This window comes from Numida meleagris, chromosome 8 (assembly GCF_002078875.1).
Source record: "Numida meleagris isolate 19003 breed g44 Domestic line chromosome 8, NumMel1.0, whole genome shotgun sequence".
Taxonomy (NCBI): Eukaryota; Metazoa; Chordata; class Aves; order Galliformes; family Numididae; genus Numida; species Numida meleagris.
Genome location: NC_034416.1, coordinates 3727650 through 3867252, shown reverse-complemented (window position 1 = coordinate 3867252; position 139603 = coordinate 3727650). Strand labels below are relative to the sequence as shown.

Sequence of the window (139603 nt, the reverse complement as noted above, 5' to 3'; positions counted from 1 at the left end):
TTTTTTTTTTTTTCTTTCTTTTTTTCATCCCGAGGTACTCGCGCATTCTGGGGACAGGAGTGCTCGCGGCCGGCAGCAGTAGGAAATGGTAGCTAATGTGCTCACACCCCAAACATTTTATTCTTTTTGTTTCATCCTTCATCTCCCTCCCAGGGCTGCTGCTTTTATTTCCCCTTCTGAATGACCTACTGGACCGCATTCTCCGCGGAACAAAGGAGGTGCCTTTTTAGCTGGAATCCTCGGAGACCACCAAGGACTCCGGCTCATGCTCTGCAATTTCGCACTACTTTTAACAATAACAAAAATGCATGACTGAATGGTTCAAAAATGTGGAGTGTTGGAGGCATTCATTTCAGTCTGGGACGCTGTCACAACACAGACAGACCCCGAGTAAATACCTTTAGATGGCGGATATAGAAGTTGGGGGTAATCTTTAGCATTGGTGCGCCCTCCAGTTCCGCATACATTATCCCTTTCAGTGGCGCTCTGAAATGCTTTCAGTCGGATGCACTTTTATATGGTCAGACTAATGGTACGCGTTTCTGCTGTGTCTGTTTGAGTGAAATTGAGGGCCCGTTTACTTCTCCAAGAAATATTTTAATGAGAAACGTCTGACCGGTTGCAGTTAAAATACTCTCTCCGCCCTCCCTGCGTTGGGAAAGTCTCTAATAAATGGGTTTGTCTTTGATTTGAGGAGCGGGACATGGGCAGGTTTCCTTGTACACCCGGTGTCTGGAAGGTTTGTCCCGGTCCTTATCTTATGGATTGGTATTTAAGGTGATCTCTGGGGGATGTCGGGCTGGATCCTGGTGGCTGCGCTCTTGGAGCTGCTGAGGGTTGGACCCTTTGCAAGGAGGGCTCAGAGACGTGTGAGGAACAAGGTAAGGTTACCTGGCAGAAACGGGGCTTTCTGCAGTGCTGTGCTGAACATACCACCTGGGTTATGTCACTGTGCTGGGGATGTGGGAAAACTGCATCTGGCCTCGGTGGAAAGCAACAGGTCCTGTGCAGTTCCTTGTCAAATGTCACCCACCCCACAGGGTGTTCCAGGGGTGGTGGAAGGCTCTGAATGCAGCGCACTGTGTGTGCCTTCAAAGCGAAGCGTGCCTCGAGTGCGGCTGCCCTTGGAGTTAAACCTCGCGTGGGGTGCGACACCTGCTGCGGTTTCATATTCCCCTGCGAATGCGGTGGTTTTGGTGTGTGTGGTGTTGAAAGGCACCTGACCCCCCCCCTTGGGCTGCTCCTCAGCCATTGTATGCAAATGGCAAAGTGCTCACAGCTCATCCTGCTGCTTTGGGCTTTGTGAGCGCACAGGGCGTCTACTGTGAGCCTAATGGGAGCTGAGGTCTGACACGGGGACAAAAGGTCTGCAGTGCACACTGCGCCTCCAAAAATGAGTCATCAGCCAGACCTTTGGTCTCCACTGGTGTTTCAGGTGATAGCGATGTGCTCTGGGATGATGTGTGCGAGGGAAGGAGCCCAAGTCTGTTGAGTTCTGCTTTCCGTTTCAGTGCTGGTTTGCTAGGTGGTGTGCTGCTCTCCCATCCTCCTGCAGAACTGCTTCAGATCACGGTGCACAGCCAAACTTCCTCGCCTGCTTCCAAAAAGATGCCCTGCAGGCCGTAGCAAACCGCTTTCTGTAGGATTTCTTCACTGTCAGAGCGGGGCTTCCCGAGCCTACAGATCTGGTGGCCTTGAGTTGTCAACACGCAGCAGTGTGGGCAGACGTGTCCCTGCAGCGAGCTGTGTGACAGCAAGAGGGACACGTCCTCACCTGGTGGGCGCAGGAGTCCTTGCAGGACGTGGTGGCATCTCGAGTGGGTATTTCACCCTATTTCTGTTCTTCTGGAGCAGTAGGTCAGTGCAACATTGTGCTGGAATGGGCTGAATTTTTTTGGATCTGTGTCACTGCTGTTCTGGTTGCATTCAATGCGTATTCTTTGTGCATAATTACCTAGGAGTTTGAGTTAATATTTATTTAGATTAGGTTTAGAATGTGATATAACCTGCCATTTACATGTATTTTAATTATATCTTGCAGATGTACGTGGGCATTTCTAAGAGAAGTGCACAGCTGGTCAGCTCGTTGCTTGATGAGAGGTGTATAACGTATTCTTTGTAGTTCAGAACACAGAGAAATTGTTTCCTTTCATTTAAACCTGGCCTTGGAGGTGTGAAGAGATACAAACAGGAGAAACGTACACAGGGATTTTCCTAAGATGAGGTCCAAGCCCTCTGCAGGAGCTTGGGTGCTGTGGCCCTGTGATACTTTGTGTCACGGTGATGTGCAGCCCTGCTGCTGTTGCGCTCAGAGCTGTCTGGTGTAGAGGGTTGGTTTGGGGAGCTTCCCTCTTGGTGTGGTACAGGAAGTGAGCTGCTGCTGGTGGTAGTGGTGGTGGCATCCCTGAGATCCCAGTGGGCGGCTGTGATTTAAAACCGAAAACCCAGGGTTCCTTCCTGCTGAGTCTCCTTCTTGCTCTGAGGCGTTAGACTAACGGAAATCTCTTCCCTTCTCCTGCGAGCTGTAGGAAAGAGACGTTTCTTTTCCCCAGTTAAAAAGAAAAAAAGCTCTTGCCGATCGGTGGAAGGTGTTATCTCTTAACCTGTGGGAGCCTTGTGGAGGTGTAATGCGTTCCCATCTCCTGGTTTCCTTGTGCTGGGGGTCTTAGGGGAGTGCTTGAGGCAGATTTGGAAAACACTGGCTTCTAGGTGGCTGCAAGCAGACAGTGCTCCGTCTGCAATCTCAGGAGAGATGCTTTTGTTTCTCGTTTAACCCAACCTCATGGAATAGCTGTGTCTGTTTGTCGGTGGTCCTTGGGAGACATTCTTCTTGTTGTGGCCGAGGAATCCCTTGGCCCTCAGCTTTGGGCTTTTTGGATCTGTTGGAGGTGCGCCCTGCTGTCCCACTGCTGTAGTTGTCACCTGGGCGCTGTCACCACCGCGTTGCCCAGCTGTGGCCTCCTGGGCAATGGAAACCTGCTATGGGCACGGGGCGGCTCTGAGGAAGGGAACACTGCGTGCACTTCTGCCTGAAGGTGCGTGGCCGCATGGCTGCCAGCTGGAGCTGGGGCTGCTGTCTCCCACCCTGCGGGGCAGCACGGTTTCTCATGCATTAACAGAACAGATTGTCTGTGGGCCAGGAGGGAACCGTCGGAGAACGTCCTTGCGGCGAGCTCGGAAAAAGCAAACGAGCAAAACGCTGGAAGTATTTTTAGCCGCTCCTAATGTCATCGAGCAACTGGGAGCAGCGGGGGGCAGCTGGCAGCGTGCGTGCACCCGGTTCGGAGCAGAGAGGCTGCTGGGAGCCGGGGCAGAGAGAGCCGGGGCTGCGCTGCGCTCCGTCAGCCTGCAGAGCCATTCCACTACAGCAGTGCATTGTGTCCTCGTGCAGCGTGTGGTTACCAGCAACCGCGCGCAGTGGTCCGGGCTGAGTGGGAGTATCGTTTTCCTTGGCAGACGCTTCATAGAAAGTTCTGTTTTTTCTGCCAGAATAAGCAGTCATTACATTCCGTACAATTCATAGTCAAATTATTATCTGTTGTTAAAATTGCCTTAATTATCAGATGTTTCCTTAGACGCGTAGCTGTTTTTTAAAAGGCTGAATAGGAGCGTGTACACTGTGCAGCTCAGGCCTCCTGCACAATGTTTTTAGGGCTGTTTTGTCATTTCAGGGAGATTTTCTGTGGCTTTCGTATGTCAACAGGCTTTTTATTCTCCCCGAGACTGCAGCAGAGCGAGGCGCCGGGCAGAGCTGTCGTGCTGCGGGACGCTGCGTCTCCCTGCACTGTGTGCTCATCCCTTCTGGGCGAGGAGCAGGGAATGCTCAGGCTGAAATGGGGCTGTGAGCCACGGGCGGGAGGTGACTCCAGTGGGAGAAGGTCTCAGATGAGGGTTTTCTATCTTGGGGCTGTAGGTAGGCAATGATGGAGGTTGGAAGGGTCCCAGCAGCGTGCTGGTGTATGTGGTGATGGGGTGGGCTGGTGGCTGCTGTTCTGGCTGTGGGCAATGGGTTAGGCTCTGTGGCTGTATGTGCATGGAGAAGGTTTGGGCAGCACCGTGATGGAGAATCATGGTAGAATTGCATCATCATTAAGGTTGGGAAAGACCACTAAGATCTCCAAATCCAGCCCCAGCCCACCCCCACCGTGCCCGTCACCACATCCCTCAGTGCCACATCCCCACGGTTCTGGAGCACCTCCAGGGATGGTGACCCCACCACTCCCTGGAAAACCCTGCTCTATCTGCTGCAAAATCTTTCACCTCCTTCCAAAAAAAGAGCGATCCTTGGGACTGATTCCCTGCTTTTGTTCTGCTTGCCTTTTTTTTCTTTCTCTCTCTCTTTTTTTTTTTTTCCTTTCCAAGGAAGTCCTTGTTAACCAAAAAGCTCTGTGCCCCCCCTCCAGCTCCCGGGGGCGGGGGGCTGCCAGCGCTGGTCTCCGGGGCAATAACCTCCTCGCATTCCTCGCATTCCTTCTGCTTTCTCTTTCTTCTGAGATTATGAAGATAACTTCCTTCTCCCATTGCTAAGCAATGTGAGGGCTCAGGAAAACTCTTGAATTCTCGCCCCTGCTCCCTGAATTACCTTGTGAGCTCCCCTGTAGCAACCTCTTCCAGTCTGTTCGCTGGGATTTGTGCATCTCTGGAAGGAAGCTGCTGCTTCCTTTATTGTTATTTTTAATTGCCAAGCATTTTAATTAAAAAAGAATGAGTTCCTTATGGCCTCTCTCACCTGCTTCCTAGTTTCAAGACTTTCCTTAGTGTTTCATGGATGGCTTTCCCTTTCCAGCAGAGGTTTTGGGATGTCCACCCCTCTTGCAGCCGCCCGGATTTTGAGGGAGCGTTTCTCTTAATGTTTCCAATTGAGAAGTTGAGAATTGTCTGGATTTTAAGCAAATTCAGATGGGAGCAAACAATGATGAAATGTTTAAAATATGTTTCAACATTTTTGTGGGAAAAGGAACGGATCTTTTACAGGCCAGATTTCAGGAGGTGAAAATATGCGGCCCATACACATTGTCGGCATTGTTGCTGCTTTTCCTCCTCCTTTTTTTTTTTTTTCTTTAAATACTCATAGGAAATTGGCTTTGGTAATTGAGTTTCTACAGAACCACAACGTCCAATGGCTGTTCCTTTCCTGGGGTCACAGTTAGGTTAGTTTAAGTACTGTGCAGGAGGTTTAACCTCTTGTGGTTTGTAGCGCTATTCTAGAAATTGCTGGTGATTTGGGGTGTGTGAGAGCAACAGCTTCACAGGAAAACCCCAAATGTCAGGGTGTCTGGATTTTGGAGAGCTCTGTGAGAGCCGGGCACCTCGTGGTGCCTTCGGAAAAGGCAGCCCGAGTCTTTACGGCCCATTGACTCTCTTTTGAAAGAAGCCGGAATAACTGTCCGTGTATTGTTTACCTACGTTGACTTATAACATCCTCCCGCTTCAAAACACCTTTGTTTCGGGTCCTGCAGACGCCACGCTCGCTGCCTGGTGCTGGGTCGCATCGCTCTGCGTGGCCGCTATCCCCCAAAACTCTGGGATTTGGGGATTTTTCTGGCAGAAAAGAGCCAGCTTTAAGAAATCATGCACTGGGACTGGAGCTTGGTGGCATTGACTGGTGTAAAAATCCCCGTGCTGCAGGCTGCGATGACAGGCAATGATAAATCACTCTTGGCTGGTGCTGCAGGTTTCAATAATGGTGTTTTAAAAAGATTACACGAGTTTTAGTACAAACTTTTTGCTTCTTTGTACTGTCCATTTTCTTTCCCTTTCTAAAGAGCGGGGCCTGTTTGGATTCAGTATACAGACGGAGCCAGGATTTGACTGGTTGGAAATGCTGCTTTTTGCTATTCCTGCAAACGCGAGGATCTTGCTGCAGTGCCTTTTAGCCAGCTGGCTACAGGGAGCTGCTTTGCAAGGTGCATTTTTGTTTGTTTGTCAGCTCGGAAGGTAACTTTGCCCCACAGAGGATGAAAGAACAAACAGCTTCGCCCAGCTCCACTGGGTGCTGTTACAAAGAAATTTCCCTGAGATAGGGAAAGACTTTGTGTGATAGTAGCGAGGGGGCAAACAACCTCGTGCACATACCCTGAATTTCCTCGGCCCGTTCCCATGAGAGGACAGGGCATCAATGTGATCAAAGGCACCTGAACAATTAGAAACCTGCTGGAAGTTAATTCCCTTGCCAGGTGTGCATGGGTACCTGGCTTGGCTTTGCTGTGAGTTGTGTGAGGTGGAGTTCGTGTTTTTTTTTTTTTTTTTTTCCCACTGAGGTTGCAGGAGGAAGAGGGACTGCGTCTGTAGCTGGGGTCTGCCCTTCACTGGGGCGTGGGAACAGCAGCGTTTGTCTGAAGGCTGCTGGTGATGGGGGGTGCCAGGCAAGATGTGCTCCTGCAACATGGTAACTGCTGTGCACAGTGCTGTGGCAGCAGGCCTGGGGACAGAACAAGGTGATGCTGGTCCCACGGCAGGGCACAAACCCCATGTGCAGATAAGGGCAGAGCGGTGCGGCTGCTCTTGTTTGGGCTGAAGGAAAGCAAACAAGCTGGGCTTGGCTCAGTGCAGGCATCGAGCCGTGGGTGCCATGGGACCATATGCTTTTCTTCTTACTGGGGGGAAAAATGGCTTTGATAGCGTCTGCTCGTGATTCAGTGCTGTTTACATAATAATTGTGGTTGGCTTTCATTAGCTTTCATAACAAGAGGACTTTCCTTTAGCACAGTTGCTTGTTGGTTTGGTTTCACAACAGCCTGCTGTAGCACAGAGGTGATTGGACCATCAGTCTGGGCTGTGTCCCCTCTGCAGGCACAGTGACACGGTCACAACTCCTTGCTGCAGCTTCTGAAAGCCAGGTAACGGTTTGGGTCACCTGGGCATCTTCATGGAGTGGGGTTTCAATCCAGTTTGGGTGGTATCTTAGTGCAGTGCTTATGTTTGCGCTAAGAACTGTTGGTTTTAGCTAGTGGCAAGGATGGGAATCCATCAACCTTCTTCCACCAGGAGAAAAACCCAGGGTCAGTTGCATATTGGAAGCACCAATCTGCACCACCGGGATTGTTTTTTAAGGTTCCTTCCAGCCCAAGCCATGCCATGATTCTGTGACACTCCTGGATTAGCTGCTGACACCTCACCTTGCTGCAGCCCTGTTTGCTTTTCACGTGTGAGTGAAGGAAGGGTGGTGTTGGTGCACGGCCAGCAGCAGCTGCTGCTACCTGAGCAGCAGTGCTGGAAACTGCTGGGAGACACAGCCCAGCACCGAGCTCTGTAAATAAATAATGCTGCTTGGCAGAGCACACAATAGCCCAAGTGCTGCCTTTTGACAAGGTTGGGGTCCGGATGATTTTCAACATAATAGTGGGTGCGTTGTGAGCGAGGTGGCACTGCACTCAGCCATGTGGCTTTGGGTGATTAGTGTGGGTTAATTGCAAAGCAGCGGCTTGGCGGGCAGAGGAGATGTGGCTGGTTGGAACAGCAAATATGGATGGGGCTCGGGGCTGTTTCTGCCCCATTGAACCCACCCTGCTGAAGCGGTGCAGAGAGCAGAACTTCGCATAACTCAGCGCTCTGCTCTATTAAAGGCTCCTTTATAAGGGGTTGCCAGAACAGCAGCCTTTTCAGCAGTAGAAACCTCCATTACCGGGAAGGCTCTGTGTGAGAACTGGCACGCCTGGCTCCAGGGCTGGCGTTTTCCAGCAATTCCAAAGCTGAAGAGAGGTCAGCGAGCTCACCAGGAATAGTTGTGGTGAGGAAGGGTTAATTTCTAGGTATCAAAATATGCACAAAAGGTTAAATGAGACTTCCTCCTTGTCAGTGAATTACGGCTTTAAAATATTTGCATTCTTTCCTGAAAGATTTAGGAATAATTATATAGCACTCAGGGGCAAGGCATTGCCAGATAAACTTAACAACTCTATAATTTGTACTCGAGGCAGGGTTTCCTGTAAATGATAGCTTTGTTTAATTTTACAATACTGCTTCCAAATGTTTGCAGGTTTTGAGTTGCCAACCAAACTGGACCTGTGAATCTGGAAGAGTATTTGTTTGTTGCTGGAGACGATCAAAGCTGCTGAATTAGGCGAAAACTTGGCATCTCCTTTAAATCTTCGAGGTATCCTCTCCCATGCAGGGTTGTTGGGGTGGGCAGCTGAAGGCAGGCCGTGTGCAGCATTCCTGCTGCCTGCACCAAAGCCCTGGGCTGCTCCGGGTCCGTTCCTGCTCGGCATTTCTTCCTTTGGGGTTGGGAAAGGAACGCCGCAGTTTCAGGACGCATACTTTATTTCCATTACTCAAAGCTGGAGTCATGCGTGGTTACAGCCAGAGACACTTCAGCAGCTCTGGGGATAACAAGATAGCTGACAGATTGGAATGCGGATTTATCAGGGGTAAAAACTGGCAAAATTCCTTATTTCTGATTCTTCTTAAATATAGCCTCCGTGCTCCTGCTGTATGAGGCCACCACAAGCTTTAACCCTTCATGTTTCCTCAGCAACATGCACTGAGCTGCATCCATCCCTGTTTTCTGTGACTGCATTGCTCGGTCTCAGCTCGTGGGTGTTTTGTTTTGTTGGTTTTTTTCTTAGCCATGAATCTCTTCCAGAAGTATTTTCAATGGGTTTTTATTTTCATGTGCAGGCCTTTTGCACCACACGTGTGGCTCAGTGACCACAGAATGTAAATTTTACCGTATATTGCCTTTGGACTGGCTGTTTGAAAGACTACGGGGCAGTTAACGTAGCAGGATTGTGCCATGAAATCTACTTCCTTTGGGTTTGATTCATCTTCGTTTCTTTCGGAGCAAATCACGTTATTGGCTTTGGTTTAAAAAGCATTTTGCTTTAGAGTTACTTTTCCCATGCCTTTGCTCGGATCTGTGTGTTGCTATGAGAAACAGGTCATCTTCAGCACTCAGGCTTCTTAGTGATACATGTGTTTTAATATTCTGAGACACCAAGCGATGTCTTCTAGGGAAACAAGTTAGAACACGAGAAGAACACCTGAGAGCTGAATAAAACGGAATCCCTCGGTATGGGAGCTCGGTGCAGAAGATGAGTCGGACTGTTCAGCAGGAAAATTCCAAGTCAAAATTTCACCTGGGAGCATTCCCGAAGCACTGCGGGCAGCTGCTGGTGCAGCACAGACGTGCGTCTGCCCTAGAGGAGAATGAAGAGAATTTCACTTTTTATTTCAAAAGGAAAGGATTGCTCAAGGATTGCAAAACACTTTGTTTTGGAAAAATGGCATTGTTTGAAAATAGTACGGGAGCAGGAGAGGGGCTGCCTCTGGGTGCATCTTGGCCTGTTTACTGCAGTTCATTCATGGGGTAGAGCCATCCCCATGAGGACACCCCGATGCATAGGACCCCATGTCTCAGCTCTGCCAGGATCACTTTGTGTTGGCACTGGGCTGCTCAACGACTCCCTACTGCGGGACTTCTTGTTTTTCCTCCATTCTTTTCTTAGCTGCAAGCATTTATAGAGTGCTGTTGCCTCAGGTGATGCCTGGGTAACAAAGCAGCCCTGGGGTGAGAGGAGGGAGACCCTCTCCCTGCTTGGAAAGGGCTGACATGGCTGGGAAACATCTGACGCTCATTGGCACTGCTGACTGTCCCAGGGTGGGTTAAGGGTGGTGCTGGTATTAATGCCCCTTTGCTTCACCAGCCCCTGATCTGCAGGCAGGGCATTTTCATAGGGTCGTTAAGGCTAGAAAAGACCGCTAAGATCATTTAGTCCAACCCACCCCCACCATGCCCATAACCATGTCCCTCTGTGTCACATCTCCACAGTTCTTGAACGCCTCCAGGAACGTTGACTCCACCACTTCCATGGGCAGCCCGTGCCAATGCATTAGCACTCTTTCAGGGAATAATTTTTTCCTGGTATCCAACCTGTTTTCCTGTTGCAGAATCTGTTTGGGCTCCCCTGTGCTGTTTGCCTTTCTGCGAGTGGACTTGGTGCTGCCTAGGACAGAGATGGCAAAGGTCCTGTTTGCAGTTCCCCTAGATGAGCCAGGCTGATCAGGGACATGCTTCAGAAGACAAAACTGAACCTTTTTGATACCTGCCAGTAATAGCTTGGATGCTGTGTCCTCTGTTAAGATAAGGTGCTAGCGGCTGGTCTGGTTATTTTCCCACCCCACTGACTGGGAGCACACTGTGCTGGTGAAGTCACAGCTGTAGTGTGAAGTGATGCAGCCAAAGTATGGGTTTGGTGGTGGGAAGTCTGTGTGACACCTGCACTCAGTGCGGAGCTCTCCCAACCTTGCTCTTTTCCAAAATTCCCACAATACCTGTGGTACTTTGGTAGTTAGAGACCTTCCTGGGCAGGGTGTAGGGCTTTGGCAAGGAGGGATGCTATCATTGATAGGATGAGAGGTAATGGCCTCAAGTTGTGCCAGGGAAGGTGCAGGTTGGAAATTAGGAAAACTCTGAAGAGCAGTGAGGTGCTGGCACAGGCTGACCAGGGAGATGGTGGAGTCCTCATCCCTGGAGGTGTTCCAGAAGAGTGGAGATGTGGCACTGAGGGATGTGGTTATGGGCATCGTGGGGGTGGGTTGGGGTTGAACTTGGTGATCTTGGAGGTCTTTTCCAACCTTAATAATTCTGTGATGGGGAAACCAGAAGGATGGGCTTGTCTTAAGAAGTTGAAGTGGCCTCCTGTGCTCTCCAGCCCTCCTTGTGGGCAGTTGTCTTCTGCGTCCTCCATCTGGGACGGCCTGGTCCCTCCTGGGAGAATTTTGCTTGAACAAAGCTGGTGGCAAAGAAGCTGGCTTACAAATTGTTGAAAGGATGTTGAGAGCTATCTATGCTAATGTGAGGAGGAGTGCTGGTGTGAACCCGCAGGCAGATAACACAGTGTTCACAGCTGCATGGGATGGCAGATAGGGCTCCATGGGGGAGGGAATGGGGAATTTTTAATTCTGAGATATCCTTATCTTAATCCTCTCTCCCACCCCCCTTCTCGCCTCTGGCTGGATGGGTTAAACCTCTCAACCTTACCTTTTCCACAAATACGGATGGCCGCCTGGTTCCAGACTGGAGGAATACATGAGGGGTCTGTTCCACCAGTGGGATGCTTTTTGGACATAGGTCACATTATGTGGGCTGAGCACAGTGCGCTGCTTGTGTGAGCGGGGCGCCTTGGACAACAGATACCCGGGCAGTTAGAAAAGTAACGCTTGGTGCGGGTAGCAGCCAAGGGCTTGAAAACACATTTTTCAGGTAAAAACCTTATTTACAAACTCTGCTGTGGTCTTAGCTCCGACGTGATTTATTTAAGGAGAGATGAAGCCGAGATGTGGGCAGTGCTTTGGATTGCCACCAGTGCTGGGGGCTGTACTCTGGTCCCAGCACTTTTCCTCCAAAACCATCGCCAGGGACTTCCTGTGGGGGCACAGGGCTGGAGGGGTGGCTTCATCCCACGGTGGCCCAATTTCAGGACATTTCAAGGGTCACCTCGTGTTTTTGGTGCTGGACTTCCTCCGTCTCCAGTTGCGCTGCTTATTTGCCTTTCTCCCTGTAACGTTTCGGGCTCAGCCATGTGTGGTTTGAAGGTTTGTCATATTTACACTAGCAGTTCAGCTGAAAAGCAGCTTTTCTTCCTGGGAAAAGCCAGGAACCACTAATGTGCAATCTTTGTGTATAAAGTTGCCTTTCTCTGCTTATAAACAGTGGCCCTAGGATGGATGTGTGGTGGACCTGTTTAGATTTAAATCTGACCCACCTCCTTGTTTTTGGTGCTGACTTTCCCCTTGAGGAGGATGTTCTTTCCTGATTTCTGCTATTGCAAAAGGTGTGAGTTTTTAACTTTTAAAATTGGAGAGTTGGGTCAAATTGCAGTGTCCTGCTGTAAACAGCAGTGTATGATTTTCCTCGCAGTGATTTCCCTCCCCATAATGCACCAGTTGCTCAGGAACTTCCCTTGTAGCCTTTCTGCTGATGGCCTGGCCAGCTGGGTTGGATGGAGGCTGTGTTGTGGCACACCTCAAGGTGTAGTGGAGATGGTGAGTGCTATGGTTGGTCTGACTGTTCTCTATTCTGTAGTGGAAATGGGGTGTTTATGGCCATCCCTGGCCTGCTGAGGTTGTTGGTGAGTGGAGCAAGGCTGTAAGTCTCTGTGCCACTGAGTTAATTTGGGGTGAGTTTTGTTTTATTTGAGCTGTTGGCAGTGTGGAGAAATGGGATATCCTTGGACAAACATCCTTCCCTTTTGAGCTAGCCTGGATGCTCCTTGTACTGTTCTTGATGTATCTTCTGCCAAGGCAGTGCAGCTTTCTCAGGCTGGATCATGGGTTATAAGTACCTGAGAGATGCAGAGAACCCATTGCATCTCATGATAGCTACTGGTGAGTATGGCATCAGGAGAGGGTGAACTGCTCTGCATCCTTTTCAAGTGGAGCATCCTATCTGAAACGCGGGGTCCAAAACCTGGACAAGCTGTAGGTCTGGTGTGCCGTGGAGAGAGCTTTTAGCTGGTGGGCTGAGAAGCTCGTCCTGTGCTGAGCTGAACTGGGGAAATAGCTGGGGAACTGCAGGCGTGGAGCAGAGTGAGTGCCTTACCTTCCCCAGGCTGGGGAAATGTCTCATGGAAAACATTCAGCTTGTCACTGAAGTTTCATTTATGTCTGCCAGGGCCTGCAATTGGACCAAATGTTGTTTTCTAAGCAAATGGGGCTTTTTGGTCCTTGAAGTTGGGAAGACTGACTGCTGTACTGCCTTGCAGCCCTGGGGAAGCAGTTAGCCATGAGCTAGTGAAGGCAGCTGTGAGTTGGGCTGAGCCTCGTGGTGGATAGCAGCTCTCCTGAGCTGTCTAAGCTTGTGAACTCCCCAAAAATCTGATTTCTAGAGGAGCCACAACCCCTGCGTTGCGGGCTTTAGACTGCTGCCTGGGAGTGTGCTTCCACAGAGCTCTCTGGTTGCCCTGTGCCGCAGACCACAAACTGAATGTTAAATGCTTGGTAAGAGTCAAGCCATCTTGGAAAAAAGTATGGATGCAAAACACATTTGAAAAATTCAGCTTTTTGTATATCTTTTTGCAGTGTCTCTTAGCTTGCTGTAAATTCTTAAGTTATCTGCACTATTGCTGTGCTTGGCAAGCCCTGTAGGCAGGGGAAGCGCTTATTCATGTGGGTTTTACATAGATAAATATGGTTGTGAAGTCGTATTGACACACGGAAATGTTTGAGGATGCTTAGAGAAGAATCAGCTGCTTTGGAATGGCTCTGTGTCAGTTCCTTACTATGAATGTCTTTGCACAGCCCAGTAGTAACAAAGAGAAAAGGATGGAGAAAGGGATGCGTATTTCTTTGGCTTAAAAAGGAGGGAAAAAAAAGAAAAGAAACACCCACAAACCCAAAAACACACGCACAAACTTTTACTAAAAGTATTGCACACATTGGAAACAAAGGCACCAACATTTGCTTGTCAGAGCTAATAAAGTGTGCTTAGATCTTAATTTTTCTGCTTGATTTCACAAAGTAATTGAAACTTCCTTTATTGCTGCAAGGTCTTTTTTTTTTTTTTCTTTCCCCTTTAAATAAGTATTCTTAAAAGAACGTCTTTTGGTCAGTGAGTTTATGGAATTTTGCTGGGAAGGCAGACGCAGTTTGAGCTTGCTGAACAAGTGGTCAGTCAAAGCGCACGGGACAAATTACTCGCGTCTGCAAGTCACTCCTCCAAGTTGAAAACCACCTAGACCAAATAAACCTTGAACTCGAGGTTTTATAGGAGCTTTTGAGCATGTAAGTGAAGCTTTTGTAATCACAGCGATCTGATAAAGCCTTAAAAAACAGGAGTCCCGTAAAGAAAGGAGTAGTTATAGCTGAGGTGATAAAACCCACATCTGGCAAACCGCGCTTGCTGCCTCCTGGTGACCTGCACATGAGGTGGATAACCCAGCTCTGGGGGTGAGGGTGCTGCGGAGATGCCATGCTGTGGGCACGTGGCCGTCCAGTACCCAAAAAAGCTCATTTAAGAGCAAAGCAGCAGGGTTTGGAGGAGGAACAAAGCCTTTGTCGCCGTGGGGGGAAGGCTGTGGCCGTGCTGTAGAGGCCGGCTGACTCCTCATCCTCCAGTTTGAGTATGCAAATCACATAGGCATTGTGCATCGCCTGGCAGTAAGCACGGCATGTTGGGTTTTGGAGGTTAGAATAGGGATGGTCCGCCAAACTGAAAGCAAACAAACAGCGAAGACAAAAAAAGAAACATAAAACAGCGAACCCAAACCCGCAAATAGGAAACAGACCTTCCAGAGTGATTGGCTCAAGTTTATTTGAAGTACCACAAGTTAGCATCATTGCTCTTCTGGGGTGTGTCTCAGCTTGGGCAATATGTTAACCATGTGCTAATCAAGAAAATGTTTTCACAAGGAACTATATGCTTTTTTTTTTTTTTGCTTCTTTTTAATTTCTAATTTTTGTTGTTCTTGCCTTAAGCTTTGAATGGAAAGGATTAGGGCTGATTGTGAGGGCTAATTTGCAGTCTTGACATGCAGGTGCTGTTCGTGAAGGAATTGCGCTCTGTGAAACTTCAGATTCAGAGGGGCACGTTAAAGAGTGCTCAGTGTTTGCTGTAACTTCTCAGGCATGTTACTGTTAACTTTTTTCCACGTCCCTGCTGGAAGCAGATTTAAGAATAATGATGCACTTACTGGCTTCAGGAGGAAGTGAAGAGCTGAGGATTGCTGCTGATAAGGTCTAATTTTACTTTTGGTTCTCAGGGTGTTTGGGCTGGAACGTGCTTCCTACCTGCAGCAATAGCTCAGTAAAGCAGCTGTAATACTGATTTCACAAACTTGGCTGAAACACCAGAAAGCCCCCAGTCAGAGCAATTACAGCTTCAGCCTACTAACTGCTGGCCATTGATGAGCCGGGTCTAAATGCCTTGAAATTTTTAAGCTAAATCCTCTGCATGACATTTGTACTGCAAGAATGCCTCCCAAGGAAAAGCAATACCTTCTCAGTGTTTTTGCCTTTCCTTTTTGGGACAGAGCTTTGGGTCGTGCTGACACCATCCCATGCATTTATGCTATCAAAGCTGTGGAAGCTCCCTGCTGTTCAGGCAGCCCAGTTGTGATGTTCTCTCCCATCCCAGTGTGTTGTTTATCTTTGACCAGCGGCTTGGGTAAACTTCCAAAATAAATTAATGTAGCAGCCCCACTCAGTCTCCTTTGGCGGAGTGACTCAAATGTTATGCGTACGAAAGCAGCTAGACTTCAAACGCTTCTCTTGGACAAAGTTTTCATAGTTGTCTCCTATAGCGGCAAAGGAGAACGTTTCCTTGAAGCAAATCTTTATTTCTTTTTAATCCTCTCTGCTTTCTGTTTTCATTTACCTCTGCCCTGCGCTCTCAGCTCGCACCTGCCTTTCTGATTAAGAAGCAATCAGTGACATCGCTCGGTCCGCTGGCATCGCAGCCCCTGGGCTCGGGTCGGACCCAGGGGTCAGGCTGCGGGCGGCGGAGGCTGAGCCTCCTGCTCTCGGAAGGCGCTTGCTTGCACGCAGGAATGCGGTAACAGGATTTAAAGGAAACATACAGAACTAACGAGGATTAAGGCTAATTGTCTGCCCCATTCTGCGAGGGGTGGCAGGATGTGGCCAAATGGGGAGCGATGCAAGAGGAAAATCCAGTGGTTACGGTCTCTTCGTGGAGGATGTGCGTAGGTTTGGTTGGTTTGCTCTCTGTGTGAAGGAATGGAAAGTAGTGGATTGGAAAAAATAAAATAAAGGGCTAGTTCTTCTTAAAGGCTTTGAGTGTGTTGGATCAGGCACTTCTGCAGTTGCTGGTAAATGTACTCCAAATGGATGGTTCTCGCCGTGTCTGGGTTGTGTTTCAGCAGGCGTTGTTCTGTGCAGGGAGGTGACATCCCTCCTTGCCAGGCCTCAGCTGGTGCTGATAGGGGCCTCTCGCTCATGGACCTTGCATGCCAGTGAGTTCGTTTTGAGAAATGACATAATGGTGTCAGAGATGTTTTGGAGACCTTGCTTCCCCTGTCAGCTCAGGATGGGGGCTCTGGTCTTGCAGAGGCCACCAGTGTCCCTTGGCTTGAATAAGGGGGGATTTGCGAGTTTAGATGGGTGGTGTTCCTGAGTGCATTCATTCTTCCTTGGTCCTCAGGCTTCAACTGTTTTGGACAGAAGCACTGAAAGCTCCTGATTTGGACTCTTTGAAGCCTTTTGGTGGATGAGACAGATGTATCGCAGCAGGGGAGGGTGCCCCATTTCCTAGCACAGGGCAGCTGTTAGGTTATAGCTGGACTTGGCTATGCCTCAAGTCTTAAAGCTTTTTGTCTTTTTGTTTATACTTTCCCCAAGCAAACGAATGATGCTTCTGCAGACGGAGGAGATGGAGTGTTTCCCCTGGATGCAGAGCTTTTTATCACCTTTTTTTCTGCTGGGAAGGATGGTGTTGGGTGCTGAGGTGTAGGTGGCTAGTGGCACATGGGTCACTCCATGTCTCTTGGAACTTTTGATTGGCCCTGGTTCTGTGTAGAGACTCTGCTCAACCTCACTGTCCTCCTTGCTCCAAAACAGCCCTGTGAAAGGCAGGATGAAGGAGTGCATCCTCATGGATGGAAAGCATCATCCTGCCACTACCTGGGGATTTCAGATTTGTACGTGGTCCTTCAGTGCTATGCTTTGCAATTGATGTGAGGGTTTTTTTTGTTTGTTTGTTTTTTGTCCCCTTCCAGGAAAAGTTTATCCCAGAATGGCAGCAAGTTCTGCAGTGTCTATTATAGATCTTGAAATTATGAATAATCTTTGTGGAAGTTAATTAACCTCTTCGTCTTTTGTTCCAGTTTATAGATTACACAATTGTTTGTATAAAGTCCAGAGTAATTTTTAAATGTAAAGTCAAAAACAGGAAATGGTGGCTGGATTTCATGAACTTTATTTCTTACTGAAGGGATGAAAAACATCTTTATAGTTTGGAGCTTTCTTAGTTTTTTTTGCTTGGGTTAGAGCTGCTGGCTCCCATGCTGTTATCACTTCCATTCCTCTTGGTGAACTTCAACACATGGACACGGTAGCTGTATTTTGAGCAATGATGCATGCTTGTTCTGCTTTCGAAAACAGCAAATCTTTGCTTCTTTTGAGCCTCTGTGTGGCATCCAAGGGTGTTGGGGGGCTGACCACAGGGGCACAGCACTGCTGGAGCTGAGCTGAGCCAGCAGATGACTGTGCTGCTGGCGCAGCCCATGTTGGGTACATCTCACAAGAAGCCACTGTGTGATTCTGAAGCATGGTTTTGTGCATCGAGGCTGGAATCAAATATGTTTATAAAGAGAAAAAAAAAACTTGCTGGAAAAGCTGTTGGTGCTGGCGTATTGCTGTTTTCTGCTGCCTGCCCGTGTGTGGTGCCGTGCTGAGTGCTGAGCATCCCGGGAGGTGCGTGCCGGTGGGTCTGGACGATGCGGGAGGAAAGGGGGTGGAAGTGTCACGGGAAAATGTTGTTAGGAATGAAAAATATTCCAGTTCACATAACGGTGTCTGTGGCAGAATCCATTTGGGTTAAAAGCTGCTTTTTTGGCAAATATCCTGAAGTGTTATGGAAAAAAACAAGCGAACAGTTTTTTGGCTTTGTTTGCTTTCTTGATGGGGAATTTGAGGAAAAAATGAAAAGTCTTACAAAGAAAGTAACTGTCTCCCAGCCAGATCTCTTCTATTTACTGTTCCTTGTGCCCGAGGCTTCAGTAATTCTGTGCATTTGCTGTTCCAAATGGATTTTCTTTCCCCTTTAATTGCATGAAATTATACTCACTGGGGTGATTGTTTTCTGTTTGTTTGCTTTGTTTTCTTTGGGGGGGATGATGGTGGTAGAGTGCGTGTTACCTCTGTAGAATCTGCTATACAAGTTCTGTTGAATTCTAAAGTCTGGCTGCTGACTGTACGCAGGTTTTTAATCCGTTTTATTGTGACTGCTTTATTTTTGGCTTTCAGTGTACCCAGCATTACTGTTACTAGTTTACTGGTGGAGGGACAGGGACAGCCCTGGGGAATGGATATTCTGTGCACAGTGTGCATCATTCTCCTTGTCTGAGAAGTTAACAAACAAACAAAAAAAAGCCAACCACAAGAGCAACAAAAAAAGAATAAATTTCATCACAAATTGCCCGTTGTGTACCACGTCTCACTTAGGGCGTGTATGCAGAGGCATATTATGAAAACTATTTCATGCCTAAGGAATTCAGTGATAATAAGAAGAATTTGCATTTCCCAGATTCTCACTCAACAGCGTGAAGTGGGGTTTTTTGGCTTTGTTTTTTGATTAAGAAACAATTCTTGGTTTTCATTGAAGGTTTCTCTTTTAGCTAGAGCCAGGGAGAATCCTTTAGTCGAGCAGGGCTATTTTGCTCTCCAGGCTTACTTAAATAATAAGTTTAATTATGTACTTTTTCTTCTTGCCTTATTTGTATATTCAGGTCTTTGTGTGGTTTCTCTCCCTTTTGATGTTTGCAGAAGTGCATTATCTTCATCTGTCTGGTTTACGTTTGGTGTGCCACTAATTGACTCAATATCCTGTTTGTGGAAATGAAAGCGCTCTGTCATAGCAGTTTGCCAAGGTGTAAAACCTTGCAGCATTCAGGCCACCCTGCCGGGGAGGGAGTCACTGTGGAAATGAAATGTCAGTGGTGTTTTTCCTCAGGTAAACAGGTTTCTTGACAACTCGAGGGCTCGCTGATGGCGTTGGTGCAGGGCCGGAGCCTTCTGGAGCCTCCATAGCTGCACCTAGGCCTCGCTCTTGCCCAAAGTGGGGTTAATTCTTGATGCTTTGGGGGCAGCTGAGGTGGGAAGCAGGCTTTCTTCTTGTTTTAGTTTTAAGAACTGTATTAGGAGCCTGGGATTCCCTGAAATCACTCGTGCTGGCCTAGGCTTGGGCTTTTCCTGAACATCCATGTGTTTAGTTTAATATTGATTACTCAAGTGCACTTGGCAAGAGGTAATGGCTTCAAGTTGTGCCAGGGGAGGTTCAGGTTGGATATTAGGAAAAAAAATCTTCTCAGACAGAGGGGTGATACAGTGGCACAGGCTGTCCAGGGAGTAGTGGGGTCACCTTCCCTGGGGGTATTCCAGAGCTGTGGGGATGTGGCACTGAGGGATGTGGTGGTGGACGTGGTGGTGGGCGTGGTGGGGTGGGCTGGGGTTGGACTTGGGGATCTTGGAGGTCTTTTCCAACCTTAATGATACTATGATTCAGGGCCATAGATGTGTCTTTGACCAGAAGACAGGCATGACCATCAACATTTGGGCTCAAATGGTTGGAAGGCAAGGGACCTCTTTGTGTCCTAAGTTGCTCTTTCCTGAACAAAAATTAAGACTCCTAATGTGCATTTGGCTTAATGTGCACATGCAGACATAAATCTCTCTTGTTCTTTTCGGTCCCTGACCCTCTGGGCAGTAAATTTGCAAACCTGAAGCTGTCAGCAAAGCAAAATGGAAAAATAAAAGCCAGACAGACCTTGGTTGTGTACGATATTTTAAGTAACTGTAGGTACGCGCAATGGAAATAATTAGAATTGTTGTGTTGAAGGGAGGCATGTCGCCGAGGTATTGTGTGCGCTGGCGTTCCCCACGCCTGCAAGATGGATTAGCAGCTGAGTTAACAGATGCAGTAAAGCTTGACCGAAAATAGTTCACTGTTGTTAAGCGTAGGTGAAAGGGCTTTGGTTTGGGTATCAAAGAGTGTGTTTTGACTGCTTGACAAGTTTGCAAGAAAAAAAAAAAATTATTTCAATATTATAAGCTCTCTCTGTGAGTCTGGGGAATTTTTCTGTGCCATTAGAGTAATCAGCAAAAAACTGAAACACGCATTGATTAATAACCTAAGTGGAAGCGCATAGGAAACAAGTGGCTTTAATATTAATAAGGCAAATAAACCATTTATATAAAACGGTTGCTAATTGAGTGGGATGTTAAATACACTGCACATCGGCATATGCTGCCAAATTGCTCTACTTCCATAACCGGCTCACGGAGCTGACTGTGCATGAGGATGGCTTCTAGTTTCAAAACTTCTGGGTGGCTGGAAGATGGGGCAGACAGACAGCTGGGATGGATAGAGGGCTCCTAGGGCTGTGAAAGGGCTCAATGTGGAAGATGTGGAGAGGTGGCTGCATGCAGCACTTCTGGTTGAAGTGTGCAAGCTATGTTTGAAATTGTGACTCGGGATGGAAATAGCACTGTGTGCTCAGGAGCATCAGGGAGATGTGGTCTGAATGTCCCAGCCTGGTCAGACCCGCTCAGAAGTTTGTAATTCTGTAGCCCGTGGCGGATGCATTGCCTCTGTTAGCAGAATCTCAATGCTGTTTTACATCTCTTCCTTCCTGGCACGCGACCATCTCTGCAGGAGTATTCTCCATAGGAAAATAAACACAAGTGCCCGAGCAGCACTGCTTTAAAGCAAGCAGTGAAATCTGACCAACTAGTGGAAAATGAAAGCACAGATAAGAGTCATCCAGTCAAAATGCAAGTTTGCTGCTCATACCAGGCAGCAGGCATGCCTTCAAACATTGTTCATATATGAGACAGCCTAGGAGGAGGCAGTAGGGTTGCTCTGGGTGTCAGGCATTCCCTAGCGCAGGACTTTTTACATCTTTTACTATTTAAAACTTAGTATAATTTCACCTAAAAGTGTTACTGTGCCAAGACGCTCTCCACGTTTGTGTAGCACTTTTTATGAGCAAATGTCTAAAAGCATCACAAGCAGAGATGGGAGCAACACAGCCCTGCGTGTGTGGCCATGCCGACAGCTCACAGGTGTTACGAGCTGTTCTGCAGGTGCTGAACATCCCCTGCTCTTGTAGTCAGGAAAGCTGTGAGGTTTCTGGTGTGCTGGGTGCAATTAGGGGTAGTCAGGTTGGGTGGATGGTTCGATAGCCTTGTCTTTCTTGATGACTCCACAGGAGTCAATCACAATCTCGCAGTTTTCTTTATTCTTTTTGTCCCTTGTTAAAACGGAGCCGGAGCAGCGGAGCTGTGCTCAGGGTGATGCTAGTGTTTCTTGTCATCTTTGTTGGGGGTTTTGTAAAGCTGATGTAGCATGTCAATTATATATGATGGGTGGAAGCCTAATATTCTCTGATAATTAGAATGTAAGTCTAGTGTGAAATTGGATTAGAGTCTGGCATTACAGTCCAGGATTCCTTTTGTAGTAGATTCAGAGGAAGTCATAAAACTCTTTTAAAGATGACACGAGCTGATGTGTACCAGAGGGACAGAAGTGGGTGTGAGGCTGAGGTGCTGGTGGCCCTGCTCACTCCTCCTGGAGCTGCGCTCGCCTCCAAATGCTCCACCAGCCTGGGGTTTTGCACACAGGAACCAAGTCCAACAGTAACATCTCTGACCATAAAGTGCTTTTGGCTCCTTGACTGAACTTCAGTGAAGGGCTAGACTGTGCTCAGGAGAGTTTTCAAGTGGTAACACCCTTCTGCCTCCCAGTTAACGGCTTCTGAAAGTTGCTTTTGCAGCCAGATGTACTTGAAGTATGAACTTGGTCAGGGCAATGAGGAGCAGGGTGGGAATGGCATGTTTAGCCTGGAAGTCCAGAAACAACATTTGAAAAGGTCTTGGAAAATTGTTTGATGAAGGGAGCTGCTTTTCAAGATCATGGAGCCCCTGAGTTTGTACTGCATAGTTACTCATTCGATGAAAACATGTTTTCCAACATGTTGCATAATAGTTGCTTGATTTGGAAGAAACTTCTTGTACCTAGAGCCTGCTAAATGTGGCCTTTCTGTAATGGCTTAAATAATAAGTTTGCGAGATTACCTTTCTGAGCACATTTCCTTAGATTTGCAGATGGTGACATCGTGTGCTGTTGCATTTCTATCTTTAACCCCCATTCCATTTCCCAGAGGTGTATTGCTAACTAGCCAAGGAGCACGCTTCTCTTCTAGTTTTGGTCCATTGCTTCTCTGTCTATATATATGTGTAATATAAAATAGATATAAAGTTGTGCTGTGACAGGCTATGGAAAAGATCTGCCACAAGTCCTTGACAAGTTGCAGGTATGGTGTGCATGTGGAGTCGATATTTAGAGTAGTTCTCTGCTACTTAAGCTCTTTTTGCCACACAGCCCCCAATGTGATGATTGCAAACCCTGACAAACAATTCAATAAAAGCGTAACTTGAAAGGAAGCTGTGGCAGAGTTATATTTTGCTGGGCTCATATGGTGATAAATTACAAAAGCTGCAGAGTCTTTTAACACTCAACAGTAGATGAAGGGTTGCCTTGTATGGGCATTGTTTGATGAGTATCAACTTGAGAAATAATTATTGCCAAATGTGTCCTTGACAGTGAGCACACACAATGAGTGTTCTTTCTGTAATATACATAAACATTAGATGTCTGTTTAAGTGGGCCTAAATACCTAGTTTTTCACTCCTTTTTCATAGAGGAGCTCTCGCTGCCAGCAGGAAGAACTAGGAGTGGTATCTTGGTCTGAGCTCTAGGTTGTTGTGTTCTGGGTGAAACTCGCACATGGCGATGAGCCCTGTGTATGGGTTCTGCACAAGTGGAGAGAGCAGAGAGCCCTGCGAGCTGATGTGAATGAGAGCTAGAAATGAGATTCCTCCCAAGCTACCAGTGCCTGTTGCTTCTTGCAGTCAGTGATATGGAGGCAAGGGATAAGGGACAACCCTCCCTGTGGGAAAACATGGGCTTCAGGTGACTTCTTGATGGCATCTTCCACCATGGTATAATAAAGCTTCAATAAAAGCAGCCCACAGTCCTAAACTTTCTCTTTTTTGCCACTGAGTAACGCAGCGCATCCTCCCCTGCGTTAGCACTTAGTAGCAGGAGCTCCTCAGCTCCAGACAGAGCTAATTCTTGATCACAAGCCAAGACCACATAGTGCTGACATGACCGAGAAATATCTTCCATAATTAGATTGCTTGGTCATTCATTTTTGAATGCCTGAGTTGCATTTTGGAGTGTAATTTGTTAATGATCAACCAAATAGTAAATCGGGCTTGTGCAGATCCTACCTGTAGTATTCCCCTTGCCTGGCTTTGCAGTGTGTACTGGAGAAGCACTGTGCAAATCTGAGACAAAAGGGATTAAAGAGGGACGTTTTTGCTTTGAAATGTTAGCTCCTGATTTAACATTCTGAAATATAAAACAATGTAATTCTTTTTCAAAGACATCAGATCAATAGTAGGTTTATTTATAACCTCACAGGCAAAACTTGTCACAATGGTGAATAAGCAGCAGGTAAATCTAATAGCAAAAGGCATTGTTAGATGGGTGAGATGTTAACTTTAGTAGTGCAAATAGATATAAAACCGTTCCTTGTATTTGTGAAATATGTTGGGCTTTTAATGTTTTTTTTTCTTTTTTAATCAATAAATAAATTGGAGTAGTTGTTATTGGGGATCCCGAGGCGTTTGTGGACAACTTCAGAAGTGCCTCTGAAGTGCAATGAGGAAAAGAAACCCTGCTGACAGTAGGCTTGAGCTTGCCAAGTAGGGTAGAGGTTTGCCCTTCCAGCACAAAAGAATTACAAGTATGTAAATTGTAATCACCAAGGGAAGAAATGCTTAATGAAAATGGCACTGGAATCATGGAGTGCGTGTCAGGTGAAATATTTCCATCTGAAATTTAGGAAAAAAATAATTCAAGTGTTTTAAAATTAAATGGTTCTGACGTCTCAAGACTAGCTGTTGCTCTAGCAGTAATTATCACTTTGTTGCTATTTATTTGTGTTCTGTAGTGTCAAGGAGGCTTAGTCCTGTATTGGAATTGGAGCAAAAGGGATGCAAAGTGGAATAGCATGGCCTTGCCTGGGGACTTTCTTGGTTGAACGCTGGCTTGGGAGGCAGGCTCTGCATGCTCGGGCATCATGAGCACTATGCCTGACTTAGTCCTAATGCAGTGTGCTTGTCATTGGAGATGATCCTGGGAGGAACAGGAGTGTGCAAAAAGGTGGGGAAAAAAAAAAAGAGCCTATAAGGAGACAGCGAGTTTTTTCTTTGTTTCCTGAAGGCTGTCTAAGCAGGGCTGTTTTCTGTACTGGGCTTGGAGCAGCAGACAGTCTCGTGCAATAAATTAGTTGCGGCAGAGTTATCTGTTGGTCAAGGTCTCTCTGTAATGCCTGAGAAAACAAACAAATCCTGTAGCACAAAAGGAAAACTGGTTTAGGAGAAGGCAGTCTTATAGATGGAATGTATGGTGTTCACATTTAAAAAACGACCTGTCTGAAAGGAGAGTGGCCAACGTTTCTAGGCTAGAAAGTCACACAAAGCGATGTGAAGGTTTGATAGCTGGGCAAGTCATGCAGTCGTGGACCAGATACTTGCCCCAGGCAGGCAGAGAAGCATCTGACTGCGCTGGTCATGATCTGGCTTTATTTGGCACAGAGCAGAAATAGCTCTCGTTCGCTACAGACCTTTCTGATGCTTTAGCAGTCTGGGTGGCTCTTCAGAAGGTTTGCAGTGATTTTCTGTGCCCTGCAGCTCTTGGGGCGAGTCTTGGTGAGCCTCAGCAGTGCTGGAGGTTGTTGCTGGACCTCCAGGGGAATTCTCTCCATCTGCCTCCTTGGGCTAAGACACTCAGGGGTAAGGGAGATGCTAGAGTCCTGTATGATTTCTCTGGCCAAGCAAACTTGAGCCGTAAGACTTTTATGAGAGAGCTGTCTTTCAGGGTGAGGGAAGAAAAAATATGTTTGAATTCTGCAAAACAAACACAGTTTGACCCAAGATGATGACAGAAAACTTTACATTTTACAGTCTTCTCATGAGCAGTTACATAAAACAAGTTTATTTTCATATCAGTGATATCTTTGATTCTTAGAATACTTCAGTGATAGTTGAAGGGAAGGAGAAGGAAAAAAAGGATTTTTCTGTTCAAAAAGGACCAATGTCATTGGTATAGTGTATTATGTATTAACTGAGTGAACTGAAAGTAATTAAAACGCCCTGGAGACGGTGCCACCACGGGGCCTCGCACACTGACCTCTTTGTGTTGCAAAGGGAATTCCTCTGACTTAGAGTATTTTCTTCTCTGTTTTTAAGGCGACCACTTGAAAGTCTGCTCACAAGCCTACACGTGCTGCACTCAAGAAATGGAGGAGAGATACAGTCAACTGAGCAAACATGACTTCAGAAACGCCGTCGTAGAGCTTAGCAATCACTTACAAACGATGTTTAGTTCCCGATACAAGAAGTTTGATGGTAAGTGCCCAGACCTTGAACTTGCTTTCCTTTGCGTAAAATGCTAAGAATTCCCATCCTGTTCTGTATGCGGTTGTTCTGCTCTGCCTCCCCCTTTGCTGGGGAAGTTCGTGACACATTGCTCTGGAGGTGAGGGTAGTGCATGGCTTGTTTTGCAATCCCATGTGAGAGAAATATTTGCTGATTACAGTTGTTTGTTTCCTAAAGGGAGATCTCTTTCTGATTAATCGTTCAAAAAGCTGTACTGCTGTCAACTTAGATTGCAGTGAGTTTGTTTGTATATCCCTGTGGTGCATATGATTGTAACGTGCACATCTTGCAGCCCTGATCCACAAAAATGCTGATCTTCTGCAGTCTGTTATGAACCAGCAGGGTTTGTATCAGCTCACTTAGCCTTTGGGGCTAAGTAGAGCAGCAAATAAATAAATACGGAGATGTCTTTGTGCAGAAATCGAGGGTTCAAGTGTGATGCAGGGTCAGAAGCAAAGTGAACAAAGTCTCGGCTGAATTCCCATCGCTCAAGTGACACCAATTGCTGACTGATAAGCAAATGTCTGGTCTCAGCATTGCCCTCGCATCAGCAGGAGGGCTGTGCTCTCCTCATAGCCTGACAGAAGAAACTCCCTGCGGAAGCAGCTGGCACTCACCTGTGCCAGTGTCCTGTATTCACTGTGTGCCCCAGCGTCATGCTCCTGCACAGGCTGCCCTTCTTGTCTGTGGGGATGAAGTGACACCTAGATGCATGTGAAAGTATCTGATGAGTTAGTTAAGTGGACTAAGCTGCCAGGACTTTTTGTTGTGCCCATGTTGCATCACTGCCATCTGTTAGCAGAGGGCGATTCCAATGCATAGCTCCTCAGGGCTTTTTTTTCTCCCTTGTTTGGTCGTTAGTAGAGAATCAGTGTGAACCTATACCCTGGAGTCTGTGCCTTGAACCTTCTAGGGACTTTCTCTGTGCTCTTAAAGCAAGTAGCAGCCCCTTTTCTTCAAAAGAAGTTGGCACCTGTGAGAAGGAAAAAGTCCCCGAGTATGAAATTGCAGTGAGTCAAAGTGAAATTACTCAATCCTCTTGATAGCATCTAAATCTACTAGCTAAGTATTTCCCTCTTAAATGTCTGTTGTCTCTACCTGCTGCTACACCAAAGGGGTGATAGAGAGAGAACCAAAGTGTCTAGACTTGCAAGCTTATTAAATGCAGAGCAAGGCACTTAATGAAATCCAGCCCATAGATAAGCCCTTTGAAGGAGGGCAGAGGAACAGCATCTGCTTCACCTTAAATGAACAACGAGGCTTCTTGAAATGCTGCACTGAACGCAGAGAGCATGCTCAGTTCACTCTATTAGCATCCCTGACATGGTGCAGACGTATTGCTAGGTGTGTCTTCTCGTTTTCATGGTGAGAGATGGCTACAGGAATGTGTGACAAGAGGAGGGTATTAAGCTAAGTTGGATCCCTCTCAAAGCATAGTGCTTCAGACTGGGGGTGCTTTGATAGGGAGCCTTGCGAAGCTGTTCTGTTGGCGCGACTTGGTTCTGCCATCAGCAGCTCTCAGCATGCCCGCTGCCGCTCTCACCACTGTGGCTCTTCTGATCTTAATCCTGGGAGTCCTTGAAAGGCAAATTTGGAAGCGGATAGAGTGATCCTGTTCCTGGAAGCTAGATTTGCTGTGCCCAGCCTGTCCCTGAAGCATGCTTCTCTGCCCTTTTTGAAACTAATGAAGGAGAATTAGCAACCTCTTAAGCTTGTCCCTAAGCCTGATGCTCCTGTCTTTAAGCATTTGTTAATATCAGATCTAAATCTTCATTTGCTGTAGACAAAACTGATTTAGGATCTTTTTTTTTCTTTTTAAATCTTACCTGGGGTGGAAGCAGAGATTAACTGATTACCATCCTCCATTATTTTCCTCTTGGAAGACTTTTAATCAGGACTGCCTGCCTCTCACTGGCCAAGTCACCTGGCGGCTGACTGCACCCCATTCTCAGGGTGCTGTTGGTGGTGGCTGAGCAGTCCTCCTCTCCAGTTCTCAGCCTTTCCCTCTCTCAAGATTCCCTGCAAAAAATGGCAAGTTTTTGGAGCATCGTGCTTGGACTGCTGTGGAGGTTTGGAGTGTTTGTTTTGCCTTCTGTGGACTGATTGGCTGTTTGTGGTGGCTGTTTCATTTCTGCTATCTCGATGCTCGGTGATCTGGTCAGGCGTGTTCTGTTTTTTGCTTTGCCTGTTTGATTTCTTGTCAAATGTCCTTTTGTGATGGGGGGCATTCCTTTTTCTGGATCAATTCTCCGGTTTGCCAACACTTCACTGAGTTGGCCTGACTTTTCTGCCCTGAGTATGTGGCACTCCTGTCCTTTATAGGCTCTGCAAGGACCCTTTTTATTCCTTTACCCAACCAGTTAATGATAGTTGTGGGTGGAATGCAGGCTGGGAGAAACCAGCCTGGGACGCCACTTTAAGATGCCTTCCCAGTTTGTTGCCCCCCAGCGACTGTGTTTTTGATGTAACTTTGAATCTTGGTGTGCTCCAAACTTTTTTTCAGTTTAAATAAGTTGAAATAACTGGAAAGAGAAAGGTGATTGGAACACAAATCTGATGGAGGTGGCTTAGCAGTTGCTTGGATGTAACACATCCAACTCAGAAGAGAAGCAGATGGCCAAGAGCCACATATTTGCCCTAAGCTCTGGGGATGTGATTTGAAAAGCATACAGTCCCCCAGAACTCTTCCTTTGCAGGGGCCCTTGCTCTTATTTTCACATTTGCAGCTCTTTAGGGCTGCCTCATTAGCAGTAGCCAGATCCATTCGAATGAAAATAAAGCTGACAGAAGAGCCACGCATCCTCTGCTTAACAAGAAATCATCTACACCGTGTAGCTGGACTGAACAGGCATGATGAGTTATTGCAGAGACTTAAATTCACTTAACTCCCAGCAAATGGAGCAGCGACTCCCCTTGCAGGGTCACATCTCTGTGTTTGGCGATGACACTCCAGGAAGCAGCTCTCTCACAGCAAGACGCAAACTGTGACCCCTAGCTCTCTGGAAATCTTTGGTGCAGGCTCTCTGGTTGCTAATCTCTCAGCCTTGACATTCAGGTCCAAGAGAAGAGGCAAATCTGTGCTGCCTCTGCTATGTGCTTGACCTTTGCAGCAGTTGCCACTGTAAAAGGACAGTCCTTGGATGGAGGCTGCAGTGCCCTGTGGCTGTAGGAGCATTTGCATCAGCTGTTGCTGGAGTGCTGTGTGATGTTGGAACAGTTGCCAGAATTGCTCTGATCTGACACCAAAGCCGTGTGCTTCAGCAATGGATTATCTCCTCTTAATCAGGAGCGTAGAACAAGCTTCTGATTACCATTCCCCAAATGGCTGGCCACAAGTCACTTCAGCTTCTAGTATGTAATTGTACAGTGTCAGCTTCTTCTGTATGTGTTTGGTTTGCAGACACAGGGAGAAGACCGGAGTTCTGGAGTCCAATATCTTATATATTCTGTTTAAATATTTGCTTACAGCACAGCTGTATGCTCCTGGGGGTTTCTCCTGTTATAATTTAAACCTAGCCCAGCCTCAGTGTAGCAGTAAGGTACATATTTCCAGCAATAAGGGAAATGCTTTTTTTAATAAAAAATATGTGCTTTGGGAGTTGTTGGACTCTCGATGTTTTTAAGGTGAGGATTTGCTGTTTTTTTTTTTTCTAGTATATGTGATATCAGATGCATGTTCGCAGGCTTCACTGAGAAGCTAGTAGGTGACATTTGCTGGCTATACAAGCATCTCCCTATATGACAACAACTGCCATGGGACGCAGGAGGAGTGCTGTGACATGGTGGCCGTCCTGAGCTGCCACAGAGGAAGCCGTGAAGCTGTGCAGTGTGACCACATCCCGTGGCACAGCAGTGGCTGCAGCAGGCAGCGTTCTTTCATCTTCACCGCTTGGTGCCCCTCCTCTCTCCCAAGGATTAATAATTTTAGAAGGATTAATGGTGACATCAAGATTGTTTAAATGCTTGATCCCTTTTATTAAGCTTGAACTTTCATCTCCACTGACCTTTCAGGCTGAAGTTTTCCATGCTGGGGGCAGTGGTTTTGGGAAGACGAGGTGAATGCCAGAACAGAAATTGGGCTCAGCTGTTTTGAGGAATTGGAGCAGGGCAGGAAGCAGCAGATAACTCTTCTTTAGCATTTCTGCTATCCTGTTTCTCCCGAGATAAGCTGTGCTTTGGTTGTTTGGTTTTGTTAAAGACACCTCCTGAATCTCTCAGAAGACACAACTGTTGTGCCAAGCCTGTTTTAGGGAGAAATTCTGTTTTCTAGGTTCATTGCACAGCAAATGAGGAAAATCAAATCCCCAAAACCCTGTGAGCAGAGGGACTGCTAAATGACTGCTGTGAAATGCTGGCTGGTTTGTTGCCGTTGCTTTTAGCAAGCTGCTGCATTTAAACCAAGTTTTGTCTCTTTCTTCCGAGTGCTCTGTATTTAGGGAAGACGTGCAAGATTTTGCCTCCAGTGGTATTTAAGAATATTATGCCCAAGAGGCAGAGCACGCAGTAGGCTTGATGCTCGCTGTACCCCAGCGACAGGAGGATTTGCACAAAACTGCTCAGCCCCAGCCAGCATCTGGGAGGCTATTAAATGCCGAGTGTCCCATTTCTGCTCCGCTCCTCCCCGCTGCCCCCTGACTTTTCCATTAGTATCAAAGATAAAACAAATATGAAAGTGTAAAATGAAACCCCTGTGGGACAACGAGCGGAAAGAAAGCGAATCCGAGCAGCAGGAGCTGGGCAGTGGTCCCCCCCCTCCACAAGGGGCACGTGGGGCCACAGGTTGGGTTCAGTGGGGTTATTTCTTCTGGGCTGGCTGTAGGTCAGGGCTTTTACACGTGATGTAGGTTTTGAGAGGGGAGAGTGGGACGTAACTTTCCTGGTCCGTTGTCCCCTTGCAGATGATGGGTAGCTCTCATACGGCCTTTGGGTTACTTTGCACAATGCACTGGGTGCAGTGTGTGTGCAGGCAGCTGCTGGAGGAGAGCCGAGGGAAGGGAAGAGGAGAGGCATATTCCCTTCACTGAGGCCTTTCCTCGCTGTCCTCCATCTCGGTGGTCTCTTTCCCACTGCTCCGGACAGAGCGGAGACAAACGGTGAAAGACGAACCCTGCGACTGTCCAGTTCCTAAAGTTAGAATTTGGCAGATAATCAGGACACTACACCTGACCAAAATAACTGCCCTTCTGGGACATTACTGTCACATTAACTCTTTATTCAGAAACTGCCTGCAAGAGCAGAGAAGTGGGGCCTCGTCCTGCTATTTGTGCCAGGGCACCTCACGTTTGTGGCACCCGTGGGTGCTGTAGTGCTCTCTGCAGAAGGCTGTTCCCAGGAGTCCTGGCGCATCAGGAGCTGTGCAGAAGGCGGCTGGAGATGTAGTGGACTTTTAATGCCTGTTCTGCAAGAGCCATGTGTTTTTTGAATATACCTTTGAGGAGAGAGCATTAATGGCATGGTAGTGAACCTTCAGCACCTTTGAGGAGAGGCCATTAGAACCTTGCATTAGCGTACAAATAGCATAGTGGTGGTGTCTATCTGCTGCCACTCAAGTGTAGGTGAAGGCACAGCCTCATTCTTTCCTCTCCAGAAAAGACTGTCACAAAACCTCACCAACCTGGGTGGAGAATGGTGGGACGATCCCTCATGCTTTGCAGTGAGAACCATTGCCTCCTGCTGAGAGCTGGTCCTTCGCCTTGGTTTTGAACTTGTGTTTGTCTGGGGTACAGATGGAGTGATTTAGGAGGAGCAGAAGGGAGCAACCACCAACGCACTTCCTTTAGAAAATCCCACTTGTGGGTTTTTGTTTGCACTTTCCCACTCACGCCAACAATAATGAAGCAAATTGTCTGCTTTCTCTGCTCTCTCTGCCCTGGAAGTTTGTTTATTCTTTTAGCTGGCTCCTTTCCATCTGGAGATCTTTAAAAAGGCACAAAAAACTACCATGATTTTTCCTCTTGCTTGCTGAGAAGGTTCACAATGCTGAGCTAACGGTGAAGGGGAGCTGACTTCTGCTTCGGGAGGCTTGGAAAGATCCTGATGTCACGGCATCACTGGGGGAGGAGATCCCATGTAGAGGGAGTCTCGTGCCCCACAGGTGAGGGGGAAAAAAAGATGAGATTTCTGTAACTGAGTGAAGGGTTCAGCTATGGGCAAGAGCACTTTCTGTGTGGGCTTAGGGGAATCAAACAGCCTTCTTTCTTCCATCTCAGGTGCAAGCAGTTCTGCTGTTAGGATTGCGGGTAAACCTCTCTTACGCTTTTGCTTTTTCAGAAGACAAAGATGTGGGCAGCACGCTTTATACTTGGCTGTAGGAAATGTGTCTGGTGTTCTCTGGTAACTAATTGCTGTCAACCTGTCAATGAGCTATTGTTTGTCTGTTTAAAATTAACTCTCTTTTCCTCCTTCCTGCACAAAGAAACCACCTAGCAAATGTGCAGGCTCTGATTCCTTATGTAGTATTGGGAGCTCCTCCCCTGGATGCTGGTGGAGCTGGTGGCGTTTGGGTTCTTGTGCTGGGCTTGAGAGCATGATATTCCCCTGGAGCTGGCTTGTGCTGCTGCCTTATCAGTGTTACATGTACATCCAGCTGTTTGCAGACTAGGTGAACAAGAGCACTGGTTCTGCCTGGGAGAGCTCAGTGCAATGTGAGACAGAGGTAACGGGAGTGAGAAAGCTGTCAGCTACTCAGCAGCACAGGTCCTCCTCAGGCTCTTCAACAGTAATTGTAGGAAGGGAGTCTTGGAAAAAAGATGCACGTGTCAAATACCTTTGAGTGTTCCAGAAAGCTCTTAAGAAATGTAGGATGCAGCTTGTAGGGAGTTTCGAAGTTTTGCTTCAAAGATTCACAGCTGCTGTTTGCTGTGTTGGGGTGGGAAGCTGGTGTTTTGGTACCAGCTGGGCCTGGGTCAGCTAGCTCTAAAGCAGCTGGGAAGTAACAGGGGAATGGTGATAATTAGCCAGGAGGAGACTGGAGGTCAGCAGGAGGGTGGGGAGGCAGCTGCAAGGGAGGAGTGCTGAGGAAGATGGTGTTGAGTTGTGGTTGCTGGGATGGGAGCTTGGGATGAAGGATGTTCTGCTGGGGGAGGAAACAGCTATAGCTGGCCCAGAGCGGGAAGCATGAGTATGGAAGGTCCCTGGAAATGGGGAAGAGGAGGATACAAAGCTTGTGTTTGTCCTGCAGCATGCACCAAGAAGAGTCCAGGGCCGCTTCTGCTTTCCTAATTATTAGGATAGCTCTTAGGCGGAGCAGGATATGATATGCTGTTATTTGCTTCTTGAATCACGGACAGTAGTCTTGATACCATTCAGTGTGTTTTTTCCTCCCCACTTTCATTGCTTCTTAGTCCTTTAAAGAGTTTGATCACTGTGTGACAGCCCTGCTCTCGGGCTGAGTGTTAGCTTTTCTGAGTTCCTGCCAGCCCTGGGGTGCAGATGAAGATAATGTTCTTAGGCCCACCAGAAACAAGAAGTCCTAGAAGTCTTTTTTTTGTCCGTTCATTTTTTAAAATTATTTTTATTTTTTTCCCCTCTGTGAGGTTGTGTCCCAGTTGTTGTTTTTGTCTTGAAACGTTTGAATAATTAAGCAAAGTTCTAGGAGATTTGGCAGTGCCTCCTCGCTCTCTGAGGCTCACATATCATGGCTGTTTCAGTGACACTGGCGTGATTTAAGCCTGTGTTTCTTCTAACTATGCGGAAGAGTTCTTCCCATGTCTGTAAGTGCTAACACATGTTTGAAAACAGGACAGAGGAACAGCTTGTGGATTTGCCCTGCCCTTCCTGAGTTCATATTCAATAAATGTGTTAACACTATGTATTCATTGATTTCTCAGTACTTCTGGAAAAAGGTTGTTAAGCTATGGTTTGTTTTTCCCTGGTGGAAATTACAAATGTGATATATGTAATAAAGGAAGTGAAAGTATATTAAAAGTAATGAGGCACATTTGGGGAAAAAAAAATCTTTTTTCCTTTGGAGTAAGTGGCATAGCTATAGATGGCTTCAACTTTGAGGTGAAAGAAGCTGAGAAACATTTGTGCCTTTTCCTCCAAGTCCCTTTTGTCTGTCTGATGTGAATTCTGCATGCATCGTAGGAGGAGCTGTAGGGCGGGCTTTGCATCTAGAGATACATCTCTGTGAGGGGATGGGGATAGCCCCTCTGGTGCAGCTTGGGCAAGAGTGTCTGCCTGGGAATCCATCTTGCTGCTACGCACGCTTTATGAGTAAACCATTTCATGGGAAAGTATAATTAATCTCTTTGTGGCAGTGCTCTGCTGCATACACTAGAAAACGTCATTATCTGTACAGACAAGCAAATTAAAGGTTTCCATAAGGCAGACAGTCCTTAATTAATCATAATCTGGACAACATATTAAAAGTATACCTGAAAAGGCGGGTTGCAAATTATCTAAAACTAATTAATTGTGCCTATAAAAGTACAGCATATTCCTTCTGTGTGCTTGAATCTGGTTTTATTTGTTTAAGGTGTGTTGAATAATTGCACGTCTACCCAGTATCGGTTTGCATAGTTAATTTGGAAATCTTCATCAGAATAACCCTAAGGCCAGTTGAAAGCATGGCTGTAAAATAAGCAAACATGATGTGTGGAAAATTTAGAATGTCTGAAGGCTGCTGGGAGTGGAAACATGTGGCATAGCCCTGGTTTGGAAGGACACCCGTACACCCAGACACGGCCAACAAATGGGCACCTGTGCATTTCGTCCTCGACAGTGAGGAAATTCAAAGCAAAACTTCACACTCCAGAGTGAGCAGCTCTGGGTTGAGTTCCAAGGGCTCCTGGTTTGGGACATGGAGGTCCTGCTGAGGAAGGAGTCAGCTCAGGCCAGCAGTTCTGTCCTCATCACCAGTGTTTGTAGGGAAATGCCAAAACGGGCTGTGGGTGAAGTACAGCGTGCCCCTTTGATGTGTTCTTCTAATCTCCAGGAGCTGCTTTTGATTTAGGTGGGGCTGTACAGTACAGCAGAGGGCTCTCCCCATCAAAAGCCATCTAATATGAAAATCCCACTCTAAATATCTGAAAATGTTAGCACAAGAAACAGGAAAATGCTACATCCGTTTCTCCTTGAGGATATTTTCAGATGAGACCTGTGAACTCAACATTTAAAATTAAAAAAAAAAAAAAAAAAGTCCAAGGAAGTGGATTTATGGTCTGTAGGTGGAATTTGCCCTATGCCCTGCAGTGGGTGGAGTGATTGTTTCTTCAAATAGCTGATGTATCCTCAGCTTGGAAGGAAGATAGTTTAGAATTCTTCTGGCTATGGAAACTGGTGTAATGTGGAAGCACCTTCAGGAGGTGCTGGGTTACCAGCAGAGCTGGTCTGCCCTCAAGCTGCAAACAGGTGATTGCTTGTATTACCTGAAAAAAGGAAATTGCCAAGTAACTGTGGTTAAATTTTCCCATTGTGGAAATTTTTTTATGGAACAGTTTGTTTAAGAGCAGGAATTCCTTTTTCTCCAGGACTCTTATTACAGAAATATCAAATGTGTCATGTCCAGTCTTTCTTACTTTTTCCTGACATCCTAGATTTTCCCCTGAGTGCTGGCATTGAAATTCTACACTGAAATTCAAACTTGTTAAAAGAATAAACATAGCCCAAAGATGTAGATTGCCTGTCTGCAGATTACATCCTTTTCTATGTTGAGAAGTTAATTGCATTATAAATGTCATCTTCCTCTGAGCAGCGAAGTCCATAGGGTCCACAGGATTTATTTACAAATTTCACTGTTTCATTCTGGTATTAGAAAAGATTTTCTGGCTGCTGCCATAGGGCAGTTCTGTGGATGGCAGCCCTGCTACCATCAGAGAAGGATGGCATGGCTGAGCCCTGCTCCCTTCCTCCAGGGCCCTTCCTGAGTGACAAGGTGGTTTTCCATCAGTTGGTCTCAGCTGAGGTGGGGAAAGCAGTAAAATGTGCAAGCAGAAATACATTTACAAGGAGTGTGTAAGGTGTTGGGAAGGCAGCATTTCTTAGGGAGATGACAGCTCATTATACACCTCCTTACAGTTTGCAGCATTCAGTAAGTCATGAATAACACTGATACCAAATGTGGAGTGATCAGTGTAGGTGCTTGAAAGTGGCTTTTCAGGAACACTGCTTGTGAAGGATTTCTGTCTAAAGTAGCCTCTGTTTCTGTGAGATTTCTGCATTGGTACTAACTGCTCAGATGCTTCCCCTTAATTTTGCACAACCCAAACATGGTGCTGCTGCCCGTTCTTCTCAGCACCTTGTCTACTGTCTGTCCTTCAGCTTGTGTCCCAGCTTGTGCTGCAGCCTTGTTGGCATGTGCCTGTGACCTGCATCTGTTAGGATTAGACCTAGCAAAGTGGCAGTTTTCTCCATGTAACCCAAACAGCTCTCCGTGCTCTGCTATTATTTGGAGACCAGGGAGGTGGGATGTACTGGATTTCCTTGAAAACCATGTTGCTGCTCCCGGGGATCAGTTGGTGAAAGCCTTCCTGATCTTGTGTGCTGCTTGCTTTTGTCTGTTTGTCTGGGGGCCACCCCTTGGTCTGTGAGTTTAAACAAGATAACTGGGAAGCCAAAGAGAGCCTGACATCTTTCTGGATAGCAGAGTCTCGGAGAGCACTGTCAGACTATGATTTGTCGTCTGTGAAAAATGTTTGCATTTGACAGCTTTTCACAGGAAGCCTGTCAGAGTGATAATTTAATGAGTACAGATTGCTTGCAACACAGCTGTAAAACGTGCTTTTACAGTGCTGTAAAATAAGCAACTGAGTCCTTTGTGTGTTTGCTTTGTTTGAGAACAAGTCAACTTCTAATACAAATGAAAGGTGGTCATTTATTTTACCCAGCAAACAGTCAAGACGTAAGAGAGGAACCTGCCATTTTTCTTCTTGTGGTGGCAAGGTTAATGCTGGGTTACACTGGCGTTTGCTAATCAGCTTGTTTCTGTGAAGGGGAGGATTAATATCTAATGAGACTGAGTGAGTTACTAGTCAGATTAGCATTTAAGTCATAAAAAGGACTTTTGGACTTTCCTCTCTTTGCTGCAGACGTCTTTACCCCTGGTTTGCACAGGGAAAAGGTTGTGTTTTTGCCCAAGCTGATATCTTTAAGGGGAGAGGGAAGACCTCCTCACCCCGATGTCATTCTTTTAGTGTCAGTCTTCCTTTGGCCTCCTGGGCTGTCACCCATCCAGCACCCTCCATAGACCCAGTGGGGCCTCACATGGCCCAGCCAGCTGCTCTAGGCCCATGGACCCCGGCCTACATGGCCTGGGCTGTGCTGGGGAAGCTTTGCAGGATGGGTGCCAGCCCTGAGGACACGCCGACTCTTCTGTCCTCCTCCCCTTCTTAGCTGGAAAGTGGCACTTGAACGTGTATTTTCAGACTGTGAGAACGATTTGCTGGTGCTCGAACCAGAACGGTCAGCTTTGCACGTGCACGGTGCCTCCTTCAGCAGTGCTGTGTTGGGGTTTCAGAAGCGGCTGGTTTTGGTGGGAAGTTTTCATTTCTTCTATTTACCTTCCTTCTAGGCAAGGAAAAGCTGTTGGTGGGAAGACTGCAGGTGCACAAATGTTTACAACTAATTAGGTTTTTGGTAGTTTTTTTTTGTTTATTTTTTAGGTTATGTAATGAACATACTAGGTTTTAGCCTGGATTAAAATTTGTGAAGAGATGAACTACTCTAAAGCCTGAATCGGTTTATTCAACTTTCAGTTTAGAGCATAGCCATTAATTAAGTCTAGGCAGGAGAATGAAATGGTTATGGCAGTATGGAAGTATTGCTTGAGATAACATTCTTGGCTTAAAATATTGCGTAGGGTTCCTTTAGACCAATGGTTGGAAATATGTAATAGATTTCACGTCAATGTCATTTTGAAATACAGTCGTTGCTGAAGAGTTCTGCTGATGCATCTGCCAGATCTTGTGCCTGGTATGAAAGTGTTTAAGTAAACAGCTTATTTGGTGATATTAAAAGGTCTGAGCTAAGGAAGGAAGTGAGCCTTCAAAATGATTAAGTGAATTAGAAATTAATATACACCAAGCTAATCTCTATAGTATAAACTCAACAGAAAAAAATCTTCCTGGAGAGGAAATGCCAGTCATGGGAACGAAAGTGGAGGTTCCTGCTGATATTGGACAGAGGACGTGTCGGGTGTTTGAAATCAATCTCTTCTTCCCTGGATCATTTCTCTTGTGCTCCTAAGAGGCTGCATTATATACAGCTATGTCAACCACCAGGCCCCATGACTTTGTTCATCAGGAACTCGAAGAATGTTTCAGTTTTTCCAGAAAATGTTTTCTGTGTTAGTCTTTGTTTGTACTGGAGCACTTTGAAGACTAAAATCTGAACTTCAGCATACTTTTAATACATTTTAACAAGGTTTAAATTCACACCACGCCAAAATATTTTACCCCCTCCTTCTAACAACTTCTGGCTTTAAACATTACTCCTTTGAGGATTAAAAAAAAAACAACAGAGGCATGTTTTATTAAAAAATATTTATTGAATATGAGTCACAGAAAAGCAGAGGTCAGAATCCTCAATTGTGAGTGGCATGCATAAAATAACCCTCTCCCTAGGTCCCCCCTTGAGGCTGTGCCCTGGGTGCTGGTGTCCTGCTGGGCTTGGAACACATAGATGAGCACCAGCAGGCTGTGTGAGTTTTCTTTTCCTGTGAGAGTTTTGCAGGTCCTGTTGGGTGAGGAGGGAAAATTTCAATCGTGAGGAGTGTGTGCTGGCCACCAGCATGTGATGGAAGTCCCCATGGCACATTCTCTTGCTTCTCTTACCTCCCTCGCATGCCTATACAGGTGGAGCTGTGTTCCAAAATGGCCTAAAAAGCTTAATGAATCTCTCCTCTATTATTTTATCTCATCTAACAGATATCCAAGGCAAAGATTGTCAAGTAGGGTGATCTTTCATCAGACCTACTAAATGCTGGGTTTTCTCCTTTGAAGTGCTGCCACTTGCATAGGAGCAGTTTTTCTTTTCACTTGTGCTGATGTAGATCAGCTTATTCCCACTGTCCAGTTTGCCCTCAGCAGTATCTGCACCTCCCTCCATTGGAAACAAAGCCTTTTCCCAAGTGTTGCATCTTTGGCAGCACTGACTTGGTGGGGGATGTTCTTTAAATTGACCTGGCAGATGCATACAGAGTGCCAGATGTCACTGGGTCACCTTGCTACTGGCGTCAGAGACGTGTGTGTCACTGCCATGATGCCGTGATGGTGTTCCAGCAGTGGCTGCTCTCCGGCACCAGTCTGTCTGGTGTTCTCAAATACTGAACTGAAGCTGCCTTTGCTTTTTGAAAGCCACGAAACCTGGAGCTGTTCTCTGTCATCTGAAAAATCCCTTGGCCTTCTTGTCAGTGTCAAGTGTTTAGCCCTTGGATTTTGAGCAAATTCTGGCTTAATTGCACCTTCTTTGTACTGCCACAAACATCTGAAGTCCTGCGTGCAATCAGAACCAATTACATAATTAGAGACAGGCCCTGTTCTGAGATCTGACAGACTTGAAACAGAGGAGAAATAACACAAAGGTAGATTTTGGGGTCAGTTTTTAAAAATGTATTAAACTTGTTAGTTTTTGAGGCTGGTTTATCGTCATTGCAGAAGATGAACTGACAGTAATTAAAAAGAAAGATGTGTTTGTTAAAACAGCTGTTTCGGAATAGTTTTTTTTTACTTTACTTTCTGATAGTTTTGGGCTCCAGAATGACTTTTTTCAAGATGGCTGAATGGTAACATAAGAAACTGTTTTATTTTTTCCAGTTTGCTTACTTTTGTCATGATATTTAGTATGGATCAAAAGGTATTTCACTCATCCAAGCCTTAGAACCTAGAGAGGGGTTTTGAAGGGTGATTAGCTTATAAAAAGCAAGCAAGGTTGTTGAGAAATTATTTAAAAATTAGATATGGAAATCATTTAAAAATCAATTTCTTTTGAGTCTCCTTGTGCTGCACTTTCAAGTTAAGCAATGTGCAAATGCTTAACCCAGTGCCAACATTTACCGTGGCTTCTCTTGCTCTTTTCTAGAGTTCTTCAAAGAGCTTCTCGAGAACGCCGAGAAGTCACTGAATGACATGTTTGTGCGAACGTATGGCCGCTTGTACATGCAGAACTCAGAGCTGTTCAAAGACCTCTTCGTGGAACTGAAGCGATACTATGTGGGTGGCAATGTCAACCTAGAGGAGATGCTCAACGACTTCTGGGCACGCCTGCTGGAGCGCATGTTCCGGCTGGTGAACCCACAGTACCACTTCACGGATGAGTACCTTGAGTGTGTCAGCAAGTACACGGAGCAGCTGAAGCCCTTCGGGGACGTGCCACGCAAGCTGAAGCTACAAGTGACTCGAGCGTTTGTGGCAGCCCGCACCTTCGCACAAGGCCTTGCTGTTGCGAGGGACGTCGTGAGCAAAGTGTCCGCGGTGAGCTCCGTCTTGTGTTTGTGCTTCCTTCCCATGGACCTGCCATGGGTGGCAATCTTTCCCTGGCATCACGCTTCTGCAGAGTGCTGTAGATGCACTTAGCTCTTCCATAGGCGCCTAAATGCATGACAGATAGTTGAGCACAGATGGGACCAGACCCCATTTGTTGATGGGAGAGCCCAGATGTGTGCTTTGTGGTAGAGTCACGTTCTGGAGATGTTCTGCCCGTGGGCCACCACTGTCCTGTGCTGCAGGCCAACAGCAGGGATGTTTCCCTGTTTGGTGCTTGTCCTCCTGTCTGTGGAACAGCAACAGGTTGGAAATTAAGTCCCATCTGCAGTGGAAATAAACATGTTTGCTTGTGTAATTACTGTACCTTCTTCGTAATATTGCCCTCAAATTACAGCGAGTCATGGATGTTATGGGCATCTACTACAGAGCAACTGAGGACTTGTTCTTTGCTCCCAGGCATGAGGGGAGGCTGTTAGCATGAGCAAACAGTACTTTTATGATAACAGTAAGCTGGAGCCATATGTGCAGGGCAGGAGCCTCTTGTATTTGTCACACATGTAGCAGCAGTCAGGCCTCAGACTTGCATGGCTGTCACTTTTGGGGATTCAAACTGATACATCATTGTTCACCTAAATGTTTACCTCTCTCTTCTCATAAACCACTGTAGAGTGTTTTAAGTGGGATGACTTTGTTTGTTTTCTTCCATGAGACATGTCTGTAATTTAGTCTGAGTTGTGTGGTATATGGAACAGGTGTATTAGGTAATCCCCTTGCACTGATTGTGTAAGATAAAGAAATATTAGTGATTTCCTTTTTCCAGATCAGCTCATTTCTTGTGGTCTGGAAGATTTAGCATAATCATTTAATCAAGCGGAGGGGTTTACTTTATTACTCTGCAACCAGGTAAAAAGAAAGTGCCAGGCTGGAAGGGCAGGCAGGAGTTTGAATCATGCTAAGTGCAAGGAATAAAAAACAAATAGGGAAAAAAAAAAAAAAAACAAAACGAAATAAGAAGCACTCTTAGAAGAAGAATGCTTTTTTGGAGGCAGCACAAGTAGCTTCAGTAAGTGAGATGATCGTTCAAATTGCTTTGTCTTACAGGGATAACATTAAAGTACTGTGACTGCCAAAAAAAAATCTGCTTCCATGCTAATTTTTCTTGAAGAGAGTTGAGAAAAACAGACTGTGGTAAGCCTGCATGTGTGTGACAGGACAGAGAATGTTAACAAGGGAAGAATTTCATTGTTGATATATCCAAGCTCCAGGAGTATGTTGCTAGTGGCCAGACATTGTAGGTACTTGAACACCTTGGGTCCTCATTTATTAGCGATGACACTCATGTTATATGTATCTTCGTGCTGCTTGCATCTAACTGAGGGTAAGTGTTGTAGGGCTTTATGGTTATTATGTGGGGTCCCTTCGATGAGACCACAAAACCGTTGAGCCTCAAAGATGCCATCCCATGGGGGAAGGAGTTGTGGGAGAGAGGGTTGGTGCTGGATCGCACGAAGTATTTGTTTCCATGTCAGATCATGGCAAAGCCTCCCAGCCTCTTGGTTGAGGTTTCAGGTATGGTTGCTCTTATTTCATTTCTGGTTGCTTTGCATTGTGGTAGATATTTTTGTCAGAAAGAAAGGGAAAAAGAGGATGGAGTTTTCAATGCTGGGCAGTGAAAATGAAGTATTTGGGAGGTCTGGATGCTGAACGCCAGTATGGCTTTGGGGAATGTGCAATCACTTGATAGACAGTAAACCTGTGTGAGTGAGGGATCGTGTTCATGCTCCATCTGCTCAGAATTCATCAAAATGTCTCCAGACTTGACACAGTACCACGAGGGCTATGGTCCTTGCATCTGTTACGAATCAAAGTCGTGAACCCGAGGTGGCACTGTGATTTCTTTTTCCCTTTTGAAGATCCATGAGTGTAGAGTTGCCTTCAACTCTGGAATTAATTGCTTGAGTGTGCAAGGTTATCCATAGACCCACTCAGCTGCAAAAATAGCTCGTGCTCCATGCAGAATTACAGTTACTGCACTTTGCACTTCAGTTTCACAAGTTGCACTGCAGATCGTGCAACGGATCCTCGTTTTGGCATGGTAGTTGAAGTCTGTGCTGCTGAGTATCTAAGCTTTAGTTGCAGCAGTGGAAAGAATAATCTTTGTAGTAGTATTTTAGTCTCATTCAGTGAGAACCTAACATCATGTTTCTGCAAGACACAATTGGGAAATTCTATACGTGAGTTTAAAAGCTAATGTTTTTATGCCTGCTGCTTTGTGGTTGTGTTTTGGGGTTTCCTGCATTACGTATAGATTACTCCAGCTTTGCTGAGCTCTATATAATGACTTTATTGTCTTTGCTTCCTTATTATTTTTACAGAGGAGTTGTAGTGGGATAACTGCTTGTACCAGGGATTAGCTTGAGGGATAAATCTTCGTCTTTATGAAAAAATGTCCAAAGTAATGCAAATTAGCTTTAATGCTTCTTGTAACAAGTAAATCAAAAATTTGTAATTGAAAATTCTCAGGAGGAGAAATACAAACTACTGTGAGATCCAGCTGTTTTTTGCTTTCAAGTGGTGCTATTAGGGGAGCAAAGAGCACTTTACAGAAGAACAGCATTGATAGCTTTTTAATGATACGATATATTTTTACATCTTCGCTAGGGAGATGCATTTAGAAGGTATTGTTCTCCCATAAGTTGGGGACGAAAGGGGAAAAGAATATTGAAAAGCTGCAGATGTGTGATTTCAGAGCCAGAATACTAGAAAATAACTTCAATTCAGCATTGATTGGGTCAGAAGGTGTGCATTGCTGCCCAAATATACAACTGTGGGAAAGCTGTATGGTTTTCAGAGAAAGCACAGATTTTTTTTTTTCAAACTGAGTCTATAAAATGCACTTTAATTTTCCATTCAAGTCTTCCCCCCCTCAAATTTCCTAATTAGGCCCCAAAGTACAAAGTTCTCCAGATCTGTCCTGAACAGCAAATCCAAGAAAAAAAGCCCAGGTTGTCTCTTCTGCCTGCTTGAAATGTTTCCTGCATCTGAGTTCATCTGTGGATGGTTGTAGGCCTCCAATGCTTTCCTTTGTCATCTGCTGAAGAGTGGTGCTTTCTCTCTGACCTTCCTGCCCCTGCCTTTGGGAGACGGAAATCTGCCCATCCCGTAATCAGTCGCTTGCTACTTAGCTCTTGACAGGCACTAAAATCAGCAGGGTTAAATTGCTGCCAGCATTGACATTTCCTGCCCCAGCTGAGCGGGCTCTTTTCTGGGGGGAAAAAACAGAGCAAATACAGGCCAGAGCCCAGAGTGCCTGAGAAAGGGTGAGAACCAGGAATCCTGCAGTTCTCAGGGCGCAGAGATGTTTCCTTAATTGGTGACACGCGGTTAAACCCATGTCCCCATCTGGGGTCGTGACACCTTCGAGGGCAAAGCGCCTGGAGGCTCATTGGATGCAGGTATGGGACAGAGGTCCCTGTTGTTAGGGGAGAAGAAAAAAGTGAATTGAAGAACTGAGCATGTTGTCAGCATTTTGTAGGGTCAGGAGTAGCATGCTTGACCCACAGTGTAGCAGAGAAGGTTTAGTTAGAGGTCAAGAGTCAGAAGCAAAGGCCTCTGGAGGATGCAGAGTGCAGCCATGAGGCACTGAACTGCTGCATTTGCATCCCCCATCTCTCTGCAGAGGTGTAGGTGGAGACATGGTGATGGGACCTTGCTACTATTGTGCCACTGGGGAGAGTTTGCTGCTGCTGTCTGGGAAATCTATGCTGATGAGCTATTGTCTTGGAGTTTTCACCGTTTTTTCCTCCTACACTTAAGTCTGATCAGAGCAGTGAAGGCTCCTGAATCACTTCCCCTGTGTGTTGGAAGCCACATGAGATGCAGTTGCCTCAGTGCAGCTAAGCCACTGGAAAGGGACTTCCAGCCTGTTCTTGGGAGCCCTGTTTGTTTTGTCAAGGACAGACAGCAGCTCTGAAGTTATATGCAAGGAATGATATTTAATTTGGAAGTGCAGATATGAACCATGTGAAATCGATGCATAGGTTCATGTGAAGAATGCACCTACTTTGTGATCTACTGTCCTCAAGAGACATTAACAGCCATGAGGGAGCTGCAGGAGGTGTTTGTGGTGGGTGGAGGAGCTTCATCGGTATCGCCATTTCTTCCCTAATGAAGTGTGATGATAGCAGCCGAGGGGGGAATTCTCTTGAAGCCATTTATGGAAGATAACTGTGGAGGGGGCAGGTAATCTGCCTTCCCACAGCTGCTTGAAAGCTGGAGAAAGAGCCCCATGACTTTTTAACCCTCTTTGCTCTGAGCTGCTCTTCTCTAACAAGGCATCCAGTGAGCACAAGTTGAAGTTAAACCTGCTTGAACCAAGTTACCGTTGGCCTGTGTGAGCTCCCTTACCTTCAGCTGCATCTCCTGGGGAGTGGTTCCTGCCCTTTTTTGCATGGATGCTGAATGTAATTAAGGCCTCTATCAGCAAAAATATGTGGGCAGTAAGCTCTTATTTTGGTAAATATTGTGCCCCTCATAATTACCATTTGGCTCTAAAAGTTTAGTTGGTGAGCAAAGGTCCAATCTCCTTTTGTGTGGCCTTCGCCCTTGGTTTGACTTAAGAGGAATGTGTCCTTAATCCTTTTCCAAAAGGAAGTTCATTTTCCTGAATCAGATGAAGCCAGGCACCCCCTGGGCAAGAGCAGACCCTCCCAATGAAGTGATGAACAGAAATGAAATTTGTTGCTTGCATGCATGTGTTGAGAGGAGGTAAGGGACAGATGCTGCTGCTCTGTGGGCAACTGCAAACCAACCAGAAGAGCCAAGGAGCCCTTTTAGTGTTGCAAAGAGATCTCCGAAGAGTTATGTCCAGACAGCAAGTTGCAAACTGTGGGGCTGTACCGAGGGGCCACCGTGCACAAGGACATTGCCTTCCACGTGCCAAGGGCAAACATCAATGCAGAAAACAATACCAAGCAATTCTCCACATCAAAGATGACCCTGAGAAGACCTGCCAAGAATGTGGCTGCATCTGCCTCAGCTCCAGCCATTTGAGGGTCTGAGCTAGGCATAGCCTTCAAAGCATGCTCGAGCAGCAGTCATTGTGGGTTTAAGGGGCTGAGAACATGCATGGATGTGGCTGTGGGTTTCAAGCTGATGGCACATTGCAGGAGCATTTCAGTCTGCTGGATTTTCTTTCTTTTTCCATCTTTGCCACTCCCCGCACTGATTCTACGGTTAATTCTGAAAACAATAGGAGGGATAACTAAGGAAGTTTTTTGGTGTTGTTGCCAAAACAAATGCTCTCACTGTTTGGCTTCTTAAGCAAACAAAAAGCTCAGAATTGTGTGCTGCATCTCTGGGTTGTGGAGAGAGGCAGGTGCTTTGAGAAGAAGCTGTGTTTGGAGGGCGCTCGTGTTTGGTGGCATCGCGTGGGATGGTATAATCCTATGGCTGGTGGAGGGCCACTGCTAAAGAATGCAAACCCTTCATGGTGTCTCACAAGATGAGCATGCAGTATTCTTCTTTTGACATGTTAATATTAAAACTGAGCAGGTCAAGCGTACAGTGTGTTGGTTGTCAGGAGCTCTGCTGTTCCTACCTGGCAATGTCACATCTGCATGCGCTGGAGGGGGGAAAAGAAAAAAAGGCAAACTGTAAGTAGAGAATCAAGTGTAAATGCACTCTTGAACTTTTCTTTGCGCAGAGATGAGTGTAACCAGACAGATAAAATTGTAGAAAACGTCATCGTGGGTATTGAATACTGACGAGGCACAGAGGTGTGCTGTTCCCAAATCTCTCTCCTAAATGTGCTCTGTTGTGCAACACCTTGGAGGCCCGGATCTGTGGTTACATCAGATGCTTTCTAAATTATTCATGCCCTAGCACTGGGCCAGCAGAGTCGGTTAAACGCTGAAATGTGCTGTTAATTCCAAAACACTTTCGTTAGAATTTTTGGGTTTGGGAAGCAAACCAAGAGCCACCCGAGTGATCTTTGCAGTGAGCTGAATGTTTGACTAATGTGTGCTCTTGCAAAACATGGAGCGGAGGAAAATATTACACAAGTAAGGTTGTGTCAAGCCCAAAAACCAACGATGCTTCACTTGTCTTGCAACTGGCTGCTCACCTGGAGCATCCCACGGTCCATCACCTGGCCTTGGAGGTTTTTTCTTTCGTTGTTCTTGTTTCCTTTCTTGTCATGAAATCATCTTTCCATGTCACCGAGGAGTTGCTCTTTAAATCTGCTTTATCCAATATTGCCCTAATTCAGTTTTTGTAAAGTAAACACGACATAAATCAAAAGTAATTTCACTGTGTTTATTTTCAAATTGTTGGATTTTGTTTTCTGGTGGCTGTGCTGCTGGCATGGCAACGCTGTTACTGTGCAAGCTTGGAGAATAAGAAAGCCTGAGTTATCAGTGTTATTATAAATAGTTATTAAAGCTGACAGGATTTAAAATGTTGTTATTAACATTCTTAATGTTAACTTCAGGGTAGTGAGAGAATGAAATGTGGCTCTGGCAGCTGGTGGGAGTTGCCCGCTTGGCTGCAGCTCCCTGCAGAACCATAGCTGGACCTCTGTCATCCCTCCTCAGCTCTTCCCTCCCTTAGGAGGGAGAGGAAAAGAGGCTGGTTGGGTCTCTGAACTTTCACTGCTTGCATGGATTGGTTTCTGGAGTGTTGGTGGCTTTATGTAGGCTGTTAAGGAGCTATTTCCCTTGATAAGTGGGTGCTTCAATCGTGAAGTTTCTACCAGGATTGCGCGTCCAGGTGCAATTTCTACCTGCTAGGAGAAGGCTAAGGACACAGGGTAAAACATTTCCGTTATGTGAAACTTTAAATTGTGGTGGATATGACAATGTATCCAGAAAATGCAGATTTTGTTACACAGAGCAAGCTTCATTTTTAGAGGAACAGGATTCCATCTTCACCAGTCAATGTAAGTTGAGGTGTACCTCAACAAATACTGCATGAAACATTTGAGTTAAACACAGAAATCCCGTAATTGTTTGTTTTCCCCTTTTTGTGTGAAAATCTGTAGTTTTTTTGAAGTTCGAGTCCGATACGAATGTGAAGATTGGTGCCAAAACACATCTGTCAGCAACTTTTAATCTTCACGTTTGACAAAGCATGTAGACATGGACAAATTGTAATTTACATGATGGAACCACAGGGTGATGGATTGCCGCAGTGGCATGGGACGGCACAGAAAGGAAATAAATTTCACAAGATAAAAGGAAGGGTTTGGAGTGCATTTACTTCTATTATAAGCTTTTAGAGGCTATGTGCACTGCAATGTACTACCTGGGTTCAAATCTACTGGAGTAAATCCTCTTTGGCAAGTAAAGCTTTCTTTGGGACTCAGCTTTATTAGGAAGGAGATTACTTGGTTTTGAGGGTCATTCTAGAGTACCGTTTGAATGAACTTGAGTTGCTTTCCAAGATAAACACAACCCTAGAACAAAGCATATCTGGGTTTTCTGTTACATACAATGGTGTTTTAAGAGCTTGCACCTGGCGTGGCACAGTGAACATTAAAAGCCTGTGAAGAATTGCCAGTGCAACATATGGCACATCCCTCTGACAGATCCAGAATTGGTCTGGACTGGGCATGGGCGTGTTGCCAGGGGTTAAGGTTCTCGTTGCAGTGATATGCAGTGGTTAAGCATTTATCAGTGTTGTAACGAGGTGTAATTACTCATAATCTTCCCTGAAACCCTTTCTTGTAGGCAATCTCTATTTATACTTTCCTGTTGCTCTCTGAAGCCATAAAATGTCAAATCAGGACTGGTGAATTCCTCCTTTGTCTCCCTCCTGCAGTTGTATTGCAAAATAAGAGCTTATCTGTGGGCTACATCCATCATAAGCTACGGCTCCGCTGGGCAGTCACTGCAGGCAGGGGTTTGAAGAAGCTGATGTTTTGTCGTGGGGTTTGTTGTAGGTTCAGAATGACTCTCTGCAGGGAAGGAAGCCAAACCCTATTGGTTTTTAAAATCATACCAGGTCTTTGTTCCAAGGATGCACGCAGCACCTAATCTGAGCGAGCGGCCAGTGTCTTCGTAGTGCTGTTCATCCACAGTGGAACGTAGGAAGGAGGGTTCGGTTTCCCCTGCATCTGCTGGGATCCATAAAGATCAACCCGATGAAATATCAAAGCGGGGTGGATGCTGCAAGGTCACAGCCGCTTGGTGCAAGCAAGGAGCCTAAGATGGGAAGGCGCTGGGCTGATGGTTTTTCATAACGTGCTGCTGTGTGATCCCTTTCATAAAAACTCTTCTTTCTACCATGGGGTTGATGGAGCCCTCAGTTCTGCTGGACACTGCTCTAGCACTTGGCTAAAGGGCACCGTGGTGCTGTGAACCTTTTTCTGATTTTCTTCCCAAGGAGGATGCAGGGCACTTCTGTGAGGGCAGGCAGTGGTAAGATGGCCAGGATCTGCTCACAAGCCTCCACTAAGCATTGTGATCCTGGTGCTGACTGCTGAGTGACACGGGAAGGCATTTTTGTCAGAAAAGTGACTGAACTGGGGGGATCCTTCAGAGCTCTGTCTGTGGGTATGAGATGTTGTTTTGGTTCTTCTTTCTCCCTCTTCAGCTTTTTTGCTGTCAAGGACTGGACCATCTGGATGGCAGATGATACCTTTACATTTGTCTGTTTTCAGTTTTCCTACTATAAATCGTCTGATTTAGCTGTTTTCTGTTGCAAGAGCTCTTCCCAGCGTTTGAACTAGCTCTGCCCCAGTGGGGAGCATTCTGCTGGGGCTCCTGCTCCTGCTGCGCCTTCCAACCAGCCGTGCTCTGAAGCCTCCAGATCGGATTCCCCTGCTGCTGCAGGCAGCTCTCTGCATTGAGCACCATGGCTCCGTTTGCTCCACCAAATGGGCAGCAGGGTCTTTTGTCTGCAAGGGTTTGGGGCCATGTGTGCTCCTGCCTCCGTGCTATGAGTTTTGTCAAGTCCCAGAGTGGCTCAGCTCAGCTAGCAGGATGAGGGACAACCGTTCTTTGTCCTGCTGCTCGGCGCAGCATGATGGTGGAGGATTTTGTCTTGGCCAGACGCGCGGTGGTTTCTGACGGCATCTTGCTGTCTGCCTCGTTAGCATGGAGCTATTTCTTGGGATCTTAACTCATGTCTCAGAACTGTCGTGGGCCTCTGTTCAGGGTGTGTGAAGGCATCTCGCTTCCTTTCTAAAAATTCAAGTGTCTCTTGTTGACAGCAGCAGGCTCAGCCGCCCTGAGTGCCTGAGTAGTGGTAGCTGCAATCAGTGCTCCTCACAGATAAGAGAGGTACAGATGATGCCTGAATGATTGTTGCTGGCCAGCCAAAATTCAGCTCAGCCGCAAAAAATTGCCCTTCTGTCTTTCTGCCTAGTTTCCTTGCCTGCTGAAGAGAAACTGTGTTCTTTTTGGAGTTGGCAGAAAGACAACAGATTTCTATCCCTCCTCTCTTTTCCTAAGAAATTCTACTGCCGTTATTGGCAAAGCCAGCCTGTCCCTGGGGGAGGTCAGGAGGTGGAGGTTTGTTTGGACCCAGTGGGGGAGCCTGGGGAAAAGCGAGAGCACAGGGCAGGCGACGGGGACACCTCCCCTCGGATGTTCTCCTGGCTTCCAGAAACTGCTGTTCGGAGACTGGTGGACCGGTGGAGATGAAGGTGAATGTGGGAGTTCTGTGTGGATCTTTATTCCATAGATTTGCACAGTCCTGAGCAGGAGGGAATTGGAGTGGGACCTGCTCTTCTGTGAGCTTTGTCCGCCTTTCCCTGGACTGTGAAAGCTCTCAGCACAGGAGATCTTCTGGAACAGAGTTGCAGCCCTGTAATTAATTTTGTGCAAATAGTTTATAGTGTGTTGTTGTTTTTCTTTTAAGTCTGTTAAATAGTTCCATGTGCTGCCAACTACTTTTTGCACCAGAAGAGGCAGTGAGCAGTTGTGATCCTCATGCTGTGATGGGCATCTCAGTAGCGAGGCTCTTACATGTGATACCAGGGCTTCTTCGCGTGGGTTCATCTCTCTCCAGCCTTCTCATCCTCTTTGCCTCAAACCCTGTTTGCAGAGCTCCAGCAGAGGTGTTCCACATGTACTGAATGACCTCTTCCTCTGGCGTGTGTGCGTCTCCTCCCCTCGGTCTTGGATCACAACCTATTTAGAGCACTCTCTGTAAACGCCTTATAAGAGGTCACAAGTGCATTGCTTTAAAACTCCGGAGACTGTTTCTATTTTGTCAGCATGTCTCCAGTCCTGACTTAATTTTCCATTTTCACATATGGTTGATCAGCCCTCAGACTGGCTGCTGAGGGGGAGAGCCTGTTCATTGCCTCAGATAGGTCCACCCCGTGGCCGGCAGGAAGGTGCGGTGCTAGTGGTAGTGCTTCGCAGGCAGACTGCATGGAAGTTGTTTCAATGAATGTTTTGAAGCTAGGCCAGGGAGTTAATCAAACATGAATGACCGTGAATCATTTCTGAGAACAGCTCCACTGAGGGTTCAGGGGTGTCTCGCCGACTGCGGATAGCTCTGCTGGCCTTGCAGCCCAGGAGGGGTCCCACAGTATCTCTGTGGTTGTGTTTTAGTGCAGATGTCATGCTGCGACCCCTGAGTGGCAGGTGTGCCCAAGGAGGTGAGCCAAAAACCCTCATCCGCTTTCCAGATCCCTGAAACCACATACCAGTGGAGTTCTGATGGGTCTTGATTGCACCTCCTTTGCACAGCTCCATTCCCACCAGTCCCATGGCAAACGTGTGGGTTTTTTTGTTTTAATGACTGAGGGCTAATTTTCTTCTTTTTACTCTTATTCTCTTTTAAAGGTGAACCCTACACCAGAGGGTACGCAAGCACTGCTGAAAATGATGTACTGCCCGCACTGTCGAGGTCTGGTGTCTGTGAAGCCGTGTTACAATTACTGTTTTAACGTCATGAGAGGCTGCTTGGCCAACCAAGGGGATTTGGACGCCGAGTGGAATATCTTTATGGGTAAGGCAATGTGGGTTAAAACTGCATGTAAGTATGCCCTGATATTGTGTCCCTCCTGTGAATGGCTTTTGGCAGTGGCCGTGTTTGCTGCAGCAGATTTTAAGGTCTGTGGTTGGTATCTTTTTCTTTCTCATCTTCATACAGTAAAGCTTTTGCAGTTCACGTTAATTTCTGAATAAATGAAACTTTCATTGCACCAGTGACCTCCCTTGCAGCAAACTTTAGGAAGATGGAGGTGCCATGTGCTTGTAGGTTTGGAGTGTCTTTTCTTGCTATAGCAAGAAGATAAGTTGTATGTGATATACCTCCTCTGTCTTGATTCATCACAGTGTCCAAAAGCCTGAAGGCTGAGTCAGATAAAGACCCCTAAGAAATAGGGAAAAAGAGTCCCATTTTGGTGTGGAGACTTGCTACCTCTTAAGCCATTTTGACCGATATTACCCTTGGATCTGCTCCTGCAGTCTCTGCTTTCCCTTGCTGGCTCAGTCCCTGATCTTTTCCCTCTGCCTCCAAGGACTTCCATCACACAGCCTTCATATCCTTTCCCTGGTTTCTATCTAATGTACATACAAGCTGTTTTTTCCATATGACTCCTTGCATGTTTTTGTCACCGTACAGCTGTCCTTCCTAAAGCCAGTTTTCTTGCTGTGTTGTCTGGGAGGCTCCATCAGCCATGGTGAGCTTTGGGAAAAGCTGTAGGCCTGTGTTTTACATTAAAAATTTGAATGGAACATGTGTCTAAATCCATTTCTAAACAGCTCATTTGGCACTCGGCCACCATCCTTTAGAAATGTTGATAGACTGTAAGTGATGCTCTGCAAGTACTTTTGCCATCGTCTTCCTCCTGTTTATTTCTCTTCTGTGTTTATAAATGGTGTTATTTGGTATATGCAATAGACTGGCTAATCAGATATATGAATAGACTGAAATGTTAAATTCTACCTTGGGTCAAGACTGCAGAGTTTGCGGCGCATCATGTTTTGGGGGCACAGGCAATAGGTAACATTAAATATTTTCATTTGTGCTCCTTTTCAAGGATCTTGATTTATCTGTGTAAGAGCATCCTTTGGGAGCAGTTGCTTCACTCCAGTTAATGTGTGATGAAGTGCACATGTGAAGTTCCTGCAGCTACTGACAAGGCTGTGGTAGTCTTCCAATCCTGCTCTTGGAAGAAGGAGCTGTTAGAAAGAGAAGATTTCCCTTTCATTAAGCTGCGAGATAAAAAAAAAAAAAAAAAAAAAGGGGGGGGGGATTGCTGATAATTGGCATCTCAGGCTGTATTCAAATCACAGAACTTGTTTTCTCGTGTTTTGTACATTGGCTTTTCACTTAACTGCCTGTGCCAACTTGCTTGTGTGCAGGATATTATTTTGAGAAGGTGTTTTTTTTTGCCTGTATATTCCATATAGGGAGTTAAATGTGACACTAAATTGGGTTTCCAAGTCATTCTTTGGGAGGCTGACACCCTCCCCCCCCATTCCTCCCAGCCCTCTTTCTCATGAGAATATTAAGTATTTCAGCTACAATTGTTGCTGAAACAGCTCAAAGCCAGGAGACTTGCAAACATCTCGTCCAAGTAGAAAAGAGGAATCCCATGAAAGGGAAGGGCATAATGCCAGAAAACAGACAAAAGCACAAGCAGCTAATTGCTGTAGGTGGTATGCAGCTAAAAACGAAACTTGGGGGAAGCCAGCGAGCCCTGTCACGTGAGACTGATCAGGGACTGCATACAATAATTAAGATTATTAAACAAGACAAAATAAATAAATACGATTCCAGGATGGAAGCAAAGCTTCTTGCAGTGCTTCCTCCCTAAAGGGCTTCTTGGCCACTCATTACTTAAGTACAGTCTTAGGCTTTGTTACATTTGCTGGCAGTGTTTGCTTCTTTCTTGCGCTCTGGGCTGATTCTTGCGGTAGAGTACAGATACTGAAAACTTCAGCTGTGCTTTCTTTGGTCCATTTAATAACCAAGGAGGTGCTGGTTACGTTGCAGACTTTTTTTTCCCATCTCAATTTGACACTTGAGGCAAATTAACTTAAATAGATCTAGTGTTTGAGGGGGGAAACGTGACAGATGTCCTTTGTGTATGTTTTTAAAAGTTTAAAAGGGAAAAAAAAAACCCAGCAACCCAGTTGCGTGGGCTCATGCTCTGCTGTTTTGCATTTTGGGCTTAAATACTAAGTTGTTGATTATGTGTGAAAAGCAGATTTCGAAACTCGTAAAATAATTTAAAGATAGTTAAAGGGGGAAACTTGTAATAAAAGCTGGAAGTATGTGCAAATTTATATGTGAGTATAAAACAGACATCTGTGTATACACGCATATGTGCTTCTGGTTGGTTCTTTTTTTTGAAAAAAAGCACCTAATTTATAGGATTATTTCTCACTATAGTACGGCTAAGCATTTCTTCTTATCTTTGCCTTTCCTTTCTCTTCAGTAACCCTTTTTTATCTCTGAGTTCATTGCCTGTTTTCGCCCAGATTGACAGTGTTCTATAGAGTTAGTGGCTCTATGTGAAAGTCACTTGTGTAAAGCTTTTCCAAAACGGGGATGTTGAGTTTGTAGGTTTTTCAAGACAAAGCCTTCTTCCTGCCTTCCTTCTGCAAAGTACCATTTAAAGTTGCAGCGTATGAAATAACGACTGAATTGTACTCTTTTCTCTCATTTAACTGTCTTTAAATTATTTCACCATCCATTCTCGACACAATTGTACACCAATTAGACAGGGGTATACTTTGTTTCAAACAAGCTTTGCGGTGGGGGGGTATGTAAGGCTTTCCTGAATGAACAGTGTTAATCTCCAGTGCCTTTTCATGATTTTTTTTTTTCCCTTACAAAGATTTACTCCGCTCAAAGATGTAGAATTCAGGCTCCATATACATATCTGGAGCACTACTTTGTGGGCAAGGAATTTTTCCCTTTTAAAAATAATGATTGTTGTTAATGAATGGTCAAGGTCTTCCCCCTCCTTCCCTCCCCTTTTAAATCAGATCTTGGGGTTAAGACTGAAAACTGCCTTTTGTTCTTCAAGTCAGACAGTGAGGCTGAAGATGTGGGTTTCTGATTATTTGTGGCACAATGCAAAAGAATTGCTTTCCTTCATGAGAGCGAGGTGCTTTGTCGCCAAGAATTGTCTCAATGCCAGTAGCAAGGACAAATGTATGCAGGAGGAAAAGGGTCTTTAAGGCATGGAGCTATACGGTGTGGTGTTTTTGTTGTTCCTACCCCCCCCCCTCCAAATCCACTTCCATCTCCCCAACACAGTGAGGAGAGACGGTCTTTGTCACGCTGTGTGTTTGTAATAAGTGACCAGGGTACATTTTTCACTCTGCCGGGCTTCTTTGTGAAGTGGATCAAACTTGTTGAGCCACTTTGCCCTGCCTTATAAATGTCAATTATTTTTGGACTGGAGCTGCGGAGGGGAGAGGGGAGGAAAATCTTTTGGGGAGACAAGTTGCACCTAGGCTTTTTTTACGGTTTTAGTGCAGCTTGCCTCCCCTCTCAAAGTGCCGTGATGCTAATGTTATCTTGAATCCCAGCCAGCCTTATTAATGTCAAATGTGGCTGCCAGAGGGAATCCACTGCTCGCTCTGCCTGCTGGTGGGGACACCAGCCAGCTCCTGGTGGGAGGTAGAAGTTGGCGGGATGGCCCCCAAATCAAAACTGTGGGCTGGGTGGAGTCCCCTTCTCCCCTCCTTTTATTTTCCTTTCAATGCAAGTTTATTTCATTTAGTGCTTCTTGTCAGTATCTATCGCTGCTCGTGAAGAGCTACAGTTGAATATATTCTCCAAGGGCAATTATTACTTTCCTTATCTTTTATAGCCAGCTTTGGCAGCTCTGCTGGAGGCCGAATGCATTTTCTATATGGGCAGTCAAAGCAGAGGCTGCATTCCTTCTCTGTGATACATGTAACGCCATGGCACCATCGGTAACAAAGGGCCCAATTCGCTCTACATTCCCATGGTCTTGTGTATGGCCTGCCCGGCTCAAAGTTTACAAAGACGCCAAACAGCCAGAAGAATCGGGGTTTATGTTTCCTTTCAGTCTTTCACAAACACTTTATTGATCTGCGGCCTTTCCTGGCCACTCGGAGAATTAAGTAGTTACAAAATGGAATGATTTTCTTCTTTTTTAAAAACTATGCATCTCTGTGTGTTTTATTATCTGCCTATTCATAATATTTTTATTTGAAATGAGCAGCTTCCTCCAAACGGTGATGGGATGTTCTTTATGCGCGTGGAAAAACCCCAAACGCTTTGACAGTGATGAACACATTTAAGTTGTGCTCCACTTGTTTACAAAAGTCTCCATTTGGTAGCACATCAAAAGCATTTTTCTCCCCCTTGGCACAATGGTATATTCATGCTAGCAGTCATTACTCAGAGATTTGAAGCATCACTTTATTGGAGCCCACCACAATACAGTCTAAGATTCTTTGTTTCATTTGTTATTACCTTCTTTAAAAAAAAAAAAAAAAATTGCATTTAGTTCAGACCTGTTTGTAGTCACTGACGGCCACATTCCAGCCGTGCCCTGCAGCAGCTCCATCATTAATGGTGGTTGTGTGCATCTGTGGGGCGAGGGTGTTTCCTGGGGGCTCAGCTCCTCGTGGATTCTGTCCCTAAACACCCCTTGGATGGCACCAGTGGTCCCTCTGATGCTGCATCTCCAAAGCAATTTTTAGGTTGCCTTGATCCACTGATCAATCCTTAGTTAACGCCCAGCCAATCTTTAAAACACTGAGTTGTCATTGCAGACTGGATTCCTAGGCTAGGAATGCTTCTGCAACTTGCGTGGTGGTCTTGGTGTTGAGTTTTTGGGATATATAGATTTTTAAAAAAAAAATTTATAAATATGTAAGTAGCTTAATTATATATATTTATAATTTTTAGTGTGGTGGGTTTTTTTTTTTTTAATTTAAATGGGATTAGACACTAAGGCAGAGCTATTAGTAAATTGCCTCATGTGTGGAGCATCTTTATAGGACTTGAACTGGTAAGCAAAGTCCACAGAAGTTTTCTGCTTGTCCTAAGTACCCTTCTGCACTTAGGAGGAGAATGAATGTCGCAAGAAACACTTTTCAAGAGAAATTAATAGACTGAATGTGAAGCGCCCATTTCTCCTTAATGGAGGAGAACAGGCGTATCCTTGGGAGGAGGGAGGAGCTCCTTGGGAGAGGGATTCCTCGGGGCCATCGCACTGGTCTCTGCGTCACAGCGGGGGGGATTCAAAAAATTCAATGCAACTGCAAAATTAGGAGTTTGTGGCATAACAGCATGAAGTGATGCAGGAGAGGAGAAAACAGTGCTTTGGGAATGGAAAGCCTACAGAGAAAACGATGCAATGGACAAGAGAAGACGACTGCTTAGCACGAGGCGTGTGCCTGGAGCTGCCATTTAGGGGTGACTCGGGGAAGGCTGTAAAGCAATGGAGGTTGAAATCTTCAATGACAATAATAATTTCCCAGAGGAAGTAATGGAAGTTCAGTAGCTCCTCTGTTTAATGATGTTTTTGATGAATACGTGCACGTCAGCACGGGAAGACTGACCTAGTGTTGGCTGAGGGACTTTTCCATCTCCCCTTTAGTAGACGTGTGCCAAGCATTTACCTTGTGCAAATTGTCCGTGTAAGGCCAGACTGTGCAATCATATGTCTTCTCCAAGCACAGCAAAGTCTGTAGCTTTTTGTAAGGGGGAGGCTGCAGCATTGGTGCTCTTGGGCCCTTCTGCATTGGTGTCATCTTCAGGATTAGCACGAGGACCCTGGTGCCTTTCTCTCAGCGCTGAAAGCGGTCTCTAAAAACAAATGACACAAGGAAACCTTTAATAAATAAGTATGGAGTATGGAGAGAGGAGGGCTTTAGTAATGCTTGTTCTAATGGGAGTAGCTGATTACAGACTGCCTTCTGGCAGACTGCAAAGGCTCTCCCTCATTTAGCGCCGCTTTTGATGTGTATGAGCCCGTGGCCGGGTGCTGGCAGGCTGGGAAGTGCCGACAGGCAGCCTGGTGACGTTCCAAACTCTGGGAATGCAGCAGAATGTTTCCTGGAGATGTGTGACACAGCAGTGGCACCTCCATGGTCCTTGCTGGCCAGGTCATCGCTGCATCTCACCTCAGTGTCTTGTTCACGTTGTGTCGTGTGGAGTTCCACATGCCAACACCACACTGCCTTTTCCATGTGTCAGGGAGGGGATGTTGGTGAGTGTTATCTTTGAGACAGCTCCATTAGAAACCTTTGCTTCTCTCTCTGTGTCAGGTTCGATGTTGCTGGTAGCAGAGAGGCTGGAGGGGCCTTTTAATATTGAGTCGGTCATGGACCCCATTGATGTGAAAATTTCAGATGCAATCATGAACATGCAGGAGAACAGCATGCAAGTGTCTCAGAAGGTAAATGGGCAACGGGTGCACAGGCTTTATTTATCCAGTCTCTTATTTTCCCCTATTCTATTTGATGTGTTTTTTCCTTAGTGCCTTTTCAAGTATACAGAGAGCTAATTTATTATTTCGAGGGGTGGGTTGCAGGCCTGGGTTGGGCTCCAAAGTGACGGCCTCTTGTGAGCTCCCATTTTCTAAGCTCACTTCTTTCCCTTGCCTAGGTTTTCCAGGGATGTGGCCAGCCAAAAACGCTTGCACAAGGCCGAACTGCTCGCTCTGTCTCTGAAGGTGGTTTCAGTGCTCGCTTCAGACCCTACAACCCTGAAGAGCGGCCGACCACAGCTGCTGGCACGAGCTTGGACAGGCTGGTGAGTGCCCCATCCTGCTGGTACCACGCAGGTGCTGCTCCCCCATGTTGAGTAGTGTGCTTTTTCCACTGGTAATTTAGAGGGTTTTTTAATACTCCTTGGCTGTCTTAAACTCTCGGAGGGGTGTAGTCTGCCTGTGGCTCTGGATGTGAATTACCTCAATGCTTGTGTGTCAGAAAGTGCCTGTTTCAAAGGCTTCGCTTATGAGCAATATGTGTTTGAAGAGTGGTGTTTAATTTTGTATTAAAAAAGTAAATCAACCATCAAAACGACACAGCTTTACATGCAGCCTAACGAGCTGGCCTGTGCACGTCTGTTGTGATAAAAATACCTTTCCAGCTTCATTTTTAATGAGTCTTTGGTATTCTGGACTGTGTCCTGCATTTCTTCTTTTTTTTTTTTTAATAGGTTACTGATGTGAAAGAAAAGCTGAAGCAAGCCAAAAAATTTTGGTCATCTCTCCCTGGCAATATTTGCAATGATGAAAAGATATCTGTGGGCATGGTCAACGAGAATGAGTGCTGGAACGGGAGCGCCAGGAGCAGGTTTGGAGATGCGACTGCACCGGTTGAACGCTCCCCTCCTGCCCCAACCATCCCCATGTGCTGGCCCAGCACTACGAGCACTCTGCTCTTAGGGGCTCCTCCATTGGCCCTTCTTGGGGGCAGGGGAACTTGAATGAATCATAGGCTCGTAGAATCGTTTGAGTTGGAAGGGACTTGTAAAGGCCATCTAGTCCAATGCTCTTGCACTGAAAAGAGATGCCTGCAGCTCAGTCAGGTTGCTCAGACTCTGGTCCAGCATGACCTCAAGTGTTTCCAGGGAGAAGGCATCCACCACCCCCCTGGGCAAACTGTGCCAGTGCTAAAGCAAAGCTGAAAGGTTATTTAAGCTCTGTGTGGAGGTTTGTTTTCAAGTATATCCAGAAGCAGCATCTCTCTGCACCTAGATGTCTTACTGACTACTTGCAGATTTAGGGAAGTGATGTGTCCAAAGTCTTGGCCAAAAGACTGGGGATGCTCATCTTGCACCTTTGCCTGAGTGTCCCCAGTTTGTGCTTCTCACACGATGCTTACCAGCAGCTATTGCTGGATTTCTTGTTGGGCAGAGAAGATGGAGGCTGGTGAAAGTTCTTCTTCTGTGCTGCTTGAGGACAGTGGCACAGGGGGACCAGTGGTTTTCATGCACGCTTTGTGTGGAAAAATAGTTACAAAACTTTAAAAAAAAATTCTTCTAAGGAAGAAATTACCAACACACGAGTAAGCCAAAGGATTTCTGTCATATGGCTTATGTAACTGTTTAAATTTACTTTGGAAATAGAAATTTCTTTTTCTGTTTGCTTACTGAAGAAATAAGCAAAATCCAAGATGTTCCATTTAAAAAAAAAAAAAAAAAGAAGCCCAGAGTTTTCCAGCAGTTTTCTTAGCATTTACAATTTTTCTGCTCCTGATATTTTTGGGGCACAGTATTGAGCCATACTGCATAAATGTTGCACCATTTCATGGGTGCCTGAAACTCTGCATTGCTCAGCTAGGGTAATGGTCTGGGACTCCGTCACAGGAAATGATTCTACCTCTCCTGAGGTCTTGTTCATCAGCAGCTTCTGCAAAGGTTTTCACAGCAGATGTCCGTGCTGCGTGTGAGGTCTGGCACCAGCAAGGAGGGGAGATGGAGGCTTTGCAGTGCTAAGCAAGGAGAGAGGGGGGGGACCTTGGAGGGATGCTGGCCCCTGCTGACTGCCATTCTAGGTGGACTGGGCAAGATACTTTGCTTCACTTCTCCTCTTTTCTCTATAGCTGCAAGCAGCTAGAAGTGCTCATCCACACTTTGGTCTCTTAATCTCTTAGCAACATGTAATATTGATGACAAATAAAAATAAACCCTCAGAAATTTAGGACAGGGTTTGAGCAAGCCCCTTAGAAGTATGCTTACATCTCACTGCCCGGTCATTAGGATCAGAAGAAAGAAAAGCATCATATCTGTCATCTGTAAGATAAAAGGTGTCGAGTCCTGCTGTATAAGATGATACTTCAAATACCTGTTCCAGGAGACGTATTCTGGTGGATTCTGTTGCTCAGTCTCTCATTTAAACCAGCAGATTGTCTTTGTTGAGATGTGCAGCAGTGCAGACCAGAGCATGCACACCTCCTCAGGCAGAGCAGGATGGCTGTTGTCTGCTTCGATGAGCTGGGTTGTGTTATCTCATTTTCAAAATCACAGATGTTTTTCCTGCTGGGGTTATTAGAGAAATTGCATCTCATGTCTGCGTGGTAAGAAGTACGTGTATAATACCACAGCTTGTTTGCTAAGGCACATTATGCAAAGCCAGAATGTCTCTTGCCTCCCACAGTTCCCATAGGTTTCTTGGGCGTAGCTGTGACCCCAACAGTTGTTTTCCCAGAGGTGTCATCTAACTGGACATCAGGGCAGCTCAACGGCTTGTTTGCCGTGTTGCCTGCAGCAAGCTGATTTATGCTGTTGCAAGCCATTATTATTATAAACCCCCAATCTTCCCCCCCCCCCTTTTTTTTTTTAAACTAGGGAGAAAGTTCTTTCCCTTAGCTAGCCTAACAGGGGCACAGGATATATGAAAACACTGTTTGATTTCCTATGCTCCAAAGGCTGCAAGGAAGGTAAAGAGCTTGGAGGAGTGCTTCATGAGGGCTAATGTGTGGGAAGAAGGCATTAGGCTCAGGAGATCACCCGAGCTGGGAAATGGGGGGGTGGCATCACTGGACTCCTCACTCTCACCTTTTGGCGTGGACCCTACTGAGCTGCTGCTCCAGTAACGGCCGGAGCGGTTTCCTTATAGGTACGACTTTGCGGTGACTGGAAATGGCTTAGCAAGTCAAGTGAACAACCCGGAGGTGGAAGTCGATATTACCAAGCCAGACATGGTGATTCGCCGGCAAATCATGGTTCTGCGGGTGATGACCAACAAGCTGAAGAATGCGTACAGTGGGAACGACGTCGACTTCATTGACGTCAGTACGTTTGCTGTCGTTTGCCTTTTGCTTTTGCTAAGCATCAGCTACCTGTAAGCGTGTTAGTGAGGAGGGTGGGGAACGACATCTCTGGCAGGCTCTGAAAGGGGGCTCATCAATGCCAAAATGCTGCGCACTGCGAGGCGTCAGCAGTCGTCTTATACCAAGAGCATCATGGAAGTATCTGTGCGTTTGTTGTCTTTTTCCTCTCTGTCTTCTGCCTTTTGCAAGCAAAGCATTGAGCTGCAGAAGGCAGAGGGCTGCAGCGTGTCTCTTTCCTGCAGGTGAAGAGAGCAGCGGGGAAGAGAGCGGCAGCGGCTGCGAGTTCCAGCAGTGCTCCCCAGAGTTCGAGTTCAACGCAACTGAAGTTACTGGAAACTCCAACAAGAGCGATAAAAAAGTGAACACTTCTGCCGCTCCCAGAAGCGGTTCATCACAAGCAGCCTTGTTCCTTAGCATTTTGGTCTTGGCCATGCAAAGACAATGGAGATAATTGTGCAGCATAGGGAGAAAAAAAGACTTTTATTATCAAAGTTAGAAGGCACCTGCTTTCACTTTTATACCATCTAGTGACTTTGCTTTTTTAAGTTAATGGACAACAGTGTACAGTTTTTACTATGTTGCCACTGGTTTTAAGATACTGGTATTTTTTTTTCCCTTGCTATTCTGGGATTAACAGGAACGGGGCCTGTCAGTCTGTCCCGTTCACCAAGAGTCCATGATAGAGGTGGATAACAAAAATGTATATACAAGCCTGTAGTTAGCTCTGCATTCGTCTTTCTCACTTTTCTTTTTTTTTTTTTTTTTAATTTTATTTTATTTTACCACATTTCTTACGAGAAGAAGAAACCCACGATCCTCTCTTGGCATGTAACAAGTATGTGTTTCTGAAACGAGGAATATCTGTACAGAAGCAGGTTTTATTTATCATGTTATCTTGTGGGGAAAAATAATTACCAAACAAGCAGAAAATGTGTTTCATGTAGTTAACTTCCCGTTTATCCGCCTTATGTTAGTTGCCTTATCTGGAAAGAAGTGGAAGTGATTTGTCTTTATTATGTGCTGAAGGAGAAGATGAAGGCAGAGCCGGTCAGCGTGCCAAATGCCCCAATTGCAGGAGGTGGTAATGCCAGGAGCAGGTTGTGCTTTCTTTACGGGATGTTTGGTTCAACTGGAAGAGACTGTGGAGAATTCCAGTTTTGCGGATGCTAAGAAGAGTTATCACGTGTTCCCCCGGATCCTTGCAATTAGCTGTATCTCGTGTAGGTCAGTTCCCGACATGCATCCCCCCGTGGGAATAAGGCATTAAACTTGTTCGGTTGGAAGCAACTTGTCGTGTCGCAGATCCGAATGCCAACGTGTGTCTTGTCTGCAAATCTGTTAGGTGAATGCTGGATTCATTATGCATTATTTTTAGGAATGCTTTGCTGAGGCTGAAGCAGGGGGAGGGCTGCTGGTTTTGTTCTCGCAGTTTTGGTTGGGTGCGGAAGGGAAGGACCAGCCGGGCAGAGCTGCAGTGCTGCAGGCAGAGCGGGGCAGGGGCTGGCAGGGCTGAATCTGCCCCTTTTTGGTGCATTTGGTCACCTGGGACCCATTGCCCAGGCCCTGAGCGAGCGCAGCTTTCCAGCGCTGCCTGAGATGCCCTTCTCTCTCTACCTGTGCCTTTGGTGGTTGGAACAGCGTAGTGGCGAACAGCCATTCGTTAAGAAAAGAAATGTCTATTTTTAAGAAAAGAAAGAATTTAAAGAGTATAGGGGAGAACGAAAAAGAGTCTTCAGAAAGACTCAAAATCATTCTGCATGTCTCCTGCTTTAGGTATAGCCTTCAGGTCTGGCTGGGTGCTGGGATCCAGCCAGGAACACAATCCAGAGAGAGAGAAGGTTTGCTGTGTTCCAGTCTTGTGTTGTAAGGATAATTTTCTATTTTTATATTGAAGCATTAATTACTTGTTAGCTCAGGGTCAGTGTTATATTCAACTTTATTTTCACACCAAATTTCTGCAAAGCTATAAAGATGAAGTATTCTTGGCTGGTAAAAACAATCCTGGAGGCTTAATTTTACTAGAAGTAGCCCGTTATTTATTAAAACATGTTAGTAGAGTAGGGATATTCTGGCTATTTTTCTTTAGAAAATAAATCACGGAAGCATAAAACTGAAAAAGTTATAAATTTATGTGTGGGAAAAAATGGATTGTAAATAGCTAAGTTGCCTTGCGAGGAATTGGAAAATGTGCTGATACTTAGAAACTACCTCAGTTCTGAGGAATTTCCTTTCTAGCTTTGAGTGCTATTACATTTACTTGGTAGAAGTGAATCTGGTCTCCAGTATGTAGCTGAAAGAGTTATCCCTATAGACCTTGTTAGATTGTTTTTAATTTAGAGGGTTGAACTACATCCAGCTGTTTTCTTTCAGCTAAGTTCCCTAACAAAGAGAATTTCTGAATTAAATATTGCTGATGGTTTCCATGACTTTTACTGATTTGTTTGGTTTCATGGCATTTTTTTCTGATTGCCCTTTAATTATTTAAATGGTTCTAGCCATTTGAATTTTAACCCTGGAATAAACAAACCTTAGATGCACTACCATTGTAAACATACCGCACTGAGGTCTGACTGGATAACCCTTCTGGCTTATACCCAGCTGGCAGGCCGGCAAAGTTAAAGGAAGAAAGAAAAAATTAAACTTCTTCAGAGCTCAGAGAATGGTGGAACAAAAGCCCTTGTGTTCGGAGTGGCTGACTTTTCCAAGATCTCAGTTTTTGGCGTAAGTGTTCCTGTGTCAGAACGTTGCTTGTAAATTCTCCTGCTTTTGAGCATTCTGCCCAGCGTGTACTTAAAGAAGAGCATTGCTGAATTCATATTTTATCATTTTACATCTAATTGCTTACTAATTATTATTCACTCCTTTGGTAAAAGTGAACAACGCAAAGACCTGACGTGCGTTTTAAACGTGTCCAGCTGATGTTGGTAACAGCGCAACAATCCTCCTCTATATCAAGGACAGATTTGTCACCTGGGGCTACAGGAAACAAGAGTAAACATCAATGTAGGATGATCAAAAGTTGTGTTCCTGCTTTTATTTTGTGTTTGTGTGTGAAATCGGCTCTCTGACATGAGCTTGTAAACTAAACCATACGGGTGGGACCGAGGCGGGCTGCTGGCTGGCCAGAAGGCATCTGCTCCATTCCTTTCAGTGTTTCTTTTTTCCACGTAACCATTGCCATTATGGCCATGCTTTAAAGAACAATTCCCGTGCATAAATTAATTATTGAAACGAATGAAGTACTGGTGAGCTTCAAAGGAGAAGGTGGTATCCTTCCAGGGTCGGAATAAAGAATCCAGTGAGAGGAGCTGCTGTAATTTTGTCATTTCTGAAACTTGAAGTTTGCTGAACTTCCCCTTGCCGTCCTGTCATTGCTTTAGCTGGATGCAAGACCTCTGACTCGGGGCTGGCTCCTTGCTCACGATAACATCTGGTATCAGACACTTCAGAGCAAGGCTCATAGAAAAAACCCTTCCATTTCTTTGGATGCTTTTAATGTGGTGTGCCCTACAGTAACCTGTGGCCCTGTTTGTCACCCTACCAGCACCACTGACCCCCTCTTCCTTCCTACCTCCCTGTTGTGAAAGCGGCGATGCACACTGCATGGCTGACCTCACCTCAGGGCTGCTGCCTTGGCTCACAGTCTTTGCTTTCCAGCACAAAACCACAGCATTTCTCAGCGGTGGAAGGCCCACTCGCTGGCACATCACCACAGCTGGGAGCAGCAGATGGGCAGGTCCTGCCAACACGGGCACGGCTGGAGCATCTCAGGGGTGCTGAGCAGCAAGGGTTGGTGCCAGTGGGAGCTGGGGGGCGTGGCTGCTGCTGCAGACCTGAATATGGATCCATCTGTCTCCCATTAGAAGAAAATAAATGGCACCCTCGTTTTGCAGCCCTGCTCCTGGCCGGTGAGGATTGCACCATGGGGTGGGATTCATGACCAGGAGCGGGTGCCTCTGGGTCAGCACTGTCCTGTGCTGTCCTTACCAGTGCCCCCTGGGCTTGGTGCTGCTGTCTCCCTGTCTTGAGCAGTTGTGCTGCATTTCTTCATGGCATTTTCTTTCACGTGGCAATGATTTAATGATTTAAAGTGATCTGTATCTGCAAGATGTATGTTGACTAATGATTGTGTAATAGTGTAGTTTTTTTGGACCACCTGAGTGTAATCCAACCTTAGTACTAACTTTCAGTTCATGATAATGCTGTTTCAAGCACCACTTTGTTGTTGTTTTGCTTTTGTTTTGCTGGTGTGTTTGGTTTTTTGTTCCTTTTTTTGTTGTAATATTTTTTTAATCCTCTGCCTTGGTTTGTTTGAGGGCATGTAACAGTGTAAATTGCCTGGGAAGACACAGCTCTTTATGGGCTAGCTGTAATTCTGGGTCAAGTGTGCTTAAATTGCTGTAATTTGTATCTAATGGATTACATGGATTGAGAGCCCTTTTATAACTGTTGGAGCAAGGAGGGGCTGCCCGCCTCGAGAGCAGGGGAAGGCATTCTCTTTGTTGCTCTCCTCTGAAAGGAACCATCCCCTTTGGCAGCCCCGGTTTGGACAGCCTGCCGAGATGGGGACTGGAAGGAGGTGTTAGCCATGCCTGGCAGGTCGTGCAGAGTTACCAGGTGACAAATGAACATTCAGACCCCGCACGTGATCCCATGTGGAGGTTGCAGGTGGTGCATCCCAGTGCTGCGTTGCGCTCCTGTCTCCCTCCTGCTGGGTGCTGCTTCTCTGGAACTTTCTCTGCCTTGATCCCCACATCCCATTCAGGATCATTCCAGCCCACTGTCGTTCACTTTGCCCCTTGTTTCTGTGTTGACCTGGCTGGTTTTTCCTATAGTCCTTGTTCTTTGCTGTGGATCCTCTTGTTTTTGTCAACTCCGCCACAACGCTTCTCCTTTTAACCCCCAACCATAGAGCCCTGGACCTCTTAAAACAGGATTTCTTGCATTCTTCCCGAAGTAGCACTTAAGATCTACACCACCTGCCCTTGTTGCACATTCCAGAAGCCAGTTTCTCTTGGAAGCTCAGGATGGGCCAAGCTGTTGGGAAGGGCAGACACCAGCCTACAAACCTACTTGGGGTTTTGGTTCAGCGATGCCCATCATGGCAGTCCACTGAGCTGCTTGGGGCACAGGGCTGAGGATGGGGGGGATCCTGGGGTTGTGCCCCTGCATCAGTCCCACATCTCCAGCAGAGGATGAGCAAGACGACAGGAGAGCTTTGCTCTGGAAGGAGGCTCTGTCGAAACCAGCGCTCTGCATCACCTTGCTTTGCAGCGCTGTTCATCTTCATGTCCTGCTGCGTTGTCTCCTGCTATGTGTGTCATTAATTCCTCTAATCTGATGCAAATCAATATGCTAAAGCCCTCATTAATTGGGTTACTGATTTATACTAATGAGACTTAAAATCTTGGAGAAGGTTGAGGGTATTTGTTCCTCCTCTAAATGGCTCGAGGAGCTATTGTCAGCCCCACAATGCCTGGCCCTTGGCTGGGCTGGTAATTGCCTCGTGAATGTATTTGCATCAACATAATGGTGAGGATGTTAGCGGGAGTTAAGACATCCCATCTTTTCCTTGGAACAGGAAAATTCGGGATTAGCAGGCTGGGATGTGGTTGCCCGCGTTGCTCACAGCCCCATTGTGTAGGGCGGCCGCTCTCCACCTGCCATCCGCGTCCATTGCTGCTTCCATAATCTGAATTTTTTCCTGAGCTTTACAAGTCGAGCTGTAAAAGCAGGCCTGCCTGCAACTTGGCACGTTAGGAATTGGCCAGGCTTCTGGATTTTTTTTCTTTTTTTTTCCTGGTGGGAAGAACTGGTGATTATTTTTAGAAGAAATTGTTTTGTCTGTTAGGTTTAATGGGTTGAAATGCTGTTTTGGCATTTGCAAGCCTTCAAAACGGCTTTGTTGAAAACCCCATTTAGCATCATCAATAATACAGTAATGCTGAGGATCCCCAGGGACGGGCCACTAAGACAATAGCTGAAGCCTTCCATTTATAAAGCTAATTGTTGTACACGCTCAGCCATTTCCCCCACGCCAGTGCCACACACGTTTGCTGTTCTGTGCGAGGAGTGCATCTGAGGGCTGTGAAGTCTGCAGGAGGCTTTTCACTGATGTTAACAGGAGGTGCATCTGCATTTCCAGGGACTTTTATCTAGGCAAGGTCACAGAGATGTATCAGCGGTGCTGTTTCGGTAGAAAAACTATTCTGATTTAACAAAGAAGCTGGTTTTCTTTTTTCTTTTTTGTTTTGTTTGTTAGTTTCCTTTTTTCTTTTTTTTTTTCCCTTTTTTTTTCTTTTTTTCTCTTTTCCTCTTTTTTTTTTTTTTTCTTTTTTTTTTATGCCTTCATTTAAAGCACCATGACAGGGTGAATATGTATCAGAGCTGGAATGGGCAATCCCACATCCATCTGTGCCTTTGTGGCGGGGCTCTGGAGGCATTTCTCAGTGCATTTGTGTTCAAACTCTCCCTGTGAGTTTAGAGTGACTGCTCACCCTGCCCTGGTTGCAGGGGAGGAGCTTTGTGCTCCGGTGCACGCGTGGGTTTGCGTAATAAGGCAGAAAGCATCTCCTCCTCCAGTAGGACTGTCTCCTCCTGAAACAGTCCTAAATGAGTTTGTTGTTGGCTCTGAATTTTCCATGCTTTCTTTTGAGGACGTTCCAGGTAAAAATGTGTCAGGGATCGAGGGGGGGCACTGAGTGCTGTGAGGCGATGGTGCCTCCGTGGCTGGGGCAAGGGTGATGTTTGGCTGTGTGTTGTGGCTTTGTTTCTTTTGCTGTTTCCATGGGGAGAAAAAAAAAAAAAGAATGCCCACATTTGGAGAAGTTTTAAAATACATAACCGCTCTTTATTTGTTCTGAGGACGTTAGGATGTTTGTGCCTTCGGAAACGTTAGACTTCATTATCAAATAAGCATTACTTGCCACAAAATTGTGTTGGGATTTTGGGGTTTGAGCAGGGACAGTTGGGGACCAGTGTTTTATGCAGGAGAGCAGCTCCCTGCAGGCAGCCAGGGGCCAAGAGGGGACAGATTACAAAGACGCCGTTGTCTTTGACAGAGGTCTTCCAGAGCCTCGTTGTCTGAAAATAATTAGCCAAATAAATTAGGTGTGTTGTATTCCCTGTGTATTTCATGCTAAATAACTCTGACATTTGGCTTCCTAGCTAAGTGGTAATGCATATACAGCAGATAACTCTGCTGGGCCTTTGGTGGCCACCCCGGCATCACTCCTGCTTGCTGCATCCTCCAGATGATTGCAGGACTGAGGCTTCTGGAAGGGAAAACTTTCCCCTGCGTGGAGGATGAGGAGAAAGCTCTTCTCGGAAGGAGCGGTGAGGTGTTGGCACAGGCTGCCCAGGTGGTGGTGGGGTCACCATCCCTGGAGGTGTTCCAGAACCATGGGGATGTGGCGCCGAGGGACATGGTGATGGGCACGGTGGGGTGGGCTGGGCTGGGGTTGGACTTGGGGATCTTAGCGGTCTTTTCCAACCGGAATGATTCTGTGGTCCTATGATTCTGTGATTTGAGTACAGCCATGAGCAAACCTAGGCATTAACCTGTCCTGATGCATACCGGTTGTATTCCATCTTTGGATTTTCAGAAGCTTTAAGAAGGGGGGAAAAAAAGAACAAACAACTAAACCCAGCCACCCCTCCAATCCCCCCACCGCACGCACGCTGGTTGGGTGAGGCAATGCAAAAAGCAACGAAATGGCATCTCCACCACAGGAGTGACCATCAGGGCTGGGCAGGAATGTTTCCTGATGAAGGCAGGGATTTTGGGGACCCATGCAAGCAACCCCAAGCTCTGGCAGCAGCTGCCGATTACAGGCAGCGGTTTTGTGGCTCTGCTGGCCCCGCACTGAGACAGCCGAGTGGCTTTAACGAGAGCACGTAAGTTAAAACTGGTTTTCTCCTTTGGAAATTAGGGGCAGACTACGGCTGTTCAGGTTGCTGTTTTAACTGCTCCAGATGTCAAGCACAGCTCAGCCGAGATCAACGCGTAATCCAAAGGAAATACTACTAATTTCAAAGGAATGTGGTCAATATTTAAATGTTTTGGATCTTTTTAACGTGTAGACGGTGGTAGTGGTCTAGCTGGGCTTATTAACTCTGCTTTTGCAGCAGTGATTCCATTAGCATGAATTAATGTCTATTAACATTACCGATTTTCATTTATTTTAACATGCGGGCCTGTAACGATATTAATTATTTCAGACATTCTCCAAGGCTGTCGTGAGTCAGAAGCTGGTTTAAGGCCTGATCCCACAAGCTTTTATCCCTCCAGTTGCTACTTAAGCCCTGACTTTGCTCCAAGTTTGCGGAGCAGCTCCCACCGCCTCCAGCAGCACTGGGGCTGAGCCTGTGCCAGTCCCCCCTCCCACCCCATGCACGGAGCCATGTGCCCTGTCCATGCATGGCTTGGGTGGGCTTAACCTGAGCACATCGCTTCCCAAAGAGAAATTATTTTGCTAATTGGGTGTGCAGGTGTGGGGAGACAGCTCAGCTTAGCCAGAAACCCAGTTGAAAATGGGGTAGACCTGGCCTTCCTACTGAACTACTCCCAAATCAAGCCGAGGTAAACTTTTTTCCCCTTCTTGACTTTTCATGTCTATTGAACATCCCAAGTGCATTTGTACTTGCAAGGCAAAGAGGAGCAGCGCAGTCTTGGTGACTTCTTTGCGATAAAGCTTTCAACTTTTTTCATACCTTTAAATAAATCTCCTTCATGTCAGGTTGAGCAACAGCTCAGGGGAACACTGGGAGAGGGAGCTGTGTCTTATAGAGCGAGAAATGGACCCATTGGTCAACAAAGCAAGAAGTTCACAACTTATTTTCTTCACAGGCTCTCTGCTTTCAATAGCTGTTGAAATATTTTGCTCGTGGAGGTCACACATTCTTAGCGAAAGATGGTGGTTTTTTTGGTAAAAATATTTTTAAAAGCCGAGTGATTTCCATTAAAAAATAAAAGTTTTAAATCGCTGGTGAAAATTACAATCGGACGAGATATATTTTTGGAAAGAGTAAAAGCTTCGGAAAAACAGCCCCCAGCGCAAAAAGATTTCAGTCTGCGTCAGAGAATGCGCTCCATAAAACAAAACCTTTAGTTCCTTTGTCTGCAGAAACCTCACCCTTTGTTCGTGCCTAAGAAAAATGTTTCTTGTTACTGAGAGAGTGTTTGTCTTGCATGAAAAAAATGTTTCTGCGGGAGATGTTTTGCATTCGAGTGACGCCAGAGAGCCAAAACGTTGAGCTGAGTTGGCCATAAGACTGCAAGCTGATGAAGCTGGAACAATTAAATTGAAACCCTTCGGGGAAAGGAAAGGATTTCCCCTCCCTCTCAAGGCAAGTGGGGCTTTCTGGTTAATGCTGGGCTCTTCTTTGGTGGGAAACAATCCCGGGCAGGCATTGTTTGAGCCTGTGTTGACGTGCACCGCAAGGGCTGAGCACCGCAGGACGGAGCCTGGTGGCACGGCCAGCCCCAGCTGGGAGCACATCTGTGCTGCACATCTGGCGCTGCGCAGCCCGGCTGCCCGCGGGTGCTGTGCTATTTCTGCCTCTATGCACTAGATGGCATTGCCAACTTAGCTAAGGGGAGCGGGCTGCGGCGGGGCGGTGGGCAAGGGACTGTGCCAGCCACCCTATGGGCACCGTGGCACCGCTGCCCTTGCCTGCAGCATCCTTTTGGGTCAGGTCATTGCCTTTTGCTGTCTACAACCACAGCTTTGCATCAGTCCTCTGCTTCAGTGCTTTCCAGGCTGCGTGTGCTGGGCTGGGACCCGTGACAAGCGCTGATGCACAAAGAACTGTGGGGGTGGAGGATGCAGCTGAGCAGTTTTAACTTTGTTCCTTGGAAATGGCACTTGGTGCTGAACGCCTCACACGTCCCGAAAGCAGAGGAACTGTAAGCCTGTGTGCCTTTTGAAACTGTCACATGCTCCTTGCACTCTGAGCTTGTTATAAGGACCAAAGGTACTCGCGGTTATTTCTGTACTCCTCTATGTCTGTGTTTGTATCTGCCCGCCAGGGTGTGCAGCCTGTTACCAGAACAGCTGGGGCTGCGTGGTGTCCGCTCTGGTATTTGTGCTCTGAGCACCTACCAGAGCAAAAAAAGCTCGTAATGTAAAGACTTGGCAACACAACGCTGCTCTGCAGACTTGCAAACAACCTTTTCCCCGCATGTGAGTAAGTGTTCGGTTGTGAGGAGAGCTGCTCACACCACTTACTTAGGGTATTTCAGTTTGCATGGATGCCGAGCTGGCTGCCTTGCCTCCCAGTGCAAGGCTTTGGGCAGAGCTGCTCTTGGAAAGTGTGCACTGGTGTGCAGCTGAGCTCGCTGGAAGAGGAGCTTGGCCTCGGTGTGTTGTTTGGGCCATTGGAGCACTGTCAATCATCGATTCCTGGTTTCATGCCTTGTTTTGCGTGAGATATATTTTGTATGATCTTTGGCAAGTGGCTCTGTTACGCTCTCAGAGACATAAAACTTTATCTGCAGCAAAGAACGAAGGCAGCTTTGAGCTGCATTGCGTTTTTTGACTTTTTTTTTCTCCAAGCAAAGTGGAAATGCTAGTCGTCTTAGGAAGCGAAAAATCTGCCGTCATAAAGAATATAAATTTACCTTTCCCCCCATCCGCTTCAGAGCTCACCAAAAACACAATGCAGTCCTCCGTGTTCGCACGGACCCGGGTAATGTGACATGCTCGGAGAACCAGAACATCTGTATCTGGGGCTGTGATGTGGACAGGAAATGTGCGTTTTTACTGCACGCTCAGGAAAGAAACCTCATTAGATTCATGTGATCTCAAACCAATTATATTCCCTGTGCAAAAAAAAACCAACAGGCCTCAAGCGGTGCAGCATGTATCTTTAAGGCAGTGAATATACAGCGTCATCATCTCTAATGTCCTTCTTAGTGGGATGGATTAGGGTGCATGTGTATGGGCACAATCCTGGAGACTGCAAAAAAGCGTGACTGTAGAGCGTCAGAAGTCTTCAGCTTTATTAAAGGGGATGGTTATTCACAGAATCATAAAGGCTGGAAAGGGCCGCTAAGATCATCTAGCCCAGCCATCACATGCATGAACTCGGAGTGCCGGTGTCCGAACATCACCATTGCACGGTTGCTCTGAGCTGTGTTCATCTGCTGGGTGAGTAAGCGCGATGCTCGTATTTACAGCTGAAACTGTGTGAGTATTTAGCTGGCCCTCGCTCTGCCGGGCCTGGCTGCTTTCAGTTCACACCGCTCATGGGAGCAGGGGAGGTCTTGAGAAAATCTTACGAGAGTTGTCTCTGCGTGACCTTGTGGTGGCTTCGTCTGGAAGAGCAGGTGAGGAGCGCTCCCCGCAGGTCCACCCAAAGCCTTCCCATGTAGCCCACACTGCAGTTCCTTTGGCTCCACAGGATGTGCTGTTGGTGAAATCTGGTGTAGTTCTGAAAGGGTGTAAAACAACGATGTTCCCAGCCTATAAAAAGAGCTGTGTTGTCTCTGGTGTGGGGATGATCTTGGTGGAAGTGGTGGTGTCCATTCACTGCCAAACAGCCCTCCCCACCACCCCCCAAATTCCAACCCTTCCTTCTAGAAAGTCTTCTTAGGGATTCTGAGTGGAGGAACCAAAATAGATTGGGGCAACAAGCAGCCAGATAACAAACCATTGATTTCTGAAGGCAGTCTCCAAAAACGATGGAGTAACTGCTGAATTATCCCATTAACAGCAAAGCTGGGAGCTCTGCTTACAAGTCAGCTGGGCCAGGACTCTTCCCACCTTGGTGATGTGAGCAGCCAGAGGTGGGCTGTGGTCTTCACATGTACCAGAGCAATTGCTGTGTTGTGAGTGCAGAGCCATCTCCACCTCGAGTTGGGCGCTGACGTTAGCGCTTTCACAACAGAATTAATATCTAACAGCATGTTTCAGGGTATGCTGAAGACATGATCTGTCTTTCAGCGTGTGAGCTCTATCTTAAAATTATGGTTAAACCTCTGCTGTTTAGTATCTAGGTGTGAAGGTTTGATTATCTAGAGAGAAAGAAAGAAAAAACCCCGAGCATATGGTTCTGAGCAGCAGGTTTTATCTCAGTGGATTTTGTTTGTAACCTCCTTGTGGAACTTAACAGAAAATTAGATCTCTGTCACCGTATTCTTAAAGGCATTAAAAAACACTATGGAGAAGATCTTACCTTCCATCAAACTCCACTCCAGTGACTTTTAAAGAATGCAGCTGTTTCACTCTTTGAATTCTTTCAGACTTTTCCACGGGGGATACTTCTCATTTTGCAAGCAGTTTCCCATCAACTCAATGTGTACGAGGGGGAGGGAGGGGGATGGGGAAGGCATTTTGTCTTGGGGAAAATCTCATGTGCTCAGCTGGAGCCCCTTCCTGCAAAGTTGCTCCCCTGAGGCCCAAGGAGCTGCTGAAGTTCCCATGACCACTCCTTTGCTCTGTGTGCTGGGGGCTTCGGGGTGCCCCCCTGGGCACGGATAATGTGTTCACACCGTGCTGTGTGTGCAGGAGTAGTGCTGGTGGGTTCCCAGGGCTGAACTCCCTGAGGAAGTCAGACTGCAAACCTCCTCCATGCCCCACAACTGACAATATTAAAAAAAAAAATAAAAAAAAAAATTCATGAAATATGTTCAGCATTTGTTTGTTTAGCTTTTGTTTTGGCTGGTGATGTCTTTCCAGCTGAGAAAGACCCTTCTGGCTGAATTTCGATGGCCCAGCTATGGGTGACGGATAAACACCCCTCCTCCTTCCATAACCACTCGCACCTATCCTGGCAAGCAGACTTCCCTTTGAGATGCTGGCCATTTTGGCTGAAGTTTTGCCATATCTGGTCCTAGCCCAAATGATAGTTGTTTAAAGATCTGGTTTGGATCCAACCAAGTGGCTTGGGCAAGGGAGGAAGAGCAATGCACTCTCTCAAACTGAAAGGTTTTCTGCTGTTGTCCTCCAGGCTGCAGAGCCCAGTCCCAGCATGGGATGTTTTGCCTTTCTTCTAGCTCTACCGAGTGACTTGGGCTTTGGCTGCAGTGTAGGATTATGGTGTACAGTAAGGAGTAATGGAAATATGCTCTACTTGTTGTTGACTTGTAGCTGATGTATGAAGAGTAGCATATTTCTTTGTGCTTTTCCAAAATAACTGTGCATGCCTCTGAGCTTAAAATGAAAGACATGTTGTTGTTTTGTGGGTTTTTTTTTCCTTCTTTAAGTGTATCTATACCTGAAGAGGGAGAAGGAGAGTGAGAGAAGCGAGAGCTTTTGGCTGTTGGCTTTGAACAAACAGAGGGTTGACCCAGCAACGTTACTTGCAGGTCAAGGAAGCGGAATGGAAGAAGTAGAACAAAATTATGAAAACAAAAACCGATGGAGGAGAATTATATTTCCTGGAGGGCCTTGCTCCTGCTGGGTGTGGTGGTCTCTCTTGGCCGGGTGTCGGGCTGAGCTCACTGCTGGGCGGTCACCACTGAGCTGGCCATGAGCGCACATCCCGCTTTGTTCTCGGTGCACGGGTGGGGTTTTTCCATGGAACCTGAGACCCGAGCACCCCGCAGGGCTCCGGGCTGCCCCTTCCCTCCGGCAGCGTCAGTGTTAGTGCATTATCCCTTTCTTCTATCTGGGATCTTTTTATTTCATAAATGCTAATCAGAAATATATGCTTTCTGGCATTGCTCTCACAAATACCGCTGGGACTTGGCCTTGCAGGCATAATAATCAGGGAAAAAAAAAAATAGGCTGAAGAATGCCACCTGCAATGCCCCCATGTGTGTGTGGTCAGACTTTAACCCTTAATAAGATCTACCAGCTCCAACAGGATGCAACATGGAATCCCAGGAATGGCTTTGGGGGTTTTCATCTGGTTTCATAAGAAAATGGTGCTTTGGTGAGATTTACAGCATCATCCTGTCTGGTTGTGCTCCTCACTCTGAGCAGGTTTTGACCCAGTTGCCTGCTTCCATCCCTGGTGTGTATAAGTTCCAGAGACTGAGGTTTAAGTGTCATGAAAATAAATAGAAGAGTGGTGGAGAGGGACTCAAATTGGTCCCCTTGGGCAGGAGGTCATAGCGTGAATCTCAGCTGTGGTTAGTTGCCTTCAGAAAACCCACAGGCAAAAGCTGCAGAAAGCTAGGTTTCCTAAGTACAACAGCTCACAGGTCTGCTTGTTTTTCTTGTACTTGTGCCTGCAAACAAAGCTGAAATTTATCTTTCTCTCTTTCCATTTCACACGTTTTCACCCCATCTTGAAAATGAAATTTGTTGCAGATGAGACCCTTGCCTACCAAAAGGACTGACCTGGAAATCAGAAAATGACAGCAGGATAATCTGGGATAGTTGGTGGAAAACCTTAGGTCAAGTCTAAATAGCAGCACAGATGGGTGGTAGCACACAGGTGTGCAGCAGGAATGCTGCTGGTTGCCCTCTCAGCTATTGAGAACCATGTGAGGTGGCATGGAAAGAGAGCTAACAATGAATCTGCTGCCATTCTGGGCACTCGAGTCATTGTGGTTTAAAAAATAAATTATCATATAAATAGCTGCTTAGGAATCTCAACCCGACGACCACAAAATCTCACCAGCACATAGCTGCTTTGTCTTACGTAACACCATGTCTGCTCACAGAACATTTTGGCCGTGTGTTGTAAAACCGCTTCCTATTTAAAAAAGAAAAAAAAAAAAAAGAAAAGAAAAAAAAGAATAAAAGTCTCTTGTCAGTGACAACCGCTGGTGGTTTTCCAGTGCCTCTCATTCCGGGAGGATGAGCGCATCCCAGCTGCTGTGGGCCCATCCCCAAGTCCACTGATGCTCATGTCCCAGGTGCCCGGGGGTGAGTGGGAGCACCCCAGGTTTGGTTTCTGAGCAGTTTCTGTGAAGTACTGATGCATTTTGGAATGGCAGAGGAGAGTGTGGTGGCGAACAAGCAAATGCTTGTGCTCCCGCAGTTGCAAAATACCGCTGGGATTTTCTGTTGCAAATTGCCTTTTCTTGAGTGGCATCCTGTTTTGCTGTCGTGAAGCAAAGCTGAACACGGCCCTTTTGCATCTGGCAAGTTCATAGTGTGAAAAAGTGCCAAGGCCTTTGGTACAGGCATCTCTCCAGACCCAGTGCTATGGACAGTTAATAACAGTGTTTCCATTGGCTTTATTGGGAGCAGGATCAGATACCACCAGCAAAAATCCTCCCAAGAAAATTGCTGTGAGCAAACTCCAGCCAGTCATCTTGAACATAACCTCAGTGTTTTCCTGTTACACTGATTCTGCCCAATTAACTGCTTATTTGTTTTGTTCCTGTTTGGTTTTGTTTGCTCTACTTGCTTATTTGTGACTTCCCTTAAGGAAAAACCACATGGAGGTGCCCCATTGGAGGCGGTGGGAGGTGCAGGTGGTAACCATCCTTGCCACGTATTTTCTCTCTGACTTTCCACCAAAGTTTGCAGTCCCAACACAAAATGTGAGAATGATGTCTCTATCACAAAGGCATTTTCCCAGCGTGGCTGAGCTGTGATATGAAACAAGCTGATTTTCTCATGAGAGGAGAGTAAATCCTTGGAAGTGTTATTTTTCTAATGTTTTATTTGAAAAGTCCTAGCGTGACCTTTTCTTGATGTTGCTTTTTCTTTCTCTTTTTTCTTTGTTAAAACCCTGCAGGATTGTGATTAGCAAGATAATGAATACCATCTGCTTTTAATCAATTCCTTCCTTTTCTCCCAACCCCTCCTAACTTCTAATATTAATGGAAACAGATTTGAATACTGCAAGGGGCCATTCTGGGAAGCGATTGGGTATTTACTAGGTGAAAAGTGAAATTGCACAGGTTTATTTCATGGGGTAGGGCATTTGACAGGTGCAATTTTTCTTCGAAATGTGTAGCATTCCTGTTTTATAAACCAAAATGCATGCTGACATATGAGATTATAATTCTGCATGGAGGGAAATTTCAAGATGGGGCGGTGACCGCCCTCACAAACCCAAGCCCTTCCATGGGACAGCTCTTGTTTGCTTCTGCAGTGACACACCAAGTGGTGAACGCTGCTTATTGCTAAACCAGGTAAGCAAATGCAGCTATCTGGGTGGAAGGTGATGCCTACAGAAGTTGGCACATCACTCTTCCATGGTTTTGCAAGGTATACGACTGGGACTTTCCCCACCCAGCTTTCCTCAATGCCTGTGCATCCTCATTTCCACTGCATTTCTTATTCTTGAAAGCTATAAGAATTTGACTTCATCTGCTGTCAAGCCTTGCTTCAGATCAAACCTTTCTGTGCCCTGGATAGGAATCAATTTGATTTGTGCTTTTCTCTTAGGTTGGAATCAATCATCCTGCTCTGATTCAAATGACCGTTTTACCCCTCTAAAGGTTCATATTAACAGGCATTCCTGGGATGTTTTCTTGATTGGGTTCAAGGTATTGTGTGTTCCCATCTGTCCTGGCTGATTATGAACCAGCTCTGCCAGCTAATGTTGGCTGGGAAGCGTTTTCTTTCATGCATCACTCCAAGCTGGGCCCTGAGAAGTGAAATTGCTGTTTCAACCACGAATGTTTCAAACTCTGCTGTGGTCACATTGCGCATTTACCAGCTGGGAGTGCTCGTGTCCTGTGCTTGGTGGGATGGTGCCCACACGGTGTGTCGAGGTGTCACAGAAACACCCCATGAAAGGCCCTCCTTGTCCAACTCCAAAAAGAGGAGACACTGGGAAATGAGTAAGAGCTGAAGGAGCGTCCTTCAGCAGGTCCACTTCCCAAAGGCTTGGGGTCTCTGGTGGAACTGGGTGTAGTGTCAAGTGAAAATTCTGCATTACCTCCAAAGACCAGAGCTGGTGCTGGGCTGCCTGGGAGAGTTTTAACCTCCCCAGCCTCTTCCCTAATCCCTCGTTACAGGAGCTTTTGGGGGTGAGACATGCATGTAATACCACTGATGAGCTCACACAGTTACAGAGGCTGAAGCCTGATGCTACCCAACAATGCCCTGCTGGTCTTCGTCCTGCTTCAGTATCAATCATAGAATCATTAAGGTTGGAAATACCACTAAGGTCATCTAGTCCAACCATCAGCCCATACCTGTGACCGCTCTAGACCATGTCCCTCATTGCATCATCTACCCTTCTCTTGAACACCTGCAAGGACAGTGACTCCACCATGTCCCTGGCAGCCTGTTCTGACACCTCACCACTCTTTCTGAGAATAAGTTTTTCCTAATAGCCAACCTAAGGAAGAGAGTGATGCTGGTGTAACATCCTATGCTTCCCCAGGATGTGGAGCCTGAAGTGAGTGAGTGTGGGCTGGGATGTAGCCAGAATGACATCAGGCCAGGAATGCAGATCTTACTGGGGTGTTACCACAGGTGGATAATTGTGCTTCTCTAGGAGGAGGATGCTTTGCCATGTGCACTGCTTGGGAAGATTCTTGCCTTGGGGTCATTCCCCTTGGAGAACCTTGGACAGGGTGACCAGAGCCTGCATTCCATTCCTGCATGGAGGATGCTTCCCAGTGGCTGGGCAGCCGGTGGGGTTGTGTGAAGGTCAGGCGAAAAGAAGAGCTCTTTTGCAAGGCTGAATAAATGAAAGCATAGGATAGGGAGGAGGAGGGGGCAAAAACAGTTGTGCTTCGCTGAAAAACCTTTTTCTGACACCTACGGGTGGTGCTGACAGCGTCAGACAGAAGTGAAGAATGGCTGCGGTGGCAAACGCAAAGACCCCTCACTCTTAACACCTCTTTCTTATGCTTTAGACTTAAAAAGCATTCTTGCTGCTGCTCCAGGTGGGTGTGGAGCTTGGATGTTTGTCAGTCCCCACGTTTCTGGCCTCGCCGAGCTGCCCTGGCGCGATGCGATGTCACTGCATGGGAATGTGCATCCCTGCGCTGGGACGGCTCTGGCCAACACCAGATACCCTTCCTTCCTGCCTGCTCCCATGGTGAGGATTATTGCTTTTGGCTTCTCCTGGCTTTGAAAGGCATCCAAAGAGCTCAGCTCTCGCAAACAGAGAGTAGAGACAGAAAGCCTCTCCCCGCCTCACCTGTTTGTGGTTATTCAGCTCCCTCCCTTCACGCTTTGGCACAAGAATGGCCTGAAAGTAAAACAAGAGGCAAGTTCTCCCCCGGCTCAAAGCGCTGAATGAAACCCAGCCAGCGGGGCCTATTGAGACAGCATCGAGACAAATGTCAACTTTAACACAAAGAGGCTTAAATGACTGACACTGAAAGGAATAATCTCGGATCTGTTTTCCAGGCTGCTCCCCAGCATAGCTGTGCTGCAGATGGAGACAATTTTCAGTTCCCCGGGGAGATTGGATAGCCAAAAAAAGATACTCGGTGGTGATATGCTATAAGTCTAGGTCATGAGAATGGATGTTTGGAATAATGACAGAATTCATTATAGGCAAACTAAATTAAGAGAGTGTCTTGAGAAACATATGGGGAGGAAATTGCCACTGCAGCCCTGCAATGTGTAGCTTTATTTCTCATTGTACTGGGCTCTCCCAAAGGCCTCTGTGGAACAGGACGGAGGGTTATCAGAGTCACTTTGTGGCAACTGTGAATCAGCTGCTTTTCTTTTTCTTGTAGATGGGAGTGGCTTCTGAAGTTATTTCCCTCTGAGTCTTCTGGAAAAGTAAAAGTAATTGCAGCTCATAAAGAATGGGATTTCCATGATAATAACAGCTGCCTTCTTCCCAGAGGTGGTGAAGAAAGGAACGATGTCCTGGTTAGTGCCTTACCAAGGCACACCTTGCTGAGCCCTTAGCAGTGAATTGGGCCGAAACATGGGTGCTGCATTCATCCATGCAGACCACCCATCCCTGTGCCAGATTTGTCCTTGCCTGGAGCTTGGTGCAAGAAGGGATGGTGCTCTACGCAGTCTGCCTGGCACCCACCCACCGCTAAATAACCGCAAATGTGGTTCTGGGCTCAATTAGTAAAGAATTAAAGGATTTAGATTCAATTAAAATGAAGCATTATGGAAAGATTTATTTTTTTTCCCATAGAAACCTGCCTGCGTTCTTTTCCTCCCCAGGATCTGTAAATCAAGGTGACGGGGAAGCGCAGGGCGTAGTGAAGGAACTTAATGCCAGAGGAGGTCCCGACCAAGCTGCTCCGGCAGTGCGACGTGGCAAAGTGCTTAAGGATGAGGTAAAAGAGTGATCTGAAAGAGGACCTTAACAGAGATCCCTTTGGGTCTGGAAGGCAAGAGCTACCATTCAAAAATGTTCGAACTCTGTTTCTTTTTTCTTTTTCGATTTCTTTTTCCTCAGAACTCCTTTAAGAAGTCAGGAAGGCTTGGAAGTTGGGTCTACTGGTAACTCAAACCAGATATCTGCGCAGATATCAAGTGTGCGTGTGTGTGTCTTTTTAGTGAAGTGTTGGCATTTTAACTGCCACCGAGCAGGAGGTGATGCTGGGGGGCTTTGCCTTCTCCTGGGTGGTTTGGGGAATGCTGCTGGGGGGAGGTGAGACAATGCCCTAACCCCAGGTTTTCTGCCTGCGCTTAAAAGGATTTGCGCTTGTGGAGAGCTCTGATTCAGTGTGGAAAAGGAAAGGGACGGGGAAGCTCAGAAGAGCTGACAGAGGCAAAAAAAGGGTGTGAAATTCGTCCTATCTGGTGTGTCTCCTTTGATGTGTCACGCAGAGATTGTGCAGGCGCTCAGAAGTGAAGGGGTTAAAGCGTTTCTCAGTAACCATTGAAATGGGAGCTGTTATGGTCTATTTAGGCAATGATCTGTTACAATATCAATGGCATTTTCGATGGCAGTGTCTCCTATTCTTCTATTGAAATCACAATAGCTTTGGAAGTTCATGGCCACGGCAGTCTCAGGGACAGATTTCTGTTCATTTTTCTTTGTTGTGAAGATTTCTTCTTCTTCTTCTCCTCCTTCTTCTTCTTCTTTTTTTTTTTTAAAGTAAATTAACTCACACAAATGCGAAAGAAGCATCAAGTGTGTGACCTTTGGACAAAAGCTTCAGATTTGTCATTCTCTCTCCTTCACTTATTCTGGCGATACAATATGCGGCGCAGCTTGTGAGCTCTTGGGCTACCTGGGCACCAATGGCTGGGCAAGGCTGAAGGGACAACGTGAAATCTACATTTCTATGCCGTTGTCAGCTTCTAACACTCAAGGGGAAAAAGTCAGAGTTGGGGAGAGGTTTTAGCTGCCTGCCTCCCATGCATTGAGATGGAATGGGAGCCTCCCAGCTCTGCTTCTTTAGAAAGCAGGGGTATTGCAGTCCCCAGGACTGTCTGGAGAGGTTACTTGCCCACCCTTCACTTTGATGATTGATGACAGTGGAGAAGCTAATGATATTTTATTCACCTGTCAAAAAAATTACTTGCCCTGGGCAAGGAAAGGCGAGCGCGCCAGAATGTTAACGCTGCCCTTTTTAAGGAACGCATTTATCCCGTTTCCCCTAAAATATTGGCTGAAAGGGAAAAATGCTGTCCTGCCGAGCCCATTGCTGTGGGGTGCTGATGAGGGGAATCTCTCCCACCTACGAAGTGCCTTGAACTTTGCATTGGGAGCATGAAACGTGCATTACAAGTGCATTCCCAGGGGCTCCCCTTGGCCTCTGCCCCTCACTGCCGATGGGCAAGCAAAAGCCACCAGGGCCTGCTTAGAAATATCCCCCTAGAGAAGGAGAAAGATCTTCAGATCGAGAGAGCCCCCAGTAACCAGCTGTGCCTTAAACACACTGGGTTCAAATCTGTACTACAGACAGCTTTATTGTTTTATTCCACTGGTGCCATTTATTTCTATTGTCTATATTTAGGTTTCTTGATTTTATATTTTTACCATTGTCTCTTTTCTATCAAGAAGTGAACTGTTACCTGCTCCTGCTGCTGCCTGATACAGACAGGTTTTGTTAGATCTGAGAAGTTGTGTGTAATCTGCAGCCAAGGTATTGCAGTAACCGGGTGAAGGGTCTGGAGCTCCAGTCTGATGGGGAGCGGCTGATGGAACTGGGATGGGTCAGTGTGGAGAAGAGGAGGCTCAGGGGAGACCTCATCGATCTCTTCAGCTCTCTGAGAGCAGGTTGTGATGAGGTGGATGTCGGCCTCCTCTCCAAGGTAACGGTGATAGGACGAGAGGTGATGTCCTCAAGTCGTGCCAGGGGAGGTTTGGGCTGGATGTTTGGAGAAGTTTATTATCCCAAAGAGTGGTGATGCACCAGCACAGGCTGCCCAGGGAGTGGTGGGGTCACCATCTCCAGAGGTGTTCCAGAATCACTGAGAAGTGGCACTGAGGGACGTGGTGATGGGCATGGTGGGGTGGGTTGGGGTTGGACTGGGGGATCTTAGTGGTCTTTTCCAGCCTTAATGATTCCTTTGTTCTACCTGCTTGTATACAGCTGGGGGTACGTCTATGCCAGACATCCCCATCTGAGTGCTTCTTATGGCTCCAAGAGAGTAAAACACATTGGAAATGAGTCAAAGTCAGAGTTATGGAAGCAGTCAGGGCTGCCACAAGCAGCCTCATATTGTGGAATCATAGAATCAACTGAGTTGGAAGGGACCCTTAAAGGCCATCAGATCCAACTCCCTACACTGAGCAGGGACACCCACAGCTCCATCAGGTGCTCAGAGCCCGTCCAGCCTGACCTTGGGTATCTGCAGGGATGGGGCACCACCAGCTCTCCGGGCAACCCGTGCCACTGCCTCACCGCCCCTATTGCAAAAATCTTCTTCCTTATATCCAGTCTAAATCTCCCCTCTTTTAGTTTGAAACCATTTCCCCTTCTCCTATCACAACAGACCCTGCTACAGAGTCTTTCTTACAGCCTGTGTCTACAGCACTGGTTGTTGCTAGATAGAAGTGGTGTCAGCCCAAAGTCACCCTGCCCGAGGTCCCCTCGTGTTTACAGGGGGACATCCCCATGACAGAGCGCTCCAGGCCTCCTCCTGGCACGTGCTCCTGAGCCTTTAATCATCTGCAGCATTGGTAAAATGTTTTCTTGAGGAGACAATTGATAAAGCGGATGAAAAGGGATCTAAATTCCTCGTCAGGCTCAAGCTCTGAAAAGCGCAGCCATATGAAAAGCAAACATTTCATCTTCATGTCGGAGCAGGTAGAGGTGTTCAAATGGGATGCAAACTGCTCGCAGCAGCTGAACTAATCTAAAGTGCCATTAAAATTCATCACGGAGAAATCCAGCACCGCAAGAAATGGCTTCTTCCAACCTATTTCTGAGTCTGCTGTCTCGGGGTGCTGCCGTGGTGCCCGTGTGTGCCAAGAGCAGGACCTGGAGGTCCTGAGCACACCTGTGCATGGCCTATGGTGCTTCTGAAGCATTTTAAGCAGTTTGTGCAGGGCAAAACACAGCAGCAACCAGGCCCAGGTGTGACGGCTGCCGACAAGCTGAGGGCTTCTCTGAGGTTTGAGTATTAGTATTTATTGATTTATTAAAATCAGATCATAGAAATGCCAGTCTGAGTTCAGGGTCTGGCTACAAGGACGCACCTGTGTTTCACACCGAGAAACTTGTCTCAACGTTAATCAATGGCTGCTTAAAAATATATATGTATAGGAGTACAGAAAGAAAGGAATGCGCAGCACAGCCTTTGCAATGTGCAGGCTGCAGCAAGTGGTAATTTCAGCACCTTCTTGTCCACCTCCGTGAAGAATACCAAAAAAGAAAATCTTTTTCAACATTGCCAGTGCAGTTCTGGGGATAGAAATGGAAGTTAGGGCAATGAACGTTGCTGCATGGCAGGGATGCCAGGCTTTGGGCACTGGCAAGTGTGCAAACATGAAAGTCTCGCTTGACTTTTTAACGTTCTGCTCTGTTGTGATAGTTCCCATGTTGGTGTTGTTCTAGACCTCCTGATCCCGACCTCTGAAAGTCCTTCCTGCTGGAAAGCAGCAGCTTCTGTACGAACTAAGAGCACAGCTGAGTTGGAAGTTGCCTTCATAACAGCTTTGATGTTTCAGTGCTTTTTACAGGGGACAGGATTCGGTAACCTGCTTCCTAACCTGTGGAAAACGTGCAGAGTGAAAACCAAATTCTAGAGGGAGTAACCATACACCTCTGGGAAGAGCCACCAAACAGCCAGGCTGAGCTGTGGGGCTGTGGGTTTGCCAGGAAACCTCCCCGAGCTATGACTTTAAATTGCCACTAAGTGGCAGTCAAGTAAAAATTATGGTAAAATGAAACTTTCCCAAATAAATATTTCATCTAATGTCAGTGCAAGGTGCAGCAGCATCAACAGAATTCCTGAGCCCTGTGATGCCTGGGAAGCAACACCTAGGGAGGAGATGGCAATGAGAGGGATCTGTGGAAATCCACACGGGTTTTTCTTGGGAGGTGTACAGTGTGTGGAAAGGTTTGCTTCCTGGTTTGTTACAGAACCACAGAATCATTCAGGTTGGGAAAGACCTCTAAGACCCCCCAGCCCACCCCGCCCTGCCCATCACCAATGCCAGTGCCACGTCCCCACTGTTCTGGAGCTCCTCTGGGGATGGTGACCCCAGCACTCCCTGGGCAGCTGTGCCAGTGCAGCACCACTCTTCCAGTGAAAACATTACTCCTAACTTATGACTTTTTAAAAATCAGCCTAAATAGGTTCAGGACATCAATCAAGCGTGTGCATGGTTGGCATAAAGGCAGGGAAGAAGACTCGCAGCGTTTCCTTCCCACTGTAATTGAGCATCCACTTGCAAAACTGAGATTCCCCATGTAGGAGCCCCTGGGTAACGCTTGGCTCTGATGCATTATTAACCGTTTTAATTTTTAAGTGGTTTGAAGATACCCAGGTAAAGCGAGGCAGAACTAGGTCAGGCTTTAATTAGCAGCTGTGCAGTTTTGTCACCTTTTGTGAATCTCAGGGAGCCCGGGGCCCTCCCCTGCTCTGCAGTGGAACTGGATCGGAGATGACCTCTTCAGGGAGAAATGGTAATTGGAAGTGTCGGTTATCTGAAACTTTTATCCGAAAAGACAGGATCCCAGGCACCGCGCCAACATCCTTACATTTAGAATATTTTAAGATATTTGAAGAAAGTCACATGCACGGCATAAATTTTAATGTTCAAAGGACTCTTGAGATAATTTTTTTTTTTTTTTCCCCAAGCGTAAGGCAAATAGCAGGAAGGGAAAGATACGTATCACAAAGTCATCTAAAAACGCCGGGGGGGGGGAGATTTGTCTTCAGCCACCAGGAATTGCTCCGCGTTGATCCGTACTGCTATTTCTTACAATGTTTTTGGAATCCAGAGGTCGCACAGAGTGACCGTGTTTTCAGCCTGGAGTCCGCCTGTTTCCATCGCCACCTTTGTTCAGTCTTTGAAGGGACGGGGAAAAAAAGCAAACCCCTACCCTGGCTTCAAAACGTGGTATTTCTGGAAACATTAAACGATGCGATGAAAACGCTGAGCAGAACGTGCCCAGATGTGTGAGCTGTGCTCCTCGTGGAGCTACGGACCCATTCCAGGTGATGCTCCCAACCCCCTTTGCTTTCCTAAGGGCTTTTCCATTGTCACAGGTCTGCATTTACAGCAGCCTTCCCTGTTTTTGAGCAGAAATGCTGTAACGCCGACTGATGTGGTTGTTTCTCCTTGCTTTTTTTATGTGCTGATTTACCCCCTGAGTTTTATTTGCAGTTTATCTCAGCCTGGGCTCAGCAAGAGGCTGGGTGCTGCTGCCTTTGGTGTCACACTGCCAAGCAGCGGCGAGCTGCAACAGCATCAGCTCAGCAGAGAGGACGTGCAGACACCTGGAGGTTCCCTAGCAAAGCCATGCTGTGCAGTGAGTCCTGTCTGGGCGGCGCTCCTGGAGCTGACTGCATCCCATCTCTCACCAGGTACGTACTTGGCATTCAGAGAGGCAAGTGGAGCTGTCTTTGGAGATTTTCCCTCCAGCCTGTGACATCTCTGCTGTCCCCGTTTCTCTCCTGCACGCACTGGGAGCGATGTGCCATCCCCCAGCTCGGTTCCTGCGCTGTCGGGTTTGCTTTGCTTCGTTGAACGCGTTCGTTTCGTTGGAAGTCAAATGCTTAGCAAACAGCAAATGAGCCCACGTCCGAATTTCTTCTGCATCTCATCTGGTGACTCTGCCACTGGTTACAAACTCACATGATCAATTGCTTTTTTCCTCACCCAGCGTCTCGGTAGAAATCAGATACACACAAGCAAAACCAGCTCTGTTTCAATACATTCACAATATATTTCTGATGGCTTTAACCTTGTCAGCAAAGTAGCAAAATGGATTGGCTGCTTGAAAGCCTACGGCACTGTTCCTTGTTGCTGAGAGCAGAAGGGGAAATCACCTTCCACAGTTAGATCTGTAACTTCTGCCCTTTGCATGATGACGAATAGAAATATTGCCAGATCTTCCTTTAAACTCGGTGGCATTAAGAACCTCTTTTACCAAGAGAGGAAAAGACTTTAAATGTGTGATTTCCCCACTATCCTCAAAGCTGGGCACCTCCCGAGGCCTCCTGCTGCCACAGAGCTTGGCAACAGAAGAAATACCAGGAGCTCAAACGTAGCGACACAGGGAGCTGAAATGCACCAACGTGGATCCAAGGGGAGGTCTGGCTTAGAGGCTCCCAGAGCCCTTTTGTGAAAGTGTCATCCACTGATATTTTTCTTTTTTGAACCTGCAAAGCATCAGCATGTCTTTGCACTGTCATATTTATTTTCTGTGCGTGTCTTGCAGCTGAATGGGGCGAAATGTTGGGCTATGACTTCATGCAGTTGGACTGGGCTATACAGGGTTGTGGCAACCTCAGCAGGAGCAGAATGTGTTGCTTCTGTTTAATCCTCAGGGTTAGCTCCTGCGTGCGTGTAAGAGTAGAAGATAGGTAGTCATTCTTTCCTATCAGTATTGTCATGTTATTCCAACAAACACATCAGAGAAGTCCAGGAAATCATGTCAGTCAGCAACAATAGCTGATGGACCACACTGGTCAGTGTTCCCTTGCTGCAGATGGGCTGTGTTGCTCCCAGTGACACAACCTCTAATGCTGTGTGTGTGCCTGGAGAAAGTTTGCTGTGGCACTTTAGGTGACAGAGTTGAAGGATGGTGGGTGCTCATTTGCATCTAATTGTGCCGACAGCGCAAGGCCAAGGAGTTGATGCCCAGCAAATGAGAGCTAAACAAATACAATGTAGTGCATGCCTGGTCTTCAGCTGATTTCTTCCTCCCATGAGAATATATACATAGGAGTGGTGGTGATACCACGGAGCACCAAGGCCAGCTCGATTCCACCTTTCGTATCACCTTGCTCATGTACCTGCACGTGGCAGCACAGGAAAACAGGGAGAAGAACATACAATAGTGTGATGGCATCTGTTCTGGGAGCCACAGCCACGATTTAGGGCAGAGCTTCTTTGTAATTCACTGCTTTAAATCTGATTCAGTTAGGAGAGTTTGCTTCCAGGTGCTTTTAATATGAAGGGTGCTGTTGAACTGCTATTGCTGCTTCCTCTCAGCCTTTGCTTTGGCTCGTTTGATTTACAGATTTCCTTTCTCATTAAAAGTGATGGTGATATTAAGCCCATGAATCCTTGATGGATTTCAAATTGAATAGTGTGAGTATTGTATTAATGCAGCTTAGCTGCAAATAAAGGAGGAAATCCATTAAGCGTGTGGTATGCGTCATAAATATTCCATAACAAAAGTGTTAATGTAATGATGAGAAAAGAAAATCAAAGGTCCAGGAGTCAGGAAATGCCCAGTGCTGAAAGCTCGCTCCGAACTTCTCTAACCTCTGTTTTAACAGCCTTGCTGTTGGGAAAGAGTTATGATAAAGGCTGCGTCGGGCTCCTCGTTGAGCACTCTGAGCAATGCACTTTAATTGTTATTTGGTGTTTCTCTGATGAGACTGAAGTCTTGTGCGTGTTTAATCCAGAATGAAGCCCCGTGCCCTGCAACCCCATGAAGGACGTGGGGAGCCGTGGTCTGATGCAGCAAACCTGTGCCTCCAAGTCTGCTTCAGGTGTTCACATCGAGACCATCCCCAGATATATGTAAGTAAGGGTTACCTTAGAAATCACCCCAGTGCATCTGCCTCGGAGTCTAAAAACACCAAACCAAGCGTGCAAAGCATTCCGAGCAAATAAAAAGAAATGCAGCACATCGCTGGCGTGAGGACTCCTCTCCACCAGCCTCAGAGACAAATGTTCTGGCTGGGCTTTAATAGGCGCATTCATTACTTGTGCAGCTATGCACGCAGAGACAAGGACAGAGTAAATCCAACCAAACAAATGCACACCCACAGAAAGCCCTGCAGTGACGCATGCTCGCATGGAAGGTGAATAACGTACCCAGGCACATTCATAATGTGCAGTCTGCAAACCTCCCCCATCGTAAATACTCCCTGCTCCCCATACTGGCTTTTCTGGCTTTGGTTGGTTTGTTTTTCTGATGTGCGGTGCAAAGTTTTCCGGGCATTTTCCTGCTGTGGATGTGTTCTTAATGAAGAGGCTGGCTTCTGGGGCTCCGTGCTGCACAGCCTGGCCCTGGTTGTGCTGTCATCCTCAGGTGATACAGTTTGTGGGTGGGCAGGGCTCTGCCACCCAAGCACAGATGCTCAGCACAGGTTGTATCTTTGCAATTAGCACTTTGGGGTTTTTTTTGCAGAGGGCCCTGCAGCACCTCGTTGTTGTCATGCTCTGCAGGGTTGGGTGCCTGCTGGTGGGAATGCTGGCATGGCGGAGCTGGCTGCTCTGCACTGCAGCACTGGGCTCCCTGCAGGTGCAGCTGGAGCCATGGGGCTGGAGCCTCACCTCATCTCAGGGCTTCCAGCTGTGGCACCAAGTGTCACCCTGGTTGTCCTCGTGCCCATGTCAGATCACATCTCCAGACTCAAAATAATCTAACGTGTTGGGTTTTTTTCCCCATTTAACTACAGCACGGCCACCGCTGCTCACTTTTTCATCCTGAAGAAGCCTCCAGCTGACTGATGCCTCTTAGAGTCATAGAACCATTAACGCTGGAAAAGACCTCTAAGATCCCCAAGTTCAACCCCAATCCATCCCCGCTGTGCCCATTACCATGTCCCTCAGTGCCACATCCCCACGGCTCTAGAACACCTCCAGGGACAGTGACCCCAGCACTCCCCGGGCAGCCTGTGCCAGTGCATCACTGCTCCCTTGGAGAATAAATTTTTTCCAGTATCCAGCTCTTCAAGACCAAAGTGTTATTGCTTGTTATCAGACTGGTCAGATGGCATCCAAGCCAGGACTGGGCAGTGGGAACCATCTTTCTGTCCTCTCACATGTTGGTGCTCATCCCAGGTCTCTTCACCCACAAAGGTAAGGTGCCACACGCTTCTGCACTACAGTGAGCTGACAGTTGGGCATTTTCTTGCCATCACTCTCTGTCTTCTGACAGTGCTCAGCAGTGCTGGGATTGGGACTCGTTTTCAAACAAGTGACATGGTTTAGCGGGCATGGTGGTGATGGGTTGAAGGTTGGACTAGATGATCTTAGTGGTCTTTTCCAACCTCGATGATTCTATGGTTCAAATTTCTTGAGGTTACTGAGCAGCAGGCAGCAAAAGATGACCTGTCCCTTGGGGACACACCCAGCCCAGAGCACTGTGCCCTCTTCTGGGGAGCAGTGTGGGCTCTGGATGTGGCAGCAGTGGAGCAGCAGTAGGCAGTGACAGATCTGGTTTGTGTCACTCCTTCAGCCCTGCCTGTGAAACCAGCTGGTTTCTGCGGGCTGTTTCCAGAGGAATATGTCTTATTAGAGTGTAAAGAAATTCTGTGTGGCAAGCTAGCATGGTCAGATGTCCTGCACTCGCAGGAGAAGTGCAGCTTTTCCATAGATCTAACAAGATGCTGTGCAATGTGATGGATAGATGTGATGCATGAAAAGTGACACGTATCAGCGGAAATAATGTTAGAAATCCTAATTCTTGGTTTATTGGTATGAAGCACAACTAAAGAAGAGAAATCCAGCTATTGCAGGTAGATTTCCAACAAACATAAAAAAAAAAAAGGAGCCTTTGCCATGTGTTATTTCAACATCACTGACCCTTTCCTTCCCAGAAGCTTTTGCTATCTTGGTCCTCATTATGTGTAGAAATTATGTGATGGGCAAGAGATCTCTCCAGATGTCACGTAAAGGTAATCAAGTAGTAGAAGAGGAACAAGGTTAAAATAGGGGAAAGGCAAAAGTACAAACGGCCTGTTATCTTTGCAGAGTGCAAGATACTAATCTGCAGTAGATCACCATGCAAATGAGCAAAGCAGTAGGAATAGGAATGCCCCAGTCTAGCTTACTAAAACAAGCCAGTGGCCAGGCTCATCTTATTTGTCTCTTTTTCTGACCCATTTAGATTCTTTCCTCTTAAAGGACGTTTCTCCAAATGACAGTGTTTAACTAATGCAGAATTCCTACATCTGAAGGACAGTCTGTGATCCAGTCCATTGACTCCTGATTTCATTTAAACTGCAATTCATTATTTTCTTCCCGTGCTCATTCAAGAACCCATTGTTCATTACTCTTTCATCACTCTATGATTGGAACAATTTGTATCTGTCGCTCATACATTGGCCAGATAATGAAATAATCATTTGTGCATCTACACAGTATTTTACATTTATTTTTCACAGTGTAATTCACTTTGTAGGGTCATTTTATCATTCTGGAACAAATTGTGATCTTGTTTAAGCATTTGCTAGTTTGGTAACAGCTTGCTACTGCCAATGTCAGGACACATGTCTGAAGAGACAGGCAGAATGGCAGTAAAGTTACTGCTGATCCTCCAGCCAACAAAACCAGCTCGTCTTCTAGGAGGAAGGATTCTTTTGCCACGGTCTTTATCTACAGAACACCGATGTTATTGAGCAATCTTCCCCAAGGTTTGGGTCAGCCTTTCAGAGACAGGCATAATAAGAAGGGATAAGATTACCTTAATAAAAATGAAACTGGATGATAACGCGCCCAGAGCACAATTATGGCACTATTCAAATGAGCTCATGTTCTCAAGGAGGTCAGTGAGGTTATGATTTCTAGAGGAGTCAAGAGATTAGGAGAATAAACTAATTATTCTGACATGGAATAGATAGAAAGGTGATTGCTGATTGGTTAATTCATTTTTCTTCTGTAAATCTATTTCTGTTCAATTAATTAAAATGACACATATGTTATACTCTCCAAATATCACACACATTATTATGTAAAGGTTGAGTTAGTCATTATGTTGGAAAAGGTCAGGGCTTGAATTTAATGCTGGAGGGAGATACTGCCTTCCATTCACTTGTCACAATTACCACCCAGTTCCCATCCTACCCACTCGTATTATCTCAGCTATGGTTTTCAGTGGACTTGCCACACAAAGAGTTTTGGACCTCCATCCAAAACCTTGTCCAACAAAAGCAAGATTAAGTAACAAAAAGAAAAAAAATAGTCTCTAAATCCATTCCTTTGGCATGTGAGCTGAGCTGTATCAGTAGCAGGATGTGTAATTCTGTCTTCACCTATTTCAAGGTAATGCCAGAACTCTCTAGGGCGTGTGAAGGCTCCTTTGTGTTGGACATCTTACCCGAGCAGCTCCGGGAGGTATTTGGTTGGGTGAGATGTGAATGCACAGAACGGACCTGAGGTAGAAGAAGAGCAGATAAACAGAGGAGTGGGTGACTGTGCTTCAGCCTCAGAGCCATTGACTTCAAGATTCTACTGGATCAGCCCTGTGCTCCTAAGTAGGTTTGACGGATGCAAGCATAGAGGCACTTTATGGTACTGAAGCTTATAAAAGACCCTTTGTTCATCCCTTCAGCTCCACAGGGCAATGTAACAGCAGAGATTATTTTTGCTACTGGTCAGCAGGTCAGCGTCAGTGATGAGTGAACCATAAAAATGAGCCATTCTTGCTGTAAACCTGGAGCGTTTCTGTACAGTCATGGTTGGACTCAGAAATAGCCTTGAAAGAGCTGGAAACTTTTCACTCGTCCACTTCCACCATTGTAGACAGAAGTGAAGAAATGAAGAAGAAGAAGAAAAGAATGTCATTGGGGTGAGTACGATCAAGGAACAAAGTGGTGTTACTGCTTTGTCCTGGAAATGACTCATCATTTCAAGTCCCTTGGGAGGGTGACGATCTTGGTGCATCTACTGCATGGGTTCATTGGCTTTGGCCTTCAGTGCCATCACTCCAGGAAATTCACCTGTTCATGGATTTTTCCCCCAGGAAGCAGTAAATCTTCTAAAAATGGAGAAGTCCAGATGGACATTTGCTGGCCTTGTAAAATAGCTACAAAATATTCAGATTATTATCAGGTAAAGAGTTTAAAAATTTATATAGATTGTTTGAAATGGGAATAACTGAGAGGACACTTGTACCCACAGGGTTTGCCAGTCTATAAACATGAATTTGTGGTTATATTTGTAAATGTAATACCTTGCGTAAGATATTTTACACTTATTTTAATGCCTAGAAATACTCTTTTTGTAAATATATTCATTCTTCTTAGTTACACTCCATTAACTGGCGTTTAGTTAACGTGCGTACAGACTGTATCAGCCATTTTAATAGAACAAGAATGGGAAGAAAAACTGTAAGACACGAGCTGGCATCAGATTTATCTGGAGAGAGAAAATATCAGCAGAAAAAAAACTGTTGTGGGATGTTAAAAAATCACCTGCTTCTTAGAGGAGATACAATTGGGTAACGATCCATGGAAACATGAATGCTTCAGATTGCATATCTTCTATTCAAATTTATGACCAGCTGTCAGAGCGCTGGTGCCCCTCACTCCATGAGAGGGATTGCTCTTTGCAGAGCAGTAATGAGCAGATTATGGGTGGTGCTGGAAAAAGTATGGAACTCTTTGAGAAATTGCAGTGCATCGTATTAACTTCTCTCTGATGTTAGCAATTTCCCATCATATTGTATTACCAATCACTGTCACTAATATACCATGAAATTCAGATGTATAATGTAGTGTACAACTCAACCTCTCATTTCAAAGGTTTGTTACCCATAATCCTGCATGAGTCATTAGTAATGTCACTGAACAGAGGAAAACTCATTCACTTCTTACAGTGTTTCCCCTGCTGGCAAATAACTGACATATTACACGTGGGCACAATGCAAAATTCTCCAGAGAGTCTTGATTGCAGCAATGTGAAAAGTATGTCTCTTTAATGGGCAATCAGGTCTACAAGCAGCCCCCAACTATCCCAGTGTAGCGTGCCCCGCTGGACGGCTGAACAGCTGGGCTCTTTGATGGAGCATCTATTTTCTTTGCTTTAAATTATTTATGTATCGAAACATTGTTTGTAGTGTTTTAATGGCAAGATTATGCTAAGGGGTAAAAGTATCCCCATTGAAAAAAATGGAAAAGTATCTGGGTATGGTTAAAATTTGGGAAAGAACTTACAGTTTTCTGGGAGCTGGTCTCACTTGCAGATACCACTTAACAGCTTGTGGCTCAGGGAGAAAGGCCAGCACCAGGCCCCTCAGGAGCATGCAGCACAGGAGCAGGAGCAAGCCACGCTGCCAACTGCATGGGAATGAGACATGAGTGGAACCCAGGTATTGCTCTGCTCCTCCAAGAGAAAAAGTATGGCTTTAGAGAGCCTCAACTTGTTGTGTAGTTGTACTCCACAAACCACCTGAACTTCACCAGAGCTCCCACTTGGAGAGGTCACTCTGAACTGTGGTCCTGTTGCCCATAGTGACGTGCTGTGAATTTTCATTTAGTTCCAATTTCCTCACTTGTCTTATGTGAAAGTTAAATGTGATGGTGTCAAAAGCCTTCCTGAGTCAAGATTTATGATGTCTACTGCTCCCCTTTGCCTACACACTAATTATCTTGCTGGAGAAGGAAGCTAGGTTGGTTTGTTGTGAAATTCATTGGCCTTTTCCCACCTTCTTACTGCTGGACTACACATACAGCATTCAGTTGTTTTCTCTGTTGTTTTTGCAGGTGGTAGGTTATCCAGCAGGTCTGCACTTCCCAAGGTGCTCCCTGCACAGACAGGTGACATTGTCCTCTGGATCCACAGAGGAGAGCTGATGCTTCTGGGCTAACTTCAGAGCCATATCTGGAAATACCGTTCTCTTCCAGATCCCTTAGGAATACATTAACGGATGTTTATTCAGTTTCTTGTTTGAATTAAGTCATTCTTGCTACTTATTTTATTTTTAGTCCTTAGCATAAGCTATTTCTGTTTTCTCACCAATCTTTCATCAAGCCCAAGATCAGGTCAAGAGCCTTAGAGCTGATGTGTCATTTTGCTCATGACAGCGCTCTGACAAGCGGATGCAGCAGTGTGTTTGAGGCATCCAGAGAGGAGGAAAAAAGCACGTTTAAAGTAGGCAGGACGAGTAGCAGGATGGCAGCACGTCTGTAAGATCACCTGCCAAGGCATGGTTATCACTTCTTAATTTTGCCTCCCACTGGGCCGTGTGGAGGTGATTCTGCAGCCGTACCCCCAGCTCACAGTGCTGCAAAGCTGCAGTCATTAATGCTGAAGGCAGCGAGGTTCATTGTCGATTCTCCCAGCAATAGTGTGTCAGCTGAGAGACAGGCCCAGTGGTTCCTGCATCGCCAATTCGAGTACTTAGCCTGCCATTCCCAATTTACTTCATGAAGTGTCTGCAGTCTCCAAGTTTGCTAACGTCACGATGGTGATGTATCTATTCTTGTCTCTGAAAGGATGCAAAAGGGACATTAGAGCCAGCACAACTCTGTTAAATACCTTGTTGGCAGGGGATATCAGAAATGCAATCTGCTTTTTAAGCACAACTTGCTAAATATTATATTTCATGGAGTGCATCATTATTAGGAATGATGCTTGTGACAGTAGCATACATGGCGTTTTCCTCTACATGATCTGGATGACAGTTTATGACCTGATTGGCATGCCAATATTTTTGCTTATACAAATCACCAGACAACTACAGTCAAAATGTAATTAAAACCGAGATCCAGGCTGCTACCGGTTTAAATCAGGCAAAAGACACAGTGACCCAGCAACGATGAACTCTCAGTGACTCTATCAGCAACTTACCATCATTAACTCTTGCAGCCTGGCTGGTGCTGGAGGGGAGCAAAGCTGCCGGGTGTCACGGTGCAGAGGTGTGTTATCTGCAGCACTGTGATCATGCGCTGGGGTGCTGCCTGCTTCAGAGAGCTAGGCAGAAACTTTTGCCAAAACAGTTTATCGACAGAAAATATCAGTTGATCCAGCTCAGCAGAAAATACTAGCTCCAGCAAAGCACGAGGATTATGGCATTCATCAGCAATGGCTTTGTTATCTCAGCCTTGTTTTGGGAAGCCCTGGTTGAGTGCTCAGACCAGGGCTGCACTGTGCTGGTTCTCTCCCATCCTCAGTACCCCAGGATTCAATTCCGACACTTTGGAAGTCTCAGAGCTATTTCTGGCTGCCTCTACCAGCGTACCCCTGCACGGTGTTTGAGAAGCAGGAGGAATAGCAAGGAAGCCTTCACTGCGAATCCCATTTCAGCTCAGAGCTTCTGTAAATTTAAGAATTTGCATAAAAACACCAAGTCTCTACTGTGATTGCTAAATTGGGCTTTAGGAGAAAATGATTTAAAAAAAAAAAAGGCAAAAGAATGGAATGGAGGAATCTTTAAGTGCTTACATACATCTTGTATCTCCATGTCAAATCTTGGGCCAAATTTTCTGATCTAAAGGCTAGAATGGTTCAAAGGTGTTCAGGTAAAGCAGGTGTTTAAAAGCTTCTCCAAATGTGGCTGCTGAGCTGTGAGAATGTAAAACTTGGACTATGCCTAAACTCGAGCCATTTATATTTATTACTAATTTCCACCAGGATCCTGGTCTCATTCTGCTTCTAATGATTATTTCTTCCCATTAGAAATTGGCACTGGGGCTACGAGACACAGGTGAGACCCCAAGGCTGGGCTTCCCTTGTTGCTTGAAGGCAGTGCCATGGTTGTCTGCGTGGGGTGTTCACAGCAGAGCACCAACACCCAGTGCTTGGCCCAGGGTGGGAAACCTATAGTAGCTGCTGCTTGGGACCTTGTCAGTGCACACAGCAGAGCTGTTTCCTATCACAACATGTTCAGCTGTGGCACTCGCTGCCACAGGAGGCTGGTTGCCAAAAGCTTAAATGGTGCAAAAGGCAATTAGATGAGTTCATGGAAGAGCGACACGGCAAGGACGATAACACACAGAAGCCACCTTGAGCACAGAAAGTCACTAAGCACAGCTTCCTGGAGACTGCCAGAGCACACAGGCTGCGTGTCTGTCCTGGTATGAACCTCTTCTCTAGGCATCCACAGCTCCATGGAGTCAGAAACAGGACACTGGACCAGGGAGAGCCAGCATGGCCATCCTCATGGTAGGAGATGACTTGTTTTCATCTCTTTTGGACAACACTAGAAGATGTTACGACTGCACAATCTCTTTTGTGAGTGGTGTGAGCTCTTAGCATCTCTGAGAGCTGTTTCTGCTACAGAGGGCCGCAGCTCACCTTTAGGAGCCAGTCCTGAGGAGAGTGGCTGTCATTGTGGCATTAAGGACATGGTTAGTGGGCATGGTGGGGATGGGTTGATGGTTGCACTTAATGATCTTAGTGTTCTTTTCCAATGTTAATGATTCTGTGATTCATCTGTCCTGCTGAAGAGCATTGTGCCTGAGGAAGGGGATTGCATTGCTCAGGTTAGTAACGAGGAGGGATTTAAAGAGGGTGATCTGGCAATTCCAGTATCAGCAGGAGCTGACCCCAGGAGTTCAACATCATCACTGAGAGCGGAGAAAATCCAGGAGATTTCACTGGAACCGAGCAAGAGCTTGACAGCTGGCAAATGCTCATGTAAGTAGGCAACCGGGAAGTGAGCAGGAGGAGGGTGGTGGTGTTCAGCATCACTCCTGGAAATGTCACGTCTGAGTGCAGCCTGTAGAAAATGTGTCCCTCTTTGGTGAGCCCGCCTCCTCTGTGGTGCCCTTCTGCTGCACGCTGCGTGCTGGGCCGTGGGGATGGGAGGGGAAGCGGCGGCTGTGGGCAGATTGCGTCCAGCCCCAGCAAACCAGCATGGTTCTTCTCACTTCAATCTCTGCTCAGACAGTCTCTATTTTTTTCAATAGACTAAACACCATGGACAGCTCAAAAAAGCTTGACCGTCCTCCAGTGATGGCCTATGAGCCATCCACAACCTTATGCTCCAAAATCCCTCCCTGGCCTCCATTTCCAGCAGCTTTGCCCAGTGCACAAAATATAAAGCTGAAGTGATGAGTCCACATTCTCATTCTAACATCAAAATTGTCTATTTTTTCTGCTTCTGAATAATAATTCTGTTGTCTCAAGATAAGCTTTTTTCACCTTGGTGTTTTCTCTCACCGTCGCCTGATCACAATACGTACTCATGCTGGACACTGTGCTTTCATAAAGGAGCAAAATCAGCAAGTGAGTTGTGAAGGTTGTAACTACAAAATGTAATATTTTCTAATTTCCTGAATGGCATTGTGCTATTCAGAGTTTCAGAGGTATCGTTTCCTATCATAGACCATATGTAGCACGAGATACACTCCAGTAATCCTCCACAGAGGTTGAATACTGAACTGGGGTGTAATGTAATGTTAAAGAACCAGATTTACAGGAAATGCTTTGCTTCATTGGTCACTGCTAATAGTGAAGTTCTGCAGGAAGATAACAGTTGGTTTTCTGCAATCCAGCCTGCTTTTGTGCAGGCTATTTCTGGCTTCCTCTATAATGTTTAGTCTCAAGGTTCTTAATAATGACTTGTATTTGGATGTTCCTGCAGGCATCCTCACCTGACTGATCATAGGCTTCAGAATCTTGTGGGTGTGTTAATTTGAATTAATTATAGCATATTTGACTTGCCTTTGCTGTAAAATTGACTTGCCTAATTTGCCTAGTAGAAGTTATCACTATTAAATCCACAGAGCTGATGAGGATAAATATCTTGGGATTCTGGTGATCCTCCAAAGCACTTCATACAGCCTACAGCTGAAATCAGTCAGGTCCCATGCCTATGGGTAGGGTTGGTGAGCATTCAGAAATCCAGGTGTACACAAAACCCAAACACTTTATGCTTTGACATTATTCTAATTCAGAAGGCATGGGGAGTGATCTGGTGAAAAAAAAAATTAAAAAATTACGTTGTAGTAAGAATGAAAGAATTCTAAACTGCCCTATAGAGTCAGACTATCCTATATCCTATGTAGGATCCTGTTATCCTACTATCTTGTCTTATCCACACGTGTGGCTGATTTGTTTCTTTATATTGTTTCCATTAAGTTGCTTTACCCCAAGATTAACCCTACTGGAAACCTGACTTCATTGATGCCTGGAACACTGCACTATGTAAGCTGCATTTTGTAGTGGGTACATGGGAGAGTATCTTTGTCCTTCTGCAGGTGCTTCTCTTGGGCTTTGTCTCCGTTAGCCTCCAAGCATGTCTGTGACAGCAAAAAGGATCTGCTCCTGGTCACGAGCAAAGCTGGGAGGGTCTCATAAGGGCCACACTATGGCTTTCTGAGGAGGTTGAAATTTCTTGCTCAGACTTTAACGCTGTCTGATTAATAAAATGTGTTAATTTACATCCACTTGGAAATTAAATAGCAGCTCTGATGGGAGGCACAAACAGCAGAGGTTCTTTTCAGAATATGTAAGAGAAGGTCTGGGGACTCTCCATGTGAGCTTCAGGGCTTTGCAAATGTGACGAGCTGCTTGGCAAGCCCTCATGGGTCACAGATGCAATCGTCTCATCTTCAAAATGATTAAACAATATATGGCAGGAGCTGTGCGTAGGAGAGGTGGCACAGCCTGAACTCCAACACAAAGCTGGAAACAGCACAGACGCTCTTTACATTTTCCAACTCGTTTGCATCTTATAAGAAAATTAAGGTGTAAATAGGTTAATTACAATAGCTTAGGGATTTCCCAAGGTTTGCTTTCTGTAATAATCTGCATGGTTCGGCTAATGTAGAGTTGAAAACTTTCACTGCATGTTGTTTTAGACATTTATTTATAGATCAGCATGGAAATTAAGGGTAAATAATAGAATCAAGATAAAAATTTGGAAATAAGAAGTTCACAAAACTTATATGGGTGAATTTAACAGAGAATAATAAAACTCATGAATGATGTGTTGCAGTGAATTGGAAGAGCAGTGTGTGGCAACCCAAGTTGACCTCACCGAGCAAATGGCTTGTAGGAGGAGGCAGCTTGCCCAGGTGGTGCAGGGCTCCCTTTCCATGGCAGCTGGCTGGGGTAGCGTTACTGGGACTATTTGTAGAATCATAGAGTCACTAAGGTTGGAAAAACCACTAGGATCTAAGATCATCCAGTCCAACCCCAACACACCCCACCATACCCATCACCACGTCCCTCAGTGCCACATCTCTGAGGTTCTGGAGCACTTCTGGGGACGGTGACCCCACCACTCCCTGGGCAGCCTGTGCCAGTGCAGCACTGCTCTTTTGGAGAAGAAATTTTTCCTAATATCCAACCCGAATGTGACTTCCTTCCTGAGTTTTGCCATTCCAGGGATTACCAATTAGTAATGATTTTATGGTTAGAGAAATTCCATATTTTATTCAATGGGTTTATTGCCAAGGAGGTTAGCATACCGCATAACAAACCTGGAGCAGCTGACGATTCTGCTGAGCGTTTGCTCTGATGCTGAAGCCAGTTAGTGATCAGTTACAGTGTTGTTGTTCAAGAAAGTGCTCATTTCCAGGAGCATTAATTTCTGTGAGTGTAGTTACAGTGGAAAGCAACGTGCTCTGAGATTATTTTATTCTAGCTAGATCCAGAAGTCCCAGCATTGCAAAAATGAAACTTGAAAGTTATGCTTCCCATAGTATTTTACATTAATTTTAATCATATTATTCTCCCTTTTATGACATGCCTCTCTGGTGCTCGTAAACCTAGAAATGAGTATCATCCACTTTCACTCCAAGTTTACATGATAAGTAGTTAGATGCATAATTTGCCTGTTTCTTTTTGAGATTTAATACCTGACTGTGTTATGGCATTAAGAACCTTTTCCACAGCTCCGTACATACATCCAATCCATTCCCTGCTCTGCGTCCTTCACACCTCTCAGAAACGCGCTTAAAAATCAGATATCAGTTATCTCCAGATCAAATCATTCCACAGCCACGTGAATGCAATTAAGATAAATGCACTCACAATAGGATTCCACCCAGCCCTGCCAACCTCCCAGCCTACATTTAGAGTGAGAGAGGCACATGTTTGGTACAGTGTGTGCTTTCTCCACAAATTGCCTTTTCCTTTCCCAGTATTTCCTTTCCTTTACTTAACTCTGCAACTAATATTTGGTTTACAGGAAAGAAACAGTGGTTCCATGGCTAGGTGCCAAAGCAACTCCACGTATGCGAAAGAAAAATCAATATTGTTGATGAATCCCCTTCTATTTCGCAGTTAAGGATAATTTATTTCTAACAGTCCTCACTATCTTTGTGTATGAGCATCGAGCAGGAGGAAGCACAGTAACTGTCCCAAAAATTTGGCTTACATGGAAAACCATGACCCTAATTTCTTACTGTCAGTGTCTTCTGTTCAAACTCTAGGAAATTAACAGAATTTTAAAAAAAAATGGGATTGGGTACACTGTTGAATAGCAGAAAAATAATATTTTTTATATCAAAAAGTGCTTTCAATGACATCTGCTTTCAAAACAGTGTTTTACTGAATGATCAACTTGGACAAAAGCTGCAGTAAATCGCCCTGAACGAGACTGCCTGGCACCAAATAACTGCTAACGACAGGTAGCTCCTTGACTTCTTATATTTCTTTCTTGCATTTAATCCCATCATTCTCAGTCCATTATGCAGAAGGACATTTCCTTGCTTAAAGGGTTCTCAATGTCACCAGGCGCTGGCCAAGATCTGGGTACTTCTTAAACACTTGTGCAGATGGGGTGAGAGTCAGCAGGGCTTTGCTGGGGCTGGGAAGGTGCCGGAGAGCCCTTCCAATGCCTGGCAGTTGAGAAAACCCAAAGGGCACAACTGGGACCCTGAGCAAGTAAAAAGCTAATTACCACAGATGGAAATTTCTTAATTAGAAATGGACCGTGGCTGTGGAGCAGGGCCTCCCAGAGTGTGGCAAAGAACTACTGCCACAGAGTTTGCTTGCAATGAGGCATCTGGAAAAGAAAATAAGGTAACTCCCCGAGTGCTCTTGCAATGTTTCCACTGGATCTCTGCAGCTCCTTGGTGCTGAATGTCCCCAGAGAGAGGAGCTATTTGCATCCACTCCGTTGGTAACAATGTGGGATGTTTTCCATTTTAAGTTCTGGTTTTGCTCCTCTTGCAGTGGAATGGTACTTGGAGAGCAGTTCTGAAATTTCTCATAATCTCAACAGTCTTTTTGGGCTCCGCTGCCCTAATCTTGCCGGGTCTGCATTGAGTGTTTCTATGGCAACTCCCCAGGGAGTTTTCCTCTTATCTGGGTGAAGTTAACTGGAAACAAATAAGTATGTTTGAGATGAAGTGGGGTTGGAGAAGACTGATGTGGCCTTCGGAGCACGGTCTGAAAAAGTGGAATTGTTCATAAAGGGCTTTTCAGGGGCCAAAGATTGTTCTTAAACCCCATTTGCCTCCTGTAGAGCCACAGAGCAGCCCCAGATAAAATCATTGAATAGAATCACAGAATAATTGTTGGAAAAGACCACTAAGATCCCCAAGTCCAACCCCAGCCCACCCTACCATGCCCATCACTACATCCCTCAGTGCCACATCTCAGTGATTCTGGAACACTTCCAGGGATGGTGACCCCAGCACTCCCTGGGCAGCCTGTGCCAGGGCATCACCACTCTTTCAGAGAAAAGCTGTTTCCCAGTATCCAGCTTGAACCTCTCCTGTAACAACTTGAGGCCATCACCTCTTGTCCTATTGCTGTTACCTGGGAGAAGAGGCCAACTCCTGTGTAGAGGCAAATTTTACTGCACTGAAGATGCTTAGGCAGGGAACAGGATTTTCACACACTGTTTGAGAAGATCAATAGTCCCTGTTATACCCGAATTATAACAAACCTGATGTCATGTCTTGTTAGTGAGCATCTCTGTGCGGTTTCATGCACTGTGGCAAGGGAAGGCAGTGCGGGTGATGTCCATCTGTCACCTTGCCCTTGGGGATGCCAGGGAAGGGACGATGACTGCTGGTCCCTCCATTCTCTCTCATTGCTGTGGATCACACCTTTCTCAGCTGGTGTCATAATTAACCTTAAAGCTCTTTTCCTTTGCACTTTTAGAAGACATAGTTGATGGGGCAGCAGCTGTTTGGAAGCTGCCAGACCTTTGCTGCTTGGTGAGCATTTCACTTCAAGCCTGGGAAACGTCCCCAGTGGGAGCTGTGACCTGCCACTGCTGTCACCCATGGGAATGCAACACCTGCAGACACCAGCCAGCTCTTTTCCTTGCCTTCATTTTGGGATACCAGCTGCAGGTTGCTTATCATCGGTCCCGAGCCCTAAAGCAGAGGTGCTGATTCCGATCTGCAGCTGCAGCCGGGCTTAAATCTTGATCTGCAAACGGTGAGTCTGAGCGCTGAGTGTGCAGAGACATTATTAGATTATTAAATCAATGACACTCAGGTTATTAGTCACACTCATCCACATTACCTGACACCGTAATGATGTTCTATTTTTACTTCCATCCTGCTAATGTCCCAGAGGTACTGAAATTATGACCAGAAAATTAATTTCTATGCATTTGAACAAGAAATAGAAGTATAGGGAATAATCTCACATCAACGGTATAAATCCTGGTGGAGTTGTTTAGAAAAGCAACAGGGAGAGGGAGAGGGCTAAGAATGATGTCTCTGATGCAGCCTTCTCTGCATTCAGTGCCCAGCTCTCATGAATGCTCTGGCTGATAACTGGGCCAGGCTATTTCAGCGTGTAACTCATTTGGGGCAATTAGGACTCATGAGCTGGCATTAATGATCTCACTTGCTCAGCCAGTGCTTCCTTGCAGAATCCTTCTGTTGTCACAACGGGCTGAAATCAAACCCAGGAAACAGAAAAAGGCCAGCACATGGCAAGATGTTGTTTATGTTTTCAGAAATTACTCAAGTGCAAGCAAATTATCATCTCAGCCCCCGAGCTGAGCAAAGGAGGGAGGCTCGATCTGCCTGAAGCCTGCACTGGGTGTTCTCTCTGCTCCATGTCGAAACCCCTCGAGGATGCTGAGCATCCATCCCACCCCCGTCTGGCCAAGCAGTGCTAGCCCCTTGCCCCTGCAGCCGGGGAGATGCAAAAAAGTGACTCAGAGGGAGAGGGCTCTGCTACCCTTTATAAACACCTGAACGGGAGCTGCAGTGGGGTTGTTGCTGAAGCGGGATGGAGAGAATGCCAGCAGGGATGGAAAGCAGAGCACAGGGACGGGGGCTGGGACGGGGACCCTGAGCACCAGTGTGGCTCCCCATTGGATGCACAGCTTATAGGGGAGAAGCATATGGTGAAACATCCCCCAGGGAAAGCCGTTCTCACCCTTCCCCACGCCACCCACAGCCCCAGCTACTTGCAGTTTCCCTGAGCTTATTGAGTAATGGGAGCACATCTACATATTGCTTAATTATAGCTTGGTATGAATGCGTGTCTTAACAGTGCATTCATTTCATGTTTGCAATTAATGTGGAAACAAGCGTTGGTGCTCGCTCTGTCCCAGATGGAGCAAGGCGATTTCCTGAGATCTTCAGCTGGGGAACTGCCAGTGAATGAAAAAAGAGCAATGTATGAGCCCAAGCGTGTAGGTATGCGCTGTTGGTACCTGCTAAATGCATGTTGCAGGATGTTCTCGTGAGCAAAGTTTGTAGTAGGACCATAATGAGCTGTTTAGGTGTAATTAAAAGGTGGGGAGAGAACTTGCACAGAAATTCTCTTCTCCAAGCTTTGGGAAGCCTGCTAATAAGACGTAAACATCCAGCAGCTCAGCTGGAGTGCAGTGTGTTCTTTGGTTAAACATTAAAGGGGCATTGTCAAGTGGTTTTAATTAATTAGCTAGGCTTTAAATGAAATCAAATCAATTTGGAGCAGTTGGGCTCAAAATTAAAGTTGTTTTCACCTGGTGGAAAATGTCCTTCAAATGCTGAATACCTTTAAAAAAAAAAAAGTGAAAAAAGATTAAGAATACCTTTTAGATATTGCATCTACGTGTCCCTGGAGGTGTTTGAGAACCATGGAGGTGTGGCACTGAGGGATGTGGTTATGGGCATGGTGGGAGAGGGTTGGGTTTGGGCTTGGGGGTCTTAATGGTCTTTTCCAATCTTACTGATGCTGTGGTTCTATGATTCTGTGTTTTCATTAATGCCATTGCTGACCATGCTGGTAACGCGTGCTCAGCCTCCGCCATCTCTGAGCTTTCTGCCCACTACTGGCCACGGAAGCTTCAAGAGTTACAAAATTCTTCTTGCGCTTTTAGGAAAACAAAGGCTGTTCTCGATATTGACTTTTTAAAAGCAAAAGAATTGAACAAAATGAGAGTGCAGGCACTTCTTATTAGGCCAGCACAATGCCATATATTATCCTAGGTGCTTTGTGTTAGATTTAGGGGGGAAAAATCAACACCAACTCCCTGTGACACAATAGGCTATAACTGCTGGAAGCCGTTATGGGCTATTATGTGAAGCCGTTACAGTCTATTGAGTAAATAATCTACAGATTAAAGCTTTCTAAGTACACAGTAACTTGATAGGTAACCAAAGAAGCCATTACAATATGTCACGTCAATAAGGGGAGGATTAGGGTTGCTCACGCTTTGTACAGTGATGGGATGTATCTGCCGTAAACCCGCGTTAAACAAAAGCGTTTGCCTTTCGGAAACGCCAAACCAAACAACGAAACCGCAGCGCAGCCATGCTCTGGGGCTGAGCATTTGGAATTGCAGGAAGGGCCGAGCGTGCAAAGCGCTGGTGCTCCCAATCTGCTCAGCCCTTCCTGCACCGTGGGCACCCACGGCGTGTTGCTGCAGAGCCAAGAGTTGGTGGGCGCACAGCTCAGCGCTTTCCCAGCCCCGCTGCCCCTGGGCAGCCCTCCTGCCCCACCTCGCAGAGCTCCCGCAGGGTTGCATCCTCCCCCCCAGCATTTCATTACTCCGGGTTCCCAGTCTCGCCGGTGCGTTTAATATGAGCTATGTAAATTTCTCCCAAGAATGATAGGGTTTTGACAGCCCGATTTGCCTCGCAGGCATACTCAAGCCTGCTCATTTTCTCTTCCCTGGAAATTTTTGAGTGGTCAGGTGGCATTTGATTACCATTGGCTGGCATATCTGAGCTCTGGGGTTGAGCGTAAAGATATTTTAAATTTAATAGGTTTAAGATGTCATTATTTCCATGCTGATGAATTTATACTTGTAACCAGAGAAACTTAGAGCATTTAATGAACTTATTTAGTTCATGGTGCAAGCTTTAAACTCAATCCCAAGTATAAAATTAAATCATGTTGGATAAAAACTAACACCCAGAAGCTAAAACTGAACGGGGTAAATGAATGAATTTATAAAGACAGAATAAATACAGACGTAAGGCACCTAGGGGACAGATTTACTAAGACTTTTTGCACTGTTTTCAATGGAGCTTGTAATAGCATAAAAGAATTAAATCTGATTTACTAGAAGGGATTTGTACAGTATTTCACTGCCTGCTTCCCAGTGCCTGCAGCCCCTTCCCCATCACTCCCACCATCAGCAGGAGCTCTGGGCACAGCCAAACACGCGACAGAGAAAGCTCCAGCTTTGTTGCAAAGTGCACAAGCAACCAGAGAAGAAAGCAGTGCAATCCAAGAGGATCAACAGCGCCATTCCATGAAAATCAATTCTAATTCTAACACGGTCAATACGGAGCAGCATTGCTGCATCAGATGGGAGAGGGATGGGTGTGCCGTGGTAGCTTTGAAGTCTCCTTCTCAGCCCTGTTGTGCCAAGACTTTTCTGAATATCTTTCACACACTTTCAGAGTCTGCACAAAGAAGGTAGCACCTTGGTAGTAATAGGAGTCTGCAGTTTTCCCCATAAAACATTGTCCAGGCAATGTGGCATCATGAGGCTCAGGCCAGGTTTGGAAATGCCATAAGAGCCCTTTTCTGTTTGAAGCAGTCAGAAAACCCAGGTGAGGAGCAAGCTCATGATTCATACCTGAGGAACTCACTGAAGATGTAACTACAAATGAGCTATTCTCTATAGTAGTGACTGTTCTTATCGAATTCAACAGCCTTATGGAACAACATCCCAGAAAAGATGCATTTCACTTTAAAAGAAGGAGATGATAGAGAAGAATGAGGAAGCAAGCTAAGAAGATATTGGAACAAACATTAAATTAAAAAAAAAAGTTACCTTAGTGATATCTACAAACAGATATTGTTCATTTGGTGCTTAACAAAAGCAAATGAAATGGAAAGCCAGCAGGACAACGTTGAATGATGGATATTAGAACCAGAGACCTCTTTTAAACATCCGAAGAGCTTCTGAAACAGACGATCACCAAGTGGACACAACAGGACTAGGCTTTCACAGGATCCTGGACTGGTAAAAGTTAGGAAATAAGGACTAGGAATCAAGTCCTACATCAGATTTTACAATGGATAGAAAATTCAGTAGAAATTCTAGAGCTATTAGCGCTACTCACATATGCAGAATGATGGGCTTTAAATCAGCACTTGCCCATAATCTGGACGATGTGCCTTTATGGCTGCTCCTTTCCAAGCACTGGCACCATCCTCATGGGTTCAGTCCTACCTGCAGGTCTGTTCACCTGTGGTAGAAATGCCAAAGGAGAACAGAAGGTGCAGAGAAGGCAACAGACACCGTTAGACACGGGGACATGGGGACCAGCCCCTTCCAACCTGAATGATTCTGTGAGTGGGCATGGTGGTGATGGTTGGACTTGATGGTTTTGGAGGCCTTTTCCAACTTTAACAATACTACGACTCCACGACCCTATGAAGGAAAAGCTAAATGTGCTTAGGGCTCTTGCTTGGAAAGGAAACAACTGAAGGGGAAAAAGGTAGAAGTATGGGCTGTCCTGAGTGATATGAAGGTAGATGGGGATGAGCATTACCCTGTGCTCACCTCAAACTCCCGATCTGGGAAGAAGAGGGTTTGTTGCTTTCTTTCTTTATTTGGAGGCACAACACTCAGCTGTACCGCTGAACGATCGGCCGCCAATAGAGCGGGTCAACAATTTTCCAGCAGAACAGTTTTTTGAGCCACTTTCTGTTGGAAAGGGCTGATTTGATAGGATCAAGATGCTCTGTGGGAACACGTCAATGCCATCAAGCCGTCAGCAGAAGCCAGACATCTGCCCGGCCTCCTCGCCTGCTGCCCAGCTGGCTGGCTCATGGGGACAGCTGGGCCGCCGCACCGCAGCCAGCAGCACGCCTGATTTTTCTTTACTTTGCCATTAGTCTATTTCTATTCCATTTTTTTTTTTCACTTCATTTGAACCGTTATATTTTATGCCCGCTGTACTTGCAGCACTAAAAGGGCCCCGTTGCCGATCAGAATATCAGACATCAAATCAAAGTACAAGCCGCGCAACGAGTATCATTTATATTATAATTTAAATGAGTTTTCAGATCTACATTTCAAAGTATAAAGATGCACCAATGTGAAGAGTATGTGCAGTAAGAAGCCGGTACGTTTTTATTTGTATGTCACATCACGCATTAATATAGTCACATTTTGCGTTGCATAGAGCTGGAGTCTGTGATGACAAAATAAAAGCTATATCTGAATCTTTCTAACTTACTGGGCTAAATGACAATGGTGTGTCAGTTTTTGCAGAATGCAATTTCAGAATTTCACTCCATGGGCAATTTCAGTGTTTTGATGTGTTTTGTTGCTTCATTTTGCAGATGTTTCTATAAAGAGCAGGAAAGTTGGACTGGATGTTGTCTCTGTTTAAATGAAAATACCTGTTCTTAACCCAAACCACGGCCAGTGCACCACACAAAACGGGCGAGTCAAATTTCAAAGGTAGGTGGAAAATCAGCCTTGTTTTGGGTAAAATGAGTGAGAAAACCCATTCCACAGTAAACACATCCCTGGAACCGGGGGCAAGAGCAAACTGTATCAGTCTTTGTAATCCAATATGGGAAGAAATTCAAGCAAATAGATAACTTTTTGACCTGACGGGATGATTTCCAGCATTTTTATTTTGCCTGCAACAACTACGGGGCTCAAACTGAGCAGACACCTGCAGCTGGGTGCGTATTGCTCATGCTGTGGGTAAAGTTGTCGCTGGCTGCGGGTGGTACCACCTCCTGGGAGATACCCAGCCCTTGCTCGTCGCTAGATAAGCAACTTTCTGCAACTCTCAGCATGCCTGTTTTGATTTGAGAGGTTTAAACTGGGTCCAGGCAGTCATGTGGATGATCTGCAGGGCTGATTTGAAAGTTGTTTTCCTGGCAAGCTGGTGCTGCTGGAGCAAACCAGCACAATTCCCTGTGTGCTGAGAACTGTGCGAGGGTCTCTACAGGGCAGCACTACAGGGCCACTGCAGCCACCTTGGTCAAGAAGCAAGGCTCGGGTGAAAGCAAACGTGGTTCATCCAGCAGCGCATGCAGTTCTCCCTCTGCTTGGATGATACGGGATGAGTCCAGCACATCACATGCATGAGATTGCTCTGTGCTCAGGGTGCTTGCAGGGAGCTGGTGGTGGGGCTGTCCCAGGTCACGCACGGTATGTCACACAGGGATCCCACCCCACCATCGTCCCCAAATCCTGCAGTTACTGCCGTTGCTTCTCTCTTCCTGGGGTGATTATTTTCAATAATCCTAAAAACTCAGCAGAGATAACTTCAGCGCGGGGAGCCGCCGCGCCACGGGTCACCATTAGCAATTAAAATGAGATAAACAATTAGCCTGTGAACTTGGCACACGGGATCGCTGCTGCCTTGGCAGCCCCTGCAGAGCCACTCTGGGGCTCAGCTGCCACCGCTCCCCTTCGGAGCAGCACTGCAGGACTGGGGTACAGTGGCGGTGCCCAGGGGAGGTGCCACCTCCAGCACAGGGCCCCCAGGCTGTATTCCCATATTTATTACACCTTCATTTTCTTTCTCTTCCCCGCTTCTTCATCAGGGCACTGGAGGGAATAGGAACATGCTATCTAATTTCCTAATTTTCCCGTCAGCTTTCTGGCTTTCAAAATGATTGCAGCAGAAATCTATAAAACGAGGACGAGGGGAGCAAACTTAATGCTGCCGTAAATCTCCAAAATGGATGCAGAAACACAGTGCTCAAAGAGGAGTAAATAAAAGTGAGGAGAGATTCATTCCGGTTTTCTTCTCTGTAAACCTACTGGCAGCTTGGAATTATTCAGAAAACAACATTTAACTGAGAAAAAGGGAACCCTGTAAAATAGTAAAGATTATTCCGTAAAGCTAAGCACCCTCCATCAATCATAGCTGGGAACATTGCTAAGTTATAGGAACCCGCAGATGGCTGTCATTAAAGGGAAGGAGTCTCTCCCGCTCGGTGGGCCGTGCTGCTCCGCGCTGTACGGCTGCAAATCGAGCTGCTTTCATGGGGGAGCCACAAAAGTGGTTTTAAAATAGGAATTTCAAACAGAAGCTGCGTGAGCTGTTCAGCAGGACTCGGGCTTATTGAGAAACCACAGCGGTAATTTCAGGCCTGATTTACAGGAGGCTGTAATAAGCCTCCCTCTTTTAAAAGAATACGGCGCTGGTTTATGGCTGGTGCACATCCTGGGCTGGAGGAGCTGCAGTGGGGTGGGTGCCTAGGACTGTCCCCATTGCAAACTGGGTTGTGGGCTGAGGGCTGCAGAACGGGGTGGGAGGGGGGGGATGGGGGAGCCAGCGAGCTCCTTCCCCACGCCAGGCACTGTCCTGTGTGCCCACCTCCAGCATCGCTGCTCTTCCCTTTGGGATGAGCTCACCTGGGGCTTCGACTCAGGGAGCAGCAGGGGAGATGCTCAAATCAAGCTGAAAATAGCACGCACCGGCTGCTGCTGCTGCTGCTGTCAAGGCAGAGATGTCACCAGGTGAGCTCCTCTTGGATTATATATTAAGCCACACCGTGACGTAGCACTGAGGCACAGCTCCTGGGGGACGTGCTGTCTATCAGAGCTGAGCAGGTGTGTGAGGGGTGCTGGGGGCTGCGGTGGCATCAGGAGCCTTTCCTGACACAAAATGGCACAGCCACTGATTGCATTTTTTTATTATTTATTATTATTTATTTCTTAGTTCCTCCCGCACCACCCTCCTGTTCCTATTGCACTGTTGTTGGTGCAGGCTTTGCTGGGCTCACTGCTCACCAGCCCAAGGGCTTTCTCAAGCACTAATCCTGCAAATGCTGTATTTGCAATGCTTTCCAAAAACATGGCCAGCGGGATCCCACAATATTTTTCTTCTTCTCTGTCTTTGGCTGAACCCAAGTACTGCTTGCTATATCTCCAACAACTCTGTTTATAGCTCCTTGACACAAACCCCCATCGGTGTTTCGCTAGAAAAGGGATCACCAACAGATGCAATTTCTTCCAGTGCTGGGATTGTGTTTATTTTACTGGAATTGTACTCCATTTATCTGGTTGCAAAGGGAGTAGGCAATTTATACTGGCAGCAGTGAATGTACTGAGACTGGCAGTGGTCGCACGCTCACGGCTTGTTACCCAAGGAAAGTTCAGAGCATACTAATTTATCCCACCGTGGAGCAGCAGTAGAAGAAATGTACAAATGGTGTCAATCGGTCTTGCATTAGTAACAGTGTAAACATTTTTTTCAGATGATAAAAGATCCAATAAATCTACTTTATTCTGTTCCATTGTAAGGTCCAGTTCCTCCTTTCCATCATACAAACAACTTCCAGGTAACGGAAGGGATATTGCATTCCTTATTCACAAATCACACTTTGACGGATTATTTGTAATTTTCAGTGCCTACCTTCTTATATGGTGTTCATAAAACGAGATTAGAGTGATTTACAATAGCGAAAGATGGAACAAGACTGAGAGGAGATGTGACTCATTAGACATCATCCTGTGCCTGTTGGAAGGAGCCCGCATCGCTCAGGAAAGGATGCTGTGATTTTCCAGTCCCGGGGATTTAGACTTAGCTTGGAGGTGTTTCAAAGCGCCTCTGTTCCGCCTGAAAACATGACCTCCCATCCCTGCTTTTACCTTTTGTGAAGCCAAACAAGCAATTCTGTGGGAAGGCTCCCCACCCTCCTTCTGACCCTCAAACTCTATGATAGTGCTCTAAAAACGTATCTCATCAATGTTGTGTCACTGAGCTTTTAAACGGTGAAAAAATGCTTTTTCTCACATTCAAAATGTGGCAGTTATACTTGGTTTGTAATTCATGGTGGTTCAAGTTGTCAGTATTTGTTACGGTTCTGGTGTTTAGCTCTTGTACCTGGAACTAAGAAAGAACTTGCTTCTCTGGTGGGCAAATCAAAAATACACTCATCTGCTCTGTTAGCAGGTACAAACTTGGCTTCATTGGGCAAATGAAAAAGAAATAGGATGAACACCCAAAGGTTTATTATAATGAGCAGGAAAATGGACTCCAGCAGAAGCCGTCTCACTTCTGGATTCATGCATAGTATTGGGAATCTGTGAGTGGAATCCTGTCCTGACACTGGGGGGGTTGTAGTAACCCTCCTGCTTCAGTGCTTCCTGCTTCTTGGTCTTCTCTTCTTGAGCACCCACATGCTTCTGCCAAACCACTTAGTGCATCCCCCTAAACAACAAAAAAAAGGCTTGTCTGGAAGCAGTACTCACCTCTGTTCCCTCTGAGCAGACAGGATGTGTAACAAATGACTCACACCCAGTAATTACACTCTATTCCTTCCTATTCTGCATTGATTATTCAGATGTAGGAAGACGAGCTCTCTCCTGAATAAAGAAAAGATCTGGAAACCCAAGTATTGGAACACCGTTGGGTTTTGATTGTTTCTTTTTTTCCCCTCTCCTTTGTTTTTCAGGTATTGTTTACAGCCACGGTACATCGAAGAGATGAAACATGTATAAACAAAACCTCCTGTCAGAACGCTTGTAGTTTATGTTTGTTTAAAGGACAATTTTGTGTCATCTCTTTGTATTTTAATAGTCAAAATAAATTTTGCATAATAATTCAACTCCTCTCTGCTGCCTGTAATGACTGTCTGCATTTTTCTGATGGATGTTTGTATTTGTTTCCTATGATTTACATGACCTGACGTCTCATATAATGAGCTTCCAAGCACAAATGCCATTTGTGATACTCTGTGCAGCACTAATCTATCATTTGATGACCTTACAAGAGCTGGGGTCATGGATTCAATCAGTAAAATGTTTCAGGGTGTAATTAATTATTCCCCCCACTCTCGCTCTACAACTGTTCGTTTATAAGTTGATGAAAGCGATGCTATTTCGCAACACTTCTTCAATACACAGGGTTTGTTTGTATAATCAATCACACTAAGTTGGGGAGTTCTTAGTATTCATGGCTTTGTCTTGCTTGGAACTTCCAAATGTTTATTTTCCAGCCTAATTTAATAGTTTAATTAGCCAAACCACTAGCTACTGTACCTGCGAAAGTGCGCCCAGGTTGTGATTTAATAACACGGGGACAGCCGTGGCTTTGCATTTCCTGGGCTGGATTGCATTGGGAGGGCAGCAGAGCCTTGTGCAGCGCTGAGCCTCGCCAGCACGTTGCAGAGCACGGCAGGGCTGCATGCCCTCTGCTTCTTATCAAACAACAAAGGGGACCCATGGTCTTGGCCCTTAGCACACTCTGCTTGTTCCGATATTGTTTAAAAGATGATTAGATCTCCAATCTGAGGCTCAGGCACTAATTCAAGAGACAATTCAAGATCATGCCAAGTTAGTGGGCATGGCGGTGATGGGTTAACGGTTGGGCTTGATGATCTTTGAGGTCTTTCGTGTGCATTCAGCCATCTTTTCACCTGATAATTTGTATTTCTGATTTGCAGATGGCTCTGGACCCATCCTACAGGACTCTGTTGGGGCAAGGAGATGAGATTTTTGCCAGCAGTACTCAGGACAAAGCCACTGAGGCAGCTTGGAAGGAGCTGAAAGCCACCAGCAGCTCAGCAATGAATTCCCTGAAATGCTGTTATTATGTTAACAAGTCTTCTTTTATCCTATCAAGGTCTTAGGGAATCTTTCTATAGACCATTTAGGCAAAGCAAGACAAAACATGCTGAAATTGAGAATTGAATGCTTATGGACAGAAATCCTATAATGTTATGATTCAATTTCACTTTGGGTAAAGATGATAGTTTCTGCAATCCAGCTTCTTGGCTCACTGAAACACAGGGAAAATAAGAGGGAGGGAAGGCAGAGATATGGGGAGAAAATAATAAAAACTGGTAGAATATTCCAGTTCCAGCTGGGGTTGGAAAAGACACAGGTGTGTCTTTAAGGGACTGATGTGAAGCAGAGTAGCAATGTCTTTCTCATGGCCTGTAGCCATTGCTTTGATGCAAAACAGGCAGGGAGTGCAGCAGTTCTATGTGCTTAAGGGTGGTGGCTCAGACCCATCAAACCACACAGTGCAGCTCCCATCTATAATATACATGAAGTCATTTGCAGACTTAATTGTGAATGTTATTTCACATGGAGTTGGCTGTATCCAGCATACTGAGACTAATACTAATCGTTCTGTTGTATAGACTACAGCCATTGCTATGTCTGGGGAATCACTGTTGTTGTACAGACTTCTTGCAGTGGTATTTGAGCTGTGTAGGATCTGGGTTTTCCTTTGAAACACTGGAGGTCAGGAACAACTAGTCCCAGCTAAGAACTAATTGCCTGGAGCATAATTTCTCTATAGTGAGAGAGCATAGAAGTAGCATCTGAAAGTACAAAGAAAGTCACTGTGCTTTTTGCTCTATCAGCAGACTTTAATGAAATTTTGAAGGGGGAAAAAATTGCTTCTTGGCTTAAAGCATGAGCTATGTTATTAATCTCTGCAAAGGAGTTTTATAATTGAAATGCTGATGGAACAGCAGCTCTACTGACTCAGATGATGACCTAACAGTATCTAGCATAGGCATATACGAGGCTGCATAATACTGTGTCTTGATCGCAAGAGTTACCAATAATGCAGGCATATTGAAAAATATGACTTAGTTGATTCCAGTTCCTTTGAAATTGGTTTTTCCCCATTCTTATGGCACCTGGTATCTGTGTGATGTTGTAGGGACTCAGACTTTCCCAAGAGGTCCCATATACTGAAGCTACGAAGGTGGTGAAGGGTCTTGAGGGGGAAGATGTACGAGGAGTAGCTTTGTTCAGCACAGAGAAGAAGAGACTGAGGTCATAGTATTGGAGCCAGGAGTTGGACTTGATGATCCTTATGGGTCCCTTCCAACTTGAGATATACTATGATTCTACTACAGGGATTTTCTTTGGTGGGTTATTGGCATGGAGTGCGCTGCCTGTTGGTAGTGTAGCATTTTCCTATGCTATCACCCTTATCAGGAGTTGAAAAAAAACTTTGTGTACTTATACTGACAGGGTTTGCAGTCTCAAAACAGCAGCTGGCCATTAGAAAACAAAACAGTCTGCTCCTTACTCTCAACCTCTCAGGCAAACTGTGAAATTGACAGGCAGTTTCTTGGCCAGGTTAGCCTACAGGCCCCTCAGCCAAGCCAGCAGCTCAGCTTTCCCCAGCATGTCCTGGTCTGCATATCTTATTTGGGGTTTTTCCTCCAGTGTGTGTTGGTTTTGCTCTAGTTGTTCAGTCCTGAGGAAATGGTGACCTTGCAGGGTGGGCACGCTAGGGGAGACCTGCTCAGATCTGCCTCTGAAATGCAGGCATCTGATGGTAATTTTTATTCAGATTTCTCTAGGTTTTCCTTTTCTTAAGGTTTCAAAAAGCTGCAAAGAAAGCGAGATATATAAATTACTAGTCTCAGCCTGTGCCTTTCTGTGTGCGTTTCTGATTAATACACGCCAACATGCCTTCATTATCACCTTGTTTTGTACCTACCTGTCAGATATGTAAAGCAACTCTGATATCAGAAAATCTCATCTTCTGCTTCCCTTTGCTTGAAAGTAGGTGAATGTGCAAACGAGCTAGGAGGGAAAAAAAAACAGACTGTGAGAAATAGCCTTGGCTGTCTAAATAACCATTTCCTTCCCTAAAATGGAATGCAGATGCTTAAGTGGACAAGAAAACAGCAGCACAGGGGAACCAGCCCTGACCTGGTCTGCACTGCTCTGGTTCTCCTATGGAGATGAGCTCCAGTTGGGAGCCCTTCTGGGTGCCCCTGAAGCTCTTTCTTAAAGATGGCAAGGAGCAGCAGTGCTATGGGACCCCCACTGAGCCGCTGTCCTGAGAGTTTGTGGGAAATGATGCGCTGGTTGTATTGATCGGTTTAATACCTGCACTTTGTATTTATGGTGCACACGGGTCTTTGTGCACCTTTTAAATGTTACATTACAATACAGAGTGGCACCAGCTTTAAGGGGTTGAGGCACAAAGCTTCTTTCCTGCTCTCGTCTCCTATTGTGAAAAATTTGCAAAACTCTCAGGGAGGCTCTTGAATTACAGCTCTTCCCCTTCCTCATGATGCATGCAGAAAATAAATGTATTATTAATCTGCCCACTGTCAGAGATCTCTGCTCTCTCTTTCCCTGTCTGTACACAAGGAGACAGATTGACAGGAGCAGCAGACGTACGCAGAACAGCGTGGCGTGTGCTCAGGCTGGTGAATCACCAAATGCTCGGGATGATGAGGTGCTCGGTTTGAACCAGGGTTGCACACCCCTGGAGCAATTTGGTGATTTGCTGCTGAGCTCCTCCTTGGTCCCAAACAACGAGGGATTTGGTCTTGGGCTGTCCATCCTCCTTCCAGCTCTGAGTGCTGGCATGCTCTGGGTTTCATGGCACGCAGACGTGGTTTGCTCACTCTGCGCTGTTTCTCCCTCCTGTACGGGCCACTTCCTTCATCTGTGCGCAGTTCCGGGGGGAATGCTCTCACTCTTAGATGATATTCAAAAGGCGTTGGTTTCACATCACACAGCTCCTTGGTGGTTTGCTTTTCACAGCTCCCCAAGCTGTGCTGCAGAGCGCTACAGCTTCCAGAAAGCCTCGATTTATCTGCAGGGAGACGGCCGGCACATCTCTCCCTCCCACTCCCCCGATCAGAATATTTTCTATCAAAAACTTGGTTGGAATATCTGGGCACCAAGCACCACCATGCTACTGCAGTGGATACAGCCGCATGTATGATGGGCATCCAGGGAGCATTAGCACCTCCCATGCCTGTGGAGCAGAGATCCTACTCCTTTTCTCAGCCCCCACCTCGATCATACAAAAACTTTGCTTTGTGGTTCTGGAGATGGCAATTTTGGCCTTTCCTGGGTCAGAGCATGAGGCTCACAGAGGGACAAAGGTTGCAGGAGTTCTGTTTGCAGTGGAGTTAGGGGAGCAGAGAGCAGTGTTGCATCCTTCCTGCTGTGTGCATCCCTGGCAGAGAGGAGAATGGGCGGCAATAAAGCTGTGCTTGCCACGTGAATTAGTAATGCCTCTTTTACGGCTCAGTTTTAATGTTTTTTTGCTCTGTTGTTATTCTGCTGGTGCTTTGTTAGTTCCATTTAGTGCTTAGCAGGGAGATCGTCGCAGTCCTTATTGCATGCAAAGCAAAGCAATTGCTGTTTTCCTTCAGAAGTTCCTGTTTGCATTTCTTCCTGTTTTCAGAGGCCCTTTGGAGGACGGTCAGGACCTGTTCCCATCCTGAGCACCACAGGGTGTGGAAAGGGAAGGTTATTTGGATTTGTATGAGCAAATTCACAATCTGGAGACATGCGTCAATGCTAATTGATTTCCTGTCTCTTTTCCATGTCCAAATGATCTGCTATATCACCGCTATAAATATCAATAACCTCTTGGCTGGGAAGCATGGCGCAATGTCATGGCCTTGTTGCAATGTGTTCAAAGGGCATGAGGAACCTGCTGCTCACCTCACAGCAGCCTTCTCTCCTTGGTGGCAGGCATGTGCCCTTGTGCTTCTCCCCTCCACAGGGCACTGGGGGAGTTGCCTCCTTGTTTCTTCCCATGCAGGACTGACCAAGGGCTGGTGTGACAGATATTGCTTGACATGCATCAATGGTCTTAATGGAAAGATTGCAATTGGTAGATGCTGGTGCCCCTTCTGCGGACATGATGTATTCAGTGGGCAGATGTGGGGGAGAAGCCATTCCAGGCAGCTGCGTCCATCCAGCCAGAAGGGGATCCACAGGATTATTTTTACACTACAGCTTTCATAAAGAGGCAAACAAAACCTCTGACCCTCTGAAAACAGAAGTTAAGAAGGAAGGTATTGAATAAGGAACATAAGGACGATGTGACTTCTTGTAAACTGTCTGGAAACAGTTTGGATATTAGGAAATATTTCTTCTCCAAAAGAGCAGTGATGCACTGGCACAGGCTGCCCAGGGTGTGATGGAGTCACTGTTCCTGGAGGTGTTCCAGAGCTGTGGGGATATGGCACTGAGGGATGTGGTGATGGGCATGGTGGGGTAGGCTGGGGTAAGGGTTGAGGATCTTACTGGTCTTTGCAACATTAATGATTGTGTAATTCTGTGAAGCCATGGTGGGTAGGGCTGAGCAATGCATTTTGGGTTTTGCATTCACTAGGACTGCTCTGATAGTTTGATCTGGCCTAGAAATCACATGGTTTCTCTGCTGAGTCTTGCATTACACCAAATTTCTTTGCTTGACCAAGGCCATTTCGCTTGACATCTCTTGAAGTTGAAGTTCAAGTGTCAAAGAATTCACCAGTTCCAAACCAAGCAGAGATGTTTCCATGCTAACAGGTTACAGCATGGCACTCTGCTGTTACAGAGTACATGTGGGATGAAGAACCTTGGATGCATGGAAGCTACGGCCCTCTCTGATGTACCCAAGAAAGATCTAAAAAGAGCTGTATTCTGCAACCTAGTTCGGTCAACTTGCTCGATGACTGCCCTGATTCATTAGGCTAGACAGAAATGTTTAATCTCAGAAATCAGGGACAATTCAAAGAGCCTAGAGGCAAGGTGAGTGACGGGGGCTGGGTGGTGATGTGGGTTGAATAATGCAAGGGCAGATCCTGGTGAATAAGTGCTGAAGGAAAGTGAGATAATTCATGTCAGTCAGTGTAAGACTGTGAGAACTAGACCTTGTCACATTAACACGATGTTTTCTCATTAGATTACACTCAGGCTCAATAAAAGCAATACTATTGACCTAATATATGTAGATATCTCCATGCATTTACGATTTTGCAAATTTTTTCTATCAATCAAAAATGGTATTTAATCATTAGGGCACACATTTAATAATAATAGTGGCCTATGTCCAAAATGAAATCTCTTTATCTTATTTTTGTTCCTAAGGATCAGCTTTCATCCTGTGCTTTTTGTTATATTTTTATCTATAGTATGGAAGAAAAATCCTTGAATGTACTGATAAGAATTCCAAGTGATTACAAGATTGGGAATGTGGTGAAGAAAAAGCTGCTCACCGATACACAGCCTGGGCAGGTAGCTAAGCCAAGTGCATGGAGACAAATATGCATTTCAAGACATGCAGATGCAAGGTTGAGCATTTAGAAAGAAAGAATGTAGGCCAGGCTAGTAGAGGAGGAGGACGCTGTCTGAGGAAGTGGTAAATCAGTAAGGGAACGGTGGAAAACGAAACGCGTGTGACTTCCCACTTGTGGTTGCAGCTGAAAGACCAGTACATTTCCCGGGTGTATGGCTAAGTATAGCAGGCAGTAGGAGTAGGGAGTTGTGTTACCTCTGCATTTGGCACTGGCGCACAGCTGCTGGGTGTTTGCTGGGTGCTGATGTCCTCATGTCAGAAAGTTTGGGGACACACATCCCCATCCCTTCCAAATGTCTGCAGCCAACATATGGTGCTGCATTCCTGCTCTCTGGCTGGACCACCCTGCACCCAGCATCCCACCATGTGTGCACAGGGGCATGGGCTGCTCACTGGGCAGGGGCTGTGGCTGCATCAGTGCTCCTGCAAGTGTGTGTTCACCACACTTTGCCTCTCACTTCTTTTGGTGCCCCTTTGGTCATTTCATCGGTCCATGTGATGGCTGAGTGTTTTTGTCTGTTAAAATATCTGTTTGCATGCAATTTGTTTTCTCTTATCAACTTGTCCCAGGTCCCTCTTACACATTTGCAGGAGTTATTTAAATAGAACACTTCATTTTCCCACAAGTCTCTCTGCCTGAAGTAATATTGTAAGCTAATTCCCTCTGGTAAGCGGTCTTGTCCAGACCTTTCCTGTTCATCTAGAATCCAGCAGCATAGTTTTTAGAGATCTGAAGCCCCAAGATATCGTGCTGGAGCAGCTGGAGCCAGCACAGGAGATCAAATATTAAAGCGGACGGGTCAGGGCGAGATATGGTGCTCCATGAGGACTCCTGAAGCTCTCTGCAATGCTGCTGATTTCTGCAGAGACTTTTTTTTTTTTATCAGATCCCATTTGCTGCATGTTTGTTTCATTCATTTTTACTGTAATTATTGTGTCTTGGATTTTCGGTTTGCCCTTCCCTCACGGTGCTTCTGCAGCAAAGACATGTAAGCGGCATCGCCAGTAACAGATAGCTCCTGGTTTTAACATACTGTTATTCCAAAGGTTAGGTTATCTCCTTGGCATCTTGAAACTCAAGGATCACAAAGCTTCTCTACAACAACCGCACATGGGATGATCTAATTACGCTTTGACAGGTCATCCCACAAAACAATAGGTGGGACTGGAGGTATTTTGTCTTGCTGCTGTGTGTGCTACGTGTCAAAGGCATGAAGGCAGGGGAGCCTCAAAACAAACAGTGCTTTCAGGGCGGGTGGCTGCTGAGGAGGTGACCTGTCTGATTCCCTTCCACCTCCCACTCCTTGGCTGGCACCAGCCTTGGTGCCCTGGCAGGCACTTGTATGCCAACTCCTGACTAAATGCTTCATGAGAAAAGTACCAGCCAGACCGTGCTGTTAGTTTTTCCATGAACTGTGCCTCTCGGCTCGTTGCTGCCTCCTCTATTGTAATTTAGAATGAGATATTGTCGTGTTCTTGGCAGTAATTACACATGCATTATTATAGAGGTTTTGTTGATTAAAAAGGTAGAATGCATTATTTTAAATGGTCCAAATACTGTTTCCATTAAGATAAAGGGATTATTTAGTAGAATAGAATGTTGTTGAGCACTTATTTGGCATTTTTCCCCTTCAGTGCACTTTAGCAATGTTTGTCTAGGGAAAAAAACTCTTCTGTAAGACTGGAAGAGACTGCTGGAGCTCAGAATTTAACATTTCATCATTTTCTACTGAAAGACTGGAGCTCTTTGAAAAAGCTTTCCAGTTTTGTGCAGTAGAGAAGGTAACCTGAACAGTTTCACACACCTCCTGTGCAGGAGAATGGTCCAACGCTATGATCACAGCTCCAGAAGAAGACATTTCCCATTTTACAGAGCCAGTGCCCAGGTTTGCCCCCAAGCACTGGGCTCTGGGGAGCCCTGAGCATTTGGAAATATGCTATGGAGGGAGAGACACGGAGTAAGGGGGGCTGCAAGGGGAAAACGTAAAAAATGCACCTTTAATTGCTTTTCAAATGATTATCCCATTGTCCTTGGTAAATGTCACGTTAGAAGATGCTTCATACAGCTAGTTGTCTTCCTCTTTAAAATAAAGGTTAGTTTAAGCTTATTGAGTAAATTAATTGCCATTGCAATGTACCATGGAAAAAATGCTTTCACTCCATCCTGAAGACAGCTGTGAGACTGTAACTCTCCTTCTGGATATAAGAATAAGTTCTTTGCCAGGATAGTAATTATCTCAGCATCTGTCTCTTCCTTTCTCTGCTTCGAGAGAATCGAAAGCTCCTGACAGGGTTTGCAGATCGGAAAACACGAGGGAATTCTTAGCCTCACTCCCTGAGGACTGATATTTATGTCCTCACCTTCCCATATGCTGTCCCCTTTCCTTCACACCAGAAATGGGAGCAGTGCTGGTGTGCACTAATGATGGCACGTTCCCCATAGTCGCCTGTCCTGGCACTGCAGGGTGGGTGTTTGCAGGAGACAAGAGGTAATGGCCTTAAGTTATGCCAAGGGAGGTTCAGGTTGGATATTCAGAAAAAAATATTTTCAGAAAGAGCAGTGATGCACTGGCACAGGCTGCTCAGGGAGTGCTGGGGTCACCGTCCCCGGAAGTGTTCCAGAACCGTGGGAGATGTGGCACTGAGGGACGTGGCTATGGGCAGGGTGGGGGTGGACTTGGGGATCTTGGTCTTTTCCAGCCTTAATGATTCTATGATTCTACGGTCCAAGGCAGAGCCATCACCTTGTGTGTTGACAGCTCTGCCATGCTTGTGAACCGTGAACAAATTGCATAGCTGACGTATGCCTTCCTCCTTCCAGGTTATTGACCATACAAATTAATTAAACTGATTCCAATATTGATATCAATGGCAGTGTATACTTTGCAGCCCAGACTGCTTTCATTTAACTACTTGTTCTCATCAATATCACAGCCAGTTCTTTCTCCACTCGGGCAACTCCATCTATACAACAGCCAATGTCCACCTGATGACCTTCCAGAAGAGGCCTTGCCAATTCTTCCTCTTGTTCAAGCCTCCCTACTGTTTTCCAGAGTGTGATCACTTTTTCTTATGCTCCTGCCAGAAAAAAGAGAGGAAAAAAAGAGGGCAATGTAGGCCTTGCAAAGGGTCTAGATATAGAAACAATTATTCCTGTATACAGTGAAATCATCCTCTACATGCATGGCAGCTTTCTCTTTAAAAGGCTGTGCTTGCTAGTGTGTATCTTCCCAGGGCAGAGCTCCCTGCTCCAGCCCAGCAGCACGTGGAACCTCTGGGACCCTGTTCTCCTCAGGGGGTAAGGCTATGTCTGCTGCCTCTCCAATTGCACTGACCTTCTATTGGCAGTCACCACCCTTGTCTTCTGCAGAGGTGTCAGTTTGAATCTGCGTAGCTCCCAGGGGTCTGATACATCTCTCTTCTCCCCCTCTGTAAGTTGAAGAGAGCCTCTCTGCCTGTTTCCAGTTTATCATGATCCTCTGCCTTGGGACTGACACTGTGAGATCTATTAATTTCTCATTGCTCCAAGTTTAAACAGAAGTCCCTCCTATAACCCACTCCTAACCTTCACAGGAGAGTGGAGTATCCTTGCCAATTATCTCAGAGGTAGCTTTATAAACTCATTCCCTTCAAATACATTTTGCAGCAGGAATAACTCATACGAAAAAAAGATTCACCTTCCTTTCTGCAATGTCACTGGAGTCACGGCACGTTCAGAAAAAGTGGAGGCACCAGCAGGAGTCATACGAAATCGCACACGTTTCCTCCTTGCTCCTTGTTTTCCCTCTGCCATCCCTCCCAGCTGTCAGAGCTCTCAGCCACATCTCCAGTAAAAGCATCCCCATTTCTAAGTCCTCACGCCCTTTGACATAGTCGATTTGTTCTTACCTCCCTTAGGACCAAAAATAAATGGGAGACTTCTTCATTATCTTCCAAATGAGATGTGAAACGGAGGTCCTGACCACTTGTGATCATTAGAAAAATCCCATTGGCACTTCTTGCAAGAGCAAGACCATTAGCCCTGATGTCCTGGCAGAAGTCCAGTTTGGGTGATTATAATTACATTTTGCCTGCTTTCGTAGCTTCAAATGGATAATACGCCTTCTCTTCCTTGGTGTCCCTCGCTGTGCAGGGCAGAGATTGCTGGTGCTTCGGCGAGAGCAGGTTGAACCCAAGGCTGCTTCACCTTGGCGGGTTCCAGCAGAGACAGGTCATGGGCTGCTTCTCTCCCAGCTCCACATCTTGGTTCCCCATTCAGCCCATGACTCTTCTATTACATGAGAGTGAATAGTAGGTGTTTCGCAGCTATTGCACATTTATTTTTGTTGTGTTTTGAGTTTTTACAGACATGCAATCAGGCCAAACAACATGCTTACCTGCTCCAGGTGGAGGAGAATGATTTTTTCCCAATCTTTTGCATGTTTTCTTCTTGTACCTGTATCTAACCAGCACCTCCCTGATCATAGTAAACTCTAATTAAATAACAGCCTGAGTTTGAACCGTGCTGGAGAGGAAACAAACTGGGATGAATCAGTCTTCAAAGCTGCCACAATGGGAATTAGGCATCCCAATCCCTTTGAGGTTGTGTTTCAAAAGCATTCATGGGGCACAGTGAGCAGAATGCCATGAAGCTGGGGAACGCAGCTGACACCCTGTTTGCTGGCTGTGTCATAGCCCTGGGTGGGCTGTTTCAGACACACATGTGGCAAAAAGGTCCCAGTGCTAAAAACTACCTCTAATCACTGGCATTTAATGCAAGCTGAGTTGCGTAGTTGTTCCAGAGATAACTGCTGCAGTTTATCCTAAAATAGGCATTTTCTGTGAAACACAGGCACTTTCTTCAGTAAGAAAATGCACTTTCAATGTGCCCACGGGCTCAGTCCCTTCAGGGTGTGGATGTGCCAGGGACACTGCTCAGTCCTTGGCTAACTGTTGGACTTTCCTGGAGCTGCAGATCCGCCACCCTCTGGATGTGCCAGGAAGCTGCCCAGCTCTTCAAGACCTTTTCAATTCCCATTTTAAATCTGGAGTTTTGGTCCGAGTTCATTTGCTCTAGCTTTTTTGCCTGTGTTTGTTTGCCTATTTGGCTGGCTTGATATGTGTTTCATTTCCCTGGCTCCTCTGGCATTTCTTTGAAGTCTGCTGAGAGCAAACATGTGAGCTGCCTCTCCTAGTGGGAAATTCCTTCCGTAACCTCACGGGTGCCAGCCTGGCTCTGCAGCAGCTCGGTGAGGCAGTAGGCTTGGGGGGGCCATTGCAGAGCCATGCCCCCAGCAGCATCCACAGTGCTTATTTCCAAAGGAATCAGATGTTGATGTTCAAGCCAAGCCAAGGCCATGAAGGCTTCACAACAGCATCATCTTTGCCATTCTGCAGCACGGGGACAAGCAGTGGTTGTGCTGGAGGCTGCACCCTGGGCACAGGTGTATGTGCAGCGTCACCAGGACTCCTCACCGCTCACCGCTGCGTTGTGCCTTGGCATGTGTTGCCATTACCCCTCCTTGCTGTATCCTGGAATGGCCAAACACTGTGACAGACAAGAACTTGCAGGAACAAAAGATATTTCTCCCTAAGCAAAGTATCGCTTGAAAGGGATCAGGCTGCAGGAAGCTTTAACTCCCCTATCTGTATTTGTAATTAAGCTTTGCATTAATATCAGATGAAATTAAGGCTCAGAGCTCTTTCCCTATTAATCGGGAGGGTGGCTGCTGCTGAGCATATGTGTTTAAAGCAGAATTGTACCTGCTGATCTTGATGAATGGGTCATTTGTGCTCTGAGTTTTCTCTGAAATGAGGAGGAGAGTACACAGCCCCAGTGCTGATAAGACATGCTGTTATTTTGTGTTCTGTAGCCATTTCTCCAGGAAGCCGTTGCTTCATTTGCATTGCTTTTTTAACCTTATATGCTCAGTGGGCCCAGGCGAGGCTTCTTTCTTCTTGAATTAAATGTAATCAGGCTGAGCAGTGAGGAAGAAATGATGAACGAGGACATCATTTTGGAAAACACATATCTCCTGACTGCTTATCTCAATGACATAAGAGGACTTGAATACAGTATGGAAAATATATGCAGATAGGGGCTCAGCATATCATGCTGGAGAATAATAGCTCAGAGGGCTAGACCTGGCCAGAAACTGTTTATTATTTAGAGCATTGCTGTTGTAATTTATAAAGGTTAATCATTAAAACTTTAATTCTCTTGGAGGAAAATGGCTAAGGAGTTCTGACATTTGTCAAAGTTGCAGCGGGAAGGGACCGTGGGCAATGAAAGGAGCAACCTTGAGGGAAGAGTTGGTGCCCGTGGTGTGCACAACTGGTGTCACTGGGAATGGAATAGCAAATTGCTGGCCTGGCTGGGAGCATACATGGTCCTTAATGCATGGCCAGGCCCAAGGCTGGATGGATTTGCTATAGGGGATCACAGGGGACAAGGACGGGTGGCAGGAGCATGGAGCGGGGAGGAGGCAGGTCAGCAGTGCACAAGGAACAGGCACCAAGCATGGAGCTCTTGGGCTGGCAGCAGCGACTCACAAAATGTTGCAGCACATGAAGACTCTGGAGGATGAGAGGAAGAAGAGACTCAAAATTAAACTTTTTGAAGTGGAAGAGCGCTGAGGTTGTCGTTGGTAAGGCTGCTCTTCCAGCTCAGGGTGCACTTGTTAACGGTCCTATAAACTGGGTGAATAAGGAGAAGAAAGTGGGAATACTTGCCAAATAATTTGCTTTTAAAATACGCCGATGTACTGTTGAAGTTATTTATTTGTGATGTGACTTCCTCTAGATAGAATAGATCTGATAAAGTCTGGCCATGCAGAACTGAAATAGCATTTGAGCAGGCTTGTTCAGCACAGGTCAGTGTGCAATTATGGAAACATCCACATTTTCATCTGGATCAGAGTGAGCCATTGTGCTATGAAAAGGAAGGAGATATTTTGCACTGATAATATGAATCCCATGAGAAACAAAGTGCCTTTGCAGATCCAAGCCATGGCCGTGTTGTGGCGGGCAGTACAGCATATCCCAGAGCAAGGCCAGGGAGAGTCCGCATTAAGAGAGTATTAATTATGGTAAATAAAGATGGCAGAAAAGTCAGTGTTTAGGAAATGAATGGAGGGCTTGGCCCCAGCTGAACCCCTTCTCGACCACGAACAACCCCCAGACTTGTAGTATTTGAACTGTGAGTCTGCAGACGGTCTGCAGTGCTAATTGAAGAATGATTATGAATGCAGCGTGGCATAGTTTGCCTGACCTCCATGCTGAGCATATTTCATTGCAGAAAAGGCCCTGAATATTGCGCAGATCCTGGCACAGCGGCAGTAAATCAGCTCCCAGGGAGCAGCCAGGAAGCATGCAGCCCTCCTCGAAGGTCTGCAGCAGCCGGATGCGGGGGAAGAAGAGCCCTAAATGAATTGAATTATGAGCAGGTATTAATTAGCGTCTCTGTTTATTGGCATTGCCATAAGATTTGCCACTAATTCACAGAGTGACTGGTTTGCTTTGCTTATGAAATGTGTGCTCTGGGATGCAGCCCCAACAGTGCACTCCTCACACCCGCGGTGTGCAGACACAGCCAAATGCAACTGTTGGGCATGAGGAGGAAGCAGCAAAGAAAGCATGAAATTTATGAGCTTATTTTTGTTGCTGGCCTCCCTCACTCTTGGGAGGTATCAGTCAGAGCCAGTCCAGGCTGGTGGTACCATGGAGGACTGCATTCAGAGACCCAGAGGAATTGGGTGCAAAACTCACAGCAAAATGATGGCAGAGCAAACTGAGAATTGGGACTGGTTTTGGAAATCCTTCAATGGCTTCATTTCTGAAAATGACAATTATCCTTTTAGCATTCCTTTCCCCTTTCCTTTTTCTTTTATTTCACTTTTAATGCACACAATTTCCAGTTTTTATTAGGTTCCCCTTTGTTTCTGATTTACTTTGGCAATTTTCTCTAAGTAGGACCGCAGTGCCACGAACCCAAGGTGTTCTTCTGCCTATCGAAAAGCCACTAAATCTTGGAAACTAATCACGAAACCTCAGCATGAGATAGAGACAGTGGCTGGAACAACACTTCCTTGAAAAAGGAGTGGCAGAAAACTCCAACACAAACGAGGTCTTTGCACATAAAACTGTGTGAAATGGGAGTCCTGCCCTGGGTTGGTGGTGGCTGCTGTCCAAGGTCCAGCCTGTGCCTGGAGCTGCCTTAGGAAGATGCCATCCTCTCCTTCCTTCTCTTTCCATCTGTCAACTGGGAATAGAGATAGCACTTGCAAAGGGAAGTCAGGCAGGGGATGCTTTCAGTAGCACTCATTTGGAAGACACCTGTGTGTGATCTCAGAGATCATACAGTAAATGGCAAAACGTTATATATGGCAAAGGGAACCCGTGGCTTATAAAACAACTCTTTTTCAGAGTGCCACAGAAATCTGTCAAGTGTTCTTCCTTCAAAAGGTGCTGCTGTGCAGGCCAAGGGCTCCTCACTTGCATGGAGAATGAAAACAATGTCTATGAGTCAAGAAAGTGTGAAGGGGACATGGTCTTCCCCTCATATTTGCACACTGGTCCTTAGATTGTGTTATATAAACCAGCCCCACCAACGGAATGCGAGTGTTCTGAAATATTGTATTTGCTTTGGATCAGTTCACAACCAGATTGCTTTTATTTTGTTTCATAAGAAGTTGAGATTGGAGATGTATGGACATGTTACTCTTTATGTTTGCATCTGCCATGCTGGCAGGAGAAAAATGGTTGCTTGGGTTTTGCGAACGTTCTCCAATTATTTTTCTAAAATGGTTTGGATGAAATACTGTTGGCTCATATAATTAGCTGAAATAATAAACTGGCAAGAGTTTGTTTTTGTTTCCTTTCAGAAGGAAAAATACTGCAGTGAGCTCAACACCCTGCATCTTGGCGTGAACTATGATGCTGTGATGTGAGCAGCTCTGTGTGGATCATGGGCTGCACCCAATCCAATGGAGGTCCTGGCAGGGAGCAGCGAGCCCCCACCTGCAGCAGGCAGAGACCCCCCTGCTGTACGGTACTGGGGGAAACCCAAGGGCTGGGAGTGGGACCCGAGTTCTGCAGACTACTAACATGATCTAATTTTGAGTTTGCTTTGGAAAAGAAGTGTGTTTTTCTTTTTAAACCCTTTTGGATGTGACAGTACCAATTTTTACCCTTGACTTCTGCAACAACCCTCCCTTCCTTCCCTGCTCTCAGAATACCCCTCCTGCACAGCATCCTCTGCTCCTCCATCCTGCAGGAGCTGTGTACACTTGGATAGAGGATCAATCACCATAATAGCTGTTGTCTTCAAGGTTTATTAATGCTTTCCAACTGAATTCCTGTTTTCCTGCTAATAACCCTTCCCGTGGAACACTTTTGTGGATACACAATTATTCATGTGGCAAACTTGCCACTCGAATGCTGGTAGGTAGTTAGTAAGCTTTGCATCCAACCAGAAGCAAGTCATTTTTAATTTCTGCAATAGGCTTGAAGCTGGGATTATTGCATTGCAGGATTTTTACTTAAAGCAACACTTTGGAAGGAGGAACAGCTGCTGTCTGTTGAGGGAATGAGGGGGCACAGGTGCTCCCCATAGAGATTCATTTGGTCCCACAGTCCATATTAGTAGGCTGGTATCTCCAGTTATGTTTGCAGAGCTGTAACTGGAAGTGCTGAAGGTCTAAAATGAAGAGAGTGAAGAGAGGTGGGTTTAGTGTACTAGGCCTCTCTTGGTTAATGAGAATTGCAGGTATTATTCCAATAGATCAGTAAATAGCCACTATCTGTCCCCAGCAGATTTTGGAAGATAGGCACTGCATGGGACTGGATGCAAAGCACAGCTTCAGTTTTCCATAGTGGGCATGGATACAGGACTGCACATGGGCTAAAGATAGTATGTGGTCTTCTGCTTTGTCGTCCTCTGTCGCTTTAATGCACGTTACGCTGGATGGCCAGAATAGCTGGCTGAGCTAGGAGTCATCTCTCTGTTTCAAAATACCACAACCTAGACATGTTTATCCTTCACTAATTCATTTAGGTGGAAGTTAGAATTTGAGAAGGTTAAAAGTTAAAAGGAAGAGCCTGATTGCTGTAAAGCACGGATTTAACTTGTGGTTTTCTATTTCTTCCTTACACTTTCCTTACTGGCCTGAGGCATGATAACAGAGCTGTCAGTATCTTCAGGCTGACTATAACAATCTCCTGAACTATTCACTCTCAGGAAGCCAGCGCCTCTCTCAAAGGCTGCATTGCTGTGGCCAACATATCCTTCTTCTAGACAACTGAATATGGAAAAGAATACAAAAGCAGAGCCTGTCAGTCACCCCTGGGTGGCTGTCAGCATCTGGAAGGATGGGTGCAGAAGTCAAGAGCAGCCGTCTTCATCCAGTCACCTGTGTGCCTGAGTCAGAGGTAGCTCATTGGGAAGTGGGGTGCAAATTTTTCTCTGGGCCATGTCTGAAGTCTGTGGATTTGTGGTAGAGCTTAATTATGGGTCTCTTGTAATGCTTCTCCCCTTTCTGCCCCCAGCATGTCACATGGGTCATGCAGTGATCCCTCCAGCACCCCTTCCCCACCCATCTCCTTCACTGTGAGCAATGCATTGCTCTGCACGCGCTGCTCCAGCCCTGACCCACACCGCAGCCAGCAGCAAGCACCCATCAGTCCACTGGAGTCATATCAGCCAGCTTTTATTCATTTCTTTCATTATGCAGTTATGGCCCTCATCAGACACAGTGCTAATTAACTCGGTCCCACCCTAACAACTCCTGCCTCCTGCATCACCTCCAGGGTTTCCAGTGCAGGGGGTTGTAACAGATCATTCCCTCTAGGGGCCCCAACTGATGCTTTCCACGGTGATGCTCCAGGCACCAGGCGTGGGCATGATCTGGGTGAGGTCTTTGGGCTCAAACCTGGGGATTGTCCCCAGCTACTGTGACAGTGTATTGATGGGACATGCTGCTGGTCAGGAGGGCTTGGTTCTGCCCCATCCACCTCGAGAGGGGGCAGAAAGCTCTCAGTACATATTCTCAAACTGAAACCTTTTGTTTCCCTCTCGTTTTTATGCATTACAGTCACATTATAAAGAAGTCCTGTGGAACATTCAACTACTTACTGCACAATTATAATCATATTTGTGTACCTATAAGTAGGTCACCAGTCTCTTAGGTTAATCAATTATAGTGGCATTCACACCGGTTTCTTTCATAAATCACTGGTTTTTAGTGTATCCACTGAGATAATGGAGGAAAACCATCTAATTTTGATCTAACTAGAATGAAATGTGAACGTGCATAATTTGCTCTTACAAAGTGTATCTAATGTTCTCTGCATCTTTATTTATTTGTGCTGTTTCATGCTGCATATCGCTTAAGTGGCAAAAAATGCAGAGGCTGTTGCACTTAGAACTAAATGACCCACAATAATACAATTTATCTGCATTTATTTTACATTGTTCTTCATGACAGATATTTTAATCACCCGCTTCTGATGGCTGATGCACTGATTACAAATCACAGTGAAATCTGGGGCCCGACAGCAAGCTCCTAGAGTGTGATGCAAGAATATTTGGGAGAGCTGTTTTGCTGTGTAAACCAAGCAGTTAAGTGGGAAGGGAGGACTTGACTCAGGCTGGAGGCTGTGAATGCTTTAGGACATAGTGGGATGCCACCATGTAGCATCTGCTGAGCTACAGCCACTGCAGCTGCTTTAATGGCTACCCAAGCTCAGTGAATGAGCTACATTAGAACCAAGTGTGTCTCTTTGATGCCTGCCTCACCTGTGTTTTGGCTGGCAAGCATGTTCAGACAGATCCATCAGCACCTCACTGAGGGATGCACCTCACCCTGGCAGGCAGGTGGAGAATCTGTGTCATCTGACACCATTCCCTGCCATAAGCCTCGTGGTACGCTTGCTGCAAATAAACAGCATTTGTTGGGAAGGGCAAACGAACTGTCTGGATGAGGTGTTGGCTCATACCCATTGCCTAGCTGCAAGCTGCTACTCTCCATCCAGCCCCTCTTGGAGCAAGCATAATGCAAAGCAGATTTAGCTTTCTGTCTGCATGAATGTCTGCCTAAGCATCCCTTTAGCTGCCAGTCTGGAAAATGCTGCTGTTGGAGAGGTAGCAATGCAGGGAGCACATCCTCATCCAAAGCATTGTGCAGGTGAAACAGGGCTGCCAGAGTCACCTTGTGCAGAGTTACTGACTGCTCTGCAAATGAGTTGTCAGTTGGGAAACTAACTCTGCTTGGAGCTGTGGAGCAATTCTGTGCCAATTTCCAAACAAGATCTGAACAAGGAGGTGAGCACCTGAGCTTCGATGGTGAGATGGCAGCTCCTTGGGTCCTGCCCAGCTTCCAGCCATGCTGCAAGCTTGCTCTGGTCATGCCATGCCTTACAGCTCACAGCTGTGGGGTGAGCTCAGGGCCCCTGCAGACACTGTGGCTCTGCCAGCAGGTGGGTCTGGCCCCAAAGAGGGCTGTGTGCCTGCTGTGTGCTCCCTGCAGCCGAGCATCCCTGGGCAGGAGGATGGTGCTGGGAGAGGACGCTGCCGGAAACATGCATGGTGGGAGCCAGCTGCTGTCACATTGCTCATCCCAAACGAGTTTGTGAAAGGGAGCTGGGTGGAAACTGTTCTTTTTTTCTAACCTTAGTTACAATCTTATGCTAAAAATACTCCTCTTTTCAGAAGCTGCTGCTACCTGAGAAATGAACAAACAGCGCCTTCAAAAAGTCTGGTGAGTTTTTGTGTGTGTTTTAGCAGATAATCAAGAATTTTTATGCTTGGGTTAGTCTGTTATTCTTGATTTTATTTTTTTTTTCTCCTTGAAATTGTTTACTGACAAAAACTTCTCCAGCTCGTGTGGCCTGGCCAACCGGAAGGTCTGACTTGTCATTAACATCACTATTTTCTGTTTGGATTTTGGTAGCCACAACAGCCCTCAGCCCATAGGCTGCGTTGGTCTTGAGCGCTGTGTAGATTTGGTGGCCGTGTCTGGGGATGGTGACACACAGGATGGAGGGGAGGGCGCTGGCACTTGGTGCTCAGCAAACATCCCTCACACCCCACAGCGTGGGCAGTGGGAAGGGGTGCAGCCCAGCTCCATGCTCAGCTCCGCTCTGGAGGAACGTTTGCGAGGATTTACGTGCGTCGGGCTCCTATTTCAGGAGAGAAATCTGTCAGAAGATCATAAATGTTCTGAGCGATTTATGTTCACCGGTTTGGGCGCCTTAGCCCCAGGAGTAGATAAATTGTGGCTTAATGTTTTATTTCGCACTTTCAGGGAATTTAGTGTCTTTGGAAAGCTCCGGGTCGATAGCCCCAGAGGGAAATTCTCTCCTGGTGGGATGGATAACCCATGGCAAGGGCGATCCCAGTGCCATGGGCTGCTCCCTGGCACCACGCAGGGCATGGCAGGAGGTGCTGGAAGGCGTCTTTTTGGGAAACTTTTGTATCTGAGAAGAGAGCATTAATCTGTTTATAGTTCAATGGGAGTTTGGAAGTCCTGCATGTCTGAAAGGACAGCAGATGGCACAATAGAGGGTTTAGCTGAGTTTTAGGTATGCAGACAAGTTAAATTAATTAACAGTAATCTCTTTAAAATGTATGGTAGAGTAATACCAGCCTAGTCTATAGAAAGATTCTTAGGGACTTAATAAAGCTCTGAGAGTAATTAATTATGCAATAACCCATGGTTAAGCAGATATTATCAACCCGTCAGTGGGCAGAATTTGTATTTGCCATTTGCCGGTGGGGACCGTCAGTGTTTGCTTTGCTGGTGCCTACAAAGGCTGCCCACAGTCCCCTAAATGCCCAGGTGGACACGGGGTGTCATCAGCATTGAGGGAGAACTATTCCAGTGTAGAGCATCTGGGGTCAGAGCGGGTACATCGCTGGGGAAAATGGAGAATTTTGCTAAGAACAGATAGTTAGCTTATTACCTTATAAGCACCTATCTAAGCTCTGCTCAATTAATGAAACACGATTTAAAGTAAAAAGGATTGGTACCAACCAAACCACTGAAATATAAGCTCTTCTAATTATGCAATAAGATAATGTCTACCAGATTAAAATTTTAATTAGCTTAATTTAGGTATAGAAAAAGCATTAGACTTATAGCTCTGAAACACATAAATGATATCAAGGGGAAAGGGAAAGAAAGTGAAAATGGGCTGAGCTCTGAGCACATCCTCGTGCCTGGTGTTTGCTGTGAGAGCTCAGAAGATCCCAGTGGGTCTGGGTGGCTGGGAAGGCTGCAGGAACCACGTGGGACTGAGGGGCTCTGGCTGTGGGTGCCTGGACACTGCAGCGCCCTTGGTTTTCTCTAGAGCTCCTTTCTAACACCAGCTGCCTGCAATCCCTCCAGCTCTGCTTTCAGAAGGGAGAAACACGCTGGCTATCGCAGGCACTTTTGTTCTGTTGTTTTTTTTTTTTTTGTTTTTGTTTTTCTCTTTCCTTTGCTCTATTCATAGATTTAAAGGCCAAAACAGACCATTAAGTCCAACTAATCCTACATCCTGCTTGACAAAGGCCATCCCGCCCATCCCCTAATTCCTCAATACCAGGGCTGACCATGACCGTGTGGTTATATACAGTCAGGAAAATGCATTTCAAGAGCCTCTGTGTGCCTGGACACGGCGCAGGACCCCGCTGCAAACACCCAGCCTTGATTTAAAGACTTTAAGTGACGGATGATTTATCCCATCCCTCCCGAAACCATTCCAATGCTTAATTACATTTACAGTAAAATAAGTCATTCGGGCTGATAGCATGGGGAGCTGTAACATGCAAAGTGCATAGTGTGTAGTTGTGTTTGGTTATGAGGTAAGGAATCCAACAAATCTCTTTTATGCTTTTTCAGGGAAGAAACAAAGACATTTGAACCATTTGCACAACACAGAAGCTCTCCAGCACGAGTCCTTAAAGGGCTGGAGGTTTGCTGGGGAAGCTTTGAGGAGGAGAGTCATAAAGAATAGAAGGTTTTACGGCGCAAGGTTGAATGGGAAACTTTTATTGGAGGGGCTTGGCCAGCTCCTGTCCCATGGGGGAAAGGCGGAGGAATCTGAATGTACTGTTTTCTCTTTTGGAAGGTCAAAGCTGTTGCACACAATGGCAAAGCAGCATAAGAGAAATACCCTTTCTCCTCTGTCATGACTGTCAAATACAGAGGAGGGGAGGAAGTCCCACACACCACATTACAGCAAAGCCCTGAAGGTAAAAATGATCTGCTGGCTTGAAATTTATCTTAATGAGCAAAATCCAGCCAATGGAACAGGGTGCAGATGAAAGTGACAGATGGAATCATTTAAAGTTTGATGCTCTGCATGAAAGAAAATAATATTTCTGATAAGTTTGTTTTCTTTTTTCTTTTGGTAGATAGCGTTCTGCACAGAGTCACAGCCTCCAATTGGCAGTCCCAGCTCTTTGGCAGATGAATTTATCCAGGGTCAGACCCACAGCTCTTGCAAATTCAGAACCTGAGGGAGTTCTGGAACTCCTCAGCTCATGGAAGCCCACGGCATTGATCCAAGAGCTGGGAGCAGCATTCCTTGGCCAAGAGGTTTGTGCTGGATTGGAGCTGAGACCCTGAGTCTGAAGCTGTTCAGGATCAGTGTGCTGAGAATACCAGCAGGTATCAATCAGGCAGGCTGGGAGAGCATACAGAAACGTATCAATTTGTTCCCGAGTATTTTCAGACACAAACAACTGCAAGAATTTACCACTGCTATATAAAAATATAGTCTGGGACCCAGGCAGGTCTGTAAAAGTTGTGTGAAGCTGGAGGATGCATTTCCTTGTGGGAGATGTGCTGAATTTTGATGCTGAGAGGTGCTGTCGTACACCCCTTGTAGCAGCACAATGTTATTGCTTATCCTTAATAGGGGAAGATAGGCAGAAGGAATAGAATCAGTGCTATGCAATAAAATAATAGCTGTTTTACTGTTTCCTTGCACAGGTAATTTTGGTTACTGTAATCTAGTGCAAACACAGCACAGCGCATAGCGTGTGCACAGCATCACCGGACCCTGCCACCCATGGCTGAGCAGGAACAAAAAAGCATTAACATTCTCCTTTGCCCAATTATTTCCCGATTTGATCAATCAGCATTTAACAAAGGTCCAAGACAAAAAAATAAAAAAATAAAAAAAAAAAGGGGTCTTCTGTTAGTTGTGTATTTAAAAGCCTTCTTGGGTTGGATTTTATAAACCACAAGGCAAGCGCTCGACCATGCAGCCTCTCTGTGTGAGCCCTCCTTTCCTGTCAGACAGACCAGCATGGGGATATGTGAGCCCCCTGCCACGCTGCTTGATCCGCTGGGGAGAAGAAGAAAAGCACAGCGAGGAATTTCTGCAGCTGTATTCCAGCAGCAGATTAAAATAGCTGCTCCTATTTTAATCTGGAGAAGTGGCAGCACCGCACATGCAGGACTGGCAGCCAGCGCTCTGCCACAAAGCCGGGATTCAAAGAGCAGTTGTGCCTTTGGGAATGCAAATGCAGAGCAGGGCAAAACGTGGCCCCGGGCCATCTGGCCCCAGTAGCTCCAATTTGGGATCAGGAGGTAGGAATTCATGCTTCCTGTTTTCTTCCTTTTAGCTATTGCTAAGTGTGCTAACACTGAACACAAAACATTCTCAGGCAGCAACAAGGCTGCTGTGCTCCATGTCCTTTATTTGCACGCAGCCCAGCTGGGGTTTGTCTGCTGAGCTGTATGTTGATTTTTGCCTAATTCCAGAAGTTTCACTGTAATATAACGTGCATATTCCATTTCCTTGTGGATTTGCATTGGCAGAGGAGGAAGACAGAGAGAAAGGTGACCTTTATCTTCCTTCTTTTTCTTTTGCTATGAGAAGCCTCTTACACATCAGGAAACTGGAAGTCTTGCTTTGTCCCCCTTGTTGTTTTATTTGGAGGGGAATGCTGGATGTGCTCTTACAGGACTAGATTTGAGACAAAGGACCGAAAATTTATCCCCACGTCTACATAAAGGGTGAATTATTCATCCGCTGTCTCTGGCAAATCTGCTTTTGCAAAATCTCACTGTGAAACAAGAGCAGCTCTTTGTTTCGCTGGGCTATGAGATCGCTCCCCGCAGATCCATCAGCTGCTGCTCGGAGGCTCTGTGTAGGAAGCCGGCCTCAAAGCTTCCTTTCCTTATTTGATTACATTCAGGATTCTTTTGACTCCATGCTCATTTATTCTGCAATTCATTTTGCAAATGAGGTAACTGCAGGAACCCGTCCGAGGAAATTTAAGACCTCTCCCTGTGATTTTGTTGTTCCTCCATGTGATCCCCTCTCACACAGGTTAATTCCCTGATTCCGTGGTGCCTGAATTCAGCATCAGTTTCGAGAAGCAAATACTGATACTGCATCCGAGGTGCAATCTGTATGCAGAGTGACTCCACATTATGTTATTATTAACTACTCGTGGATTGAAGAGTGTCCAGGCAAAAGGGTGGTACCACTTTAACTACATCGTTTTCAAAGCCAGTGAAATTAATTGCTCTATCCTTCGCTATGGAGGGCAGATTTCATAGGCTGCTCAGATTTCTGAGTGCCTTTGGACCAAATCCCTCTGTATTTACTCCATACAGGACTATCTATTGTAATAACATTAGGTAATATTGCCACTTTTCCCACTGTTCCTTTCAGAGCCACGCAAAATGATTTCCCTCTTGGTTTTAGAAAGATGCAACAAATATTGTGAGTGCTTTATAGTCTTCCCTACGGTGTGAAGCTGCTTCTGAAGCCCACTTCACATGACCTGAGCTAGGCTTTTAGCTACCTTAATGGGGAGAATGCTGCAGGTTTTGTTCTGAAGGAGGTCAGAGCCACCAGGCTGCTGTTATACACAAGTTGGTGTACACGAAAATAAAAAAGAGGTGGGGGATTTGCGAGGACGAGTGTTTTGCCAGGCTGCAATTGCAGGCTGGCCCCAATGTGAGCTCAGAACTCGGCACAAAATGTTGCTCGGGCCATATGGCCCCTGTGCTCACCCCCTTTCTAATGCCGGCTAATCTGCTGGTAAGTCCCTCCAAAGAGGGTGCTTCGTACTTCGCACACCTCACCCGTAATCTCTTTCAGGGCCTGGTTGCTCTTTGGCTCCAATGCCAGATGGGATTAATATACCCATCACTGTAATTATTCAGACAAGCAAACAGTAGCTGCAGTACGGCTCTCCCAACTTCTCACTTTTCCCACTGATTCAGAGGCATACTTGAAAGAGCCCTTTCATCCCCATGGATCCTGTTCCCTGGAGTTGTCCCAGGCTGTCCTCATCAAAAGGGAACTTGATGTTTCAGCAGTTTCTCAGCCAGTTTCATGCTGGGATAAAAATCGGTGGTGATGAGATAGAGAGTGAATGAATGATACTGACTGTTGCCCAGAAGCTTGGTATATGTCCAGCCCCTCCTCAGGTCCTACTCTAAAACCTTTCACAGATCTATGTGTGAAATGGAAATTCTGCTGACAGCTCATAACTTGAAAGCTTGCCTGCCTTTTGGCCAGTGCCAATGGATGGTGGAAATCCAAGGTTCAGTGCAATGAGCAGCCTGGATGGATGGCTTCTGAGGCTACATGAACGGAAAGAGGCACTTCTGAAAGCCTCCTGCACCCAGCAGATACTATGCACATACCTCACACCAAGCCCATTGCTCCACATGTGACTTCTGCAAAGCTTATTTAGTAGTCAGCAGCAGAATGAAACTGTCAAGGATTATCTCCCAACCTCAGGTAGGTCCTGTCCATTTCTAGGTCGTTAGCTCCAGCCTTGAAGGCTTGCCCAGTTTCCCACCCACCCAAAGAGCTTTGAGCAATGTTTGTATTTGTGAACATCTACAGGGAGGGGTAGCTGCTAGTTGAGCTCAATAACTGGAGGAAAGAGGCACTTCTGGACACTCTGGGCTCGAAGCATTGCATGATCCAGAGTGAGACATTACGCTCTTGTCAAGTGTGCTTGGTGTTAGGAATGAGCAGTGGTGATGCCACAGTGACAAGAAGTGAGGCTTTGAGGGCTTTGATGCCCACGTTACAAAGAATATGCAAACTTGTATTATTCCTTTGATTAGCTGCTCTCTGATATGTCAAGTCCATGAATAATCAAGCTTCATTTTCTAATTAGTTTTACTCATCACCCTGCTGCTCCATGCCTTTGCTCATTTGCATAGCCTTTTTCCAGATAAGGGCCTTATGCTGTGAGGCACTGGGGAAGCTCCTGTCCCACGATCCCGTTTCCCTGGCCCTTTGCTGGATGTTTTCTCAGCCCTGCTCCTCTTCCCACGTGGTGCCCTGGCTGCAGATCTTACTGCTCTGTGCTTTTTTAAACCTCGTTTCCTCCAGGAACAGGGTGTTGTGCTCACGTTGCCTGGCTGACCTGGCTGACATGTTTTGACTCCAGCATCCAATTTCACCCAGAGTCGGCAGAGAAGAAAAGCTATCAAAGAGCTTCCTTTGCACAAAGCTTGTGGGAGCAGGAGGGGGTCCTGCTGGGTGCTGGAGGACAAGGCTGGACCACGTACTCCATCACTTTGCGATGTGCTGGGGAGTGAGTGATTCTGAATGCCCTTACCACAAATGCGTTTAACTGTTGGCTGTCTCTGGCCAAGAGAAATCACTCCATAAAAACAAGCTGCAGAAGCTAGGCTGGTGACAGTTATGTTGGTTGTTTCAAGAATTATGCTATTTTCGTAACACAGGAGGCTCTTCTGTAGTTATTTCATTTGTCTTCTCCCCCTTCCTGCACAGATATTCTAAGAATCATCATCTTACAAGGGGATTTAGCAAAGCAAAGGGCTTTCTTACGATTCATTTAACCAGGTTCTTCTAATTATGCTACTGCACAAATACGGTTTCTCCTCTGATCTGAGAGTGACCCCACCTCGGCTGCTGTGGTTTCCAGCGGTTGGGGTGCCCCTGGCCATGGGGCTCACAGCTCCTGCTGACATGAAACCACGATCCTCCCTATGAGGCAGAGGTGTTAATACCCAGCAAAGCTCAGTTTGCACGCTGACAGCCTGCTTACCTCTGAGCTGCCGTGTCTTTTTGAAGCAGTCACCATTTGTCAGCCAAACACAGTGGTGAAATTCAGATGCTGTGAAGGTCTTTATGAAAGAGACAGGGGTGTGATAATCTGTACCACACGAAGAGCTAACAAGACTTTCCTAAAGCTGCAAAGATCAATTTAGTGCTCGAGGCACGAGGCTTTGCATTGATCCATCTCTGGGCAAATACCTGATGCCTTTACACACAAACCACTGCCTTTCAGAAAGGTCTGCATGTGAACGGGGTCAGCCCAAGGGGAGCTCTTGCACCAGCTCAGCTTGATCCTGCTTTCATGTCCATTTTGTCACTTCAGGTCCTTTTGTTCCAGCAGCTCCTTGCCTTGTGCCTGCTGACCAGAAGCCCTGCACCCATAGGGAACCAGCAGACCTTCGTCTCATTGGAGGCAGTTTATGTTTTGCTAGTGTCCCCGGGTGAAAGCTGGGAGCATCGTTTGCATACAGCGGGTGAGAAGGCAGCAGGCTGGAGACCATCACTCATCACTGAAAGGATGATCATTGTTTGTTTAGCTCATTCCAGAATAATGGCTCTGCTGGGAACGCCAACCCAGTATGCATCATATCTTTTATAGTATATATTAATTTAGCGTAGACATTAGGCCATCATTATTCCCTCCTTTTAATTCTCATGTATTAGCATTCGGGATCAGTTTTAACCCAGCACACGTCTTCGTTATTTCGTAGTGTAAAATAAATAAAGCTGGAGGCAAATACATTTTTTTTAATACAAACGATTGTGAGAAAGTGATGGATATAAAGCACGGAAACGTCTTTATAATTTTAAAGCTTGAATTTCAGAACACAGCATTTTCATTAAACGCTGCAATCCATTCATTTTGGAGAGACAGATATAAACAGAAGCACATTAACTCAGTAGTTCTCATGCCTGGAATCTTTGTGATGAAATTGCCTATTATTGTGAGTGTAAATGTTTTTCAAATAGTTGAGGCATCAGGAAAAAAGCAGGAAGGACAGGATAGGCTGCTCAGGGATGGAAACCATGAAGACATCCCCTCCAAACGCCCCACGTCCCAGGTGAAAGGACTGCAGGTGGGCTGCGGGAGCCCTGCGAGAGGAGCAGAAAGGAGGCTGGATGGGTTTTTTTGTTCTTTATATGATGAATAAAGGTCTGGGAGGGCGGTTTTGAATTATTTTCTTTCCTGGCTGCTGCGCGCATTGGAAACTCCAGCTCTCAGCAGGGCGGGCGGGCAGAGGAACGGAGGTAGCACATGTGCCAGGGTGAGCGCCGCACATATGCCAGGAGCCGAGGGCTGAGCATCACTGGCATATTGTGAATACACGAAGGGCTGGATCAGAGCTGAGCCCAGAGAGTCCTTGTGATTGCTGTACGTAGAGCGCTCTCGTGGTGCAGGGGGATTTCAAAATATGCCCACAGAGCTAGCGCGGGTGTTTGCCACCTGAACACCAGGAAACCACTCGGGGCGTGGAGCACCACGATGCGCTCATCCCGAGCCCGGCACCAAGATCTGGGGGCGGGTGGGGAAAAAGCGCAGCGGGAGCGGGGCTGGCGGTGAGCGCAGCACACGGGCGCGGAGAGGGCTGCGATCCGCAGGTGCAGGCCCGCAGGTGCTGGGGGTGCGGCCACGCGGGACGAGCTGAGGGGTGGGGGTGCGGGGAGGCTCCGAGACACCGGGAACATTCGCGCCGCTACCGGGGCAACCCCGGCGCAGCGCGGCGCGCACGTGGAGCAGCGCGGTACTCCAGCTACGGCGGCGCTGGGCCCGCGGCGCGGCGGG

The 139603-nt window shown here is 46.2% G+C and overlaps 1 protein-coding gene and 2 long non-coding RNA genes across 17 annotated transcripts; all 3 read left to right on the top strand.

Moving 5' to 3' along the window:
• GPC4 (glypican 4) lies at nt 24991-63355 on the top strand. Its single transcript, XM_021405865.1, has 8 exons — nt 24991-25149; nt 39199-39590; nt 50399-50564; nt 56825-56955; nt 57165-57311; nt 57720-57856; nt 60124-60299; nt 60580-63355. Exons 1-8 carry the CDS (start codon nt 25041-25043, stop codon nt 60786-60788), a joined length of 1467 nt encoding a protein of 488 aa, XP_021261540.1. The 5' UTR covers nt 24991-25040; the 3' UTR covers nt 60789-63355.
• LOC110403072 lies at nt 66668-114117 on the top strand. 15 transcript variants are annotated; one of them, XR_002441487.1, is made up of 6 exons: nt 81968-85110; nt 87163-87280; nt 90752-96658; nt 97514-97579; nt 99925-101776; nt 107093-111331. It is a non-coding gene; the product is annotated as an uncharacterized LOC110403072 (long non-coding RNA). The 15 variants fall into 15 exon arrangements; XR_002441491.1 differs by having other exon boundaries at nt 90752-97579; nt 99925-100011; nt 101495-101776; XR_002441480.1 differs by adding an exon at nt 66668-67003 and having other exon boundaries at nt 84911-85110; nt 90752-101776.
• LOC110403301 lies at nt 127431-133900 on the top strand. The gene is made up of 5 exons (XR_002441609.1): nt 127431-127492; nt 128009-128199; nt 130478-130526; nt 132651-133003; nt 133166-133900. It is a non-coding gene; the product is annotated as an uncharacterized LOC110403301 (long non-coding RNA).

Bases quoted from the DNA above. Each gene is read 5' to 3' on its own strand.
- GPC4 (XM_021405865.1), top strand. From the start codon at position 25,041: ATGGAGGAGAGATACAGTCAACTGAGCAAACATGACTTCAGAAACGCC. The intron at 56,956-57,164 runs GTAAATGGGCAA...TCCCTTGCCTAG, and splicing joins GCATGCAAGTGTCTCAGAAG to GTTTTCCAGGGATGTGGCCA. The intron at 57,312-57,719 runs GTGAGTGCCCCA...TTTTTTTAATAG, and splicing joins GCACGAGCTTGGACAGGCTG to GTTACTGATGTGAAAGAAAA.